Source organism: Buteo buteo, chromosome 25, assembly GCF_964188355.1.
Source record: "Buteo buteo chromosome 25, bButBut1.hap1.1, whole genome shotgun sequence".
In the NCBI taxonomy this organism is placed as follows: domain Eukaryota; kingdom Metazoa; phylum Chordata; class Aves; order Accipitriformes; family Accipitridae; genus Buteo; species Buteo buteo.
This window is the reverse complement of record NC_134195.1, coordinates 13,651,013-13,769,125: the sequence shown is the minus strand read 5'-3', so window position 1 is coordinate 13,769,125 and position 118,113 is coordinate 13,651,013. Positions and strand designations below refer to the sequence as shown.

At 41.1% G+C, this 118,113-nt stretch overlaps 3 protein-coding genes and 1 long non-coding RNA gene across 6 annotated transcripts; 1 reads left to right on the top strand and 3 right to left on the bottom strand.

Moving 5' to 3' along the window:
- Positions 1–6,040: 6,040 nt before the first annotated feature.
- On the bottom strand, positions 6,041–18,799 carry GYG2 (glycogenin 2). The gene is made up of 7 exons (XM_075057611.1): positions 18,330–18,799; positions 16,382–16,556; positions 14,917–15,079; positions 14,225–14,351; positions 13,079–13,301; positions 11,782–11,922; positions 6,041–7,900 (listed from the first exon to the last, which is right to left on the bottom strand). Exons 1-7 carry the CDS (start codon positions 18,332–18,334, stop codon positions 7,739–7,741), a joined length of 996 nt encoding a protein of 331 aa, XP_074913712.1. The 5' UTR covers positions 18,335–18,799; the 3' UTR covers positions 6,041–7,738.
- Positions 18,800–26,796: 7,997 nt separating this feature from the next.
- Positions 26,797–50,664, bottom strand: XG (Xg glycoprotein (Xg blood group)). The gene is made up of 9 exons (XM_075057232.1): positions 50,287–50,664; positions 39,225–39,266; positions 38,823–38,879; positions 34,378–34,413; positions 31,731–31,796; positions 30,767–30,823; positions 30,070–30,108; positions 29,656–29,775; positions 26,797–28,475 (listed from the first exon to the last, which is right to left on the bottom strand). The coding sequence occupies exons 1-9, from the start codon at positions 50,345–50,347 to the stop codon at positions 28,459–28,461; spliced, it is 495 nt and encodes a 164-aa protein (XP_074913333.1). The 5' UTR covers positions 50,348–50,664; the 3' UTR covers positions 26,797–28,458.
- Positions 50,665–55,030: 4,366 nt separating this feature from the next.
- Positions 55,031–88,957, bottom strand: CD99 (CD99 molecule (Xg blood group)). Of its 3 annotated transcripts, none has more exons than XM_075057562.1 (12): positions 88,742–88,957; positions 88,578–88,705; positions 65,800–65,835; positions 65,388–65,438; positions 64,875–64,907; positions 63,281–63,322; positions 63,092–63,133; positions 61,574–61,645; positions 60,200–60,241; positions 59,783–59,893; positions 58,889–58,942; positions 55,031–56,905 (listed from the first exon to the last, which is right to left on the bottom strand). In XM_075057562.1, exons 2-12 carry the CDS (start codon positions 88,636–88,638, stop codon positions 56,880–56,882), a joined length of 570 nt encoding a protein of 189 aa, XP_074913663.1. In that variant the 5' UTR covers positions 88,639–88,705; positions 88,742–88,957; the 3' UTR covers positions 55,031–56,879. The 3 variants fall into 3 exon arrangements, with proteins under 3 accessions (XP_074913663.1, XP_074913662.1, XP_074913664.1); XM_075057561.1 differs by having other exon boundaries at positions 58,889–58,945; positions 88,742–88,951; XM_075057563.1 differs by lacking the exon at positions 88,742–88,957 and having other exon boundaries at positions 58,889–58,945; positions 65,769–65,835; positions 88,578–88,666.
- A 3,708-nt stretch (positions 88,958–92,665) lies between these two features.
- On the top strand, positions 92,666–109,329 carry LOC142044625 (uncharacterized). The gene is made up of 3 exons (XR_012654377.1): positions 92,666–92,792; positions 94,809–94,851; positions 109,261–109,329. It is a non-coding gene; the product is annotated as an uncharacterized LOC142044625 (long non-coding RNA).
- Positions 109,330–118,113: the final 8,784 nt, after the last annotated feature.

The following is a 118,113-nucleotide window of genomic DNA, read 5'->3' as shown; positions in this document are numbered from 1 at the left end:
GAGACAGTAAGAGCAGCACAGCAGGTGCTTCAAGTGACTTGCTTCCTTAAAGCTAGCCACCTTGCAGAACCACACCAGTGCAGCTCTGTTCCAAGGTTGTCCATGTGTCATTTTTTGCCTTTCAGAAACACGAGATAAGGCAGCCCACGGCAGCTGATAATCCCAGAGCAGCGCACTGTTCTCTCAGCTCCTGAGCTGCAACAGCAGGTCCCAGCCCTTTCACCAGCCTCAGGACAAAACAGCGTGTTGTACCTCGACTATGCACCTTCTGCAATGTTTTCAGGCAAGCTCCTGATTTACACCCCCGATGTGGTATGTCTACGTTGTGATAAGTCACTGTTATTTTGCTCTAACCAGCACAGGTTGTGACCATGATGCAGCACCAAAAGCAAGTCTCCAAAAAGCTGACTGGGCATTTCTTCAGGTTATTTCCTGTTTTACCTTTCCTCTAAAAGGTCCCCAAGCAAGTTATGTAGAAATTATTCTGCATAAATCAAAGTGCTAATCTGACAATGAGCTGATAGGACACATCAACGTCAGACTTGACAGAAGTATCTAAAAATATACTTGTTCTTACTGTTTGATAGCATTTAAATCCACATCAGCAATGCTAAGAACTTGTCAGAAGTTTTGACATTTTTCTGTGGCTGACAAGCACTGAAACCAGAGCAGCTGCATTTTGCTGGATTCATGAAGAAAAGAACGTAAAAGGACCATGCATTTTAAAGCCAGTTTGGCTGATTCAGAGATGGAGGAGAAATCTTATTGCTCAGTGGGGAACAAAGCCGAAAGCTCTTCTCTAGAGTCCAATCAGTCAGTTCATAACATCTACATTGCCAGTTAAGCATGAGGATAAGCTTTTTCTCAGTTCACTTCACTGCCCTCTCCACCTGCCCACCGCGTTCATACACAAGAACATGCCCAGTTACAGACTAGGCCACGATCAGAGCATTTACCAGGGGATGGGAAGGTGTTCGAGCACCCACACAGCATGTAAGCACAGGTCCAAGCTCCTGCTGACAGACTAGGAAGCCCAGTACATCAGCAAAACCACTGAACTCCATCTCCAAGCACACTGTGAATGCTTTAGACCCAAGTTTAAAGCCAGGCTAAGACCTAGCAACATGAGCAGAGTGCATTTGGATCAGCTTATACCATGTCCATCATGCAAGCCTGCCCTTCACCTCACAGGAAAAAAATATCACACCATATAAAAGTAAACGTTTAACATTTGTGCAACACCTCACTCCCCTGAAAGGTAAATTTGCTAAAGTGCCATACAGAGTCAGATGCTAAGGACTCAGATGAATATACATGCTGCCTCCCCGACATCCAAACACAGATAATCTCATCTTGGCTGGCATCTGTGGAAAGCCTGAGGGGTTTCGGGCAGGAAGGGGAGGAAATGGGCCCGGCAACACAGAACTGGCTTTTGTCAAGTAACTGTCAGAGACCTCGATCAGGTGTAAGGAAGCGGGCTCTCCCATACAGACAGGGGAAGAGAATGCACACAGAGGTAATCTGCAGGGGACAAGGAGAACAACGTAATGGGAAATCACTGGATAGGGCACACCGTGTCACTTCAAAAAACACAGAGAACAGGAGGGAAGACTATTTTCAGACCTAAATTCCTTTCATTGTCTAAAGCTAAATGGATCTTAAAAGATGCCAATTTTGAGGAGACAGTGGTAAACAGGGAAAGGAAGTAAATTATTTTACCCGTTTCCTGCAGATCCTAGCCATGGAGTGGTTGCAGATCTCTTTGTTATACACTCTAACCAGAACATGCAAGCTCTGCACAAGCTATTATTCTGATCTCCTGGGAAATATATATTCCCCATAAAGAAGGTGAACCCAACATCACACTTAAGAGTTGTTCTGGTACACACTTCCACATAAAATGCATTAATAGGAAAAAAGCTGTTACAGAAACTGTTTGCATTTGAATAATACTGAAAGAAATAAACTCTTAAGTCAGTTACTGAGGTTTGCCTGAAAAATCATCTGTAATGATATTTTGCAAAACATATGAATATAAGAATAAGAGCTAAATTATATGCTTTCTCCCTTCTTTCCTCATGGTCTTTCCCTTCATAGAAGAGAGCAAGCACCACATAAAATGGCCTGTTGGGAAGACCTGAGACAACTGGCAAATCTCCAAGCCAGTGTTAACCATAGGAGAATGTGCCTAGACATGGGGAAGCATTACTCTGTAACAAATGAAGTTTGTTTTTACTGAAAGAGCTGTGGCTAAACAGTACAAATATTTGACATTCATGTTGTATGAAGCTTACTTCCATCTAAATAGCCTGATCATTATTAAATGACACTTGGAATCACTGCATTAGACTGACTCAACAAAGTAATTGTCAAGTCTCACAGTAGTGAGACAATAAGCTTCTAAGAGGCCTCACTTCACTGTGTTTAAATATCAGACAAGTTGCTTTCCTCCCTGCTGGGACTCAAGGGAATGCCAGTGCATGGGTCACAAGATCCCATCATTTGAGGATGCAAAGTAATTGTGTGTATCAAATAAACTGAGAAAAGCAATTTGAGCTCAAAGTTTATCCAGCTTGAAATTCCTGAGGACTCTGAGTATATTTGAGAAGCATCTACATAAATGACCAAAAAGAAGGAGCAAGTATCAAAAAAAAAAATCTTTTGCTCACCGCCAGACTGTATGTTAAAATACACACACACATATATATATAGTGTTGAACTGAATAAAATATTGGAAGATATTTGTAGAACGTTTTGATTGTAATGTTACATCTAAACAACTCTAAAAATCAGATTTATTAAAAACATAGTTTCTCTTTGAATTACCATACTACTGCTTTACTAAGATTTTTTTGAAAGCAAGAAAAAAAATATTTAAAAAAAAAAATCCCAACTCCAGATTTCTGAGATAAATGGGGATACTACAGGTTCCAAACAACCCTGGCTTCTGTTCTGCCATTTGTCTAAAAACTGCAAGTAAAAGGTTTGGAAACACAAAGAATTTATGGAGGTTATAAAAAAAAAAAAAAAAAAAGGTCTTTAAGTAAAACATAAAACAAGTACCCACCCATCACATGCAATCAGTTGTGTTCCAAGTATTTAATACTATGAGAAGGCTTTGAAAATCGTATTTCTCTAAAATAAAACAAACTGCCTGTTTCTGATGTTACGCATCTAAAGGAAAACCACCTATATTTATCATGGTTCAGACCCCTGTACAGTACCACAAAAGGGAATAATCACTTTTCCAAGGCAGTTAACATCATGCCATCCTGAAGCGGGAAAAGTATTAAAATAATCACAAGCTGGAGGCTAGCTCCCTTGGAATTTTAAGGGTTTTTTCCCCCTCCAGTTAGTTGAAGTTGAAAGGGTTCTGACAACTGTCAAAATAAAGTAAAATTCAGGAAAAATGCTTGCAACGGTATTTTTTTCCTTTATTCATAGTATGTAATTGTCAGTCTTCTAACAATTAGTTTTTATAATGTTTAAAGTCCATTGTATATAATTGTTGGTTTTTTTAACTACCTTTGCTATGATTATGGTATGCTGTTATTACAAGTTGAAAGCTTATACCAGGATGCAATGTATTGCTTGAGTGTCACCCCTTTTAACTGTCAGCACCAAAGCAGACTACTTCAACAACTAGTATTAACTGACATGTATTTTTGCAGGCTATTTAAGAATTGACTGCTATACATTAAATCTCATTTATAGGGCTGATTAAAAAAAAAAACAAAAAAACCACAGAAATAAAATCCCAAAGTGATGGAGAGAAAATTGGGGGGAAAAAAAGAATCAAATATATAAAACTTTTTTTTCCATAGACTGACCTGAATACCTTTACACAAAGGTGAAAATATTCAAGATGTGAATTAAGAAAACAGGCCCATCTCATTTTGTTTTCAAAGTCACAGGGATCAAAACAGTTTAGATCAGCAAAACAACAGAATCAGACCTATTAAGGAACAAATAGGCATGCTGCAGACTTGTTTCTATTGAACAAGCAGACATTTTCAGGAGCATGCAAACATAAAGCCACCCATTACTAACCCAGCCTCCCATTCATGGAAAGAAACATCAAGGTAAAAAAAAAATAAAAAAATAACTAAGCATTTTTTCAAATACCAGCCTTACAAAACAACTGATGTGAGCTGACTGAACTGGAGAGACAAAGAAAACTACTTCTTTCCGACGAACAACCCAGTTGGAAAGGTCCTCACAAGACATCAGGCAGTAAAGTGATATTTCAACAACAACAATCTCCTTTTCCTGTAGGCTAGGAGAGTGCATTAACCCACATGTCTAAAATTTTCAAGAATTTTCCTTGTGGCACACCCACACTATCTCCTGTTTATACATGAAAAGCACCCAATAAAATTGTTGTATTGCAAATAAAATCACCCTCTAAGTCTAGCTGTGAGTAACTTGAAGCACATGACAGAAGAATCAGCATGTTTTGTTTTAAACACAAGCTGTCCTCTTTAAAAAAACAGAGTCTGCCACACAGCAATAGGTCAGAGTCTGGATTTTCAAAATCCTTACAGCTGCTTCTAAGGTCACTAGGGCTTAAACAATACTGACAAAAATCTCTCAGTCACACACATGCACAGACCAGCTGGTAAAAGATCTTTGGTGGTTCTCATTTTATCATGCCATTTTTTTTCCCTTTACATTTCATTGAGATTATTATTCTACAGTGCCTTCCAAATTGCCAAAGCGAAAATACGTCTTGTTTAGGGAGGAGTGGTGCCAAACTTAACTTTCTTTAGCCTAAAAATACCTGGGGCTATACCACACTTTAATGTGGAAGAAATTCCAGGTGAAGCTCACCAAGTTTGGGGTTTTTTTTTCCAAGTCATGTTTCAACTTAGCAAACCTCAACCCTGTCATTCACAGCAACATACAGCACACAACAGCCCCCAGACCTGCTTGTGGCCCCAAGATTTCAGAATGATGTCTGTAAGAGCAAAGAATGCTGCCCAAAGCACAGCACTTGTGAATTCTGGAGTACTTGCGAATTCTGGATTCACTTACAAGATTTTCCCTTCTCACACCCTAGTGACAACAGTCCTGTGCCAGAATCCACTATGATACTACATTACTTGTAATTAGGTCAACATGTTTTGTGTGAAGACAGTACACAAAAAACTCGGACAGGGGTTTTAACCACAGCTATGCTTTTCCATGAAATAAAACAAACCAATTGCAGTTGTGCTAATTCAAGAGATCCTAAAGTTTATAATTATGTATGTCTGTAGAAACAATTATAACTCACACCTTTTATTTCTGCTCAGCAAGTAGGGCTAGTATCTCAAAAGCAATTTAATAAAATTAAAAAAAACATATTAAAGTAACTAGTCAGTCACAAATAATACTCCCTGGCACAACAAAAAACCTGTAACTGCATCATCTGATACACACATGACTTCATATATCCTTTCCATTTCTATTTTATTTCCATGACATCAACGTACTACAATTCTTTGCAAAACTTTGTATAATCCACACACAGTAATATTTTACTTATTAGCACTTTCAACGTATTCCATGACAGCTCATTTTACTACATTCATTTACTATTTTAAAACCTTTCAGTTACTGATTTCACATCAGTAATTTTTCTCCCATAATCTAATTAATGTGCCCAGTAAGATCTAGTAGTTACTGTAAAAAGTACAGCTGCATGAAGCATGAGTTCACATTGTTGACTACAGTTTTATACAGTCTTCAAAATCAGTTTGAATTATATTAGCAATAATGCTTATAAAACAGAGAACTTTCTCAGAAGTGCACAAATTCACTAAGAAACAGAGATAATCAGTAGATCAAAAGCCACATGAGTAAAAGTACACTGCAGCTACTGTGATCTCCACATAGTGCTGCGCTGGGCCACACGCAGCAAGAGGTAGAACACACCTACCTGTGTTAACTTGCAAAGGTTACCTACACAGGAGAGGCATGCTGTCAAGGGTCCCTTTACGATCAATGGAGAAACTGAGAAGAATCATCTTCTGGCCATCTCTCTGACTTCAGAGACCCTAAACATCTAGCTTGAACTAGAAGCTTGAATTCAGCAGACCCACCAAAGAGATTCCCACTTTAAGAATGCTTAGAATAAATGAGAAATAAAGAACTAGATAAAAATCAGAAATACCCCACAAAAGTAAAAGCAAATCCACTATTGTGAATATTAGAAAGTAATTCTAAAATACTCAAAGATAATTTTTCTTACTCTAAGGGACCTTTTGACTCTCTTGTTCTATTCCTAATTTGTGCATGTTATTCCCCGCCCCTCCCCATCCTTTTTGATAGAGGAAAAAGAAACAGAAATTCCTTCCCTCCTACCCTGCCTTTTTCTCCACTAGCATCTACAGCAATCCCTCTGATGTAACATTACATCATTGCTTTTTAAACAGAATTCCCAAGTTATTTCATCAGGTATATCTGTACCAAAATTGGTGACATATTAAGACTGAAATGTGTTTCAAGTCCTGGATCAGCACTGCAGAATTCTTATTCTAATACTGAGTGGCATTATGAATAACTGTGTCCAATCTGTTATAATATTAGCATGCCTGTCAAGCTTCTTTCTTTCAAAGTGTTTCTTTTTCCTTGTTTGTTAAGCCAAACTTGCTGAGATTAGTCAAATTTGAATACCCAAATTCACAAAGCAATCCCCCATAAGTATCCTTAATATAATGGAGTCTCATCAGTAGATTTTTCTGGAACTACACTCACAGATTTATTAGTTCCCACACACAGCTATTGTTTAAAAGATCTTCAAAGGGCCTGTTTACTAAAACAAGTGCCAATTGTGTTTTCAGTTGCACTCAAACTGCCTGCAGTATGGGGCCACCATGCTAAACAAGAAGAATGCCTTTGTCAACTGTTGTCTGAAGTACTGTAAACAAATTGATATAAAGCACCAGAAGGTTTACGCCATAGTGTCAGTATTTCTTCCTCTGACTGCACAACTCTGAATATGCAAGTAAAGCTAAGATTATTTGAAAAAACAAGAGTATCCTATAGCAACAATATAAAAGGTTAACATACATTATCAGTCTATCTTAAGAGTTTTACACTACTCTTCATCACCAGTGTGATGAGGCTGAGCAGATTCCTATAAATAGGGAGAACATCCACTAGTGATCTCAGACAAAGCCTGAATTTCCTCTAACCCTAAATATACTCAGATTAATAAGTTTTGTTGCAGACTCCTATGAGGCCAGGATTTAATCTCCTCACTCTTTTCTCATATTGAAGTCTACACTATGGTTGCCCTTGAAAGTGTTAACTTGGTTTCAAGAACAAGGTTTTCATTTAAATAGTTTTACAGCATCTTCTAAAAGGTAAAAGTACTTTTGAAATAATCTCAACTTGTGAAATAATCTCAACTTCCAACATGTTTCACACTCATGACTGCTTCTGCAGAATGCTATGGGGAGGAGCAGGGTAGAGTGATAAATATGAGAGTTCAAATGCAGAGGGTACCATTCATTATACTTCAGAAGGCACAATGGGAGGACAATGAAGATGAAACACACATAATAAAGATGAGGCACACTTAACAGTTAAAAAACAAGAGTCTCTATCTGTTAATCTTCCCCTAAAATATACAAGGATCCATATCTACCTCTTCAACTTTGGTGTCAAATAAACTATGAAGATAGCCAAGTATTCAAGGATTGCATTTATAGAAGAAACATAGATCATGATGGCCATTACAGTACACTCCATCTTAATGTAAAAATGCATCCAATTTCTTTTTGATATGTTCAAAAGCATCTTTCCCCATATAGTCCATGCGCCCTTCCTCCCATTTTCTCCGTTCATCTTCTGGACTTGGTTCTTCTGGTTTGAAGTGAATAGACAGCTCTGAAACAGAATGTGCGACCTCATTCTGTGGGAAGAAGCAGAACAGTGAGAAAACAGTCATTTGGTCATTCTCATTTCAGTGCTGTGAAGTTAAACCTTGAATGTCAAACTTCTGCTTTGTACAGTCCCAGTTAAAACAATAAAACAAACAGTATTCAAACATTCATTCTTGTTTTGATAATATGATCTCATTATCCCATGCTTTTACTACTTGTCATAGCATCTGTGAATATACCAAACACTTATTTTACTTGTCTTAACTCAGACCTTGGCATACTCAGCAACAACACAATGAGACTATTACAAATACAGCTGGTTTAGAGTATCTCCTACAATAAAGTGTAACCATGTATCTGTGCAAATTTTGTCTTCAACAGGCTCTCATGTGAATCTAAGTTCCTAGAATTTTTAGTCACTTGTTTTAGCTGATCTCCAGTGAGGTCAGTATTATTTAGCAGATGTGAGACATTACCTGTATAAATTACTTTAAAAGATTTGACACTATTCACTACACCAATAAGTCGTTCATTTTGAATGATGATCCAAAATTGTGAATCCTGAATCAAGGTCAAGTTATCATAGGTGCACAAATGCAAGATACGTTATTAGTGATAACTTAACATAAAGAGAAACTCTGTCCGTGATTGACCAAAGCCAGTAAAACCAGAACATCCCAACAATTATAACCAGTAATAAAGATGAAATATAAAAAGGACTAATCAAGGCAGCTACTGAAAACCTGCTTTCAGTACTAATCCAAGAGGCTCCAAGGCAAACAACTCATCTTATGTTATAAACAAAATTGCAATCAACCAGAATGGCCTTCCAGTGAAGCCCTCACAAGTTCAATATACAGATGTTTCAGAATAGAACATAAAGGGCAGGGATCAGTGGCTTAAACCACCTTAATCCCCTGGAATAACCATTGCATCTGCCAATTTGGGGCAGATAAGGCACAGGATTTGCACAAGTCCTGTACCTGCAGACCTGGTAAGGTATTTCAAACAGCCAACATGACGCTATATGCTTACGCAACTGCATCCTTCCAGATGTGTCCTCACCTGGGTCCCACTCTACATGACTTTAAACATGAATAAACACTCTGAAGAGCATGCTTGCTCCCTATTGTGGCAGTGTAAGTTAGCCATGTAGTATTAATTCTCTTTACATCATTGAGCCTGTGGTTTTATAAAATGTTACCAGACTTCTAACTAACTTTTGCTGAAGAATAAATCTGAGTTTTAACAACTGTTGGATTTGGTTAGTTATGCATCCGTAACACCTATATATGCAAATATGCAACAATACTTGGTATTTAATTTTCAGGATTTATATACATGTAACTGCAGTAATGCTTGAAATTCCTTTCTTTACCATTGGCAACCCTTATCAACAACTTTGGATGCCATTAACAAGACAGGAATCATCATCTTTTTAGAAATGAAGAATTTTAGCTACGGCCCCAACACCCCTGGCTGCACAGGAGCTACCGTTTCACTTACAGTTTTGTTTCTCAATTTTAAAGTATTTCACCATAGTGCTTCACAATCATACAAAAGGCCTCAATAGAAAAATGACTGTGTTGTGCACCTTACAAGTCCTTGACACCCTGTCATCCCCATCAACGCCAAGTCTGGCACTGCTGTCACACTGCCCACAGATAAATGCAGTGCAAGATCACAAAGGAAAGCCTTAGGCTCCATGCCTGACTCACTGTACATTCATTTTCCACTTGCTTGGAAACACCACTTCAGCAGGTAAAAAAAGAAACAAAACAGAACAAAAAATCCAAATAGCTTTGCTTGTATTAATATTGGAGAGCTAAAATTAACACCATGCATTTATTACTTGGTCGCTAGCACAGGAAAAGATACATAAAAAAAACCCTAGAAGTATAACTGATAGAAAGGGATCATACCCCAGTATTGGAAGTAGTTAGGGAATTACATAGCTAAAAGATTCAAGATTTTATTTACACATTGCATTATAATTAGTTGGGACTTCCCAAAATGATGGTGGAAGCAAAAAGACATGCATGCAGTTATCAACAGATGTACAATGCAGAAAGCTACATGTACCAGTTCTGAGGTTTCCTGAAACCTTGGATGAAACAGGATGAAATACAAGTTGTTCTGAAGGTCTGTCAGGCTGAGAGAGATGGATTTTACAGAACCGCTTTGTTCAACTTCACATACAGGTTGCTAAAATACAGCCACTGAGGTTTTATTAGGAGAGTATTTTTCCATAGTTTCCCTATCATAAGAATTCATACAATACAAATCGATTTCAGTCTTGGGGTAGGGGAAAGCAGTGAATGGGAGGAAAAGGAACGAAACACATTATCACCAAGGACAAAATTCATCTCACTCAGGTTTAGCTATCAAAATAGCACCGAATCTAAGCTCCTACTATAATCAATCTAGGATAAGTACCTCCAGAGGGCAGCTCATCTCATCCTAAAATAGGTTCAAGAGTGGCTGTCATTCTTCAGCAACTACAGAAACAGCCTGGAAATCTAGCTTACAGTAGTTGCCTACCATTCAAGAGGCTAAACTTCAAATGAGAAAAATCTCATTTTAGGCTAATAGCTTGCTCTATAACTGATGAGCTTTTTATATGCATACAATGAGAACAGAACAATGTATTCCAAAACAAAGGTAAAACATAGTGCCTAAAACATATTGCGCCAAATATTTGCCTTTGCCAGATATCAAAACATAAATGAGTAGACAGACCCCATTCTGAAGTCTTTTCCACCAAAACAATCCTACAAGACTACTGAAGTTAAGCAACAAAAAGTGGAATGATGGTGTTCCTAAGTAAGGAGAGAGAGAATCAGGCTATTAATTTCTGATTAACATGATCTTCTGATAAACCAATCCTAGTAACTAAAAAAGAAATTTAAATTTGAATGACACTACTTTAAGCGAACATTATGATTTTTTTTTCCTACCCCAAACAAACATCTTGAAAATGTGTCCCTATTTGGTTTGAGCATTTCCAATGCAGTCAGATGTATGAGGCATACAAGATAAGAATAATTTATTTGCAAAAGATGTATTAAGGTATAGAGCTGGAAGGTTTGCAATTTTCCTTCAGCCCCTCCACACCCAGGATGGACAAGAAAGGAAGGAAGACTACAGTTTTACTTTATGGAGTTAACTGTAGTCAAAAGGGATGAAGCACTGAACATAATAAAAACCACCTTCATCTTACTAGAGAGCAGTCCACAAGTTACAATAGCAGATGACATTAGAACATTAATTTTATTTTCTCCCAATTGTTCCCTGCTGTAGCATAGTTTATCATAAAACATGTAATGACTTACAGCCATGAAACATTGTGCTATTATGTCCAACTTAATTCCTGCATAAAATAAGGGGAGTCAGTGTAACAGAAACACCCAAATTTGAGAAGAGTGACAAAAGAACCAGGACCCCTACAGTGAACATCACTGGATTCTTTTAAGACACTCCTTGTTGCCCACAGAAATTTGGGGAACAGTCTTCCAAGTCAACACTTCTGGAAAAAATTTCTACAAAGGAGTGATAGAAAGGATTCTAGTTTTAAATATATTAATTCCCAAGAGTATTAATATTCAAAAGATTACTTTAGTAAGAGATTTTTTTTTATATTACACTTTATTAAGTACCTAACAACTTTCAACAAGTAACCTCTTCGTAAAATTCAATGCAATTTTTTCAACCTCCAGACACATCATGCATGCATGACTAAAGATTAAAGAAAATAGATACTCTTTAGACTGTTCCTGACGCTAGCAAGAAAATTCAATAGCTACAGCTAAATTGAAGAGGATATAATCTCCTAGATCAGAAGCATAATTAAGAAAATCTCCTTTTAGTGTATCGTTTTGTTACTGCATATAGTAATATACAACATACTTACAGCTTTGAAAGTGAGCTCCTCAGGAGAACATGTTGTGGGATATATTTCATATGTCTGCTCTGGAAGCACAGGTATTTGCAGCGAATTGGCCACATAAGGACTGACCTTTTTCAGTGTAATTTCAACTCCATTGAAAGTATGCTAACAAAAACAAGAACATCTCACCACTGAAATGCAATTTTGCAGGAAATTAGTATCTTATTTAAAACAGTTTCACTTCCTTACAGCATTAAAGGAATAAGGTAATAAATTGAAAAAAGTTTGTGGTCATAGATTCAGAGCATGTTGCAATTTAGATTTTTGCACTCAGAAGTATGCCAGAATCATCAGGAGGTAAATCTAACAGGTATTTCCACCTTCATGCTGCTGTAGCTGAAGTATTTCTTTACTGCCCAATTTCTTAAAAATTAAAGCATGTTAAAAGTATGAGATAAAAAAAAACCCTACCCATTCCTTCCTCTGCTTTCCAATTTGTGAAGAGGTTAACAAACCAAATTCCTCTCCAGGGCTTTGATAGTAACTGTCCAACTCATCTTATGAGACTATACAATTAGTTCAGTGATGGTAATAGTCCAATATTTTTTAAAAAAATTAAGAAAATATTTACATATGCATAGAAGTGATCTTAATTGTCATGTCTTGATACAAAATTAAAAATCATACTTCTACTCATTACTTTATGCTGCTGATCTCCAAGAAATCATCTATTTATCAACAGGGTTTTTTTATTCTACTCATGGAAACCATGCATTGCTGCACTTCCTTTGAAGAAAAAAAACAAAGCGTGAAGAGCTCAGTAAGTGCTTGATGACATACAAGTACTGAATATAACATCGTAAATGTATTTAACACTGCCTTCGCAAATCTGATTTATGTGTTATGACCCTCATAAAATAAGTTATAATGCAGTTCTGAAAAGGTAAATTTTACTATACTTCAAGGGCTAGTTTGATGGTCTATATCAAGTTATCTTCAAAAAGTCAAAAGTCCATTTGTTTCATAGCTAGATTATCACCTTCTCTAATTTGTCTCATACTTCGTGCTTAATTTGAAGAATCTATACATACACATTCCCATACAAACTCTTCAGCAATTAAGAAGAAGAAATCTTAGGAAAGCCAACAGTACTAAAAATCCTTCCTAAACTGCTAGTTTAGATGCTTCTAGAAGCAACCTCTGCTACTACCGATCAACAGATACTATGTTTTTTCATGCAATTCCTTCCTCTAGCAAACACATAATTTTCAGAATTTTTGTTGTGATTCCAATATATTCCCAGTAACTCCTTATTAGTTACCTTGCATTCCTCAGATTCTGATTCTTCCATCTTTTGAAGTTTTCCTAACAAAGGCAATATACTTGCACTGTATATATTCCACCAGAGGGCAAGAAATGACAGCTGATGAAAAGATCCAGAGGTGGTGCCATCCTGCATAACTCTCTTTGTTTGAAGGTTATATTTGTAGTTCCAGGGCTTCGTCGCTCCCAAGAAGTGAACAACTTTGGCATCTCTACCAAAACTGCAGAGATTAAACATACAGGTCTATACATTAAATATCTATTTTTTTAGCCTATATGAACTGCTAAAGAAACATGCTTACTCTTATTGGTGAGGTAATTTTGACATTTTGCAACACCAACACATTCAGTATGAGTATATATTTAGTATTTTTTTCTGTCTTATTAGTTTAAGGTATCTCATTTAGCATACAGGAAAAAAAAAAAGGCTGCATTGCCATTTGCTTCCAGCTGCTGATTCTAGTAAAGTTCATGAAGGAAAATGATAGGCTTATGCAGTACCATTTCTAGTCCTCCTGATACTCTCTTCACAAATAAATACCACTTCAAACACTGAATCAACAAAATTGATTATTACTGATCCCATATTAAAAATTACTAATAAGTACATCATCCTAAGTTTGCCTTCCATTAAGAGCTTTTTGTGCAACTGGAGCAGTAATTCATGACACTCTAAATTCAACTTGCCTTCTGCCAGAAAAGTTTCCTAACTGCATTGTCTGAAGTCATATAATTACTAGCACAAATCTTGTTTCACAGAGAACCTTAAAAAAAAAAAAACCAAACAAACAAAAAAAAAACCCACAACTGTTTCCCATAGAACTGACTGGAAAAGAAGGGAACAACATTCAGAGTAAAGCTGTCAGAACCTAATGCTAAAGTAATCTACATCTTTTCAAATCTGAGAAAAGCTTCCCTGAAACAACATACAAGACAGCATAGCCAGCTCTGCGACTCAATCTGTGTCCAGATGCAAGATATTCATATTGTATTTCAGTTTTTACTGCATGATTTTTACATAACACCATTTCTGACTACTGTAATTTATAATCAAGAGAATATGGCATTATATTCTCTCTTATAATAGAATGTTTGTTAACAAACTACAGAGGTTTACAGTCAGTCAGACATGTTAACTACTTACTGATTGAAAGCAGGAACGTAGGTGTATACAGCGCTGCTGCTCAAGTTATAGAGGAAAGGTAAGTGTTTGCCAATATCTGCTGTTGCCCAGTTGCTGAAGAAGCTATTCAACAAGCCTTGATCACCCCCTAAAGAACATAAAAAAAGGTATTACCATAATTATGCATGCACTCAAATTTACATCAAAATTTCACATCCAAGGATGGGAGTGAGACTGGTGTGCTCATGGGACTGCAACTTGGAGTTGATAATATGGCCATGCGAGCAGGTACAAGTGAATAATACCTGATCCACTCCGATGCAAGTTCAGTGTAAATGAAGTCCTATTGTAATATATGAAGAAAGGAGTAGGAAAGGGGTTTGGTCTTCCTCAGAGCAGAAGACTGAAGATCAGCTGTATTTCTCTCTCCTAAACCAGACAGCAAAATTAAAACTTACTGAGCAAGACTTAGACACAATGTCCCTTCATTGCCCTTTTCTGGGAAGAACTGTCCACAATAACTCAATGGGCTTTAACTACAGTGTAAGAGGCAAAGGTCTGCACCTTAAATTTTTGTGGGGGCACAATTACATAAAGCCCGGAGAACTCCTGCCTTCCTCTTTTCTGCCTGATAACATGGAAGCTATGGAAAAGCAGGTTATTGAGAAGGAATAGAACATTTTGCACTTCATCCCTTATGCCTTGCCCCTTACCATCAAAGCTGCCATGTTCAGCAGCAAACCGGAGCAGTAGGTTGTAAGTTTTCAAAGAAGGTCGGAATACAAATACACCACTATTAAAGCAGTCGGGCCAGCCAGAATCAGGAGCTGCTGAAAACTCTTCTCGATCAAATAATTCATCAACATTGCAAAGCACCTTAGAGACAGTAGGTAAACACAAAAATTGTTAGAGCAAATGTTTTTCTAGAACACAAGGAGCTACATCAGTACCAATGGAGTAAATTGCTAGTTTGGCCAAGTATATTGTTTGCAGAGCATAAAAGCAGTGGCAATGCAAAATAAGCTAGGGGTCAGAACCTCTATTTTTAATATAAAAAAGCAACATTAATTGTGGTTCTCCATGATTTCTCTGATCAAAGTGCAAACCCTGTGAAATTATTTCATGAACCTTGGAGACCCTCCAGAAGGTGCCTTTAAATATTATAACATACCATGAAAACACACAATTTCCTTCTTTCTTAGCTCACCTTCCCAGAGTCCACTATTCTCAGTAACTGCAACAGAGCTGAATGAAAGCTGGGAATCCAAATAATCTGAGTTAGCAACAGGCTGACTAAAGGGGTAGCAGAAAAACTGTCTCATTACCAGTTTTCTAATGTAAGCTAAGCTCATAAATTTGCTTTGGTTTAGGTTTTTAAGCTTCACAAGGAAGTGGGAAAAGTCAATCAGGCTAAGGCCAAGATCACTTTTAAAGTTGGTAGAAAGACAGCTGTGGAATCACTGAAAGTCTGGAGCCCACCCACAACTGAGCCACTGTGAAAAGAAGCAGAAAATTTTTTTAGGAGACAAATTACTTCACTGAATTTAAACCAAAACACAAATATTTGCCTTCCTCCTTTACTTTAATGTAAAGCAGGAAATCATAAGCCTCCCCGCTTCACCCCCTGAGAAAAATAACTTAATTTGGTTTCTAATTCAAATACAATCCTATTAAATTATAATGCATCCCAGTCTTTTCAAGTGAGCCATGTAAGTGCAAGGGAAGGCTGACATGATTGACCTTGCCAAAATTATGGCCATTTTTATCTCTATACCTCTAAAAAATGAAAAAGAAAAAAGTAATTAATTAATGTTTCTGGGTTTCCCACCCCACCTCCTTTTTAAAACTGGCCTGCCTTCCCGACCAGAGTAAGTCCAAATGAAAGTATATGAGGGAGATCTATTTTAAACATGTCAGAAGCCCATTTGCATAGAGTGTGTTTGTGATATGTTTTGAAGACAGACCTGAGGCTACTCTCAAAACAGGATTTACTTCTATGCAGACGGCAAAACTCTGAGCATTGCCAAAACATGCCAGCTGGAGCTTCTGCAACCTTGTGACCACCAGCAAATCTGGTCACTTCATAGGCCAGTAGGTTGCCTGACAAGGAAACATCCCACACCCAGAGTAGCTCCTTAAGACAGACACAAATGTTTCCACAGCTCCTGCTCTACTCACCAAAGTGTCTGCATCCATGAAGACACATTTGCTATAATGAGTAAGAGTCCAACAGTGAAGCTTAGTGAAGGTTACACCCAGTTCTGGCCTCTGCATCAGAGCCAAACGGACTGAGTCAGCACTGTCAAGCGTATCCACCTCAATGACTTCATCAAATACGCTGCGGAGGACAGACCTACCAGAGGAAGCAGTGGAGAGAAAGAAGGGAAATTAAAGAGGTTCATCAGAGTTCACTTCCAGCATAAAAACAGTAATACGCAGCACCACGTTTATTATGACAATAACAAAGGCTAGACTGATTGGTTAGAATGAGAAGTCAGAAGTGAAAAGTCCTTGTAAGCAGTCTGCTGAAGTGACAGCTATCAATAAAGCCATAAACCATCACCCCTTCTACAGGGCAAGCACATCTCAAAAGTGACAGGTGCTCTATGGAGGAGAAAACAATCCTTATTTTAGTTACTTAATCTCCTATAGAAACACCAACAGAAATTAAAGCAGCTTTCATCCTGCACACTTGACTCTAAAGAACAGCACGGAACCGCGTTCCCTGTGCATTGCACAGGATGTGGCATGCACTGTCAGCACAGTCACTTGCACCTATTATGCCCAAGTAAACACAGCTTCAGAACTGCACCTTTTAATACAGGTAATATATACTTGCTCACTACTACAAATTGTCTCAAATGAGACTTTTAGGAAGATATCTTTTCTATACATATCTTCCATGGGAATTTTATAGGTGATACCAAAGTAGGTAATTTTCCTTCAAGACACAAGAAAAAAGTCTTTTAAACACAGCTTATTTATTTACATTACACTATTAACTACAAAGTCCCGGATGTCATACAAACACAGAAAAAGAAAAGCCTGTGCTGATTATCTAGATTGCAGAGTTATTAGCTTTTGCCTGACTGATCTTCAAGGGACAAGAGTTAACTGGGGAAGAACTAAGAGTAGGTAAAGATTTTTAGAAGCATAGTTCAGTAGTGTAATTTTTCTTAAATGCTATCCTTGATTAAAAGATATACTATAAAGGGTTTTCTCCCACGGAATGGGGATGAAAAAACTGATGGACTTAGTATCCACCCACGTGTCAAACGTATACAGTATTCCCTTAGGAAGGTTACAGTGTTCTGACAAAATCCATACTTTAAAAAGGCTGTAAAAACAGATTTCTGTACATCTAATCACAGCAAAAATGGGAAAATACTTTTCTTGAGCCAGATGCATTGCAAATACTTTCACATGGCATACAGAAATCAGGAGCTTGCACACTTCTTAAGCCATAGCAGAACGAAGAGTTTAAGCAACTATGGCATGTCATGTTCCTTTTAACAAGCAGCACTGTCCTCCAAATAACAGGGCTTGAGGTCAACACATCAATGAGACTTCTGCATTTCTGTAGTGCTTGTAGTGAATTTTATGCAAGTCTGTAGTACCTGTAGAATCACAACCCAAACTGAAAGTGATTAAAAAAAAAGCAGCAGCAAAAAAAAAAAAAAAAAAAAAAGACTTTCTCATCATGATAGCTGTGCACCAATATTTTAAGATTAGTCATCCGAAATCAAGCCCCTAAGGTTTTTGGAGAGTTGTTATGTCACATGTTTTTATGTATCTTGCTCTTTCTAACAGAGAATCACGTGGGGGAAAAGAACAGTAGTGCCTTTATTTTGGCTTAAAAGCAGACACCAAAACCTTAGTTCCCAAACTTTCAGCTTATGTTCCCAATTACGGGCTTAAGACAACTTCCAGCCACAAGCTCTACTTCTGCAAATGAATACTTATTAGGCTTACGATCTTATCATGGATGTTATTTGGGACTCCTCTCAGAAATCACTAGCCAAGGGGGAACTTAATGCTGTTAAATCCACAGGAAGCCTATTAAAATCTTTCATGTTGTTGTTTATTTTTCCATAATATCAACCTCCAAAAATACATGAATCCTTACCTCATCCCACTGGAAACCTCTGGTGTAATTAGTACTGCCAATTTTCTAGATGTCGTATGGTTCCTCAATGACTGTCCGAGAACCAGAGCGCCTTGACAATACACATCATCGGTAGCAAGGGTCACAAAGGCTTGATCTGTTACTGTGAGCAAATATTCAGAAGAGTCACTTCACAGGTTTAACAAAGGCTCTTTTGACAGGTTTCTTCCTCCTCCAGCTAACCAACAGGCTGCAGTTTATAACAGCCTGCAGTTCCTGTGATAAGCTCTTTTCTCTCCCAAATTCCCCCAGAAGACACAACTGAATGGAAAAGCCAGTGAAGGTGACTGCAGAATGTATGTTTCTGAATTTTGTTATTTTTGTTTGCCTGATTTACACAGTAAAAGGTATGAAGTTTTTGGACTAGCCTTAAACAAATAATTCCCTGTGTCTTATTGCCTAAACGTAATCTTAGTCAAAAAAGCCTATCTGTAAATATTTAGATTTTACATTTAACTAACATAGTATAATACAACCAATATGGAAAATGTTCCTGTTTATATAGTGCCAAAAGCTAAGGAAAAAAACAGGCTGTTAAGTACTAGCCAGAAAGGTCCTTCTTTCCATAACCTCACTGAATCAACCCAACAGGCATTATGTGCTCTGTCATCTTTGTACTGGAGTAACTGGTGCTGGCTGAACAAATGTAGAGAGATTGCTACTGAGACTGGTACACCTCCCAGAAGTTAAGGATCCCTACCTCAAGGAACTCCAAGAAAATGAGGAGTGTTCCTCATTGTCAAGAAACACATGGGAAAAAAGTTACAATAAAAATGAAAGAAAGGTACACTCCTGCACAACAGGAGACATAATGTATTTTGTAGAGATACTAGCCTGTGGCAGTATCACCAGGGGCTGCTTCTTCAGCTCTGCCCTCTGACAGAACCACCGTTATCAGGGTTCTCCTGGGGAGAGCCAGAACCTATGATTCAGCAAAGTGAACAGCCTCCTTGGAGCACAAAGACGACCTCAGCATTCTAGGCTGCAGAATTAACCAGAACAAGATGAGCAGGTCACACGGATGAGGGGAATTCCACTAAGGTCTACAGAGCTTCAATAAACACTTGTGTTGGAATACTTGTTTAAAACCACCATCATCTTAAGGGACAAGCAATTATGTTAAATAAATCAAACCAAACAAACAATAACAACAACATAAACACCCTCTCATACAGTTTCCAGGCTCTGTGAGAGACACTACGAAAGAATGTCACAGAACTAGTTGCAGGTCTGAACCCAACAAATGACCTCATGGCTGCCTCAGCCAGGGGCTGCAAAAATGAATGATTTCAAACCTCTAACCTAACATCAAAGTATGCAGTAAAGTATGGTTGGTGCTCCTGACAACCTTCTCAGGTACTAAATATTTCCATTTTTCATGTCCTCCAAATCCAGAGCAAAGCATAGACCCATTGGTGTGCTGTCTTCTCCCCCGCTTTTTGCCCTACCTCCCACTTATCTCCAGCCAGACCTGAATCTGAATCAAGCACATACACCTTACATTTGCTGACACTGCAACGGATCCCTGCACCTCAGGAGAATCCCAGTAGTGTTAAACTTGGCCAAAAAAATTGAATCATCCATTAAAACTTAAAACAGTTTGCAGATCCCTCAGCTAAGCAAACTCCAGTAACATTTTTAAACACAATTTCTAGAAGAAGCAAATCAAAAAAGGAGCTTTTAAATCTCCCATTATTGTAACAGCTCAAGCAAGTTATGGCTGTTCCAGAAAACGATGAATAAGGAGTTGCTTACATGGAGTGGTTTAAAAGGACAGTTGTGCAAGTAAACTGCTCCTACTACAATCTTCCAAAAGGTTAACCGAATAAATTTAAGCATACATAAAAACCAATACAAACCAAACAAAAAAAACCACTGAAGGCTACTTTAGCAATAAAATTATTCTCAAAAGACACGACAAGTCAGGAAAGAAAAACACTTGTGTTAGGCAACAAGCATCTTCAGCCAAACAAAGGTAATAAAAGACTACTGAGAGGAACGTGGGAGGCAGGTTAATACAAAAAGCAAACTGTGAAATGAGTGGGAGTTTAAATCTTAAAATACTGTTTTAAATAACAACCACAAAACTGAACACATAATCTTATTGCTTCTGCAAATTCTTTTAGCTACAGAAGCTGAATCTTTACTTAAGTAATATATCTAAAAATACACATGCTACTCATCAAATAGTTCAGCAAGCTGGCATGGCAAATTACCACATCCTACAGACGCTTTCATGCTTTGTACCTCTGGGGCAAAAGTTGTGGTCAGAACTACAAGGAAGCAAACTGCCGAAGAAATACAGCTTCCAAGAAACTCCTGCTAATACCTCACACAGAAAAGAAGCCAACTGTCTGTTTTGAGAATCAGATGTGCGACACATATTATGGTCTTCTCTCATAGAGTCAATCACTACAGAGATAATTAAATAGATAATCAAACTACTGACTGAAACCATGCAACATTAAAGTATTTCTAGTGCAAAGAGAAGCACATCCTAGCTATTTCAAAATCTTACCGGGCCACCACTAATCCATTAAGGTTCCACAGGCGGTTTAAAATCAAAAGATTTTATCATTACTTGTTCTTTCATCTAATCCTTATTTTCAAGAAAGAGGTGTTACTTGACTTACGTCATTTATCATGTTCTTTGGAACACTGTCCCTACAAGTAAATATTTTATTTTTATAACTGAAAACTAAGGATCAGTTTTTCATATAAACTTGTGAAAGTAAACTGTTTACCTGAAAATTCCCCTTTAACTGAAATCAAGGACAATGCTGCCTTAAATCTAATGTACACAGGGTTTCACTCACTGAGTTTAAGCTGCAAAAGAAAAGTTGATCTTTTTAAGTTTGAAAGCCAAAGGTCTAGGTATTTAAAAAATAAAATCCAGTCGCAGCGAATTTTAAGTGTGAAGTGCACCATTATGCATAACTTTCAAGTCTTTGTGCTGAATGACAACAGGATTTTCATGGAAAACACCTAGTGTTAACAATATTAAGTTTTCAAGCAAATTGTTTTTAAGATGTGGAACCCTATGGCTAATACCACTGACTCAGTGAATTATGTGAAAAGTAAGTATGTGATCAGAATCACATTAAAACCATGTCACTTGAATTTATAAATCTGCTCATTTCTCGTCTGGATTACCAAACAGCACATGAAGATGCAAATTTAGAAATCATTATCATCATAGTTTTGAAACCTAACAATAGTTTCTCAGAACAAACCAAGGATTTTCAAGCAAGTAACTTTGGCAAGTTATTTTAGAGCCCACTTGGCAGCTACAGATAGCAACACAGAAAAGACAGCAGAAGTAATGTGAATCTCTACAGTCAGGGCGATTTTATGTGAAACTTTTTACAGTTTTTTAGCCAAGATCACCAACTTCTGATGCTACTTACTCACAGCAGTAGTACCTCTGACACTGCCAGAGGAAAAATTCTTCAACTGGCCTGAAACTAATGCCAGGGCAGCTAAAAGCCTTACTTACAATCCACACCAGCAAGTGGACAGGGTGGTGCTCACTTTGATGTTCAAATTAAAAAGAGAGAGGGAATGAACAAACACCAGGTACCCAATGAGAATCAGGAGTGACTCATAATAACAAGCACTGAATGAACCACATGCACCTGCCAGCTTCAAGACAAGTTTAAGGAGGGTAGGGGCTTTTTCCATAATCCACTAGACATAGCTTCTTAAGCATATTTTGGTCTTTCTTCTGATAGACAGAGAGAGGATAAATGTGCCATAGCTGTGGCTCCTACAGTAACAACTCAAATTTGCCAAGTCGCCCGCTCCAAAATTGCAATAGGAGACAAGAGGTTCATATGCTACAACTTTCCTACAAGCATATTCTAAATAACACATTGCTGCCTTATACATAAGAGTAGATAAACCAACAGCTAAAAGCCTCCAACAGGCTGGTTAGGGCCCCAGTACGCACTGCCATTCATAATAACCAACGCTGTCTCATTGCTTTCTTAAATTCCTCCCTGGTACCATCTGTTGCTCTTTTGTCACCTCCCCCCTTCTACTTCAGACACAATCTGCAGGACGGGCGGGCTGCAGTCTGGACCTCTGTCCGCTGAGCCCAACACGCCTTTCTGAAACCCCGAGCAACAATGACATAACACAGCCCCAACTCACATCACGTTTTCTAACAATTTTGTTACTCCCCCTCGCACACATAGGTCTCTATGAATCCTCTCCCAGAAGCATGTCTTAGTGAAGATGTGTTAGATTACTACAAAGATGAAGAAAGCTACAGGCCTTCTCACTTCCCTGACCTAACACAGCCATATCAGAAGCACTTGGAACAAAAAGCTCTGCTCCAGCTGACACCCACAACCTTGAAAACAGTCAAGAAGTATTTTAAGTAAGTAAAATGAATAATGATGTCAGACAATAACCTATGTCAGACCACCATCAGAAATTATTATGCGAGTTTTCAGCAAGGAGGCAGTTCTTGCCCTAGTAAACAAATGACAGCTGGCAGTTTTAATTCCCATGCTTCCTCGGTCTGGGTCCAATAGTAGAAATATTTACATTACTGATGAAGGTGGCATAACCAACACTTTACACAGTCCTTTTTGTAACAGAATATAAATTGACATTTGATGGCATGCAATATTTCTCTTGGTTTAATGAAGTTCTGCCTGATCCAAAACTAGATTCTCTCTTATTCTTTATTAAAACAAAGATGAATTTTAGTAGACGGGATTACGACTGTTATCTTGGAAGACTACACAAAGAGAACCTGTTTCTCATTTTGTGTAGCTTTTACTATATATCTTTCAGTTAAGGACAGTTACATTCTGCTTCAAGACCCTGCAGTTTTGTTATTCAACAGACAGTAAGTGATCCTTATGAAAAATCAAATGCAACACTATAATATGCAAATAAGCATAGCACCCAAAACTAGTTCCAAAATAGCAACATACCAGTTTAAAATAAAGTAGTAATAATTGCTTAAGCAATCCAGAGACAGCACAGAGGACTTGACAGGTATCAAGATACACATTTCCAGTCTTTCCACCTTCCTTTCAAAAAAAAGACACAACAAAGAACTGCACAATCCTCTAATCCTTTAATTAATGCAGACTCCCTTTCTACATCTTCCCCCAGCACTGAGGTGCCATATACATAAATTCAAACAGGATCCACCTGGCCCAATGCCCAAGGAAGGTATGTCCTCAACACCCTGCAAACGGTTCAACAAACCCATCTTCGGGGGGCTGCTGCTCAACTTTTTCCTCGGTCTTGAGAGCACGTTCAAGAAACGGAACGGCACCTGCACCCGCTCTGCAGTCGTGGCTTTAAAGGACTTTATCCTCAAGTCCCTCAAGGCTTTAAGCATAACTGAATAAAACCAGTACCGCTGCTACGTCAGGAGGGACATGAGAAAGGTTTCCCCGAATCTGCCTGAGCCCGAGGGAGCCCACCCCAGCCTCTCGCCCTGCAGATCCACCAGGAAAACGCAGAGAGGCCTGGGTAGGCCAATCCGTACGTACAAGCAGAACACATAAATGAGTTTAGCTCTTTCATCCCACCGGACAGTTTAAATCCTAAGCCGAGGCTGCTAATTACAGCACTCTGCTGATAACTAAACAGCGGAGACCCTCCACCGCAGCGGGGCGGGAGGAGGGAGCAGGCCCCGGCGGAGCCGTCCCCCGCCGTCCCCGAGAGGCGGCTGAGCACAAACGAAGCGGGGCGCTGCCAAAGGCGACGGCAGCCCCTCGGGCAGAGGAGCCGCGGTACTCACCGGACATCCTGCGGCAGGCGGGGACCCGCCGGGCAGGGACAAGGACGGGGGCTCGGCCCGGACCCGGACTCAGGCCCAAACCCGCGGCGCCCACCTCTGCGGCCGCCGCCGCCTACACCTGCTCGCGGCGGGCCCGATAAACCGCGAAATGGGATTAGCCTCTTTCCTGCTGAAGGCAGTGGCAGGTGAATTATATTCGCAGGGACTGCTGCGCAGCAGCAGAGCAACGGCATTAGCGGCAGAGGCCATTGGGGAGGGTTGGCGCGACCCAGCCCGCCCCCCCCCCCCCCCCCGCGTTGCCCGGCGCTGCCTTTACTGCAAGGGGGCCATCCTCCTCTCGCCCCCTGCCCTGCCGTGGGCCCCCTGCCCCGCCGCTCGGCCCCCACGGCCGCCGCCTGACGGGGGCCACGCCGCCGCCCGCTACTCCGGGCACCCCCCACCCCCGGCGCCCACCCCACACGCCCCCACGCGCGGCGGCGGCACTGCGGCGCCCCCTGGCGGCGCAGCGAGGCGCCGCGCTCCCGCTCCGCGCAGCGCCCGCACGAAGCCCTCCCGTCATGGCGGGGTCGGGGGTCCCTCGCCTCCCCCAGCTTTTCCCTCCCGTCCCGTCCCCTGCGCCCTGCCCGGGGGCGCTGAGGGAAGGAGAGGGACCCCCTGGCCCCCGCTCCCGCCGTCGTTTCCAGGCTCCCGGGCCGGGCCCTGCGGGGCTGCGCGGTGGCTCGGGCCGGCGTTGAGGAGAAGAGCGGTCCCTGTGGGAGGGACGGAGGAGCGCCCGGCCGCGGCGGCCCTACGGGGAGCTGCGGCCTGCGTGGGCTGGAGGGTGACGGCGGCCCGCTGACAAAACGGGGGGCGTGTGGGCCGCGTCCTGCTACCCGTGCTCCTGCAACAGAGGCTCCCCACCACGCACACTCCTGTGCAGAACCGGAGAGGAAGAAAGATAAGGTGGGGGAGACTCCGTCACGTAGCCCTTTGAGGAAAGCGTCAACGCCTTTGATGGTGGAGATGGCAGAGTGTGGAAGAAGATCGTCAAGCAGGAGTGCGGGGACTCCAGCGTGGCTTATGGTGACCCAGATAGGTGGGATTCACGGCTGGTTAAGGGAGTCTGCCCCGTGATGTGTCTGTAGCCACCATAACCCCCACAGGTAGACACAGTCTGATAACTTGCCACCCAGATAAATAAATAATTGTTTTCAGAGAGCGTGTGCTATTCGGAATGCTATATATATCTTCACATATGTATATATAAGCACATGTATTCACACAGAGTATAGGCAAGGTAGTTTAGGCTGACCTGGGTTAGTAGAGGCATCTTTGCATCAAACTGTTCTGTGAACACCAGTAACTGCTTAGGAGATGACAGCGGTTTAAGACAGTGTGCCACTGAAGAAAATGCACATACCTTTAAAAACTAAACCTTTCTTTGCAACGATTTGCAAGTGATCAGTGTTGCCACTCCAGGCTGCAGCATTTCTTCTCTCACACGCTGGGAGTATCCTAAAGGACCACCAGAGAAGATGATGTGATTGCTCCAGTAGTGGCAGAGGTGTTTAAGAAGGAAGGACATAAATGCATGGGAAATCAAGCTTTATTTATCCCGCAGAAACAAAATTCTCAGGAAATGTGTTCATCATCTGCTTACATAGGGAGATCAACTAAACAATATGCTTATGAGTAGCAAGATCACTATTGTAGATATTTCTACTGGCAGATCTCTTTCAATTGGGGCACTTCATAATCAACAAAAGCATTTTCTTGGTAATAAAAGAGATGTCTACATTTAGATGATTTTCTGTTTTACTTGTGTACCAGCAACTTTTTTACAGCATAGAATAGACTTAAAATGTCAGAGCCAGTAATACAAGCTAGAGTTCTGATGGTCTAACAGCCAGTTTATATTCCTTTCTTCCCCTCCAGATTTAAATACCTTAGAGCTTCCCTACATAAACCCCCAATTATGTGAAATAACAATACAAATTAGTATTAAAATAATGAAATTATTATTGTCATCATAATTATCATTATCACTATCATTATCATCATATTAATTAAAAGGGAAATTAACACTGAAAAGTGTGCCTGCACACTGGTATATTGGTCATATGTTGGTGTTATTAGACCAAGGAGCTTCAGAAGTTTAAACATTGGGGGAGGGCAGGGTTTACCAATTCAAGTTCATGGTTTTTCCTCAAATTCTCCATAATAAAATCTGCTTTTTGGCTAGTAATATTAACACAAGCACTTTCAGCTGAGTCAGAAATTCTTTTGAAAATACTATGAACAAATTTAAATAAATGGTAATACTATTTCAAAATAAAAAATCTTCATAATGCACATAGATCCTTCTCTGGACACTGCTTCTGAAAAAAAATGATTCTTAAGCTGTTTTCTTTTTTTTCCTTAATGTCTTTAATTTGAAGCATTTCTTTCTCTTCCCTAGCAGGACATAGATGGATTTGTATATAAAAGGTTTCAGCCAGCACATGTGCCAGAAAGTAACAAAACAAATAAAACATAGACATCTTAGATAAAACACAGTATGTGTTTATTGAAAATTTTCAAGAGAAAGAAGCAAAATGTATATTTTCATTGTTAAACAAACAACTGAAGTGGTAACCACAAAACATTTTAACATTTCATTAGTCAAAACTTTATGTCTACCTGGCAAAATATGTATCAATCTGTTTTAACTATTAACATGGGAAATTAGTATTTTTAGAGAAATATCAAGTGTCCTTGGAAACCATATTAAAAATATGTTATCATTCATAAGTTGAACGTGATAACCACAAAGGTGCTCGTTTGTTTGTGTGTTGTCAAGGTGTTTCTGTATTTTAACTGATGTACATTATCGTTTCTCACTTTCAGGATCAAAATAAAGATTATGGTAATCTCCTCAGCAATTGATATATATCCATTTCAAACATAGTTTAGATAGAACAGATTTATTTTATGAAAAGAATACTTTTTCAAATTATGTCTTTCAACAATTTAATAAGTACAAAATCATGTTTACCTCCATCTACGTGGAATTTCAGTAAGAAAAAGCATGCTTCACATACAAGATGAAGATAAAAACACAGATTTCCTCTGTGCTTTAAAGAGTTAGCTAAAATGGCTGTATTGCAGAATTATGTCAGTAAACTACTAGTTTTGCCAGCTTTCACCTGCATTTCATTCATTTGCTAGTATTTTGATTCAGTTAGCTAAATGAAGGCAGAGAGACTGGAAAAGTGTTAGTTTTTGTTGATAGATTTGTCTACATAAAGACATTTATTAGCACAGCAAGGTTGGATGGGAACAAGGGAAGAAGGTAAAACAGCCTTGCTAGCAAAACGGTATCAACCACACCTCTGCATATGTATGAAGCTTAAAAGTTGGTGTGGCATAGATTTTATACAACCAAGTGTCACAGACTCATTCTAAATTATTCTGAAAACTTTGTACCTATTTTTCCTTTACAGAAATTATGAATAATATGGTTCTTAAAAAAACCAGCCTGCCAGATTAATGCCTTTAAAGGGTCCTAGAACAGGACCTAAGTTTTCAAGAAGAGAAACAAAATTTACATCAAATTCCAGTTCCTGAGAAGAGCCAAACACCATTTCAGTAATAAATAAATAAATAAATAAAATCAGCACGTGTTCCTCTCATTTTTATTTTTTTAAAACAGTGGTTTGTCAATCTACATATTCTTTTCATGCTGTATTTTAAAATTAAGAATGAATTTTCTATCTATACCTCCTTTCTCTTTGCTAGAATTCAGACATAAATACAAAGTAAAGGCATTAAAATTTTTAATTCTTTATACAACTTCATGTTTTCCTTAAACTTTATGGATGATACAGAAATATACTAAAGAAACCTAACATGTATGAATGGAAACATCAATTTCCTTATTCCTATTCTATCAGAAGGATTAAGTATTTTGGCTAATTTTGAAAACAGGAAAAAAAAAGAATTGTTCAGTGACTCAAATGCTCACAAACCAAAATCTTTTCATTTTTAACTTATATTAAACTTGATTTTTTCATTGTTTAAAATAAATTGTGAATCAAAATGCGTATCCAATCTTTATGAATGCAGGTCGGATAGTTCAATACAATCCCCAGACATTTTAAGCATGTCTTTGATGACGTAAAGCTCAAGATGCAAGAGTGACATCAGGTAAAAGAGAGCAGGATTGCAGCATCTCAACAGAACATTCATTAGAGGAAGATTTTCTTTTGTCAGAATGGTAAAGTAGAAAGAATTTGTCGGACCTGTGGGCTGAATGTCACCAACCAGAGAGGCCTGTGATCAGAGGGCAACTCTTCTTTCAGCGGTTTACACTGTATCCCCAGCTGAAAAATGAAGATTGAACAGTCAGTATTTCCACCAAGGATGCCCTTTGCCAGCTTTTCTGGGCTTTTTTTGCTCCAGTCCTTTTGAGGCAGCGGGTGGGAACCTCATATCCCCAGAGACATACAGAGAGCCTTCCCCGTTTGTCTCACTCCCCATTTCCAGAAGGCCACGGGATCACTGACCTGATGCTTTAGTTACACAGTGGCCACAGAAACAGAGGAAAACAAGTGACTGTCGGGACCCTGAGGGCACAAACAGCATTCGCGGCCCTGACCAGCCTCCCCTGGGGCATCCCGGGCTGTGCTCCGGCTGGATCTCCCCTGTGTGACCCTGCCCAAGCCTTCCCCCGGCGCCCGGGCAGCAGTGCCGGCCCCGGAGCCCGCCATGGCACCCCCAGGCTGAGGCTTCTGAAGTGCTGGGGGATCCCAGATCTCTCGGAAATCTCTGTGAAGCTTCTCCACACACCGCCTGCGTTTCGCTCATGTCATAGTCGTTAGTCCCGTTATGGAACAAATAACGTGAATTAGAGGTTTAAGTTGACTTCTATGACAGCTAAGGGCCAGGGCCGGGCTGTTCCCAAAGAGCCGGGAGCTGAGGGCAGCCGCAGGGGAGCCCGAGCCATCGCCTCCCCAGTGGCAGGTGCGCAGAGGTGGGGCGATGGCAAACGAGCCCCGCGGACAGGCCAGCCATCTTCACCAGAGGACAAGGCAAGCAGCCCAAGGCCAAGCCAGGAAACCCAGCTGGCCGGCCGGGCTCACGACCAGGGCCGGTGTGTGGGGATGCGGTGCAGGCCGGGGCTGGAGGCCCTGAAATGGAGGCCCTGGCCAGAGGGTACATGGGTGCCGTAGGCCAGCCTGATCTGGGCCATGCAGGCTGGTTTCCACACACAGAGCCACGGCAGTCAGTCACCTCCGTGGTGGCAGACACCTCACGTCAGGTAATTTCCTTCATAGAGTGACATACATCCATCTTCTGGGCACGTTTTGGCTTCCTATACTTGCCCTTGATGAAGAACGTTAACTACCAGCATCTCTCACAGACCAGTGAGGTTGTTCAGGATGAGATTTTCAAATGCCCTCATCCCTGACCTATTTCTGCCCCCACTGTAATTGTTCATAAAATTCCCATCTACTTCAGCACTAAATCAGCTCGGAAAGTGGGAAACCAGTTTGGTCTTACCATGTGGTTTGAAACAAAGTTTCTTGTTCTTGTAAGCGGAGTAGGCTGCTATGGATCCAACAACTAATATTACAAAAGCAGAAATTATAGGAGATGTAACTCCAGCTATTAATCCTGAATCTGTGGAAAAAAGAGAAAGGTTTTTTTCAGAGGCACTGAAATGGTTTGACTTAAGCATTTTATCTACTAAGGCGTGCTTTTGCCAAACTATGAGAATTGTTTGGTGAAACATTGAAAATTCATTAAATAGAATTAAGCAGAAGACTAGAAATTATATTACATTACAGCTGGTGTGAAAATGATGTCTTAAAGCCTAGTTTCATATATGTACTACTTTTATAAGGCTAACATTTTCTTACTATTTTATGATGATAAGAAACAAATTATAGAGTAAATTATTTACTATACCCATACCCGTGTTTCCTCCTTGATTGAAATGATGCTCCTCTTCTCCTGGAATAGAGGGTGAAGTTTCATGAAGAAATGTTTTTCATCTTGTTTTGAGAACAAAGTCTTTACTCAACAAAGTGTGATTTTGTACAGAAGGTGAAAGGGGGCTGCTCAGTGGGACTGTGAGAGAGGAGCTCCCCTTCCAGTCCTGACCGACAGCTGCGCTGGCTGGAGGACTAACCCATCCATCCTCCTGACACTTTGTTTTTGGAAAAGAATATTACCTTGTAAAAAAAGGATAATACTTAGAAGTGTACATCAAGCTGATTTCACAGGGAATAGGAGGCCAGTATACTCTGGCTATTCTCTACTGCCAGACAATCAGATGATTTATCAGTAATTTAAGTCAAGATCATAGGCCCAGTGCATCCACTTTCAGTTCTCGGCAGAAGCCCCTTGCTTTGGGACTGTCCTGGCTGAATACAAAGGGATAAATCCCGCAGGGTTCTGACATATGCCAGAACACTACAAAATGTTTAGGAATATGTTTCAAGTTTGAGCTTCAGGCTCAAAGCCATGGTTTGTGGAGAAGAATAACTAATCTAAGTAAAAATAGCAATCTTGTCCAATACCTTCAGTGACAAACACATTACTGCTAAAGCAAAACCAGCCAGCTCCGAGTTACAAGTTACAAGCTGCAAGAAGAATTGGCAAATACTACCTGCTATGTGTGGTGGCAAAATCTTCCCATCAAAGAGATCTGAGTCATCAAAACCTCCTGCAAGACAAAGATTAGGATTTCTGTTGCAAAATTATCTGAACAATGGTAACCTCTTCAGCTCCCTTGTCCAGTCTTTTTGTAGTGTTCTAGGGAGGGGTGAGGGACCTTTGAAATCCCAGCTTTGACATGGTGGATGGGTCAGGTGTCCTACACTGAATTGTTAGCTATTCAAATTCACCTGGAAGATGGAGTACTGAAATTGTTGGGGTCTACCCATTCTGCATCTGTATTGGCACCTGTAGGATGTGTGGGCTTGGGCTCTCAGTAGCACAAATCCTTATATAATTTGGACATCTCAAATCCCAGTGGTTCCTGGAGCAGCAAGTCAGTGGGTCCTTTCCAGGAAAGACTCCAGGAGGACCTGTCCACGGCTCATTACTACAATCATACCAGAAGTAAATATGGGATACATGGTGGTAGCTGGGATAGATGTGCCACTTCCATTTTATTTAAGTGGGTGTCTGAGACCACACTTAGAAGCAATACAGGCTTACATCCATCTCCCCAGTCCCGCCTGTTGTATGCCCCAGGGCCATCTCAGATGCACATCTCAGTATGAATTTGAACATAGGCTTATCCATGCCCTGTGGCTAGCAGTCAGATTTGAACCTTAGCATGATTCAGTGTATACATACCCAAAATGAAAAGGCAAATAAGCTGAGTGTTAGTCTCATGCCACGTAGGAGTCAACATCCCACATTTTGGGCAGACAGAAAAGCTTTATGGTACCAGCATTAAAACTCAGAAAATCTCAAACACTGGGTCAAGAACAGTGATTACAAAAGGGACATGGAGTGGAGGGATGATAAAAACTATTAATAAAGAAATAAGAGAGTAAACTATTCAAAATATCTGCTCTGAACAGCTCATAGTGCTAGATTTTCTTAGGAGAAACTATTCTTACCGGAATTACTATGGCTTCCCGGTCGTGGTGGAAGAGGTGGATATAAAGGTTTTCTTGGGATGTCACCTATTGATAATTAATATTATTAGATGGTTGGACAGACAACACTGAGAGCTGTAAATAAAGAGTATGATGACCTGAGATTTTATACCTATTTCTAATTTGTCCTCCGGTGAATTAAGAAGAGGACTTTGTCACTAGTTAAAAAGTCTCAAGCACTATATCAACAAATAACTAGCTACTAAAACTAATTAGAAAGTGAAAAGGGAATATTTTCAAAATTAAAATGAGAGAAGAATTCACAAAAATATCGAAGGAAAATTTTTAAAGTATTTCTGGCAAATGCTAACATTGTTTAATGCTGACAGCTGGGAAGCACAGTGTGTTACTGTTGGTTTTAGTGGTGCAGTTATGCAGAACCAACAGAGCAGTTGGTGTTCTGGGCTGGGCAGGAGGCAACAGGTTATCTGTGTGCCATCAGCAGGTATTAATAAGATCTGTAGATTAGTTTCATCTAACAGATGCTGAATTCACCTAACGCATGATGAATTTTCTACTCTTGAACAGTGCAAAATGAACTCAGACTTCAGCTTTGTTGTTTAGGACTTTTTGCTGGTATTTGGCCTTAATTTTTGCCAACTTATTAGAAAGAGATGCATTGGATAGAGTTGGAGATATGATGACTATTAGTAATTTCCAAACTGCACATACAGTGGTGGAGTAGCAAGAGCTGACTTGGGTCAAAACCTGCCAAAGTTAACATCCAGGGCTGTTTGTGTATGTAGAGTAGGTCCCCTCTTGCTGTCCTTTCTCCAACCAGTTCAGTCCCATATTTAACTGTTCTTCTAGCCAGACAGTGAATTTAGCTCTGAATAAATGAAAGTTAGGTCACAGAAATAAATACCAACTTCCCTCTCTCTCCTTAAATCTTTCTTTCACCTTCAATACATGCCAGATGTCCTTTTATCATGTTTTCTTCTTGCCTAGCTACTAAATATAATTCTTCTGTTTGTGAGTAACATTTAGGTTCTGATTCAGCAAATTATTTAGATATATGCTTAACTTCAAGCGAGTTTAGCCTACTGCAGTCAATGAATTTTAGGTAGAGTCTTAAAGCTTTGCTGAATCAGACTGTGCCCAATTCAATAGAAGAGACTTGTTCCATTCAGAACTGTGTAACAAATGAAGACTCACCATAGCACAAAAGCAGAAAACTACTGATCCCATTATTCATTTTTATTATGGTATTGCACTTATTCAGTATTCTCTAAGCATAAGAAGATATATTCTATGGCATAGCTAGTGAAAAAATAATGTCTTCAGAACTATTGATAATGAGGTATGTATCATTAATCCCATTACACCATGTATGAATGTCAATTAAGAACCTGAACTGAAAATGGAGCAAAGAAATAAAAACTGAGGCAAACATCATTTGCCATCCTCTGAATGAAAAGGTGGGGTTTAGTGAAGATACTTAAGCTATTCATTAATAATTTAATCAAAGTACTAGATCCATCCTCTCATAAAAGTACCCATTAAAAACTTGCAGGAATGGAACAATTAGTATGGGCAGGAAGAAGTGACAGTATAAACATGGGAATTATAAACAAAATTAGATTCAGCTTTATAAAGCGTGGGCTAACATGTCATTCAAACACAGGCGTGAAATGCCATGGGGGAATCTGGAAATGCAGAAAGCCTGGGAAATGGGAAAGAATAATATAAAAGTTATGATTCTCTAAGACTGAAACATGAGTAAACCAGATCACTGCGACTGGAGTAATAATTCAGAGGTTCTGTGCAATGAGCTGAAAAGTAATTTTTCTTTTGTGTAGCCTTGATCCAAGTAGAATTTTAGGCCTTGATTCAATAGTACTTGCCTTTTAGATAATTTCAGTGTACAAGAACCTTTCTAGAGTACTTCACATCCTTGGTATACCTCTAAACACCCTAAACAAAATGTGGTGCCAAAATTCCCAAAGTCAAGGTTTTCATATGTCTACACAGCACAGCACAGTACAGTGAAAACTTCCTGGGTCAGTTCTGGATGTTATAGAAATACCTGGAAGTTATAGCAGGTTACAACAGCTTGATTGTTTCAAGCTTAAGCTATATCTTGTCCATCAGTGCTCATCTCTGAAACATTCCTTCCTGCATTTCTGATCTGGGATCAGCAGTTACAACAAGCTCACACCTCTCTCTATCCACTGTTACCTCTGATTCCTAATCTTAGACGGACTCATTTGTGGTAGTTGAAGAAACTACTGCCATCACCTCTTGTCTTCAAGCTTCTGCCAGAAGCCACCAACCTGAACCATCACGGCTGGATGGGCAGTACGTCCTCTCCCCAGCCATGACCGCGGTAGCCTGGCATGGGAACGTAAACCGTAGCTGACTTCAGTTCAGGCAGGCAGGCCAGCCTGCAAGCTCCCATAGCTGGCAACCGGACACAGCCCATCCTGCTGTCCCCGCTCTGCATGATGGCCTCTGGCAAAAGGGCTGCCTGTACATGAGCTGTAAGGACTCCCATTACTACAGTTCCTCCTACAGTCTTGAAATCTCTTTTCACAAATTAGGCAGACTTCAGAAAAAGACTACAAAAAAAATCCAACCATTATATTTGAGAAAAGAAGAGAGTACTCACCCCCACCAAGAGCATCTCCTAAATGCAGATCATTGTCTAAAAATGAAAAAGAGGAAGGTGTAGAGAAGTGAGTTACACACAATTCTTGAGGGAATTGAAGTGTTGGGTTTAATAGAAAATATACAACTGAATGTTTCACAAGCAACTTTTTCAAGTCAGTCCCATAAATTCAAATAAGATATTACACTTTTCTTGAAAACTCTTACAGAATTTAGTATTTGCCCACACACTACTTGACAAATCATACAACATTTTCTACTCAAAATACGAAAGATTTATTCCTGCTTTAAATAAGCTTAAAATAAATCTCATAGGGGAATCAAGTTTAATACCTCTTTAATATATCTGCAAGTACATAAATAAAACTAGATATGTTAAAATATTAAAATGTATCTATTTTTTAAATATATTTATTAACATTTATGTCTGTGGTGGGTTGACCTTGGCTGGACACGAAGTGCCCACTCAAGCTGCTCTATCACTCCCCTCCTCAACAGAATGGGGGGGTAGAAAATAAGATGGAAGAAAACTCATGGGTCAAGATAAAGGCGGTTTGATAAAGCAAAAGCAAAGGCCACATGTGGAAGCGAAGGAAAACAAAAGATTTATTTTCTACTTCCCATCAGCAGGAGATCTCCAGCCACTTCCCAGGAAGCAGGGCTTCAGTACACCTAGCAGTTGCTCCAGAAGACAAATGTCGTAATAATGAATGCCCCCCCTCCTCCTCCTTTCTCTTAGCTTTTACTGCTGAGCATGACGTCGTATGGTGTGGAACATCCCTTTGGCCAGTTTGGGTCAGCTGTCCTGGCTGTGTCCCCTCCCAAGATCTTGCCCACCCCCAGCCTGCTGGTGAGGGGGGAACGTTGGAGAGACAGCCTTGATGCTGTGCCAGCACTGCTCAGCAGGGACCAAAACACTGGTGTGTTATCGACACCTTTCCAGCTACCAGTACAGAGCACAGCACTACGAGGGCTGCTATGGGGAAAAGTAACTCCATCTCAGTCTGACCCAAAACAATGTGGTTAAAACTGGTATACGCATGTTTGGCTTGAGTGTAATTTGTTGAACTGCAAAAACTGAATACCCATTTCAAGAACAAATACTGGGAACTAATAAACCTACTTAGGGAGAGAGAATTGAATCAACTAATTTATGTAAGGATCATGGTGACAAAAATTTTTGCTTCAAGCAATCATATGTGCCTGTCTGAAGTTGGGTGACAGTCTGTTTTTCTTTGGCTGACCTATAAAGGTTTTAAAATATACTTAAATGTCTGCATGTGCATGTTACACAGTGAACAACAGGCTATTGCCGTTCCCCCAGCACTGTCTCACTGTACCTGGGATGGAATTTTCCATCCAATAAACAATTTGTCCATGAGCTGCAGAAGCATAAACAAGAGGAACTCCTTTTCCAACATGCAGTGTGGATGTGAGTATGTGGGTGATATTTTAGGGTATGTATGGAATGATGATGAGCTCTGAAAGGTCACTGAGTAATAGGCAGAAATACTTTAGATGGATGTCATAACTCAAAAAAAAGCATTTCTTGCTCCTTATAAATGTGAAGTGCTAGAATGAATCAGAAGAAAAGGGACAGCAAAATATACCTAAATTTTGATACCAATGCTTCTTGCCACAGAAAATTAGACAGACGCTCAATTAACTATATAGGTTTTTTCATTACAATTGTGTCAGAATTCCCAAACCCCAGGAAAATCCATCCAGATGCATCACCATGCAGAACTCTGCCTTCTTGTGTTCTTTATCTCCAAAGGGAGTGGGAAGCTGCTTTTGCATAGTATCAAGTCTCATTTGTGTAACAACTCAGAAATGCTCTGATGTCACCAGGAAATCTGGCAGGGAAATAATCAAATTCATACTACATGACTCAGTTTGTTCTTGTCAAGTCAGATGTTGATGCTGTCTGTGTCTGGTCAGCAGAGAGTTGCATTTCAAAAATACCTTTACGTGTCAAAATGCTAACACTGTAAGAAGCAATAAATTGCAAACTGGATTCAATTTACTATCAAGATGAAGAATTCAAGTAAAATGTAGGGCTCCACTCTGGAGGGTTCATGCAGAGATTTGTTGCAAAAATGCTAAGGTTGATATGAATGTAATACAAATGGAAATGTGTGTGTCTCTAGGGACCGTAAGAAACAGCAGAGCAAAGGGTTAAAAGAACAGACAATAAAAGTCACTGTTCCCAGCAGTAAAATTGAGGAATGTGTTGTTTCTGTCAAAACCAGCAGGCCTGCACTCCGATAAGATGACAAGCACAGATGACTTGTCAGCAGAGGAAAAGCAGAAGGGCACTCTAAAGCCAAAGGTTGCAGCATACCACCTATTCCACCACTTTTCCTGTTCGCCCACCCAGAAAATAGTCTTTGGACCTAGTCTGTGTACCCCCAACAAGCAAAACCAGACAGTGGGCAGCAACCTGGCCTAGGGTTCAGAGATGCTGAAGCAAGATTATACCGCAAAGGACCTTTCCATAGTAGCTGATGACTCCGATAGGGTATAAAAGATCTGTACATAAACTGGCTTGTCATTTCTGATCAAGAAGAACCACAGAGACAGAATAAGGACTCAGTAGCTGGCGTGCCTTGTCCTGTGTTGCACACGATGCTCACCAGACCTCCTGAGCGCACACATCTTGGTGCTCATGGATATGTGGGTTTGAGCGTATGACTGAATTAAATCAATAGGAGGATGAATGTGAGTGGATAAAATCAACCTATTTAGCGATTTTGTAAATAAACATCACCTTCCATGAAATTTTGTGTTGAATTTTGTTACACTAGATGGGAGGTGCCTACAGGAGAGCTTCAACTCCGGCAGATGTGCGTGGGAAGTGATGCCCAGAGGACATCGCCTGTACAGTAATTGGCCTCAGCTGGACCAAAATCATCATCTCAGCCAGCCTCATTTCTCAGTGATACTGGCTGAATGAGACATAGAGGAAACCCTGAGGTTAACATGAAGCATCAGGCAGATGCTAGGACATACTTTCGTATCATCTTTCTGCACTTCCTAAATCCAGTAATTGATTTTTAACACTGTTTTTTTTTAATTAGTTTTAATTTCTTTTAAACTCCCTGCAGTCCTCTTCAGTGCTGAAGGAGATTCCAAAATCTTCTGGAAAACTTGGGGTTCTTCATTCCCAAGAATTAATGAAGTTGATTCAGGTAGGGCTGATAATCATCTGACAGTCATATCTCTAACAGATTTAGGAGTCCCTAAAAATCAAATCCCTTTCACCTGAGTGAGGCAGCTTCACTGTAGATACTGGCATCCCTAGGTTACCTTTAAACATGTCTAAGGACAGTCTTTTAAGGCACAATTCAAGTAACCTGCTTGAAATGTCTATATTAGGATGAGAACAAATCCACATTTAGAGTGATATGAACTGTCCCTAGACATGCTGATTTCTCTCCACTGACTTTAAAGGAAATCAGGACAGTTAGCTAAGCAGAGGGCAGTGGCATAGCAGTACTTTACAAGAGACACTTCTAATCTAGGCCAAACACAGATTTTCTTTGCAAAATGAAGTGCGAAGAATGCAACCATTACAGGATTTAGTAGCTACCACATTCACAAAATGCTCCCCCTGTTTGTTCAGAGTGAGCCAGAGAGTTGTGTGGAAAATGTAACTGCTTTCATGTACCTAAAGACTTATTGCAATGTTTATCCAGAAAAAGACTGAAAGTTGTGTGGGCTAATGTTACCCAGCATTTCCTGATTCAAGCATTTTGTTCGATAGCCAGAAATTTCCTTCAGTTTAGTTTAGTTGAAAAATCTCTATGTTATCATAAAAAGTTCCATCATAAATGCACGTGTGGTTTTGTTGTTGTTTGGAGTTTGGGTTTTTTCAGTGATAACGAGCGTTCATTGGAAATCGTCATTTGTCATCCTCAGGACTACAGCTAAAACGTTTTGGTTCTCTCCACTGTTCAGAGCCTTTTTTCCTTTCTGACACAGGTCTTTGTAGCTATCAATACTAGATATTAAGTAAATACATGGGGAGAAGAAAGAATACCCCAATTCCTTCTGATTCTTTTCCAAGACCGTTATGAAGCATCATGAATATTTATGCTAAAAGAAAAAATAATGGAAAAAAAGTAGAAGACCAGTTATCCATTTTTAGCAACAGTTACCCATTTTTATACTCCCCAGGGAGTTCAGTACAGGCTGGAAAAGCATGAAGATCTTCAGGAAATAAAATGCCATCACTGGCCAGTCATGCTCTAAAGACTTACTGGAAGCAGTAAAGACATGTAATTGGTAATTGTCAAAAACCCACTTACTTTACATACAGAAGACAGCTAGTATTCACACAAATTATCTCAGCTACGGTTCATTAGCAAATACGATCAAGAATCTTACGTGAGACTGTTTCTACATATCTAAAATCAGTTATGACCCATTTTCTCCATTACTCACTCAGCACAGGCCTTGTCGGTCTTCTGATCACTGTAGGCTTCCTGGTAATTATGTCCTCTGTGGGACACAATGACAGATCAATAAACAATTACAGCTTAAAATTTTTCAACTTAACAAAATAAGGTATCTGCAAATCCAGCGAGCTGCATTCAATAAATCTTTATGTATCACGGCAGAAGCTAAAAATGAAGGGATATGTTTTCAAAGCCATTTTTGTTGTTGTTGTTGTTCTAAAGAAAATTTTAATTTTATGACAGAAACATTGAAATCTAGCATTTCCCAGTTCTGTATTTCTTTAACTTATGTAGCAGCCACTTCATATTCCAGTCCTAAGGAAAAGGACTTAAGATTTATTATTAGGTCTAAATGCCAGAGTAAAATGAGGAGAGGAGATTTACCTACCTGGGTGATCAAGAGCATCAGCTAAATCAAAATCACGTTGACCTAGAAGGAAGGTGACAGAAGGAAAGAGACTAAGTCAGTGGGCAGGTTTCCATGACTGCCAGGACTGAGGGCTCTGGACAAAGCCAGAACATCCGTAAGAGGCAAAAGAAAAATCTATCCAAACAGGAGCAGGCGCAGAGCGAGCTGTCGGCTGTTGTCCCTGTACCGTGCAGTCCTGAATGACGGTGCGAGATGGGCTCGTTTAAATCAAAGAAGCTATTCGTTCAGGTAGCGCAAAGAGAAGCTGCTTTCTCCTGTTATCCATAGCCAGCCGCTGTGCAAACATGCCTTTGAAGAACACAGGTTGCCTGTTACAGGGCACAAGGGCTTTTGCTAGGAGGAGGCTGAAAGTAGCATTCAGCACAGTACTTGCAAACCAGAATCATTAGGTGAGAACTTTTAATATCTTCATTATTGTTTTACTAGCTCACCTTCACAGAGCAGCTTTACTGGCAAGCCTGTCTTGTGAATACTTACAATGTGAATCAACTTTTTTTTTTTTAGTTCTTCCAGTAACATGTGCCAGCAGTAAAAGATATAAAAATGTGTTTACCTAATTTAGTTTCCGCTATAACTTAAAAAATCTGAAAGAGGAGAAAATAACCTTCCTGTTCTGCGTTAGGTGACAATGATGTCATTAAATGTCACAGCAGGGCAATTAGCGTCCTGACCTTTGAAGCTGGCAGGTAAATAAAACTGGAAAATGTTTAAAATGTATAAACTGAAGCATACAACTTTGAACTGAACACACATAGTTATTCATACAAGTTTTACTTTCCACTCTCTACAATCTGCCACTTTCCTTTTAACACACAGCCTTCATGAAACACCTCTTTGCAGAGTATGTATCCATTAGTTTTCATCCAGACTGAAACTTCACCGTCCTTGTGTTTGCACACCAAATACAAGATCAGCCTGCACAAACCCACAAAAAGTCACTACATGCCATGACTTCCCTAAGCAGAAATGTTTTGCTGTGCTCTATCGAGTAAGCCTCTTGATCTGCATCTGTTTATTATCCTGTCTAAAAGGCTTAATACACAACTCTTCGATGAAGTGTTTTTCTTGGCAAGTCCTGAACAGTTCACAGCACGAAAGGCATCATTGTTCAGGTGGGGAAACTGAGGAACAGAGAGAGGCTGTCAGAGGTTCTCTAGCGTGACAGCGCTCTGGGTTCAGCTCAGCCCTCTCTTCTTGACGGGGGCTGTCCGTCTTCATGGCATTCTTCACATTAATCACTGTTCCTCAATAATAGCTCTCGCCTGTGTCAAAGAGCTGCTGGAAAGATTAATTATCAGTGGTAAAACACTGTGTGATCCCCAGATAAAAATCAGAGCAGGAGCATAAAGTAGAATTGTTTTGACTCCCATGAGGATTTTCACGTAAGTCTGTGAACTTAATTATCATCTGGTGCCTGACGGAAAAGATAAAATGAGGCTGGAATGCAAAATAGCAAATGGCTTCTAAAGAAAACTGTCCCTATAAAATATTATGACAAACCCGTGTTTGGAAAGGAAAAGCAGAAAGCAGCATAAGGCTTTCCCAGTACTGTTATTAGAGTAGCATTTTATCTCTTATCATTTGAACTGATCTTGGAGCGTCACCTCGTCCGACCACCTCTCCTTTCCCTGCGCTGGCCGCTCAGCCAACCTAGCCAACTCCAGTAACCTTTGGGCTGGGTCCCTAGATGGGTAATATTCCAAGACGCTGACAGGTTGTTTTTTCTATATGAATCCCTTAAAATACATAAATACATAAAATTGAGAAGTGGCTTCCTCAGAAGATACTCTTTTCCGGAGCCCTGAGGGCACCACTAGCCCGCCCTGGCCCTGAGCCCCAGCCCGTGGGCTGTCACAGCCGTGCTGCTGCCCGCCCGTGGGACCATTTGATCCCGATGCAGACCCCTACCCGCAGGCTGACATCCTGACATTGCCTTGACTTATATGAAAAATTCTATTTTTCTGAAGCATTTCTTCAGTGCCAGCAATACGAGCAACTTAAGTTTGACTGTCTTTTGATTTTGTCCTCTGGATAAATCTTCATTCTTGATTGGCGTCCTGAGTCCGTCTGACCTGAGCCCTGCTGCTGCAGGATACCGCCGGCAGGGCTCAAACCGTTTCTCATCAGAGTGAGTCATCAGAAATAATTTTCTAACAGCAAAGAGCTGTTGGCTAAACCAGCTCCTCTGTTACAGGTCCTGACACGCAGGAACTGTTGATAGGGAAAGCAGCTACTGAGGTCCTAATGCTGTAAAGAGAACGTGACAAAATTGTCTTGTGAAGGAAGACTCTGGAAAACTTCCAAGTAAAATATTTCTTTGAAGTTAGAGAAAAGAAAAAAATAGAAGGAGGAATCTAATCAAAACAGATTCTGGAATTCAAGCAAGATGATGCAGATGCTTCCAATTGCCTGAGCACTAAAACAAAACAGCAGACTGAAACAGTTACTAACATCTGCCCTTCTGGACAATACCGACGTTGCCCTCTCCTGTTGTCTGTCTGCTCTGTTGTCAAAAAAGTGGGAAAAGACAAGAGGTGTTCTTTTGAGCCAGCAAGGGAGAAACAGAAGGCAACTACAGAAATTTTAAGAAGAGAAAAAAGAAGCCTGAAAATCCCCTGCAGAAATTATTCAGATTAATTTTTTTTAAATTATTTCTCATGATAAACCAAGTATTAAAATAAACAGACACCAACACAGAATGGCTGATTGGGAGTAAGATAGGAATCTACACTGAATTCTTTTTGGCTGTGTAAATATAAACCTTGACAGATGGGCAGATTGTATGTGGACATCTGCGCACCACGGTAAATGGTATTCCAATAAACCAAAAGATTGCTTGGACTTCCATCCCGACTTCCTCCGATAATAACATCAAATGACCGCAAGGAGTAACATTTCTGTGGAACGGAATTTTAAATGCTCATTACCATTTCTGAGACTGCACCTAGACATTTTGAGAATCTAATCTGGGAGGATAACAGATGGTTAAATAGCTGAACAGCCCAGATTTCATCTGCAAAATGGTGGGTCTAGAAACAAAAACACATTAGAGACTCAGAGAATATTTAGCTCAACAGGAACTGCAAACACTTCAGGGAACTCTTGAAGATAAATGACAATGGAAATAAATTAGTCAAACTTCTTCACAGAACAAACAGACTGAAAGAAATTCCACATATAAAAATGACCCCTTTTTTGGACCAGCTTCCATAATAGAAACAGCTGGAAACGTACTGATGAAAATGAGAATGAGAGAAATTTTAGTGGGGAGAAAACAGCTTTGTTCCTTTGAATTTTTTTATTTGGTTGGGGATTTTTGTGCTTGTTGTTTGTTTGGGGTTTTTTTAGCCTGGATAAAGTTATGAAGAGATTTAGCTATGCAGGAGGTATTATCTCAGAGTTATCTCTGTTATTACTGCTTTGGGCTAGTATGCTATTTCTTGGCATCACTTCTAGCCTTTCTTCTGGGAGTACCCGTGTTTTTACATAGAAGTAAAATTATTGTAATAGTGGGTTTTGTTGGGTGGTCTATAATGATTCATAACAGAGAATTTGAGAAAAATGGTTGTAAGCTCCTGCCTGACACCACAGAACAGTCCTTATCTGCAAATGAGAAAATGCTAAGCTAAGAAAGCAAGCCTTCCAGATGGATATACAGTTTGTATTGCAAAAGAGCCTGTTTATACTAGCTGCTCAAACACAATGAACTATACTAACAGCAGGACTTTTGCTGGCACTGCCAGCCTTATTTGGGATGTAATTCCCTCATTCCCACCCAAAACATGCAGCTGTGCCAGTAAAAATCTGAAGCGTAGACCTGGCCTACATAGCTAACAGTAGACTTCTCTGTAGCAGCCAGACAGGGGAGAATAGACTCCATAAAACCAAGCATCAAAACATAGTAGCTTAAATTTCAAAGTTAGTAGATTTATTTTTAAAGGCATGATTCCTCCGGGTAGGACATTTGCTTTCACTAATGCCCAAACTTTCCATGAGCCTTTTTAATATCATGTGTGGAAGGCTGGTGATATAGAATCCCCGTTAGTCCACTTGCTCTATTATGGAAACTGTTACGGTTGCTGTTTGCCACAGAGATACTGAGCCAGCTTTTAGTAAGTTCCCTTGCATATAAGAAAAATCCTGCTGAAGCATCATGGAGCTGAGGTCATCTTACCCCACCAAGGCACTCCCTTGCAAAGCTGTGTCCTCAGGCATACGTGCATTTAATGTTCACAAACATTTGCCCATATTAGTTTTCTGAAAATGTGACCCAAATATCTGGTCACTAAAATGCAGACAGCAGCATCTTTTGCCTATGGTTTGTGTCCTAAATGTTAAATAGTTCCATCACCCTTTAACTGTGCAGTTGATTGATCACAAGGGTCTGAGGTCCCACAGTTTTTGAGGAGGATTTACGAGGAACAAGGCTGGATACTGCAGGCGGATGTTACGGGTTCATCGTTACGTTTTCTGACAAAAGGCTACCATGGCATCACTCTGCAATTTTTAATCTCCATAAGTAGGCTCAGTCCCACACTGGATCCATATGAGCACAGCTTGTGGCCATTAAAGTGACGCAGATTTAAATAAGACAGCGTGAATATTGCTGAATGAGAGTCAGGTTATGTGACGAATGAAATGAACTTCTCAGGCATTTAATATGCATAGTCTAGTATTAAAAATGAAGCTAAGATCCATGAGAAAATGCATTTATATGTGTGTATACATGTGTGTGGACATACATCTTAAATGCATACAGGCACATGTGTGTTAGATAAATCCATTTGTCATTAATGTGATTAAATTAATGGGCTTTGAGTACATTGCTAGCAGTCATATGATTGGGATGAGATTAGCTATGTTACAAATAAATTAGAAGCAACTAGGTTAGAAATGTGAGCTAGATAGAAAGGGAAAATAAGTTGATTTTACATTATTTAAAAACAAGAACAAAAATGATTTCTTCAGTGTAATTAAGAATTGTTTTGTGAATACAATGAACTTAAAATGTTATGAAGCTGGCAGAGACTGAGGAAGAAGTGGGTGACTCACAAATGAGAACAAAAATTTCTAAAAAGGAACAATATGTTTCCAAAACCGCTCATGGGACCCATTTTATGTTCTTTTTAGCTGAAATGATAAGTTATTCTCTGCACAGATAATTTCTGATTATTATACAATCATGAGACATATTTCCCCTCTAATGGGAAAAATGGATGTATTCTCCTGGGTATGTGATTCAGAACATACCCATTTATTGGTCCAATTTTATTCAGGAAGCAATTATGTTTGTTTAAAGGAAATTACTCATTTAAGAAAAGTTGTGGGAGAACTTAAAGGTTTACGCCCCAGAGTGGACACTTTGGACAAAATCTCAATGAGCAGGTACTATTTCTTTGATGTAATACCCTCATGATCCATATTTCCTGATGAGGATACTGTAGCTTTTTTTTCCATCACGGCCCTTTCGTTCCATAAGCAATGATTGCCACTACAACCCCTTAATGTTGGGGTGGAAAATGAGTATGTTTTAAAATCTGTAATTAAGATCTAAGTTCCAGTCTATAGACCACAGCATATGGACCTGATTATTGGCTTCGTGTTTTTTCCTAGGCCACTTCTGTTTACAGTTTGCATTCAAGGGAAATGAAAAGGTCTCTCTCACTTATTCATACAGGAACACATTTAAATAATTACCAGCAAATAAGATGCACTAATAAAGCAAGAGTGGCAGTACTGCTTTAGGTTTGTGCAGCATGGTCTCATCAAACATGAAAGAAAATCTTCTAGTTCTACGGTGTTTGCTTTGCTGTGGACTAACAACAGCTGTTCAAAGGTAGCTGCCATTCTTTATGATGTGATATGTCCTGCGTACATAAAAAAAAACAGATATAATTTTCTATATTTTGCTTCAGAGTGAGTGCAGAAGATGCTGGTGTGTGCTGCAAAATTACAGGCAGAGCAAAAGAGTTGGGCGCTCTGATGAAGCAGCACCGTATGTTTGCTCATCTTACCAATTTTCAGATGTGTGTCGCGAGGAAGCGGAGCTTAGACCACGGCGTGGGCTGTTCGGCCAAAGCTGCTCTCTGTCCCTGTGTGGTTCGTGAAGCTGTCAGCCCTCTTCAGCCATTTGGTCTGAGAGGGACACGTCACATGAGAACTGTACAAGTAGAGAGGCTCAAACGAGAGACCTCTACGAGTGTTCCTACTGAAACTTTATAGTGTGGCACAGGCAACAGCTGGGCTGGGCTCTCCGAGTGACCACTCACTGCCAAAGTACGGGCTGGCGAATCCACACTTTCCCCAGCAGATAGTTTAGAGACAACAGAGGGAGCTGAAGATAATGCAGGAGGTCAGGGAGATGCCAGGCTTTGCTATTTCTGTTGCTCACAGTGTGTCTTTTAATGTTCCTCCTCCCACCTTCATCCCAAGTACACTGGTAAAATACATGCAAAACACCTTTACTCTTCAATATGGGTCGCACAGATCTCAGTAATGCTATTCCGTAACTTAACATTGAGTTGGATTTATTTCAGAAATTCTGTTGTATAACTAATCGTATGCCCCCTGAAGTCACAGTAGCTCATCAGCATAATTATTTATATTGCTTCCGAGGGGGTTAGTAATACTGCCAAGTCAAAGTGGATGATCAGGACATTTCATACACATTCTTTGCTTATGTGTTTAAGATGCAAGACAGCAAAGAAGCAAGACCTGCATCTTCTCTCTTTCATGCCATTAAGAACGTGTTTTCTAGAAAAGAATAACGCTGGAAAGAGTTGTTGGACATCACCCAGAATGTCCATTCAGCAACAAAGTCTCTGCAGAGTGTCAGGAGCCACCTCTCATCTCATTTGGACTAAAGGAGAAAAGCCATCAGGCTGCCTTCGCAGAGCTGAAGAAGCCTTTGCTCATGGTGCCGGAGTGCACAGAGAAGCCTCTCTGAATGACCCTGTGCAAAGGGTGATGGAGCATCAGTTGGTGTCTGAACTTCGGATACTCGGAAGAGGATCTGATGGCTTAGCCTTCAGAGGGAACACCAGTCAAGAGTCTTGGCATGCAGAATGCTCTGCAAATCTGAGTTGGATTTCTGAACAAAAAGCCAGCATTCTTTTTGCTACCATTACGCTCAGGAAACAAAATAGTCTGTATGATCTTTGTGAATAGACATATCTGGCTCATATCTCAATTTCTGCTCCTTGCAGATGGTAACCTGCAAGGTAGAGTTGCAGTTTTGATGAGATATAGATTGTGATCCGGGAGGCTTTGTTGCTGTTAACTCAGGACTCCTCACAGTGTGGAATGTATGTCCCTGGTTCTTCCACTGCTAATGTTGTAAGACCTGGGACATAAGGAAGGACTTTGCTTTAATTTCTCTGCTAAGCTTAGTGCCTACTCTGGCCTTTGTTTTCATTTAATCTGGAGCATTGTTGCCCTTTGAAAATATAGTGCTGTGATTTAGCTTTTTAAATAAATTCCTCAGGAATTAAAAAATGCTTATACAGTGGAAGTGGAACTGTTATATTTTCGTAATCCATTCAAGCCCTTTCTTTCAATTGGGATGGCCTAGTTGCCTTCATGAGATATTGTCTACGGATCAGAATTTTAGATAGTATTTTCCCATAACATTCGTAGATGTCAGCCCCCCTGGGGAAAAGAAGGAAGACTCTGATGTTAAAGAAGATCAAAACAGTCTGAATCTCCCTTCTTATAACCATGAGGCAAATGCCACAGAAAGGCATATTTTTATTGATTTTTTAATCTTGAAAGAATGATGACATTTATTTCTTTATTTATTACCCTCAGTGGGATGGAAAGGGATTGACAATTGCTGATGCAAATGAGGGACAAATACATAGTGAAAACAGGCCATTCGGGCACTGCTACCAGGCTTGCAATGTGGCAGCAACGTTTGAGAAATGAACCCGAGAAGCTGAGTAACCACGCTGGTGGTTAGCTCTTCCCGAGCTCTGATGTTGCAACAGCTCTGCTGTTGTTACCGTTTCGACTAGTTCAGGTATGCCTATCAAACTGCAATCGCAACTTTGGATGATAGCGCTGACGTGCCTACAGATGATAGCAGCTCTGGTATTGGGAGTGAAGTAGTTTTGGCGCCCAGCAACAAGAGAATTCATTGTCTGGTACATCCCTGCTGATACCACGAGTGCTTTGGCACGTACACAGGGACCTCACGCGGAGTGACGGCGAGGATGGAGCTTGATGGAGCCGTATAAGAAAAAACAGAACTGTGTTTTTCATCTCTCCCATTCTGTCCTTTAACTCCAGTAAAAACTACATTATTCATAAAAATAAGTCACATAGTGTCTCAAATCCAAACAGGTCTGTAATTTTCTCCCCGTAAAGTGCCTAGCTAATTAACCGAGAATACAATTAGTTTTGAGTCAACTTTGTAAGCCTTAGCTGGAGACAGGTACGTGGTTTACTGGCTTGCAATAAATGCTGTTCCTTTTACCTGCATAGCATGCAATACCTGATGCAGTAAAGTTAATGTGTCTAAAACATCATCAACCTTTGGGCTGTCTTTGTTACTGACTAAACACGTGATCTATCAGTGGGTCTTAAAGACCACGGACATCTCTAGATTATATCTATATTGGGAACCTGAGGAGCATTTCTGAGCAGTCAGATCTGAGCAAGACTCTCAGCTGCTTTCCAGCTTCATACAGGAGTCAGCCCTCGGGTTGTCCTGCTTCCCCGCTGCAGGTACCCTCACCGGTGTACGGCCCAAATGGGACCTGTGGGATGTTCCAAAACTGAGGTGTATGGCCCGAATGGGACCTACAGTATATTTCAAACAGGTACATGATCTTAGTTACTGGGGGACTAGGACCTAAGCTGTGTCTTTCCAGACCCTAAGTGGGCGGTGTAGGCACAACCGAAGCTGAATTACCACAGGTCTGACAAGCTGCAGTAACCAACGTGGGATATTAGCATGAACTTCAGTGGAAAAAGTTTCTACAGAAAGTTTCTTTCATTTGGGCTGGGCTAAAAGCCACTCAGACAATTAGTTGTTGCAGCTCAACTTATATGGGAGACCTCAGGTAACCTGCCTAAGCTTGGAAATAACAAAAGCCAAAGAGTGTAGATAAAAGTATGGAAGACTGCCATGAGCGTCTAAGTTTCTGAACTATATCAGGTCTCACTTTCCTTGTGCGGTGTAGTCCTTGGTTATGCCATGCCTCTGTTGAGATGCGTCCATCAAGCTAGTCTAGCCAACTCACTGAAGATAGCCAGACGTAAAGGAAACGCTAGATGGTAAGAGCAGTGATGTGATCTGGTCTGGCCGTGGTGGCACAGTAGTTTCTAGAAGATATCACAGATGGTTACAGCTTAGATAAGAATTAAGGCTGCATATAAAAAGGTGAATCATGCCATAGGACATTCCTATCATAAGGACTTAGACCATCTTTTCACCAGCATGGCCAAGCCCTTCTCATATCATGTCTTGATTAAGACTGAGTAGTGGTTCCTGTAAACGTCCCCTGAAACATGGCAAATACTTTTATGATAAAATTCAGTGGCTGTTGCCATAAACAAAATAATTCATTTTGCTTTCCAAAGTGGATTATATAGTTTCCACAGTCATAAGACTGTGCCCAAAGCCCGCAGCAGCTTTCAGCAATGACTTCTTCCCCAAAGCAGGGCCTGAACTGGCTCTAAATTAGCACATGTATAAAGCAGGAACGGTTAGGCTGACTATCCTTGTAATTAAAGCGACAGAGTATATGGAGATTGGCTTGCCTATGCTCAGATTGTTTGAACAGAAATATTCAACGTAAGAGAGTCCTCCAGAACAAGAAAGTCCACATGCCAGTGATGAGAGATCGTGTGAATCATCCCTGTTCACAACATGCTACGGGGCAGGCCAGCACAGTCCTACTGCTCTGCTGTTTCTACGCCACATTACTTGCTGAGAACCTCTAAATATATTCCTCGTTTGTTAAAAATGGAACTATGGCACTCATTTAAGTCAAGTTTTTTTTCACTGCCCATCACTGTAAGATCTCCTAGGGACTCCGTTTAAATCAGGGGTGGTGGGAGGATGAGCAGCAGCAGCTATTTTGGAACTAGTGGTTAATGATTGATTTCTTCCTGCAGTTGAATGCTGTGCTACAAGTTTTTGAAGTAATGCTAATATATAAAAAAGAACCTATACATAAAACATAAAAAAAATATAAAAATATATTAAAAAGTACACTATATGGCAGATGCACATGAGGATGATCCTATTTGGTTTGATATCAAAAAAAGTTTTACAGAATGTTCTGCTAAAAGAAAGTTACTTTTGAATATAGAAAACCGACTCAATGTAAAAGGACTACATTTTCCCAACTGTTATTTGTTCGTCAAAAAATGTATACAAATTGTATTCAATTCTTCATTAATGCTGCATGAAAAAAAAAAGAATGTATGCTTGTGTGTGGATTTTATATATTCAGGAAAACATTGGCTAAGGTTAATAAATTATTAATTTATAATTATTAAAGCATGAGCACCAATATGAAAGCATAAGCATCTTTAAACTGAATCAGAATTTGTTTTTACAATATAACTAATATGTTTCAAAATATCAATAAGCAAGAAAAGCTCTAAAAACATGAAGTTAATATTTGACTAAGGATCTCTGGAAACTTTAAGTTCCCCTGGAAGGTCTCATTTTACAGCTTCCATTTAAAAAGTTTATACTCAAGTCCAAGCTTGTGAATAATTTTACGTGAGCAACACTAAAGAGAAATAAATTATAGTAAACAAACTCCAACTAGCATGGCTGTTATGAGTGATCATCCAAAAGATATGTATCTCTTCAGAAACTGCAAAGTACTTATCTAAACACACTTGAATGCTTCTCATGAAACAGTAGCAACAAAAATAACGCCAGCAAGCATTCCTAAATAAACAAGCACATTTTTTTAGGGCTTGGGGTTTAGGGTTTTAGTTGATTTTTTTTTCATTTTTAATAACCACGCTCTAGAAATAAGCCAAGGCAACGGTCACCTACCTCTTACATGGACTAGAAGAAAGCCAAGGCACAAAAGAAGTACGCTTCTGAAACTCCCCATGGTCTTCTGCGCAGTGCCTTGATTGCACGGGTTGTTTTTTTTCCAGCGATGATGGTAGATGTTGCAACCGCAGTGCCGGGCTTTGAGGGAGACGCTCGCTTGGAATCAGCAGCTGCGTCCAAAGAGTTCTCTCACACTCAAGCGCCACGGAAGAGAGAAAAGTCCCTCAAAACCTCTCCTGGTACAAGACAACTAACAAAAGCAAACCACCCCGCCACGGCCAAGCCGTGAGCAGCACCGTAGGTGCCACCCGCCCGCCAAGAAATCTATTTATGGAGCAGGCAGGGAGCGCGAGCACCAGGGAACGGGTGGCAGCACCCAATGAGGAGGGAGCGGCACGCTCCAAATCCACCTCCTTCCCGGAGGGAACGCCGACCTGTTTGACATCCTCGCCCTCGGAGCGGGGCGCGGTGCTGCGGGAGCTCAAGCAGCTTGTGAGAGGAGAGCGGCTTCCCCCGAAGCGGACGTGAAAAAGATCTCCCTGGCGTACTCTGTCCTCAAAGCCCTGCTTCCCTGCTCGCTTTTTGGCTGAGCAATAGCTGCCGGTAAAGACAATCCCGTCGGAGTTGTAACCGCGAACTCAGGCCGCTGCGTGAGGGAAGCGGAGGCCCAGAATCTGCTTTGCAGAGACTCGGGAATTGTTCGCAGGGGGATAACAAAACACCCTGATTTTATGAACTTGAAATGTGATATTGGACTACTGAACTGAAGCATGCTCAGCTCCCCAGCAGACGCTTATCTTCACAAGGTAAACATTGTCTGTGGCGATTTTTTCCATTGATTTAGACACATTTTTATATATAAATATCCACACATATCCTACATGGAGCGACATCTCAGATAGCGTCGAGCACGAGAACACAAAGCTTTGGAAAATGAACAAAAATCATGCATCCATCTTTACATGAACATAGTTTAAAATCACCGATGTGATTTAAACCCAGTTTTGTCATAGCCTCTCTCTACCAAACACATACGCCGGCGCACTTGTCTCTTGAACCGGACTGCCACCGTCACACTGTGCCCGGCGCCAGCAAGCAGACGGGTGCGCGTCCTCCCTTTTGCTGGGGGTAAGCTGCAGGCGGTTTGGTCAGCGCTGTTTTGACGAGGGAACAGCTCAGGACGCTGCTACCACGAACGGCCGATCTGTACGGCTCATGGTGTTGCTGGCCAATTCAGTCTGATGGAGGGCACAGGCCAGCCCCTACTGCATTTCTGTTGAGTTACCTAGAACGTAGGATACAGCATGTGCTCTGAAGTCATGCTTTTATGCTATCTACAAAAAACTGACGCAACAACATAAACTGGACTGACAGGACGCAGTGATATTGGATCCTCGAGAAGTTTGATGTTCAAGTAGGTGAGCCCCCCTCAAATGTGAACCCGCAGAATGGTTTATAAAGGCCTGGCTTATTGTATCACATGGCTTAACTACTTTTAAGCTAGTAATAGAAGTTCTAAAGCTCAATTTATATATCATCATCATCCTTGTCAGGGACAACTGCTCAATCCCAGAAGAGTTAAGGACATTTAGGTCACAAAAGATGACTTTGTCAGCCAGTTAAAACAAGAATTATACCATGACACAAGCAATCCCATAAGTCTACTGTTTATTTTTTTCCAGAATACAAAAGCAGGCACACATGTGCTAATCTTCGTATCAGTGATGAATTTGCCTGAAAGGAACAGGAAAGTTAGCAAGGATATGTACTATTCCAAGGCAAGTCCAAGCAGCTCACAAACATTCTGTAACTTTACTTCAAAACAGTTGTTCTTGTAAGTGAAGTCTTCCCAAAATGCATTACCTCACCTGTCTGCTGATATTAGTTCATTGGGATATTGAACATTCTCAAATTAAGTTTGAAGATGATTCACCCCTTCTCTAGTTCTTCTGAAGCCAGCTACTGCTCTGTCTAGCTAAATAAAACCAGTACGAATAAGGCCCAGGAATGAGCGGACCTAGCACTGGAGTCCGGATGTCTGAAATACTTATCCCACTTCTGTTCTCGGAGTGCATTGCAGGAACTTCTTAATCTCAGCTCTCTCTGTCAAAGACATGCAACTGCTTGCCCAAGGTATCAAGTAAACAATATTACATATTAAAAACAAATAAAAGGCCTCACACCTGACCATAAATTGCATTTTTATCACTTTGAAAAATCATTGACCCATCTTTTTCTATTTAAAGAGAAAACAAAGTTCTGTCTAATACTCACCTGACAAGGTGGATGACTTGCCAAATTTTTTTTACTTGTTCTTACATGAAAAAAATGTATTAAGAAATAGCAAATGGGTGGAGAAACAGAGCCAGTGTGTCTGCCTATTCTCTGCACCACATACTTTTAGCCCATCAGGCCTCTTTTAGATGAGACAAGCTAAAAGAGAAGCAGAGGACAGTCACAACTCACCACAGTTGCAGCCCCATCCTTCCTGTGGGCAGAGGTTAGACATGGCTCTTTTTGGCATGGGTGACCTGCTGTATGAGTCTATCGGAGATGAAAGAACCAAATTATAGACTAGAACTACTAGGGAAAGCCACTAATATTCTACAGTATTAATCTTTTGTCGTAAAAACGGAAGTATTTTAATTAAAATATTGAAACATCTGGTAATACTACACATTAATTTAAATATAAGCCAAATACACAAGTGAATCAGTGATACAATTTCTCAGCAATGGAAGAATACAATTACTACATGCTAGCTAAAACTTCAATGGCGTTTCACAAGCAGATGGAGGAACATGCATTTTAGTACTTTATTCTTGGGGTTCTTGAAGTACTCCAAATGCAGGGGTTTGAAAAAAACCTGTAATTTTTGCTCCATTCAAGTCCTTTTCCTATTCCTAATCATCTCATCCCTTTCTTTCAAATGTGTCTTCTATATCTATGTGAAAAGAGCAAAAAGAAAATAACCTTTTCAGTTCATTAAAAGGTTAAGGTTTGTTTCATAAACTTGTCAAGTGAAAAACACACAGAGAATAGTACAGTTTAGACAGTGGCCTAAAACAATTAGCGAGAAAAACACCAAAATGCACAATTGGGAGCGTAATTCAGTCCAAGGTACACTGCAAACTGAGTGCACCAAAAAGTTTTCCTTTGTATTCCAAATTTGGCACAGATATTGAAATGAGCATCAATAGGAGCTGCAGTAAAAAGCTGCCAAATTTTATGCTTAAGAATTGCCTGCTTTCATTTCCACAGCCCAATGAATTCATTTGGGTAAGTTTGGATAAGTATTTGAAATAGACATCACATTTGAAAACAGTCAAAACATTTTTCAAGCAGTCCTTTCACTGATAGGATGAACTAAACTGCCACCTCAGCTCCCTTGTAGAAGCTAAAGCGACATGATATTCTACAAGAAGATCCTGCGTTGCTTTTTTCCTCCTATTACTGAAGGTAACTCCCCCTCCTCAAAGGAAGTAGACTGGAAAAAAAACAGAACTGAAGAGGGTGTGCCACAGGAGTGGGACAGAGCTCTTTGTTGCCATCTATTTAAACTCAGCTTAATGGTGAAGGTACTTCACCAGGAGTGAACCTGCAACTTGTGCAAAGGACAGTAATTTTTCATCCAACTGCAACAGTCCGATCAAAACTCTTATGGAAACTAGAATGTTAATTCCCAAATTGGGATCTGAAAGTCACTGACAGCCCGTAAGGCCACAATGGGCAGCAGCTGATCTGTGGGAGATAACCATAAAATACTTCAGTAGGGTGAAGAATAATTGTTAACTGATAATGTTTCTCAACCCAATGAAAGTAAGAAATAATGAATTCAGGTATTTAGTTACACAATGCAAGAGCAGTTGAGTTAGGAAGGCAAAAGATCAAAGTCTCAATGGGTAGCAAGGCAAAGAGCAACGTAGCAATTAATACCCAAATAATAACTGAAAAAAATAAGAGAACGGCTACGTTTTATCCACAGATAAGTAACAGAAACCCATAAATTGGCAGTTTCTTGCTCACCACAAGAGAACAGCCTGAAATTTCAAGCCTTCTCTTTAACCTTTTCTTCCTAGGTCGCAGCAGCCAGTCTTTTTTCCTTCTCTCCCAACTCCAGCCTGTGAAGCCATAAATGGACAAAGCCAGAGGAGATGACATCAGCATTACAAAAGCAATTCCTTCCAAACATCATCTTCAGGTTTGCCTGTTTTGTGGCGTATAGCTGTGCCCAAATTTCATGCAGCAATCTATGACTGTTTAGACTGAAAAAAACCCAGTAAATTTGCTACTCTTCAGTCACTTGGCAACCCCTGCATCGCCATCTCATTTAGTTATGGTCCTCTCGTATCACAAGGTGAGACAACGACACGTGGCCCTGCAAAAGTGTCAACTCCTAAGGGCTGCGATGACAGGTGGCTGAGGAACACTCAAGGCAAACACCGTTAATTTTGCCCATACTAAGCCTTCTATTGCTGTGCATATTTTCAGTAGATTCTGTGTTACCAAATCTAGGTGTTGTCCTTCACACAGATAGAGGTCTTCTCTGCACTTCACACTGGTAAGCACCCTATGAAAGCAGTTCACAGCTTTGTTGCTACTGGCCAACTTCCTTCTAAAATGATTAAAACGTCTGTAAGAAATAAACTTGAATTGTTGATGGAGCAGACAGAAAAACGCTCTGGGAGAGCACCAAAATTTTTGTATTTCTAGAGCTACTACAAAGGAATGTACAAAAACATTTTCTTTTTTTTTTTATTTCTTTTTAGAAAAATCACAATGTTGATAGGAGGTTTTAGTAAGTAATTTTTACGCTTGCAAAAGCTGAAGAAGGATTCAAGAGTCTGGTTAGCTAAAAGCTAGTTTGCACTTCCCCTGCCATTCTATCCCTAAGAAACACTGGCTTATTTCCATTTTCTCTACACTTGGCATTGATACGAGATACCTGTTTATTCATGCAGGTAAGCAGTACATTCCATTTCTTTGTATTTACATAGATCAAACGTTTATATAAAAATCACTTTTGCACCCTCAAACACACTTAAAGGTTTTAGCACTTTTATACTAAAAGCAGAAGTGGGGCAAAAAGAGGTTTACAAATTAATTCCATAACAAAATACTAAAATCTGGGTAGAGCTTTGTTGCAAGCTAAGGAACATGTACAAGAAATTCTTAAATGAATTATCCTTGGCATACATTCATATTTGAATGCACAGACATATTTACATGTTTAATATCCAAATTCATAATGACTTCTAAGATGTTCCATGAAATGACATCTTTCTGAAGAACTCTGCCAGGTGGCTGAAGCACATTAGTAAGACACATATCGTAAAATTGCATGAAAATTGGAAACAATTAGAATGAAAGCCAACAGAACTGGTCAGACTATTCCTTCCAGACAGAACTAGTTATTATTCCAGACTTAGTCCTTTAACTGTTATGAGTTGCAGTTTTCCATGTTTTCACAAATCCTTGAAACCTTCCTGCGGCTTTCAAGAGCCACAGCAAAACTCACAAGTGCTTTCAGTTGAGGATGCAATCACAGGTCCTCATCCCGATGGCAATCCTTCACAAGTCCAAAAGCATTCTTCACACATATGCTATTTATATTGTTCAAAGGATGCTTGTGGAATGAGGCTGGGTTGTTCTGGTCAGTCTTGCTATTATGTACTTTCAAACTGTTTCTGTCTTTTAAGCCTTCTGAATTCAACATTATTTTCTGTTAAGTTTTTGGTTATGGAAGCCTGAAGATGTTAATCCCCACTCCCCAATGCTTCATCCACAACTGTTTAGACAATTGCCAAACATCAATCTTACCAGATGTACAAAATTGATTATGGTTCTGATTTGCAAATCAGGCTCTTCCGCATCTGACCAGCTCAATACTTGCTAAGCAGGAAGAACCAGAAAGGATGAAGGGTCTGTGTGCACTAGTTTGGGTGTTCTGAATCTGTACCAGACAGATGCAACAAAAAAAAAATGCAAAAACAAAACTGAATTTTTGTCTCCTGGATGCTCAAGAACAAGTATCCCTTCCCTGGTGGCTGACCCAGGCAGCTACACAGACTGTATCAGCAGCACCCCCACCCAGATCCATTACCCCCACACAGTGAGCCATTTGCTTTCAGGTGCCCACAACATACACCCAGTTGTTTGGCTGGTACACTCACTGCGTTCAGGATATTAAAAAAATGTTTGCACCGCCTGAAAGCAATGGCATAACAAAACATTAATTGCTTATTGTTTTTGGAGAGGTAAGGAAAAGTTAAACATACTGAATGCACTTGAGACACACCCATTTGTCACAGGAGTAAAGGAAAGAATGTAAAGGCACAACATACTTCTACACTCCTGTCATTAAGGCCATATATTGGTGTGCAACAATGCTTCACAGGGCTAACCATAGAGAAGTACTCAGGTCTAAGTCACACTCCCAGATGTGTTTCAAACAAGAACTGTTTTCTCATGCAGCTTCAGACACTGCTGTTTACATCATGCTTTTTTTGTTTCCTTTTTTTTTTTTTCAGGCAGAATGCAGACTCTCTATCCAGTTTCAATGATCTGTTCTTCATTGTCTTTTCTTGAATTTAGTTCTCCAGAAGCGTGCGCTGAACTAAAAAGTGAAAAACAACTCAAGATTAATACACTAAGTTAGTATATATTGTAAGTTATGTATTACCGTGTAACACTGTATGTGGACAACAGACTTTTTTAGTAGGCATTTGAAACTGTGAGATAAATTCAGGTAAGCAGAGGCTTGATTCTGTGAAGCCAGCACCCTGCATACCAAGGGATGTTACATCCCAGATTTCTCACTCAAATAACCACATCCTACTAGATCCGTGTAGCTATCTACACTTGCAGTATAACCCAACATGCAGTTTCAGACTTGCAGTTTTGTGGATGCAAAAATGAAATGGAGTACAGTCTGCATAACAGATAGAAAAAGTGGTTTGTTCAAAGAAAGCACTAGCCTAGGTTATCTACATTTTCAGGTAGTCAAAGATAAGACTACATAAAATTTTAAAAATGCAAACCTCTTCTGCCATGCCATCTGACCTGGCTTAATGCAAGACTGCTTCTAACTAGAAGCCATGTAGGTGCATCAACACTATATTACCAAAAGCAGAGATAATGTCTGCTGACTCCCAGAACTTAGATCAGGAGTAGCACCATGCTGACCATGATTGCCCAGTTTCTTGGCTCAAAACATGCTCACACTTGCCTGCAAAATATAATAGAGGTATGAAATTTGGGATGTAACATGACATCAATATGTGGGCAGGAGTACATGCCACATTTGATTTTATTGGTTAAAATAAAGTATGCATCGTCTGACTCATTTTTCATATCTGAGTTCTGGTGAATCTTGGCCAAAATTTTACCATATCCTGACTCCAACTCATATGTTAACTGCCTTTGGTAGAGGTCTTTGGACAATACTGCTTGCTTCACTAACGCATAGCTGAGTTGAGGATACCTGCCTATCTCCAGTCCTGACTTCAACAGCCAGTCACAAGAAAATGTTTTCTCCTTGAGAGTTTTATATATGTAACAGCTTAAAGGAAAAATGTTTATAAAGAGGATCATGAGCCAGATGGAAGTTTTTAGCAAACTGATGAAATACCTAAGAGAAATAAGGTTTGGGTTTTTTTTAGATTATAAAAAAACCAGAACTAGTTCTGCAGGTTTTAGATTAAGCCCATGGAAGAATATATTGCAGATCTATACTGCTTTGAGATTTTAATATGCAGTGTTTCAAAGACTCTCAACAAGCTTCAGCATGAGTTTGTACTGCTTCTTCCTTTGTTGACCAGTCACAACGGCTAGAAGGCCAAGTTTTCACCTATACTGTTTCCTCCAGATCTGTCTATGGCTTTCCTGGAGTTAATCATCTGTTCCATCAGCCAAGTACCCCAGACAACCATACCTGGAAGGGTGAGGTTGTTAGGGTATTTGTTGCTTTAAAAGAGATCCTTCCACAGCTGTCACCATTGTAGAAAGATTTATTATTTGATGATTCTTTCATACAATAATCATTCTCTGTTCACAACAGAGAATGTTTTAGTTACAACATGCTAGTAAGTTCAGACCTCCTTGCCCCCAGTGTAGTTTCACCTCTTCCCAAAAACTATTAACATTTTTTAATATACTTTCTTGCAGAGTTCTTTATGGGTTTACAATCAAAAAAAGTATCAGATTCCAAGCAGACACAACATACACTAATAAAACACCTGTCAGCGAACTGCAGTTACGTATCACACTAAAGGGGCAGACTTGTGCTTTCATAATTGTCTTTACTAACACTTTTGCAGAGAAAATTAAATTCTTTACTTTCTCCAGCTTCTGTATTTCAAGGACTCCTCAAGGCAATAAACCAATCTGTTCAAAGAATAAAAAACTAGAGAAGAGTGGCCATATTATCAGAACTGAAATCTTCATTCAATTCTAAGCTGTCATGGTAGTTACAAACATTTTTTTGTGAAACAAAACAAAACAGCCTAAGTAATTTTCTCCATTATGTTAGATGTCAGTAAAATGCATTTAATAGGATCCCCACCAAAAAGCTGATTTTCCATCTAGATTGTTCTCTTACCAGGTGGCTCAGATTGCGCTCCCCGATGGCTTTCCATATTCACATTCTCTTCATCTGCTAGGAAAAAAACAGACGTTTAGCATTCAAATTCTCTTATCTTCAAAGTTGTTGATTAATGGAGATAATTTGTGAGAAGAAATAGCACTGAAGAATCTGGGCTGCTGATAGTAATTGAGTTGCCCTTGTGTTGCCTGCATGCTAATTTTAACATGCGTGGTAGATGTTACTCAGTTTCCAAACTTCCCAAATTAAAAACAGCAGTTCCTGGCTGGATGACTGCTCTATCATCTCCCTTATCAACCAGTCAGAAAGACTCGAAAGGACAAAAGCAAAGCTTCTGCCCCACCTATCACCCACAGTACTCCCAAAGTTCTCTGATACAAGTTATATCTTATTTACGTGGAAAGGAAGCAGATAGCAAGCAATAGATGACTCAGAAGAAAGAATCATTTGGAGATGAATATCCGGGTAGCTGTCAGAAAACTAGTATGTAGGCAAACATCTTGTGAAAAAACAAAGGCAAGATTTACAAAATTAGAAATAACAAAGTATTTTTCACCACGAAAATAGCGTCTAATCCCCAACTTGCACTCAATTTTCCTTAAAGAAATGTTTTCTTGCAGTCTCTCCTGCTTACTCTTTAGCAGAAAGTGCTTTTATTTTAAGAAATGCAGACCCTTAAGTCTGTCTGCTTCTGACAGTCTAAATTTTGGGTGAGACATTCTTCAGACACCCTGTCTTAGATGACTAGTAAGAGAGGTTACTCCCTGTGAACACAAATTCACCATGCTATTACAACTACTTTATGCATAAGAACAATTTCTGGCCCCCCATATAAATACAAAACCACATCTCTTTAGACAGTAGAAAACAAAACTAATTTAGAATTCTTACCACTTTGTTTGAAACAGAGTTTCTTCTTCTGGTAAGCAATGAAACTAGATACTGCTCCAATTACAGTAGCAAACACAGCACTAACAATTCCAGCTATGGCTCCCTGAGAAGCTGGGGTGGGGGGAAAAAAAAAAGTTTGTATACATTTTTCAGAATTGAAAGTAATGTCAAACTTGCATTGTCTCAAAGTAAACTCTGTGAACACTTCCAAAAAACAATAAACTGAAATTATTACATGAAACTGTAGTAATCAACTCTTTCTGTCTTTGTGAATAATGAAAACTGAATCCTCTAATTTTATAATCATTGATTTCTTAGCAATGCCTATTGTTAAGCAACTTAAGCATGCCTGTTGTAAGTTCCACTAATTAAAAAAGCTACCCTAAATCTATCACAGACATAAATTTATATATTTACCCTCAGCTGTTTGGCCATCATTTGGACTTGGGTCCTTCCGTTCTGTAAAAATGAACAAAAGGTTTATATTTTACATGTCTAAAGAACAGTCATATAATAATTGACAACCTTTTAATCAATTAACCACGCAAAATTGCAAGCCATCTATTATATCCATACAGTGCTAAGCTCTGGCACTCAAACTTTCTATTTTCAAAGCACAGCTCATGGTGGTGCCAACTTCAGCCTTGGGTGCTCAGCACTTCTACAAAATGAGCGTGGCACACCTGTGAAATCTCGTTTAATCGACTTGCCCATCACCACAGAATACTCAGTGGAGAGGAAGAGCATATAATTTCAGGGTAGCATTCAACTGTATTTCCATGGAACCAACTATCTCTTCCTAAAATCCCAGCCTCATTTACTAAATACCTTTGCAATTCTCATAGCAAACAAGACAGAAGTTCTGTAAATACCATCTTTATTTATCACTATGCAACTCGTACCACTGAAGCAGGAACCTGTGCAGATGAAAACACCACACGAGTCTCAAGAGATGCTTCTTGCCCCGCCAATTTTCATGTTACTGCCCCAAAGTAACCTTGGAAGGTGAAAGCTTCCCCCAAAATTAGGATCATTAACCTCTGTCTAGAACAACTCTCTGAAGAAGTCAGTAACCAGTGGCACATCTCAACACCACATCAAGATACTTAAGGTAACTCTGATCTGGAAATAGTAAAGTTGCAGTAATGCACACAGGGATGACTAACCCCATCTTAATGATGACTACTGTCATGTGCAGCTTGATCCCAACAACCATCTCTGTACTGAGCTGCACCATAATGATTAGACATGGCAGATTACTCTGAGAGTAAGCTATGAAATGGTTTTGTGCTGCTCAGAGTAGGAATACCCTACATCACTTTGAAGTATAAGGATCAATTTGTCCTCTGGGACAGATGAAATCTTTGAGAACACACGGCGGACCCTCTTCTGGCCCAGCCCTGGGCTTCCTAACCACAAGAACTAAAAGAAACTGAGAGTATGTCACAGAAGATCTGAAAATAATACCTGGCTGCCTTTAAGAACTATATTCATGGTGAATTTTGAAATAAGCACCACATTTACAACTCAGTTTTAAAATACACCTTCCTTAGCATAACAGTAAAAATCATTGAAGGTTTTACCTCTAGACCAGTTTTACCTCTTAAATATCTGGGAGGTTTTGGCAGAGACAGAATACATTGCTTTTGAACTGGAAGGTATGCTCTTAAGTTTCAGATATCAGAACCAAAGGTGTTACAAATTAGACCATGTTAACCAGCTTGTGAGCAAGCTTTTATCAAAAGCTCAGGCGGCCATAGCATCGATATGAAGCACAATCTACTATCTTACCATTGCTGCCACTACCATGACCTCCTCTGTTTGGTAAACGACCGTCGTATAGATCTGAATCATCAAGTTTGCCTATTAAAAAATAATTATTTTACACATTTTAAGTTCAGTGAAGAGACATCTCAAGGCACATAATGACATGGAAGTTTTCTTGAGATCGTTCAGCTGAGTTTGTGGTGGTTTTAGGCTCAGTGTCATAGTCACAACACATTCACATTTCAAAAGCCCTCCCAATCACAAGTCCCTTCAGCTCAGCACTACACAGTTTGATAGCAGCACTACTGCCTCTGGATTTCCTGAACAGAGAGAAGTCGGTGTCCAGGAGCAGGTAGTACTGCACAAGTCATAGACTAAGCAAGCAAGAAGCCCTGCAAACTACTTAACTGAACAGCCCAAGTCTCACTATCCTGTTGAAGCAGAGAAAGGACATGGACAGGAAAGGACCATTTCTTTTCAAGGCTGCAGCTGTGTTGGGTTTCAAAGTCACAACCAGTCTTTTGAACCTGTACAACACAGTAGCTAGAGGAAAAAAAGAGTTCAACATGCCACAGTCCAGTGTCTGTAGTACTTGCAAGACAGTGGGAAGATCCAAATGTAATTCCCTCCTCTGATTTATTGCAGGACATTGAACCAGTCCCTCTCCTCTTCCACTGGACCCTACCCCATGGGGGCTGAGTTCTCCTCCTTCCCTCTGCTGCCAAATGAATCTTCAGTTTATGCAAAGCCAATCTGTTTCGAGCAGCAAAACTAAAAGCATTGCATCAGAGGATGTTTTAGTTGGGTGGCAAAAGTACTGTACTGAGGCATGCAAGATCTGAATTCAAGTATCTGCTGCAAATCAGGCAGGAGAAGAAACAAGACCCAGTGCTTGCATTCCAGGTAAGGACTCTTTACCAACATATTCATGGATAATGGCATCATCACAGCTGCATCCATCTGAATCTGTTTTGTTCTGAGTTAGGCAAAGACAGAAAAGACCTCTAAAGCACAACAGGCAGGGAAGGACATGTATTTTAAGCCTACCTTTCAAACACAAAAGAATTGTATTTCTTAACTGAGCCTTTAAAAAAAACACAAAAAAAACCCCAACTCTTTAACTTTGAGCTTTACCTTTCATTTAGATGCTTTAAGAATACAGATCACAGGTAGTTTCTACTTTTTAGCATGACTACCAGGGATTCAGTTTGTAAAGATGAAGGGACTCAATCCAATACACAGGTGCTCCACCATAAGCAGCCAAGAACAGCATTGCCCCAAGCACACACACTCTGTCCCATCCTTTCTCCTCCCCACACCATCCTGCTTTTAAGTGAATGGAAAGTGACTCAACAGGTTTGTTATGAAATTTCAAGACTACCGCAAAGCTTATTTGCAAGACAATTTTTCCTCAATCCTCAGTGTTTATCCAGTGCAACATCTGACATACATAGCACCCAGTTAACAAGCAATAATTATTAGAAGTTTAACTGAGATAGTAAAACCATGTCACGATTCAGGAGATTGTGCTAGAAGCCATACCAGTGTCTTTAGGATGTGCAGGTGGACCTTGCTTGGGGTTATCTACACACAAAGAGATATTTAGAAAAAAAAAAAAGAAAAAGGTTAAGATATCAAAAGCAGACTATAATACAGTAGCTTTGAAAGGGACTAGGAAAGATTAACAAATACTTTTCTACTGCTCAGAAATTCCTGTTAGGTCAGTCTTACCAGTGTCTCTAGGAGTTGCAGGCGGACCTGGCTTGGGGTCACCTGTAGACAAATAGAGTTAGCATAAAGTCAGCAAAGTTACTAGTGTGAAGAGACCAAAACCAGAGCATATAGTGAACTTGAAAGACCATCTGACCTAAAAAATGGTATCAAATCTTCCCCATGTAATTTTCCTTTCCTTTTATTAGCTAATGCTGTATTTGTTTTGTTATTTTAGGTTAAACACTGTACTTAATGCAATTAACAGTTTTTCTACTACATTAGCTTGTATGTCAGACCCTTGCTATAACTGAACATATACAGAAGAACTCAGTAAGTGTTATGCAGTATTTTAGTTTGCATATCTGATTTCCAACGTTGAACTTCTTTAAATTTTTCTACCAGGTACAGATTACTTGGCTGCTTCCTCTTTTAAAACTACCAGATTTTAACCAATAATAAAGGTTGGTACCTTACTCTAAAAAAAACACCCAACCCCAACCCCCCCCCCCAAAAAACCAAACAAAAAACTGGACAAGATACACACAATAGAAGTAGAAATATAGTCCCCACAGTGACACTTCGTTTAGCTTGCCACAAAATAGCAGAATAAGATATCTTAGTAATTATCTCTGTACTGTTTGGTCACAGTCTTTGTTGCCCACATCAAATTTACACACCAGCAGTGCTTTCTAAAACCGTGTTTTCAGCAACAGCTGAACCAAGGTAGTGGCCCATTTCTTCTGTATGCTACTTCTCCTTGATGTTGCATGGTCTTGCTTCCTCCCAGCTCTAGCACAAGTCAGATCAGGTCTCCTTAGGCTCTCTGCATATTCAAAGTAAAGAGGCAGGCACCTCCAGAGCACAGTTCTAAGACCCCAGCTTAGGCTTGCCGTCCTATAAAGGATCCTCTCTCTTCACTTACGTGAACCATCTGATTCATTCAGCCAACTGTTTCCCAATTAGCCAATTCTGTTTTCAAAACCGTCAGCAGTTGGAAACAGACTGTTTTAAGAGAGACAAAACTTCAAAGGGCTAAATCAAACAGAGCAGCAAACAGTGCTACTGTACTACAACTGTATGCCCTGTGTTAGGAAAGCTGTCTATACTGCAACAGGTCCAGTGATGGTACTCAAAAAGCTACTGTGCATTATCTGTCTAACTGGATGCATCTTTTACTGGCTGAGTGAAAAAAATACTGCAACTTCTACTGCTGGCCACACTGCAGAGCTGAAGCGCATAGAAAGAGCACCTTCCCTCATATTATTTCAAACAGATTAATGTTTCCTTGTGCTACTAAAATTACTTCCTGGAAAGGAAGAGATTACTTCAGATTTAAAAACTACTTCCGTAAGTAATAGTTTATGGAATTAGTGCCATCTAGTGAAGACCCAGCAATGAAACAAGTGGGACTTGCCTATCAAATGAGTGAAATACATACAGTTATTGTGATCCAGACCCTTAAAAATGAAGGTAAATAAACATAACTAGACTGCAATTATTTTTATCTGCAGTCTTTTACCTTAATCAGCTCAGCGCCCTTATTACATTTAAGTAATAGATAGACATTGCACCAAGTACCACTGAGCAGTATCCAGGAAAACATGATACTTACCAGGATGAAGAGCATCTTCCAAGTTGAAATCATCTACAAAGAAGGAAAAGAAGTTTTAAACATAATGCAAAAACTGAACTAGTTTTAGACTATTTTTACACAAAATGCACCTCACAATGTTTAATATAATGGCATGCTCATTCAACAGTGGCCCATGGAAGAGCACCACAGAACTACCAGGCATTATCTGTCAAACTACATGCTGCTTTTGGTGGTCATGGTACATGCCAAGGGCCAGCTCAGGGTGAGCAAGCTCAAAACAGACAGACTGAAAGCCAAAAGAAGGGATTCTCAAGGGTCTTTAAGCTTGTGAAATCACAAAGTAAATTTGTGAAAACACTAGCAGAAGACTCCAAAATGCAGAAATCCTTTTGCTATTAGGGAACGACTTTCTTTTATAGAAATATCACAACTCTGTGTGCCACTGACTTGAAAAATTCAGGCTCTTGAATTAGTATGTACAACTACACTTGACTTCACAGTGAAAGGCATTACAAGCCAATTAGATCTCACCTGAATCTGATGCTGATGGCTTCTGAGACGGAAGAGGATTCTTTGTAGTTTCTGTCAGGGATGGTTAGGAAAAAAAAAGTTTAAATACCATTTAACACACTGTTCAGAAGATACATTGAAGGACAAATATAAGCCTATATCTACACAATGAAATGCACAGGATTATGTCTATATAGCAAGACATTTTCCCCTTAAGAGGAATCCCTGAGTGTTCCCAAAGACACATTTCAGTTCTATGCAGTCAACGTTTTGACACACCCATAGCTGAATTGTTCCACTGGGGTTTAAACAAACCATATGTGGGGAAGGTGTCATGCTTGGTCATGCAGTGATACTCAGGAACAAACAAGTCAAAAGAGCAGTCACTATTTTCCCACCTACCTCCCAAAATTTGCAAGAGTGTAATAATTACCAAATGCATCTTGTAAGTTGAAGTCGTCAAAATTGCCTGTAGATGAAAGCAACAGTAAGAACACTGGTTTTGTGTACTCAAACCCAACACTTATTACAGTCATAAACATGTCTTTGATCTATCTTGAGGTATGTTTTCTGCTTCCTGTGTCAGACTAGAAGAATATTTTGAGTAAGGGCTGAAGACACTCTTCTCTATTTCTCCAGACCACTATCTACACATCTCTTTGGAAAACAAAGGAACAGTACTAAAAATTGTCTCTATAGAAAGGATCCAGAAGGCCAGAACATATATTTCTACAGAAAATACAATGCACTTAATCCTTTACTCTTGCCACTCCTATTGCATGCTTTCTTAGTGCCATCCACAGCATATTCTTTCCCAGCCTTCTTTCCATTGAACCACAAAATGAGCAAGGCACAGCTCCAATTCACAAGACTTTTCAAGATTCAAGTGTGAAGAAGAGCCTTGGAGCAAAAAGGCTGGTATGAAAGTTATATGATCAGGTAATAGATTTAATACCTTGGCATTAGAAATTAATTTTCATGGGTTTATAAGACTTATCTTTTCCCCTAACAAAGGTTAATAGTATGAAGGTGGTTAAGTTATTACCACAGATGATCTTGAGCAGTCTCTTCAACTTACTAGAAGACAGCTAAATGTGGCTGTCACCACTATGGGCTCTCCACTCCAGGTGGATTAAGTTTCATTTGCAGCCCTTAGGAAAAGAACATTCTCTCTTGCTGCTTTAGGTCAGTTGCTAGAGCTACTGCTGCTTACCCATCTCTCCTGGTTTTGGCTGGGATAGAGTTAATTTTCCTTCTAGTAGCTGGTATAGTGCTGTGGTTTGGATTCAGTATAAGAAGAATGCTGATAACACACTGATGTTTTCAGCTGTTGCTAAGCAGTGTTTAGACTAAGTCAAGGACTTTTCAGCTTCTCCTGCCCAGCCAGCAAGAAGGCTGGAGGGGCACAAGAAGTTGGGAGGGGACACAGCCAGGATGCTGACCCAAACTGGCCAAAGGGGTATTCCATACCATGTGATGTCATGTCCGGGATATAAACTGGGGGGAGTTGGCCAGGAGGGGTGGATCACTGCTCAGGAACTAACTGGGCGTTGGTCAGCGAGTGGTGAGCAATTGCATTGTGCATCGATTATTTTGTATATTCCAATACTTTTTTTATTATTATTATAGTCATTTTATTATTATCATTACTATTTTCTTCCATTCTGTCCTATTAAACTGTCTTTATCTCAACCCACGAGTTTTACGTATTTTTTTTCCCTGATTTTCTCCCCCATCCCAGGGTGGGGGGGAAGTGAGCGAACAGCTGCACGGTGCTTCATTGCTGGCTGGGGTTAAACCACAACACCAGCCAACTGCAGACACACTAACTCAATATATTCATGATACAAACTGGTTTCACAGCATGAATATAGGAGTGTGATCTCAGCAGCAGAGGCTTGTAAGATAAATGGACAGCTAAAACAACTGCTTGGGATATTTCTGGTAGTGCATCATTCCTACTTTCACTGAAGCATGGAAAAAAGGCATGAAAGTAGATACCAGCTATTCAAGAAAAGACATCCAAATACACTGCTCCAGCCCCAAAGAAGCTGGAAGACTTTTTCTACCAAGTATCAAGCCAGCCAAAGCAAAACTTAATTCCAGCCAGAACTACCTTAATTCAGAAGGTGCAAGCATAAAGCCTTGATGTGTCAGGCTTTTCCTCTAAGAACGTAGCTACAGAAGAGGAATCAGAACTGGCTACTGCAAAGTCTGAAGAGAGGAATAAAAACAAACATCAAAAATCAAACCATGAGCAGAATGTTCCTTCTGCTTACATGACAGGCCAAGTTAAAACAAGGAGTTAAGACAAATCATGAGTCTAGTACCAGGAATGACAGATGCTCATATACTTGATGACATCCTTCTTCTCAGCTGAGGTCAAAATTGAAATCTCTTTTCTTTCTCAGATAACTGCACTAATAATGCCTTTTTTTTTTCCAGAGAAGAAATGAGACTAAGATACATTTTTATTTTTTTAATATGGAAGCAAGGAATGACAACCTGAATAAAAAAATCAAAGGCAAGCTTGCAGTTTCCTGAAAACATCCTTGAAGCTAGTCTTCAGTCTGGCCAACTGAACTGCTATAGCAGAAACTGAAATCTGAAGTCTAAGCAGCGATTTCCATACTGTAACATTCAAACTGAGTATCACCTTGCTCATAGCCATGTAGGGAGGTAGCACTGCCTGGTCCATGACAGACCCCTTCATGAAAACAGAGGCAATTCCTGGCTTTAATGTGGTGCACGAGCAAAGGGCATTTAAAATGTCCCGGATAAAGTCATTAGGTACAGATCTTGGATAGAAGCAAGAAGATATTTTACTTGGTGTTCTTCACTCCAGGTAGAGACCATAAGCTCTTTTAGACACTTAGCTCATGAAAAACTGTTTCACAGAATGCAAAATATATGCAGGTTGTTTATCTGAAGCCTACATCATCTTGCAATACAATCTTAAAAACCTCAGTAAAGTGAGCAGTTGCTAAGACCCAAATCTCAGTTGCCTCTGAAGTTGTCCCTTTGTTCAGACTACACCAAGAAATATCCATATTAATTGACAAAAAAGGTCAAAGCACTCAAGAGAAATTTAAAAGAGGTATTTGCATAGTTGTTCCTCAAACTTGAATTCTGGTTTGTTTGCTTTCTCAAGTACATATATCTTGCAAGCTACAGTCCTCCAGGGAGGAATGCCTAAGACAGGACCTGATCAGATATTTGCTAGTCTAACTCTTAAGAAGGCAGGCAGAAGGATCTGCTGAAGATGCATGCTCCTCAAAACATTCTACCACAGTAGCAACCAGAGGATGGACCACCACCATCTGTCTGAAGGTTAAAGATATATTACTAAGTCAATGAATGTTACATTGATGGGTATATTTCAAGAGCACCATTTCTTTTTAGAAGGAGTGGCAGAGGGAAAAAACAAGCACATATGCTCAACATTATGCTTTGGTGCAGCTGAAGTTTCACCTGGAGCAGAAAAGAGGCTATTTGAAGAGTCTCCCACTGCCACCATGAAACTTAGTCCGAGAACTCTCTGAATGGTTCCAGCTGCAGTGATTTCCCTCAAGAGGAGGAAACCAGTGTAAAAGAGTGTGCATTCAGTGACATTTCTATTTTAAGGGATTGTTTTCACACGTGAACTTCATGGAGAAATAATTTAGGATGAGACTGCTGACTGCCAATCTCATATAAGACATGCTTTGAGAGACCAATAAACAAATCTGACAGTTAATAAAAGAAAAAAATAATTCTATATTGACTGAATTATTCAATATTCTGCAACCACAATTCTGTCTTCCAAGCATGCAGCAAGACGTCAGGCTCTTCAAACACATTACTTTTTCTCAATAAAGTAGCAGAAAATGTCAAAACCTGGCGTATGAAACTCATTACGATAATCTGCAGTCTGAAGTGCTGGCAGTCTGCTTTCCCAGCAAAGACCAGGTGTTGCGCCACTGTTCATGACAAACCTCGTATGTCTTTAAAGCACTTGCTTTTACAACCGTACTCACTCAGCTTTTAGTATGGGTGGGTCCAACTAAACTAGAAGTTCAAGTATTTAGACTGAATGGAGAGAGGCTCAGTACCAGGGATTCAGCTTGTTCCAGGGAAGAAACAGACAACAGAGATAAAGCTACAGAACTAGAATAAAGGTAGTAGCAGGATCCAGGAAGAAGTCAGCAAGAATATGCTGCACTCATTACAGGTTTAAGGAGCACCCAGAGTAACCGATCTTATGAGCATTTTCTTAGTCTAAGCAAAGATAATTGCAAATAAAGCAGATATTACATTGCATATAAAGCACAACACAGCAGGTATTTCTAGCTCTGTGCTGGTTTTGGCTGGGACGGAGTTAATTTTCTTCACAGTAGCTAGTATGGGGCTATGTTTTGGATTTGTGCTGAGAACAGCATCGATAACATAGGGATGTTTTAGCTATTGCTGAGCAGTGCTCACCCAGATCCAAGGGTTTTTCTGCTTCTCCCCCCACCCCACCAGCGAGCAGGCTGGGGGGGCACAAGGAGTTGGGAGGGGACACAGCCGGGACAGCTGACCCCGACTGACCCAAGGGATAGTCCAGATCATAGGATGTCATGATCAGCAGGTAAAGCTGGAGGAAGAAGAAGGAAGGGGGGGACGTTCGGAGTGATGGAGTTTGTCTTCCCAAGTCACCGTTACGCTTTCCTGGAGATGGCTGAACACCTGCCTGCCCATGGGAAGTGGTGAATGAATTCCTTGTTTTGCTTTGCTTAAGCGTGTGACTTTTGCTTTCCCTATTAAACTGTCTTTATCTCAGCCCACGATTTTTCTCACTTTCACCCTTCTGATTCTCTCCCCATCTCACTGTGAGGGAGGTGAGTGAGAGGCTGCGTGGGGCTTAGTTGCACCCACCCAGATGGGGCTAAACCATGACAAGCTCCTAAGGGCATGAGCAGATTCAAGAACATTTCAGAAGTGTCTACACTATTTTCATTCCATGTCCGTAGCTCATACACCAGGTTCTCAAGAGACAGCTCTTCAGCAGGCTGTCCCCAATAACCTGCACAGTTTGTGTCAGATGGGGGAAAACCAGCAGATAAAACAAAAGAGCAATTGAAAAGCTGATGAGCTAGAGGGTATTCAAGAGAGCCAAGTAACTACGCAAGTAGGAGTCCTTTGCAAAGACCCATCACTGCTCTCCGATACTTACTGCTATGGTATTAGATTAGTCATATTTACATTCCAGTGCAGAAGCCAACATGAGCTTTGGAAAGTTCCTCCATTAGTCACGTGTATGGCGACACACCAAGAAAGAAGACTCGTGATGAATCACCACAAACATAACTTTCTGACTTGAGCAACAGACTGCTTGAATTTTGTTTTTCTAAAAATGCTGGCACTCTCCTCCTTCCCTGCCTCCCTCCCCAGCGCCCTGCGCACCACAGGGTGCCACATAGCCTGCAGGCTGCAGCTGGTCTTCCAGTTGTAGGCCTACAGACCAGGTGACAGTGGTCAGCTTGTCCCTGTCCCACTGCTGGACATTATGTGCCATTCCGTCAGTGGCTGACTTAACTTACAATCATAGAATCACAGAGTATCTCAAGTGGGAAGGGACCCATAAGGATCATCGAGTCCAACTCCTTGCTCCTCACAGGACTACCTAAAACTAAACCATATGACTAAAAGCATCGTCCAGATGTTTCTTGAACTCTGACGGGCTTGGTGCCATGACCACTTCCCTGGGGAGCTTGTTCCAGTGACCGACCACCCTCTCAGTGAAGAAGCCTTTCCTAATGTCCAGCCTGAACTTCCCCTGACGCAGCTTCATTCCATCTCCTTGTGTCCCATCACTGGTCACCAGAGAGAGGAGATCAGTACCTCCCCCTCAGCTGCCCCCCTTGAAGGAGTTGTAGACAGCAATGAGGTCACCCCTCAGCCTTCTCTTCTCCATGCTGAACAAACCAAGTGAGCTCAGCTGCTCTTCATAAGTCCTGCCCTCGAGGCCTTTCACCATCTTGGTCGCCCTCCTCTGGACACCCTCTAACAGTTTCCTAGAATCATAGAATCATTTAGGTAGGAAGAGACTGTTAAGATCATTGAGTCCAACCATTTGATGTCCCTATATTGAGGCCCCCAAAACTGCACGCAATACTTGAGGTGGGGCTGCACCAGTGCAGGGTAGAGTGGGACAATCACCTCCCTTGACCGGCTAGCTATGCTGTGCTTGATGCACCCCAGGACATGGTTGGCCCTTTTGGCTGCCAGGGCACACTGTTGACTCATGTTGAACTTGCCATCAACCCAAACCCTCAGATCTCTTTCCATGGTACTGCTCTCCAGCCTCTTGTTGCCCAATTTGTACATATAACCAGGATTATCCCATCCCAGGTGCAGAAACCGGCACTTGCTCTTGCTAAATTTCATACAGTTGGCAATTGCCCAACTTGGGTCTGCCGGGCTGCCTAGATGCTCATTTTCATGAAATCTGCAAAGATCTTGAGCTCAAAGAGGCCTCTCATCTCTGTACTGTTTACATGAGGTTTGGCAGCCCTCTTGGGGGATGAGGATGCTGGTAGCCACAAGGGCATAAATTCTTGGGCAACTAGGTGAAAAGCAGTTTCTCCAACTTCCAGCAGGGAAACTGGATTTTATACTCCCATGTCTCGTGTTCCTTCCCCTTGGGGGACTGAAAACATGAGGAGTAGAAATACTCAACAACTGACCACAACAGAAGCTACAGAAAATACAGGAAGGTCAGCACATTGAAACTTGTTCATGAAACACTTTAAATAACAGAGCAAAGCTATCACATCCCTTACAATTGCTTTTTAAGTTTACTAGCATTTGATTTCAATCCAGGTTTTGCCACACCAGCATTAGTTATCTACAATAAAAGTCTTCTACTGCTCAGTTCACATTCTGGCAGTTATTTTCCAACATGTCCTAAGCAGGCAAAACCAAGAGAAGCAATTTAATTACAAAAAACTTGGGAGAAAGGTGACTTGGTTCTCCGTATCTTGCTGTAAGAACTGCCTTTCTAAATTTAAATGGTTTTTAAATGGAGAACCTGGAACATGAAAACCACTCGCTGAAAGTGGAAGAATGTACTTAAAACTGTACTCCTCCTCTCAGTCAGGGCAGAGGTTTGCAGGCAAAATCCCTCTGCATCAGGGAACACAGATGGGATGTTTACTCCCACTGCCAAACAGCAGTTTATAATTAGCTCTGCCTGGCGTCTCATGAAATTAAATCCCACACAGTTGGTTTCAAACCCTGTTCCTCATACAAATACCCACCTATCGATGCTGCTTTTCAAGTTTAGTTTCTCTGCAGAGCAAGAGAAAACAAAAAGCTTTGCATAAAATTCAGTTTAGAAGAATGAAGCCCCTTCCTACCTAAAGCAAATATGGCCCAAACACAAATCACAACTGTATATCAGCTAAAAAACAAAGATAATTTTTTACATCTGGGGAGTGTCTGCTTTCTGCACATCTGGAGTGTTCACTAATGTATCTGACAGGAATAAAGTCAGCTAAGTCTCCGCTGCAACCAATAAAAAGATTTATTTCCCTCTTCAAAAAGATGCGTAAGATTATCCTAATAACTATCATATTTATTTTTTGTACAGTGATTCAAAAGCTAGTTCCCTAAAAAATTACTTTATTTGTACCAATCTTGAAAATACAGTACAGAAAAAGTTAGGCAATTATGTGGCCTAATCTTTTTCTGATCTGACTGCTAAAAAATAGTTTTCAGACTAATCTGTGACTTATTTTAATATTTGAATTACTAACTATTCCTTCCATCCAAAACTGGCAATTTAATATTTTGTGAAAAGCCTACAAGGTCACAATTTGACTCAAAACTATTCACTTAAAGAACTGTAGTCACGTGAGGGTTTTTTAACAGAAGATGGTAAAATTAGCCATTTACTGGGGAAGAAAACCCCATATTATGAAGCACAATTCGGGGAATTTTGCTTGTCTGAAAGCTTCCCATGCACTGGGCAACTTTTGTAGCCCCTTTGAGTGGAGAAAGTAAGAAAATACAGTGTGGCTCTGAACAGTAGCTATAAGCAGTTTTCTGGGGAGGATTACATATAGGAGTAAGAGGACAGAATGAATAGCTCTAAATCAGCAGAAAGCATACAGAAAAACCGAGTCAACCACGACGCTAGAGAACTAACACAATGGCAACAGTCCTGCCAAATGCTGAGCTGCTTATCCAGAAACAAGAAGGGGTAAAAGAGAACTACGCAATAGTTGCAAAAGGTCTATGAACGCCTGTGAGTCCTTCAATCAAGTAGTGAAGATAAAAACAAATACTTGGCATCTTAATCACAACCTGCCCAGTGATGAGTTGTCTATCACAGTCTGGTTGTTTTCTTATAATTCTGCATGTCCATAACCGATGTGACCACTTTTCCCTCTAAGCAACAGTTTGGACGCTTGGTGATTTTTTTCAGGTTACAACCCTCAGTGGCAAACCAACATCAAACAGGTCCCAGATCTGCTCCTTAAGCTTAAAAGGGCTTCCAAAGCACTGTCACTAACAGCAGCTTGGAAAGAGCTGAAGTATTTTCCGTGCTTCCAGGAAAGTCATTTCTTGCAGAGAGCACCTCCCCCACATACTCAAAATATTCAAAACCTGGCTGACCATGGTCCTGGGCAACCTACGGTGGCTGACCCTGCTGGAGCAGGGGGTAGGACTGGAAGGTCTCCTGAGACGTCCTCCAGCCTCAGCACCCTGTGGTTCTGTGACCTGGGCCAATTCTAGTCACTGGACTAAATTCCTTGTGCTACAAAACTCATATAACTACAAACAAAATAAATCACTCTGTCCCTCTGCAATTCTTTTTACAGATGAGAACTGAAATACATTGCTCTGTCTCATGAAGTCTGCAAGTGAAAACCTAACCTACACTAACAAAAGCTGTCAGAGGAAAATTTGGGTGACAGAAGCATGGCACTTGCATTAAGAAATGACAAGATTAAGTTCTGAGGGCACTGGGATGGGAAGCAGGAAGGGAGGAAGAGGATTTTGCAAAATATAATAAAGGTGCTGAATCCAGGTGGCACGACATAAAAAGATATTGGACGTATTTATTTGACTTTCGCTCATTTCTTCTTACCTGTAACTTCAGGAGGGCCTGACCATGCTTCAAGACTGCAAATGTCATATACTATGCTTATTGCTATTTCACCTAAGTACTTGGCCTTACCAAGCATAAATGTGTTACTAAAATTAGTGAGTGTTTTAATAAAGTATTTTCTAGAAAGCAAATACGAAGTTTCCTTTTGTGTAAATTCAGGGACTAGGCAAAATACGACTGGCAGACAGAAGCATAGTCTTGTCTGCATTCCTGTGCAGCACACCCTTGACGAAGGCTGCAGGTGTTTGATTAAATATTGCCTAGCCTTACATTATTTAAAGCCTGCATGTGGGTCCTTGTACCTGCGAGTGCTAGGCACACTGAAATTTTCAGCCTTCTAAGTTACTGGTCTTGAGTTCTTGGTACTCTTCCTCATAGCAGCCCTAAAACACAGAGACATCACTGCATTGAGCCCAAAGCAATGACAGCCCTGGGGCCAGTGCTGCTGCTGCCTTCTCTTGCACCAACAGAGCACCTGCAGAAGCCAGCCCTGTCCCAAAATCACTGTTCCCCCAGGGAGGCTCACAGAGCACGCACAGCCGGCTGAGACACCTCTGCTCTCCACCGCTGCTTCTTCAGAAACCTGTGCCAGAGTGGGACCAGGAGCTCTGAAGCAGTCTTAGGAAACCCTGTTCTCAAATCTCACCCAGATCAAGCAGGCACTGTGCACCTACTTTGCATTCAGCCACTTTTGAAATTCTGTCTTGGCATAAGAAATGTCAGTAGTTAATTTTTTATAAGCCTAAGAAACCAAAATCCTTTAAGTACATGTTGCTCACAGTCTACAGCTTCAAAGTTTAAGCTGCTTGATAGACAGGACTTTAAGCTTTCACAAAGCTGACAAGCCTTGCAGCTACTACTCACATAGCCTAAATTTCCAGGTGCACTCTTACTGCAAGGCTCACGTTTCCTCTTGTTATGAAAGTTCCCTTCCCTAATTATTATATCAATCTGTATTTATAGTATGAAATTGTATTAACTTTGTCACTATACTGTACACTGCAATGTAGTGAAGTAGTGGAATTTTACTGGAGACTTTGGTATTGTTCATGCTTAAGTAAAAGAAACCAAAGGACAGCTAGGCCCTGTAAATAAGGACTTTATTTCTTGGAAACTTAGGGCTGTCCCTGAAGGATAAAAGATACGTCTGGAGAACCAAGATAATACCAGCATCCTAGCCCCTCTTACACCTCTCTGAAACCCTCTCAGCATTGGCTGGCATCACAGATAAGTAACTACAGCAAGACTGACTCCAAGGACACCTGGATGAATAGACAAGCAGCAAGAACGCTGCAGAAATATAGGTGCTTTGCGAAGTTTTACTATGACTAGTCAGCAGTAGCGTGGGTGTTAATGACTACTCAAATCATGTTGTACCTGAACATTTGAAGGCTACAAGAACCCCGTGTAAAACCACATTTGAGGTGCCCCAATTTGGCTAGGACACCTCATGTACATGAATAAATATTTACCCTTGTAATTCTGTATTCTGCACCCTAGCCTTCCTCCTCAGTTGGCAAGGCCCAGTTGCAAATTTTCGTAACACTCACCAAAGGTCAAAGTCAGTATGTCAGCACCTCTCCCTCTTCCAGAGTCAAGGAATCTCGTTACTTCTTGAGGATTTCTGCACTTACACCTAGTGACAGTTTCAGCAGTTCTTGGCAAGAACCTTTCTGCAGCTGACTGACATCCGTGAAACCTCTTGCTCTGAAGCACGTACTTCAAAACAGTGCACGTATCACAAGCAGTCAAAACTATACTTTGAAAACAGTGCGGCAACATACACACTGATGGCACTAAGATGGACACCAGAGGCGATGGTGGGGCTGGGAAGGGGCACGCTTTCAAAGCCCTTTGAACACTCAGTGTTCTCACCTTCATGAACAGATTCATAAACATTAAGCCTCCCTGGCATAACAACCCAAATAGGAGCCAGCACCAAAAATTAACAGTTAAACACACTGGAAAGACTACAATGGTAGTTAAATTTGAGCCTTATCTTTTGATTAAGAAAACTGTTTTATCCAAGCAGGTTGCAAACTCTTCAGTATTGTGTAATTTAATAAAATCATTGGTTCTGAAAGTAACTACAGCTGACACCGTGTAACCTAATGCTATTTTATCACCCCAAGTTTACCTGTACTTCTATTCAGATAATAACATTCTCCCCTCTTTGCACTGAAAGCCTCTAAATGCACCTGCGCAGCTCAGTACCCTGCCCAGCCTTATGCGGAGAAAGGACAAAGTGTTTTCAGGGCAACTGTGTGATTTCTTGAGCCACGACTTCAAGAGCTGCATGCTTTTTCTGCTCATCCCAATTCAGTAAAACACTTCACGCAGCAATGAAGAGTGTAAGATGACAGATTGGAGGCTTCCCTACCCACCAAGCGGTCAGGAAACACCAGCATTTTGTTTTGTCTGCATCCTTACTAGCTCACACTCCGAATTTGCACCTCTGGTAGCCTCTTGGACTGGGGCAGGGAGGGATGGAAGAAAGAGCAGTCCCGGAGGGGGCTCGGAGGAAAAGCAAAGTGCAGCAGCGAGGCTCAGCTGCAGAAAGGTTAGGGACATCTGCACTAGATGAAAGATGGTAAAATTTTAGCACAAGGAAGAAGGAATTATTAAGAAACCAAGATTTGCCATCTGGCAACCAGTGAAGTAAAAGCTCCAAAAATTCACCAGAGTGGGAAATAATCCTCATTCTGATCAAGGAAAAAGAATTTAAATTATAACTTATGATGAACAAGTAAATGGAACCTGGCCTTCCATTTAGAAATTCCTTCTTTAAAACAAAATTTAGTTGAAATGTACACTTGCAGTGTGCACAGAACTAGGTCAGGAATACTCTTACAGCAGTACACCAAAATGATGGCTCGTAGTAAGCAGGACTGTTTTATGTCTGCTGATACTTGTAAACTGACAATTCATTTCACAGCCTGTTTCTTTTACCTTCCTCACCAGAAGTCTTACCATTCAATACAGTTTGTATACTAATAGCAAAATCCAAACAAAATCCGTAATCTAGTCAGAAACATTAACTGACCAGTAAAATTGACTTTGCTTTCCTAGACTCTTTTTCACCGTGGCTTCTTCAGTGACGGCTAAAAAGATTCTTCAGTATTTTCAATCTGCATACTTAAAAATAGGTACTTTCTTTTAGCAAAAACTGTAGAAAACGACAACTTTGGGTTTTACAATGAGGGTTTCCTGTGGGGTAGAAGAAAAGGGGTAGAGGAAACCAGCACAGTGGTTTGCAGTGATTCAACTCATATTTTAATCCATTGCTCTGAGACTGAATCAGTTCTGGCACTGGTCAACCCATTTTATAACAAAACCTATTGTTCTGCTCAAACTTCAAACATTGACTGTTTCAGTAGCACCAGTGACACTTCCTACAGGTATTTACTATTAAAGGACTAACTGAGACACAGTTGCATGAAGTGACAATTCAGTGAGTCAGGATTTTGCAGCCTGTGCTCCACTGCACCACACCAGTATTGGGTTGGAAACGTGCAGACTAGCTTCAGCCACAGGATGTGTGATGTGACACCAGCCTGCTTCTCTGGGCAATGGGGAACATGGCTGGAGAAGGTTCATTTTTTCTACTTCGACTTTGTATCATGTATGCAAGATTACTACCTAAAAAAATATTTCTGAAGGACAGCCATGCACACAGAGATACGGCATGCACCCAGGTCACTGTGATTAGTTTTAGTTGCCCAAACCAGACAGATAAAAAAACGAAATAGATGAGTTAGAATCCAACTAAGTGGCAGCCACAGATACATGGCAAGCCAGAAATGTGGTGTAGGTTTTGTCAGATGAGGGTTTACTTTCTGTTTCTCATTTTTAAAAAGGTATTTTTTTTACTTCCCATCCTTCATTATTACTTGAGGAACAAGATAAATCTTCCCTTTCATACCAAGGCTATGTTCTTAGTAGTTCCAACTTGTTCATGTGCTCAGCAAAACATCTGGAAGGTGTTCACAGTGAGACCATAAGCATTTCTAGTTCAAGGGCATCTAGTGGAAGTACTTCTATTCTGCTATAGTTAGACAAAAACTTTTATCAAGAATTCTCCATGTCCACCCTAAGAAATAGTTTCACCATCTCCATTCTGATTCTGTATCACCTTCTAATGCAAATTGGATTTTATATTCCACTTGCAGGCAGCCATTACACATGCCAGACTTTAGTCTGCACTATAAATTTACTCATTTTGTAGAAAACCACAGGAAAGCAATAGGAGTGGATGGCAATTGTCCTCAGGACGGGTAAGAATTGCAAGCTGAAGGGATCCATGCCTGGGTATAGGATTGGGAGTGGAGACAGTGACAATGATGCAACGGCAACACCCAAGGGAAAGGAGTAGAAGCAGCAGTGGGCAGGGAAGAAGGAGGAGGAGGAGCAGAATGCGTCACAGAGGTCTGGAACGCAGAGAAGTTGTCAGCTGTCTACAGCCACAAGCTTCAGAATCACAGCTCTTGCCTGAAATTTTGGGGAAAAAATGTCTACCTCTCTGCTTAGCTAGCACAGTAAAGAGCTGGCCTTTACAGAAGGCCAAAATAGCAAAAAGGAAAGCTGGAAGTTTTTGCCAGAAGGGGAGGGAGGAGGGATGTTGTAAATTAGATTGCAAACTTGCTGGCTAAGACAAGCAGGTACGGCTCTGATCCAGGTAAGTTATGTCTGTATAACCACTTGCAACATTTATGGAGGGAGAGGGCAGGGAATAGTTGGTGAAGTAACTACTGAATTTAGGATTCAATCGCAAGATGCCTGACATCCAGGATGTACTGAGAAACAGAGGCAGGCAGAGATTTCTGGCATCAAAGAGGGAGAATACAGACAGGCAAGGATAGCTGGAGGCAAGGGAAGAAACAGTAGATTGAAAGATAAAGATAGATATATAGAAGAAGATAGCCTTATCCAAAAGCTTTCCACATGGGGCTTCCTCAAACCCTTCCCCCAAACCTTATCCTGAAACTTCTTGTTTCTAAATTTAAGGACTGTGTGACTCCAGAGCTGTCTGTTTTGTCCAACAATAGCATCAGCTCTAATAAAAACGGTATCCTACCCAACATATTTGCCTCACTTATTTTTAATTCACCACATAACACCACTACTACTACTATCACCACTAGCCCCTTCCCTCTTCACATAGGTTCAATATTTTCCTCCAAATCACAGGGAACAAACAAGTGGTGGTAAAATATAAGTCTAAACACTGTAACTCCATTTTTTCCAGATAGAAAAGGTTTAGAGTGTAGTATTTTTGTGGCAGTAATAAAAACAGTAATACTACCAATATTGCAAAGTATAACCAGGCTTGCAGAATTGGCTGTCCTGGAAATACCGGAATGTAACATATTTTTCACTTTATTTTTCCTTCAGAATATTGGACTTCTTCACAAACAGAAAAGATGCAAGCAATGTTTTCTGTAGTTAAGCAAAAAAGCACACAAAGACAGTTTTATAATTAAAATCTGATTTTTACCAATTAAATTGATGGGTGTTTAATAAAAAAGAACTTCTAATTCATGGAAAGATTAACTTGTATACTGAGTCATAACATTTACCTGATGAAAGAACAACTGCTATCCTAAAAAACAAAGTTTGATTTCACCTAGATTAAAACTCTTTGGCTTAAAATGAAATGAGTTGTGTGGATATATTACACACTTCAAGAAATTAATACCATTTCTAGTGAAAAATTTTGAAGTAACAAGAGATCCAACGGGAGTTTTATAGGACTCAAGCTATGAGGAAAGTAGAGCAGAATTAACATCTGCAGTTAATTAACAGTTGCCTCAGTCAAGAGGTTTTGCTTTTACAAGTACAGTTAAAGATGCCATTTCTTAGATGTTTACAGTATGTGGACTCTTCACAGGTGACTGCAATCTCTATAAAGGAAACCAACTGCATCTGTTATACAGCCAATGATGTTGTGTGATAAGACCTGACTTCAAATGTCAATGTTTTCTTTCAAAATGATCTTTTTTCCCAAAACATGTTAGAATGATTCCTTCATTTGACATGTTAATTATGCATTTTAAAGGAACCGTTCTATATTTAGAAAAACTACTGTAAATAGGCCTTATACCACAAAGAACTAAGTTCTTGGACTGTCACAGGAAGTTGCCTTACAACTTTTTGGAATTCTTTGTAGAAAATCTTCTGGATCCTGTTCTTCTGGGCTCCCCGGTCACATCAAATGCAGAGACTAAACCAGTTTAAAAGGAGTTTGTGATGACTATCACTGCAGTAATTTTTGTTTTCAAGAGGTGAAAAACGTGCTTTCCTGCAGCAAGCAGAGAAATCTTTCCCAGACTAGAATTTGCAAGCATATGGAGAAAGCAAGACTTTTTTTTTTTTTTTTTTAAATGAAAAAGCAAACTAAAACTAGCTTTTATGATACCAAGCAACCTTCCAAACACTAGCTTTTGCAGTATTGGTCCCAAGTCTGCAGAAAAGCTGACTCAGCGCTGTTGCTGCCACTATGTGCTTTTGCAAGGTGGCACAGAGACCTCCTGCAGCAGCTGATAAGATACAGACAGACAGGCAAAGGGCAAGACACGCAAGCTGGAACACTCTTTCTCTGTATCAGGAATAACTTGCAAGATCTGAGTAGTGGGGGCTGACAACATGGTGGGACCCCTCTTGACCAAGGAATAACCTACTATGTACCATGCTGGAGGGAGCATGCTGTAGGATTAACAGCAGGGCCAGGGAAAATACCAAGATTCCATCGGTATGGTAAATATTGGGGAAAAATGCCTGGAAAGAATGGGAATTCTGCATGCCCCTGTCACAGATGCTGGGACTTATGGAATAGATGCTGCTCCTGAACGCAAAAAGAGAGGGTATGCCCAAGTCGAACAGAAGGCCCTCCAGAGATGCAGCATTGCCAGCTGAGGAGTTGTGAGCACAGGGCAGAGTCAGAGCTCAGTTCAACCACCGCCTTCTCCTGCCCCAGCCTCCAGACCACATACCGTTCTGACAATCCATCTGAATTCACTTCACTGGGGGGAGACCTGCTGCTGGCCTGGCAGCAGGTGCAGATAACCAAATTTATCGGGTTGTCTGGGTAAGGTGGCCAGGCACCACCTGGTCTCATCTACACCATGCTCTAATGGATACTGGTGCTCAATGCACCTTATTGCCCTGGTGTAGCAGAGAAGATTGAGTAGTTATTCACAGAGTCAGTGGGGAAGACACGTGCCTGCCTTTAGTGGAAGGGAGCCTCAGTTTGATTAGACAAGATTGGCAGCCCCTACCTGTTGCTTCCACCCTGTCACGGTTTAACCCCAGGCAGCAACTAAGAACCACGCAGCTGCTTGCTCACTCCCCCCCACCCAGTGGGATGGGGGAGAGAATCAGAAAAAAAAAGTAAAACTCATGGGCTGAGAGGCCCCTGCCCTCCTTGGGCTCGACTTTCTTGACCACTGTAGATGGACAGATGAGACAGGAAGGCATTGGGCTTTTGCTACAGGCAGTGTGCTTTGTACAGGAGGGAACCAGTTACAGGACTCTTACTGACCCCAGCAACGTTGCATGCACTCAGATAGACTCAGCTGTTCTTCCCTTAGCAACACAAATAACTTGCTGAAAGACATATTGAACTGATTAAGGGGCTGCTGGTGAGTTTTAAAAAGTAATTAGTAACTCATTCCCTGGAAAAACAAGGGGAGGGGGGCTCTCAAACACATTTACCTTACAACAGTCCTGTTCAGCCTGTCCAGAAGCATACTGGAGAATGGCAGTTAACAACAGACGTCAGAGCTTTGAATGACTTAACTGCTGCATTAGTAGCGGTAGCTCCAGGCATGCTGTAGTTCTTGCATGAGCAAGAAGCCAAAAAATATACCTGGTTATGTTACAACTGATGTTGCAAACGCTTTCTTTTCAATCCCTCTGGCTGAAGAGGCAAGGCTCCAATTGCTTTCACCTGGAATAGTGTGCAATATGTCTGGAACCAGCTGTTGCAAGGGGTGGAAACACAGCCCTACCATCTGCCATGGCATCATCTACAAAACTTTAAAGCAACATATCCCCAGATAATTTTTCCACTGCATTGACGATGTATTGATTAGAGGAAAAACTCTTGAAGCAGTACTAAGTAATGGGCAACCAAGTAATCTTTATCTTTCCCAACTTGAACTGCTTAGTCCGTGGCCAGCAAATCAACAATATGAGGAAGACTGAACTCCTCTGGCTATAAAATGCCCCAGCATATGATGAGTTATATGCTGAAAATAACCAGTGGGGTTTGTTTACTGACGGATCCTGTAAAATCACAGCAGGAAAAGGGACTCCAAGCAGCTTGGAGCCCCTCCACAGGGGAGGCTGCCATGTGCAAAGGGACAAGAGGCTGTCATCTCTGTGCAGAAGTAATGGCCTTCGGAGTTGCCTTGCAACAGGCTCAGTAGCATCAGTGGCCCTGAGTATACATATACACAGACTCCTGAGTGATCACTAATGTGGTGCAGAAATGGCTCAAAGACCAGAATCACGATAACCAGCAGCAGTGAGGAAAACCACTTTCAGCAGCAGCAGAAGGGAAAGTAATACAACAGCTACTTGGACAAATGTCTTCTTGAACACACGGTGTTAATGCACATATCTGAAATTCAAAGGCAATTCGAGAAACATAATAACCAGGCTGACCAGTTAGCTCAACTTGCCAGCTTAGATTTACAGTGTGAGCACAAAGGAAGGCTACTTTTAGCCAGGTAGGTACACGAAACTGCTGCTCAGGTACTGGGGCAGAGAACACTGCTTAGATCTGCCTCAGGAAGCCGTAGCGCAAGCAACTAGGTAGTGTGAGGTCTGTGGAGTAATACGACACACTTGGGAAGTATGAACGATGAACCAGCACATGCGATGGGAGAAAGGGAAGTTTGAAGAAGCCTGGCAACTAGATCACCCCCTTCTCTTCAGCAACACCAGCAGGTGTCGTGTCCTCACAGTGGCAAAGCTAGAAATGGGTTGCTAGAAGCTTTTCTACTTGGAAAGAAAATGTAGGCAGCACCCTAGATGGAACAAACAAACATATTTGTTGGCATGATGGAATGCAGCCTTGTCTAGACTCAGATAGCAGTAGTCATTTCAAAACCACAGCTGTCCAAGAATGAGGGCAAGATTGTGGAGCAGAGCGGGTGTATCATATTCCCTCTAATCCCCAAGCATCTGGAAAGGTAGAATGGTACAACGGCTTACTTGAAACAGCACTCCAGGAAAAGGGAATCTGACCTCTATGAAGCTGGGGGGGGCTAGTTAACATAAAAGTAGGAACCCATCATAACAGCCCTGCAGAAAACCATTTACCCCATGTTTGGCTGGTGACAAAGTACCAGCCAGCCCTGGGGACACCAGAATTGAGATACGAGTTAGTGTTTATCCTCCTGCAGCAACTGAAATCCCTAAGGAAGCAGTCCTTATCACTTAAGGACCAGGAATTACCTACAAGGTGGCCTTTGGAAAAGTGATAAAGAAATTAAATATGTGCTGTTACGTATGATAAATAATCTTATTTTACTTCATAAACTATGCTCTGTGTTTTGGAGACACAAGACATATGTCTTTGCAGACTAGATGCATGTCCAAACACTTCCTAGGTACATATTGCTCAAGAATGTATGGGAGCATGAACTGGGCAGGGTTTCAGCAGTAGAGGGCTGCAAGGTGCCCTGTCTGTGAAGAGGCCATAAACCGTTCTGTGCCACTTACAGTCATGTCACATTGGCATTGACACCAATGGTGTGCACTAAACCTTCAACTGGCCAGAGGAGCACAGAGCACTCCTGCTTGAACACACATAAGAAAGAGCATCACCCAGAAGGGACAGGAGACATGAGGAGATGGTCTGAGAGGCTTGCAGAAGTGACATGTGGCTGGAGATGTGCTCCAGGCAGGAGAGGTTCCATGCCAACGGGGTATGTCCCTGAGGGACTGCAGCTATCCATGTCAGGGCAAGGACCCCTGAGAGACTGCGGCTGTGGGCCACTCACATCAACATCACCCACACCAGAGCACCAACAGCCCTGAGGGACCGTAAGCGACCCTCGTTGGGGTAGAGACACCGAGACGCAAAGAGGAGCAGAGGGAAGTCAGCAGGAATCAAGTCAGAGCAGCAGAAAGGAACCATGAGGAGAACGACAACGTTCCTGCTCTGCCTGTCACCCCACTGAAGGGGCAGGGCACGGGCTGAGCATAATGTGCAGCAAAAACCAAGGAAGCTGAGATGGGGCAGGTAGGGGTGTTTTGCTTAAGCTGAAAGTAGGGAAGGGGGAGGACCTTAGGGGTTTGACTGATCGTTTTCTTTCTCCCAGTTCCCAAATCCATGATTAGAAGTTTGTGTTAACTGACAGTAAGTACAAGTTCCCCAAGTTGAGACTGTTTTGCTCCTAACGTTCTCTCAAAACACTTCTGCTAGACTCAAAAGATTATATTCCCCTGCCAGAGCATGGAAAAGCAGTTTGGCTAAAAGAAAGAGGCTTGCCCCTGGCAGATGATCTTAACTGATGAAGATTACTATTATTACTGCATTTCACTAACACAGCTGTCACCTGATGAAATACAAGTTGATTGCAGTGACAGGTTCAAGACAGCAAGAGTTAAAGCAGAGTTCCTTCTTAAGCGCAGGCAACCCCATCACATGAACCAGAGCAACATCAGGAAAATATTGAAATTGGTCTTGGCTGGACAACAGTAGGCTTAGTCACGCTTAACTCTTGCCAAGTTAAATCACTGTAACTATGGAAAGCTTAAGGACTGTTGCAGTGATGTCATTTTGATGTAGCAGCGCAGTGGCCATTTTATATAAATAACAACATATTAAAAACCCCTCTCCGCAATTTCAAATTAGAGGAAATAGAAAGATGGAGAAACACGTGCTGCCCTTTTCACATTCATGCTGCCATGTATGAACACTAGCACTGCTACTAATATTGTTCGACTGAAAAGAAAGTTGTGTGGTTGGGTTTTTTTCGGTTTTGTTGGGGTTTTTTTGTTGTTTTGTTTTTTTTTTTTAATCAGATTTAAAAGGCAAACAACTCCAGAGCCCACAAAGCAGAGATCAGTCTCCAGGAGTCCCTGTGCTACATCCCTGCCCCAGCTGAAAGTGCCACCTACTAGACTACAGACAGGCTCATTTCACCATCTTTCATCCAGCTAGTCATTTTTCTCAACACTGACTTGCCTCAACAGGAAGCCAGGGGCACAAGTGTTTCCTTCCCTTTGCTCGTAGCCCTGTAATTACAGCGGTCTTACGACAAAGGGTTCTCCACCTGTAATTCACCTTAGGCTACTGATCTTAGAACATAGATACCTTAGCTTCCAATGTGTTTTGCTCACCTCCCGGTGTTCACTACAACTGTTTCTTGTGGCAACTGCGTTTCAATTAACAAGCTCTACACAATTCTTGCAAGGATACTTAGAGCATATATTCCTGAGCCCAAACTCGAGATCCTCAGTAAGCAGACAGCTTTTTATGCCATGATCTTTCTACAGTAGATAAGGGAGACTTTTGAGCCTTGTGTCTGCATGCAGCAGTTTTCTGCCGCTCATCATGTATGGGTTTTTTTGTTTAATCCTCCTTCTGCTGTGCTCTTCATATAAATTGTACAGATCTCCTGTCTAATACATTTTTTGTTGTTGTGTTTTGAAAACCAGATGCCTAAAATTAGACACTGGGCTAACCTGGTGGTTTTGCCGATGTAAGATCGCTGAGCCGGTCTCGCACCTCACAGCCAGCCAGAGCAGGAATCCCCCTGCCCTCTTCTCCCTTGCTCCTACCTCATTTCCACTCTCTGATGCTTGGCCCTGCCACTCCCTTGTGCTGGCTCCGACACCCATCAAACACGCTGCAGAGCAAACTCAATGCACCAGATTAGTCATTTGCTGATTTATCAAGCTGAATCATCTCATACAGGCCCCGATGGGCACCAGACCAAACACAGGCGGAGAGAAATGGAGAGATCCTGCTCCTCAGCAGGCACAAGCTGTCAGACTGCCTATAGAAACTGGTGATATAAAAACTCACATTTGACCTTCCTCTGGATCCAGCCCCAATGATATCTAAACTCCAGCTGTGCCTGACTTGCAGAGCTCATACCTGGCAAATGAGACACCTGAATACCAGTTGTGAGGTTAAAACTGCAAGCTCTTTTCCTAAGCAAACTCAAGTAATAAAGTTCACCCTTGCTTAATAAGACATTCAAATCCTCACGGTATGCTGAATGTTGTTTTAACACTAACAGCTTTCACGTGCCTAAAATGGATGATCCCGTAAGAAGTTCTCCGTCCTGAGGCACAGACTTGTCTGCTTGAATCATGAAAGCAAGCAGTGCCAGTGAAACCAGTCACCTCCAAACCGTCACACAACAGCTGAACTGCTTATAAGGCAAGATCCTTAACTTTCTATAGCAGTTCTACAAATTCAGACTACAGACAGCCTACCAACAGTGAAATTAAGATTTTCAGAAGTATGTAATTCAGGTTTTGCCTTTATTTTAATTTAAGATTGCATCACCACAAATCTGAAATTCCCCTGAAGGGCCCCACCCTCCCCAGGCTGACATTCTCAACAGCTCTTGAATTCTTACGCATTTTGTTTAAGCAAAAAGTGTCCAAACTAATTATAACCTATTTACTTGGCTCATATTATTAGCATTAACCAGTACCCAGATAAATGAACCAGCTTTTTAAAAGCAATCTGTCAAAAACGTAGCATAATTTTCCTCAGAATTCAAAACAAAACCCCGGAAGGCAGTTTTTGTGCACCTTCTCTCTGGTGGAGCAGAAACCAGACAGACTCTCTTCACCTCCAAACTTCTTGGCAGAAAGTTTAGAAAGACTATTTTTGAGTGACTCCAAATATCTCCACATCTTAAAAGCATCACACCAAAGATCCTGCTGTCCACGACCATGAGGACTGCTTGCAGAGGTAGAGGAGTAAGTTTTCCACATAAGTATGAAGATGATACCTAAATGATAGCAGCCTGAATCATCTGTCAATTTTAAAGGTGGCTACTGTAAAATTGTACTATTTTTCCAAGAGTTCAGCTTTGCTAACCTAGCAGTTAAGATCACAATAAGGCCACAGCAGAAGAACTGAATTCAAACAGGCTTGATGCCAAACTGCTTATCTGGCATCCTGCACGCAGTATCTACCTACAGCTTCCAGTCAAAGCTAGGAACAGGTATTTTTCCTTTTCTCTTCAGTGAATAGATATGTAAGTTTTGAAGAGTTCCTTTTACAAAGCACCTGAAAGAAAATACCTAAGCATAGCAACAAGTAGGTTTATCAAAACAGTAAAAAACAAAAAAAGTTTCTTAGAAATAAGTCGTATAAACGGGAAATGACAGTTTGCACTGCATATTCCAGTTTAGGAGTCTTCCTCCCCCCCAAAACCCTTGGTACTGGGAACTTTGCTACTTTTCTCCCCCGCTCAAACTGTTTCCTTATACCAAATACCAACGTGCTATTAGGTACACACCGTTTCGATCAGGGTTCAAGAAAATCTTCCCCGACACACACTGAAGCCGTGAGAAGCTTCTCAGAAAATACACTGGTGTGTTCTACCCTGCAGTTTTGCCAAAATGATTTATTTTTTTTTTTTATAAAGGCTGCTGTGTGACGGCAGACTTTCTCGTGAGTAACTATCGGATGCCCTGGAATCGCCGTAACTCCGCTTTCTTTCCTAAAATGGAAGCCGAGCTCCAGCAGAGCTCCCCGCCGCCCCGAAACGCCCGTCCGAGCCTCCTTCAAGGACCCCCCTGCACCCAAGGGCCCCACCGGGACGGGTACCACGAATTCACCGAAAAGACTGAAAACAACACAGGTTTTCCAGGGCGGGAGGCAGCCGGCGCCCGGGGACCCGCCCGTCTCCCTCACGGCCCCCGCTCGTCCCCGGGGCCGCTCCGCCGACCCCCCCGCCCCAACGCCAGCGCTCGGTCGTCCCCCCCCCTCACCGCCCCGCCGCGGGGACGGCGGGCAGGGGAGCCGTCCCTTCACCAAGCCCGGCGGGGGCAGCGGGGCGTCCGCGGGCAGAGACCGCTCCCCCGCCTCTCCTCACCTCTGGCGGGGACCAGGACGGCGAAGAGCACCGCCGCGAGAAGGAGCCTCCACCGCCTCATGGCTGCTGGCCCCACACAACGCGCCGCCCGCTCCCTGACAGCCGCTCCCGCCACCCGCCGCGGCCGCTCCCTCCCGCCCGCCCGCAGGGCAGCGCCGCGCCGCCCCCCCCCGCGGCTGGGTGCGCCGAAGCCGAACACGCCCCGGCCGGGCGCTGTCCCTCCGCCGCGGGGGGAGAAGGAGGGCGAGGGCGGCCCGGCCCCGGCCCCGGTCCCGGCCCGCCGGGGCGGAGCCGCCGAAGGGCCAGCGGCCGGCCTGGCAACGGGGAGAGGAGCGGGCTCTTCCACGGGCGGGCGGCGGCGGCGGCGCGGCTCTCCTCAGGGCGGCGGCGGTTGGGCGGGCGCTGCCCCGGGGGTGGCGGGCGTTGTCTGCCATTGCCGCGTCCCCGGGCAGGGCCGAGCCCCGTTCTCCGGCGGGCTGAGGCCGGCCGCCGGGTTTTCCGTGTGGAGAAAGAGCAGGGCTTCGGGGCGTGCGGGTTGGAGCGGCTCCAGCCCTGGCCGCTGCCGTGCAGCCTGCCTGCGGACTGAGGGAGGCACCGGCCCGAGGAGCCCCGAAAGGAGGCCCCGTTTTCCGGACGGAATTTGCTCCAGGGCTTAAACACTGGCCGCAGGTTCTCACGGCAGAGGTGCGTGCTCTTGCACCGCTGCCGTCGCTTCGCCCAGGCACTCGCTTTTCCCGCTTTTCCTCAGGAAAAGTTACCCGACGCTAAACGCGCCAGGACACCTAATAATCTTGGCCCCTAACGAGTTTGCTTTTCCACTGGTTGGACAGAAAATCAGTGAAGTAGCTTTGAGTTTGGTATTGGCAAGCGATGCCACCCTGGCCCTGCAGCTGACGGTGCAAACGCAAACCCGTGTGCGGTACAGCACTGAGTTTTCCAAACCAATTTTGCTGGTGTGGGAAGATGAACGTCAAAGCTCCTGGTTTTGTGTAAGTCCTTCTGTAACGGCCGTTTCATGTCCCGTATTGGACGCGTTCGGTTGAGGGCCAGCCGGTCCCCCGGGTGCTGTTGTAGCAGCCTGAAGCGGGTCGGGGTGGGAACCGCGTCGATGCAGTTGTGCTCGGCTCTGCTCGGGGGCACGTATGACAAAAACGCCTCTCCCAAATCCTGGTTTTCCGCTTGCCAAGTATGCGCTGGTTATTGACAGGATAATAAGTAGTTCAGTGACGCACAGTATGCAACTCAGAAGATAACTGGTGGTGTGGAGCTGACTTGAATTCACTGGTCACAGGCCTATTCCTTCCTCCAAGAGGTCTATGCCTCTTCTCTAGCATTTGTAGGACCTTGCCAGCTGGAAAAGTGGAAAGTCACAGAGTGAGTGAATCACTGTCACCAATTCATAAACTGATGGCAATATTTTTTCCTCTTTGACGGTGCCTAGTTGTAGCATTCGCTACATATCAAGGTGCCACGCTTAGATCACTGGTCGGCCCGGACCAGGGAAAGAGACAGATAACACACACAGTGTGAGCGCCAACTTCCCGCTTTTATTGCGCAGTTAATTCCTTTTATACTAACAAGGGGAGGTGGGGTTACAGGTACATCACAAGGCTGCGACTAACCCTCTAACTTTCCGTGACAACGCGAGATCTTCCGAACGCCAACCCCTACACCTAGTCAAGTAACTTTTAGATTTAACCTGAGGCAATAAAGAGTTTAACTGTAGTAATAAATTTAAAACACACTTAATCTTAAAATTATGCTGTGTTTTAAATTAAGGATAAGATTTCCCATTGAAGTACCTGAGCGTCACAGGAGTAGTACTGGAGTCAACATTACATTGTTGTCAGCAGCTTCCTTTTTTCTGGACTCCAAGCCTACATGGTAAGATTGGATATATGCACATGCATTGTGTAATCCAGCAGTACGGATCTAGTCATTAATGCTATGTGCACATACACAGGAAATTATTAATGTTGCTCAAAGGATGTCCTTTAACAGAGTGTTTGTTTATAGCTGTTGTTAAGCATCACCTAAGAAGTTGCTGTCTTGACAAAAAGAACAAGAATCAGTACTGTGCACTTCTCTATTTAATCACATCACAACAAACCACTTTTTTTTTTCAGGATTGCAGAACTAACAGAGAAAGCCTAGGTATCTCACTGGAAGTACCACGTCAGATCAAGTCCCTGTAGCTTCCTGTTTCCAAAATTAGTCTTTGTCAAAGTTACCGTCTTCAGATGAGGTAAAAGCAGCCTCCTGTTAGAACAGATGTGAGATAACTGGACTTTGCACTAGAGCTAGTGGTTTCCACTTGGTTCAATCCTGAGGCAGGGGTAATGTTTGCTGGCACTAGCGACTTTATGGCTACTAGATTTTCCAGGTTGATGAATATCGGGGTGTTTTTTTTTAATCTTACTGATCTTTTGATCTGGAGATTTCACTGACATCTTGTGAAAATGAGTTTCATTGTTTGTGGTTACAAGCTCTTCTGTGTATTGGACTTTGATTAGAAAAGAAACGGCTTTGTCATTTCACATGTAAAGCCAACTCATCTGTAAAAATAAAAGTAATTTAGTACTAGGGCTGGTTATCTGATTGTGTGAGTAATATGCATAATCTGAGACCCACTTCTTCCGATAGCACCTATCTTTGGCTCGCTCAACCTGCAATGGTTGCCCTCACAGGTCTTTTACTCTGTCTGTGTCCTGCTCATAGCCTCTACCAGGAAGCCTTTGCAAACAGCTTGGACATCTGCCTGATCTGAAGATGCCTTGAAAGGAGAGAAGGTTACCTTAAGACTTATTTCTAAAGAACAGGATCTTTAAAAGACATGCACAGTCTTTGGTTTGGCCCAAAGAAAAATACAACTTATGCAGCATCACAGTGAAAGCTGGAACTCGTAAACCCAGATGAAACTGCTCAAACTTGAACAAACTCAGTGATATCAGCAGCTAAAGACCTGTCTTTGTAGCTTTCTGTGAGCTATGAAGATAAATGCTCCTTCCCAGTTTCCTCCAATTCCTCTTCTGAAGTAAGATCCTTGTAGCTCTTTTCCTGCCTCAGCGTAACTTTTTGCCCCTTTTACCTATGAGCTCTCAACCTTGCCAGAAACAGCATGGCTCTCCAGATGTTCAAAGAAGCAAAGGAAAGACAAATTGATTTTTATTTGCTAAAAGCAAAGTCTTCATGGAGCAGTTAAAACCTTACTGCTCTGTCCCCCAAGGACACCTTTTGGAAGAAGAGGGCCACAGCCACTGCCAAGGGATGGTGAAGCAGATGGGCAAAGACAGCTCTAGGGAAAAACAGAAAGGAGGTGGGCAGTATTGAAAAAGGTAAAAAGCTATTCTTTGATGCACACAAGCGTCGGGTTACTGTTACAAAGTTGGTATGAGTCCGAAAACAACTCTGGAAATGACATTGCCTTTTTTGCTTTTACTATTCACCAGAATTTGGCAATAGTCTGCGATGACTCTTTATTTCAGGTACAATGTTTCTGACACCAAGAACATTCATATGTAAGGAGTATATTTGGGTGTGTTGATGTTGTGGTTGTGGCCTCATCTAGCAGCATTCTTTGGATTTGTCTTTATTTTTAAATAAAAGTCAAACATGTGAAACCTTATTTTCTCCCAGTGTTTTCATACTTGAGCTGTGAGAAGGAGAAGAGGTTAGTTCCACCAGCAAAGTTTCCTGTAAATAATGTTTTAGCAGCAAGTTGAAGTTTTAGGACCACAAACTGATATGGTATAGTCAGTCAATACAATTGTGAAATTTTTTTAAAAGGATGAAATATAAAGCATGTATTACAAACATAAGCCCCATTTGATCTTTGGTTAAAGATTATAAAAACAGCATCAGGTTTGTTTGGGTTTTGGTGTGGTTTTTTTTTTAAAGAAGCAGCGGTATTATTTCTAGTTCTAACGGTATATTCAGAATAAGCCAGAGTCCAAAGAGGCTCCAGAATCTGCCATCTAACCTCTGCTGGCTCCCTTGCTGTGTGCTATTTTCTGATGCCCTCTGCTTTGCAGGACAGAAGAGACATTAAGACACCACAGCCTAAGGGTTTCTTCCTAAGGAAACAAATTAAATTCCTCTACAACCAGCCCATTCAAGATAATTTCAGAAAGGAGTTTCTGCAGGAGATGTGTATATCCTGAACAACGTCTGCAAAGGCCAATCACCTGGTCGTAGTCACCCTCAGCCTTTCCTGCGGTAAATACCCTTTCTCTGTTGGTACTGTTTCTTCCCTGCCAGTAGCTGCAATTATTGCAGTATGCCTGCCTGACTTAAAGTGACAGCTTGTATAGTAAGGTACCAAGGCCTATGGCAACTGAGAGCCCATCTCCTTTAAAGCTCATTCCATTTCTACTAGTGTAGATATTTCTCCTACTATAACTATCAGCTGAGTGTTGTTTCCTTTTCAGATTCCCTTCACATAGCTTTATACTTTGCTTTGTTGTTTTTTACCTTCTGGTAACATGTGTACATACTTCGACTATACTTCCTGTAGACTATCCAAAGACCTTTCTATGTCCAAAGTCTATTACAGTTTTTCATAACAGTTTATAAAGAGAAATACGATTTTATAGATAATTTTTCTGCATACTAATCCACATTTGAAGAGACATTACATGAAAAGTTATTTTTTGAAGTAGCTGTATATTATATGACATGGATGCACTCAAAGTTTAGTTCCATAATAGAACATGCATAGAATATTTTTTTAGCATTATTGTATTTTATCAGAAACAGAGGGATATTATATTTTCTGCATAACCCCTTTCAAGCAAATACAGCCTGCAGCAACAACCCTTAACATGTTCTTCCTCGGTTATATGGAGGCTCAGCTATGCTTTTATGCATACATCAGTAGACTACAGGAAGGCTGTCAACCAGATTTGTGGTAGTGATACACAGGCTATTTAAGCGTTAATTTTAATATCTATAAATGTAGATACTCACTGCTAATTATTTTCTGAGTATCTTTTCTTAACCAATACATAGAACTTGAGGAACTAACTTTCCTACAGTTTTCTGACCAACCTCTTCTTTACTATTTTTCTCCCCTTCTCTTAGGAGTTGTCTTATTTAACACATGAAACTGCAACCCTTTTCCCTTAAAGCCAAATTTGTTTTCTTCTGGAATAACTCACACTAGTAGAATTCCAACAAGTAGCCTTTTATTAGAATCAGGTGTTACATAGCTAGCTGCCCATGATCTAGGGTATTGAATTACTTATACATAAGCACTGGTTTTCTTAAGATGTTTTAATAATTCCTCTGAAAGATCCAGTGATGTCAGAGTAAGCAGGATATTAAGAGGTCTTCTTTGTTAGAATTAATTCTGTGGTATTTTTAGGCTACGCATACCAAATATGTTTTTTTAAAATTATTATTTTGTATTTTTATGGGTTCCTCTTCTGTTGGAACAGAGTTTTTTTACTGTTACTGCAGTGTGTTAAAATTTCTATTATTTATTATTAATTATTTATATTCAACTTCTTCAATTAAAGATTTATTTTCTTTTAATTCTTGTTTCAGTAGACTATAGTATCATCACTGAATTCTAGTAAGTTGAGTTTTTTGCTGTCTAGAGAGTCATTTATAACAGTTTGTCTTCATAATAGTATGGACTAGAAATGTCTAGTCTACTGTAAATGCTGAAAGCAGTCTGGTTGTAGCAGTATACAGTATAGAGCTCTACATAGGCTTATCAATTACAGTGAAAAGCTTTTTTTAAAGATAAAGCCTTGTAAGGTATGCTTTGGCATAGATGTATCCAATGAAAATAAAGTAGTTTTTCTGCTGATAGGAGCTCTTGATTCCTCTAGTAATATTTCAATTTTATACTAACTGTATAAATCTGTCTTTATAATTTAACTGCTGAAATTCAGGTTTCATGGTTCACTACATATCTTTTGAAACCTGTTTCTCCCATATCTGCATTTCACCATGAAACTTGGGTTTGAATATTTTAAGTCACTTCTATTTTAATGTAAATATTTGACTTACTGGAAAGAATACCTGGAATGCCTTTCCTCTCTTTCTGGCAAAGTGACATTTTCAGTAATGAAATGTTTGTTCCTTTTGAAAAACCTGTGATGTCCCTTTTTTTTTTTTTCTTTTTTCTTCTAAGAACAAAATAATTCAATTTTAAGATGATAACTTAGTGCTGGTTTTATATGTTCTTTTCCCTGATGTTAAATTCTGTTTCTCTCTGCTCTTCAGAGAGGAAGGAAGGAGAAAACTGACTGAAGTGGTTCTTAAACAGGTAAGTGCCACATTCAGTTTATACTGTTTAATTGAGCTGCATCCTTCCGAGTCTAAATGAATGCAATTTTGGCACTCCTGACATGTATTAGAGGTGCTTTACTCTATAAAACATGAACATATGAGTATCTGTTTTAGTTGTTCAGGTACTGTTGCCATTTGCCATACTATCTGAACATATCCTACTTAATACTTTTGTTGTTTGTATTTTCTCCTCGAAGAAAAAATAGCTTACTTTCGTAAACTGTTATATTCACAAGGAGTAAACCAAAGTTGGAATGCCTTCATTTTCAGCCACAGCGTGATGTTTGTGATACTCCCAGAACTGACATTGTCTAGACAGTTAAAAAAGGCATAAGGTTCCTATGTTCTTGAAAATCTTCCTTTCAAGTTTATGTCTGCATGTCTCATTGTTTCAGAATCAAGTTTCCCAAAGACATCCTTCCTGTAAAAACTGGGGGAAGCAGTCGTACCTGTCATTGCATGTGCTCCCCTTCCTTTCCTTGCCTCGGGAACGCAGCCCCAGGTAACTCAGGGCTTGCTAGGGCTTGCTTTCCTGCGTGCCCTCTGAACCGTTCTGCTGAAGCCTCCTGCAGTGTGGGTCACAAGGCCACCTGCACCAGAGATGTGAGTTGGACCAGCTGCCTTGAGGGGCAGTTAGTTTGACACCAAACTGCATGAACTTTAAGATGACCAAGATTTAGGAATTTCAGTGGTTATCCAATGCGATAACCCCAGGGCTCAGGTTAGAAACAATTGGTTTAGAGCTGGGAAGAAAGCTAAGGTTTAATGAGAGCTAATTATTATTCCATGGTTTGTTGTCTTCTATACTTCCATCTCTGTTACGTAGCACAGGTTAAGTGACTGCTCAGTTTCATAAACACGGTGAGGGTGTAGCTGCATTCTTGAAAGATGCCATCAGATCTGACAAACATGGGAAGAATTTAGCAGCCATTTGTGAGGGCATTTTGTTCATAATGATTTTTGTGTATGCATGCTAGATGCATCACATCAGGGAAGACTCTTCTGAGCTGCACTGATAAAACAAAAACATCTCTGTATGTCTCGCTTACATCTCCATGTAAGAGGCCTTCATTAAGATGCTATGGCAAATGCTGTTGGCAACTTCAGCCATCTACAGTCTAAGACAGGCATAAGCTATTTTAGTCGTGTGTTGCAGAATAAAAGAAGCAGCTGCTCTAGTGTGTTATGAAGTGTACTGTTGTTGCACTCGGCGTTAAAGGGGTCCTGCAGGAAAGATGGGGAGGGGCTCTTTATCAGGGAGTGTAGTGATAGGATGGGGGGTAGTCTAGTGGAACCTGATCTAGTGGAAGGTGTCCCTGCCCATGGCAGGTGGTTGGATGATGATCTTTAAGGTCCCCTCCAATCCAAACCATTCTATGATTCTATGATTAAAGCTTTTAAATTTACACTTCAGGCCCAAGTGTAGTTTGAAAGAGTGGACTCTGTCTTTGCATAGCCTGGCTATGGACTCAGTGACCCAAAGACGCTCAAGTCACTAAGTCATGTGTGTGTATGGAAAGACGCTCAATTTGGTGCCTGTGCACCAGGACAGGTAGATACTGTCTGTCCTCAAAAAGACAGGCCTATATTAATGAATGCAAAATCACAGCAGTGGAAAACTTGCAATGCTTTAAATAGGGGAATACCCAGAATCAATCTCCTTTCACATGCAGGAGAACTAAATGCATTGCTAGTCATGCATGGTCTTAGGAACAAACAAATCCAAATAGGCAAATGCCCCCCTAATAGGTGGGTGCTGAAAAAGGCGGGTAGGAAACCATTGTTCTTATTTCCCTTTGAAAACTTTAAAATTCTTCTTTGGAGAATCATTTCCAGCATTAGAATGGATTTCCTGCTTTAGGATCTTTCTTGCATTTTATCTTGTCATCTGTTTAGGAGCAGATGAGAGTCTGTGTCTTTGTGCTCAATGCCAATTACCCAGCTCACGAGGCTCCGTCCTCAGCCCATAGAGCTTTTTTTGGATCATGACACAGAAATGCGTGGCTGTCCTCATGCACGTTGTTGGTGAACAAAGCTGTTTTCCGAGTTTGGTTCCCAGAAGATGACTATTAGTGTCCTTTCCCTTGCAGCTGTCTGTACAGCAGTGGCAGAGAGAAGGGTGTAATGGTGGCAAGCCTACATATTTCTCTGGGTGGAAAAAAGCAAAAAGTTGAGGAGTTGCTGATATTGGTGTTGTGGTCCAGCTGAGAAGAAACCAAAAGCAGTTTAAATTATTCCATGGTTCAATTTACAGTGAGTGATAATCTATTTCACAAATTAATCAGTTGATTCATACTTGGACTTTCTCTTTTTGAAACTAGTGATTTAAAGTCAGTTGAAGGGCAGGAGTAACATTGTAGGGTTTTTTCCGTACTACAGAAGGAAATAGTTTTTCCTCCAATTCTCTGTTAATTATTTGCTTCCTTTCTGCTTCTGCCTTTCTGCCTTTGCAGAAAAAAAGGCACGTGTAACAGAAAGGCACTTAGTAAGCCTAAATAATTCAAGTTCTTTTTTATTATTTCCTTAAAGGACATCTTATGAATAAAAATTTACTTATTTATATGTGATTTTGTTGCTAGTGCTGGGATCTGGTGGGGGCAGATCTACACTGTAATTCTGAGGAAGAACATTCACATTACATTCTTCTAATATTTTTCTCTTATTATCTAAAGGAAAAAATAGAGAATTGCAGCTTATTAAAGTAAACTTATATTGTTCTTGATTGTCTATTTTTTTTGCTGTATTGCAAAATAAAGAAAAAAAAAGAAAAGTATAAAATGGAATTATATGTATGTGAAAGACAAACCCCACAGCTGGAACACCCCCTTTTCCTGTCTGTGTAGTTTAGGAAAAGTCGTTAAGTCAAACAATACACCATTTTCCATTTGAGCACATAAAATCTGAGTTCATAAAACAAGCTAGCATAACTTTACCTGCCTTGGGAACACTAGCTGTGAATAACTTCTCCATAGAATTTAAGAAATGTGGAAAGGAAGCGTCACTTCAGAAAAATAGCCCATGCATTTGTCATTCCCACATCCATTTTTCTGACTCATTTATACACTGCTCTTTTCCTAAGTGCCCAGAGAGCTATCAGAAAGCTTAAACAAATGAGAGCAAATCCTCCTGCCTTTTTTTGGTGGGGGTGGAGTGGGGAATTGGAGTGAGGTCTCACTGGTCCTGATAGGGCCAGATTTTCACATATGGGGCTTGTTATTACCGGGTTCAAAATCTCAGAGCTATTACTGCTTGCCTTTCCTATCATTGCTTCACCTTCTTTTCCCCATATACTGTTCCATTTTGTTGCCTTGTCTCCTTCTTCTGTATCTGGGTAATTGGAAAAGTCATTTAAGCTTGCCTTTGCTGTCTGCTGAGAGCTCTAGACAGGAGCCAGGAAAGGAATTCACCATGGCCTTAGTTTCAAGCAACCTCAGCTACATCTAGTACTGTGGAATCAGAGAGGAGAGCACGCTGAGGTAAGACTTGTGTGGAGACCATTTCCCAGACCCTTGTAGTGTAAAATCTGAAGCTTTATGCTTGCCGAGTTTTAAAGGAAGCTAAAACTACATAGTGATATCAGATGTAGAGGAGCAATCAGAAGCACAAATGTGTGTATTGATGATGTCTTGCATTGCTATTGACTATGCTGTGTCTCATTTCTTGTGCAAAACCAGGCCAAATCCCGATGACGGTTTGTTATGCTTCAGTCTGCTCTGTGTTGAGAGTAGTGACAGGCTTCAGTATTTTAAAACCAGCTAAGAAAGTGGAACACACCATGTTGATCATATCATAGCTCAGAAGAGAGTTTAAGTTTATGGATCTGTGCAGGGCATTTCTACCATAATTATATATTTTACTATAGATGGTCCCCAGTTCTAGTTGACATCTGCTGATACATGTGCCAGGGTGGATCTTTTTAAATGTACAAAATACTACAGAAATCTATAATTTCTTTCTTCCTGCTCATTAGTAAGAACGAACTTTGTGTACACTTACGTGCTTTGAGTGACAAACATACATTTGCCACCGCAGTCCCCTCCCTCCAGCTGCATCCTGCTAGCATTGGTTCCTATAGGAGACTACCATGTAATGGGACACTAGGGTCAGCTGTGGCCTATGGTTTAGATGAACTTCAGCAGAAAAGTAGAGAAAGGTGCACTTAGCCTTTCTCTGTGAATATTCTGTGAGGGAGTGTGACTATGGGGAATGAGCTATCCTTCTATAATTAAAGTAGCCAAGTCCTACAGAGTGCCACTGCCTTTATATTAGAGTACAGAATGCACAAAATAATTTTTAGTTTGTGTAATCGTTCAAAAGAGGACTTTCCACATTTTGAGCAACGATTGTGATTGTTTAGTGATGCAAACAGGGAGCTTAGTAGTTGAGATTTCTGTTTCTATTCCTGGTTTGTGATCTTGAAAACATCAGACTCTCCTCTCGTTTCTTTCCATAGCTCTACAAGTGGACTGAAATCCTTGAAACTTTCAAAATTTAGCTCTAATTTTTTTAACAAGCTAAAATGTTGCGGGTGCAATCCTTGGACACAGCGAACGCAGATGCAGTGGATGACTTGACAGACCACAGGTGGCATAGAAGTAATTTCCGTCTTCCTGGATAAAGAACCAGGAAGGCTACGTTTCAGCCTTCACAGCTGAAGTTAGCACAGCTGAAAAACTGAGTAAAGCTTTATTGCAACATGTTTGTAGAGGTTGTGCATGTAGCAGGAGCATGCAGCACACTGAGCCTCAGCTGTGTCTTGTTACATTCCAGTGCTGGGGGGATTCGGTGGCACAAAATTGACACCACCAGAAAAAAACAGATGTTTACAACGTGTTGTTTCTCTCACATAGCAACAACAACAACGCATTGATTTCCAGAGGTTTAACTTTGTACAAAAGAGACATCAAGTCTCCTCCACCCTGTATGAGCCACTCTCTACAATAGCTTTCTAGCCCACTTTCTCTTCCTCTGCTGTGCTGCTGAAGACAGCACTGAGAAGAAGCAGGTAGAAGAAACTCTTCCTTACTGTCTTAACCACAGCTGAAAACGTTTTGAAACACCTTCTGATCCACAGTATTTTTCTCTGCTGCATTAAGTCTACTCACCAGCCTTAGTGTTCACATCCTAAAGCTGGCTAATGAGAAGGAAAATCGAGTTTTGCTCATCTATTTGTCTTATGGTAATGAATTTTCTGCTTCAGGAGTAATGCTGGGCAGGAGAGGATGCATAAGGAGGGTGAAACACTGGACAAACATGCATCAGACCTGACAAGTTCTGTTCTGGCCCAGTGCTTTTGCAGTGAACTTTTTAAACTCTACACAATGGGATTTAAAGAAAACATCAGCTCAGCACACCAGTTCTACTGCTTTATTGTCCTCACTTGGCAATAGCTGAATGTCATGTTTGTGCTGTTCTTGCACATGCCTCTTCATCTTTATTTACAAATAATAACTTCTATAACTTAACTTTTTATAGAACTCTTGAAGATAGTTGCATGACTTGCAGCATTTGTTTAGAAAATTAATGGCATTGTAAACTTTTGCCTCTTCATTTAGCATATTCCTAGTCCCTGTAAGTTTCCAGTTATGTTTAATTACCAGTGTAATTCACAGTATACCATAAATTGTCTTCTCCCCTGCTATCAGCATTTCTTCAGTGAGGCAGTGTATAATGATATAAAGAATTTTACAAGTATAAAAGGTGAAACTGATACACACAACTAATTTGTTATATATATAAAGTCAGTTATTCAGCTAATACCACTTAAGACTAGAAGACTAAAAGTTTAAGGTTGCATCCTTGTTCAAGTGTTCTAGTTTATCATATGGGAAGGTAAAAATCAACACTTATCACTTGCTCAAATTCTCAGGCATCTGGCTTGCAGACCCTTGATTTACTCAGCAGCATTAATTTTGGGTGGAGCTATTTAAGAGCTCAGAAACATTCCTTAGTAGAGAATGGAAGACTGGAAGAAAATCATTAACTCTACATCCTCACAAGTATGTTCTTTCAGAAGCAGGACTTTTTTTTTTTCAAGGAGAGGCAGATGCATTTTTGTGTGGCTATGTGTGCATTACTGATTGTGTCTCCAAGTCTGTTTTCAAGAAAAAAAAAATCCTTTGTGTTGCCGTCCTCATACACTATTGGGGAATGTCTCAGAAATGCCTGCTCTTGGGGGAGAAGTCAAGAGGAGTAGCAGTGAACTGAAATCTGATCTCCCCCAAACTGTGTAGGAGAGGTTGCTATTGCTTTTCCATAGAAAGGTGGTTTCTGCTAAGAAAAACCCAGCATAACTTATTTCTCAACTGCAATCACTGTATTGGTGATCCAACAAGCAAACATTAGATGCTAGATTTAGTTACTTTCTTTGTTAAAATACAACTGTCTAGCCTGTGTGTTAAAAACCAAGCAACCAAAGGCCTGCTCAGTTATTTCCATTTCTTTGCAGACTGAGAAGAGAGGAACAAGATCTGCAGCGGGCGCAGTACGTGAGCAATAGGATCTCTAGTAAGCTGTAACCTAGACTGTCTCTAGAGACTACCCAGGCACAACCCTGTAGTTGACGTTAAGGGATTTCCTGCTTGGGATTTTCAGCTGATATCAGCTGTAGCAACATGTGGTAAAGGAAAACACAGTCTCTTGGGTAGGGCACGTGCACTGTGCTGGAGAGAACTTACACACGAGTTGAAACTCTATACAAAGCACATTCTCCACCCCCAGATAAAGGAAACCGTCAGCAAAGTGCACAGAACAAAGATGCCTATGACTCATGAAACAGATTAATGGGGTTTTACTAGCATACCTAGTTTGAGTTGAGTATAAAGGATAAAAGATGCCTTAGACCATCCCTGGTGAATTAAGCAAATGCTGGATTCAGCTGTGGTTATGCTTGCTGTTCATATTTGGAAGCTGATTTCTGTTGGAATTTATCATATCTGTTGTTTTTCTTCATAAAATCTTTTTCAGTGTAGCCAGTAACTGGGGGCCAAAAAGAAGGCATGCACACATACAAAAGCCGTGGGTTGTATTTTAATAGGGATCCCTACTGCTTATCATTGCTGGTTTATGTAATTGTCTGGAAAAGGTCAGCATAGTTTGTGCTGCAAACAACTGAAGCTGAAAATTTTGATTTTTTTTTTTTTTGCACTGGACTTGTAATCTTTTGACTAAATGCAGTACAAAAAAGAAACTAGAAAAAAATGAGGCAATTCCAGGCCATTGCACCTTTGTTCTTAAATTGTTGTGGATCTTACTAACAAAGCTAGTCCCAAATAACAGTTGGTTACAAAACATTTGGTTTAAAGACAAAAAAATTGTTCAGATCTTTAGCTCTAAGGCCAGTCCCATAGTGCTTGGTTGGTTTGTTTCTGTATCTTTCTTATAAATTCTGTGCTAGAATATCTATAATTTTGATTTTGCTTTCTTTAGCACATATGCAGACAGTCATCTTTGGCGTGACTTTTTATGTTGATTATACTTCTCTAATTGTATAGGCTTAGCATAGAATTTAAAGTATTTGCTTTGCTTTTGACGTTGTGCAGTTGTTCAAAACAGCTGACTGGTTGCTTAAATACGTCTCAGAGGAGGATAGGGCTGAAGGAAGGTTGTTGCTGTTGGCTGTAAGTTGGCTTCTGCTGTCATGAGGAAGATCAGGAAAAAAATTCAATGCCAGCTTTTATTTGAATTAAAGGAAGGTTGGAAGAAGGCTCTGAAAGAGATCTGGGCATGGCACTTGGTCCTTGAGGGACTGGGGAAGGAAGCCAGCCCTTGTTTTGGATTGAGAAGGCACGCTGATAGCTCACCTGCAAAACCAAGGCAAGCTTTTGTTTTGTTTAGAAATGGGGATCCAGAAGTGACCACTGGCAGTGGAGCTATGTTATGGAGCTACAATCTGAGGAAACTTAGAGCAATGGCAACAGGACCGAAACTGAAACCAGTCCAGAGAAGGCACTGGCAGAGGGGACCGCCCTTAAGGTTCTTCAGCACTTTTCTCCCTTACTGTTTAATATGTAATAGATGGAGTGCAAGGGCTTTTCTTCTAGTGTTCCTGGAAAAAGCAGTATTAATTTCTCAAGTTCAAATTACAAGACTACATCTTGTTAGTCTTGCTGTCTGTGTTTGGGAAAGCAGAGATATGCAGAGATTCTGCACGACAGAAACATAGCTGAATTGTTATGAAAATATATACTTCTTGATGAGCAATGGGAACGACTCCTTAAATCCACTTTACTTGTGGAAGTTTCTTCTCAAACAGATGAAGAGATTTCCATCAACAGTCTCCCAAGCTGTTTTTCCACCAGGGGAGCCTGGGAGTGATTCCCACTCCTTGGCTTCAGATGTACCACTTCATACCATTCCAGTATTAAGTCAGGTGAAGACCCACATACACATTTCTCCTGGAAAATTAGGCATGGGAGATAGTTGCAGGATTTTTCAGGACGTCCCATCAGGGTGACTGGGAATCAAAACATGCTTTGGTCCTGCTGTGCAGTATGTTTGTCCTTTGAGGTAAATATAGTCACAGATGCCCAAATATTGAAGGCATGTATGTATACGTTTTATGGAGTTATGCATGCATAACTCCTTTATGTAAGGAGTTCATCTACTCAAGTAAGGAGAAAGTAGTACCTAAGAGACTTGCTTTGTAATTGCAAAGGCAGCCATAAAGAGTGCCTTTTGACATACCTGATGTCACTTTCATAAAATATAGAATCACAGAAGGGTTTGGGTTGGAAGGGATCTTAAAGATCATCTAGTTCCAGCTCTCCTGCCATGGGCAGGGACCCCTTCCACTGGACCAGGTTGCTCAAAGCCCCATCCAACCTGGCCTTGAACACTGCCAGGGATGGGGCAGCCACAACCTCTCTGGGCAACCTGTTCCAGTGTCTCACCACGCTCACAGTAAAGAATTTCTTCATAATATCTAACCTAAATCTACCCTTTTTCAGTTTAAAACTGTTACCCCTTGTCCTATCACTACACTCCCTGATAGAGTCCCTCCCCATCTTTTCTGCAGGCCCCCTTTAGGTACTGGAAGGCTGCAATAAGGTCTTGGACCCTTCTTGTCTCCAGGCTGAACAACTCCAACTCTCTCAGCCTTTCTTCATAGGAGAGGTGTTCCAGCTCTTTGATCATCTTCACGGCCCTCCTCTGGACCCAGCTGAGCAGGTCCATGTCTTTCTTGTGCTGAGGGCTCCAGAGCTGAATGCAGTACTCCAGGTGGGATCTCATGAGAGCGGAGTAGAGCGGGAGAATCACTTCCTGCGACCTGCTGCCCACACTTCTTTCATGCAGCCCAGAATGCGATTGGCTTTCAAAGAAGCATGTGAATAGTGAGCTGTAACCAAAGCAAGAAATTTTATTTCTGAAAGCAGTAATCTGTCAGTGAAGGGAGATGCATGCCTGATTTACTCATAGCAGCAGAAGCTGCAAGAGAGCTGAGCCATCAGAATTAAACTAGTAGTGAAGTGTTTGTTTCAGTAGGATCTACATATTTGGGGTTTATTTTCTCTTTGTAGCCTTGTTTTGCCCCCAGTTGGATACAATTACTCATATTTGAATTGTGTTTCATAATGAGTATGGCTTCCTGGGAACAGAACACCTGTGTGTACATTAGTTTCACTTAGAGAATAATGAGCCTATGAATAAGGCAGGCAATCGTACTTTCCCTTTACCTCCTCCAAGTTTTGTCTTATGATTATCAGGCATTTACATGTATGTGGCTACAGTGGTGCAAAGGCCACGTAAAAGTCTGTAACACCACCTGCTGCACTTGTGAAGAGAGGTATATCCTTCAGCAGTCAGGAGCGTTGTAGATAACACAGATTTGCAGAGATACTCACACACCTGACAGAGGTGCTGCTTCTCCTACCAAAGCCAGAACATGCAGAAAAACACAGAAAGCGAAAAATTCAGCATTGGCAGGAGAGGACAGTCCAGAGTTTGTCCTAGCAGGAAACTTTCATTGGGAAAGGGATAAAAAAAGAGGGCCCTTGACTGAGGGTGCAGTTATGGGAAGAAGATTGGCTCCTGTGGTCCTTCAGTGCCAGGCACAGTCATGCAGTGAAATGCAAAGGGGCCCTGCAGGGTGGGTAGCAAGTGCCATTGGTGATGTCTTTGTGTTGCCTCCTGAGCTTGTCTGCTTGTTCTGAGTAAGTTTGTGTCGTGTCCCAGTGGGAAAGACAGAAGGAAATACAGGCACAGAATTTAATTCTCGGTGTATAAGGGAACAAGGCTGGACTCTGCATAAGAAATAGGGAGGATCTGAAATTAGTCATGACACAAAGTGGCTTTTGTGTGATATAACCAGCACATCTGTGATTGCTAAGATAGCACTTCAGCTGTCCTTCAACTGCCTGCTGGGGACCAAACACTGACTTTTGTAAAGGATCAAGTGCTAAATAAGAAAAATCAACATGTCAGAAAAATTACCCTCTGGAAGTGAGTGAGAGTATGCCAAGATAAAACATCAGAAAAAGGAAGTCTTGTATAAGTCAAACTCGAAGTAACGCAAGGGTGTGAGCGGTGAGTGTTAGTCATCGGCATTTTCTGTTCTGCTACACGCCCTGGCAGATGATGGCTGCCTGCTTAGGCCAGATGCAGCTGTGTGGGGCAGGGTGCTGGGCAGCGCACAGCCCCCAGCTGCATCTGTGGAGGGGTCTGAACTTCCTAGCCGAACAAAGATTGGAGTTTCTTCCCTTCCTCCAGAGAGCTTCGCTCAGCAATAGAGCAGCTTTGGAGTAGAAGTTCTCCCGGCGGCATGGAGGACCTCACTTCTCACAGGATTTCTGCATGCTCTGGATTTTGTAGAAGCCTTCAGAGCAAAACCTCAAAACCTCAGTCAAGAGTGAATATTTCCAGAGTCCTAGCTTGTACTGACTAAATGTCTGCTGAATGGCACAATGCCAAGCACTACCGTTTATGTTATTATTCCTTGGAAGGAGATTTGCTCCTTGATGCAACTATGAGACTTTAATTTTTTATCAGTGAAGGTCTTTGAGAGGCTTTTAACTAGCAGAAACCTGGAGTACTACACTGGTTGACTGGATTCTGACTTGGCAGCAGCGAGAACAGCTGCTAATCTTTTCCTGGGTTATGATTTATTTATTCATAGAGGCTAAAAAAGACCAGATAACTGGAATTGACGGACCATCCGTTTAAGACTGTACACTCAGCGAAGTCCAAATAAATAAGCCTAGGCCAGAAGGTGTTGCCAAGGCAAAGGTAGTCTTTCTTTCCCTGCTGCAGTATTTATGTATGGCAAAGCTCTAGCTTCTACAGCAGCTATGGTTTGGAAAGCATCCTGACCATTTAAGTCCTTAGCTGTGCTGCAAGTAGCCCCTCTCTGAGGAGTGCTGAAGACCAGCATAGCTGCAGTGCAGAGGCTTTCTATTTTTGTTCTTCCCAGACATCACCTAGATAACAAAATCAATTTATCACCACCTGAGAGCGTGAACAAATCACAGTTTTCTGCCCTTCCCCTTCCCCTCATGGGTTTAGAAGAAAGTCATAAACATCTGTGTCCAGATATGGACTTGACACTGAAGGAAGGGGATCTGTTGCCCAATGGACTCTTGGTTGTATGATACAGCCTTTCTTCTCTCAAACTGGAGCTGAGCTAGTTTTGTGTTTCCAGGAAGAGCATGCAGCACACTGGGCAGAATACAAAAATGCTGCTCTTAGATAATAGGATATTAAGTAACAGCCTACCTTCTTGGTAGCATTAGCAAGCCAAAAACTTGGTGCTTGAGGCAGGGTTAGGCAATAGCAGCCCATTTCCACTGCAGTGGAATTGGTCAGATCCTTTTTCAGTTCATGGAAAATCATAATATTTAAACCTTATTGCTGGGCCTCCAGCTTTTCCATGCATGCATAGCTTTCTGGTGGGTTGATATTGTTGAGGCTAGTGAAACACAGTACTAAAAATATATTTTGAAGCTACAATGACAGACAAGTTTTTAGCAGATTTTCAGTACTAACAGCACTGACTCCAAGCTTTTCTAGTCTCCTCCTCAAGATAATGTTCTTAAAATGTGTTTCAAGGAAATGGATTCCTAAACATGGGTTTATGTAAGTCTCTGTCTTTATCTGGTCCTAACCTATGAAATCCTGAAATATTTGTCTGTTACAATTGTACAAGTCAGGCAAATCTAAATCAAGCATCCTGGGACCTGTTGCTTTTTTTACCTCATGTCAATGTAATTACAGAAAAAGCTAAGAGAATAGTTACACCAAAGAAGTTAAAAAAGTTGTGCTGAATAAGGATGCCCATCTGTCTTTCGTTAGCGTGCTATGACTCACACAGATGTCTGGAGATCATCCCATTTCCTTCCTGCCCTTAAAAAGAGGTTTTCACAATTAGAATGTAGCCACCTTGTTTTAGATTTAATTTTACTTTCTGTGCAGGAAATTCATTCTAGAGAATTGCAAGTTGGGAGACAGGGTTGATCTGCTCGAGGGCAGGAAGGCTCTACAGAGGGATCTGGACAGGCTGGATCGATGGGCCGAGGCCAATTGTATGAGGTTCAACAAGGCCAAGTGCCGGGTCCTGCACTTGGGTCACAACAACCCCACGCAGCGCTACAGGCTTGGGGAAGAGGGGCTGGAAAGCTGCCCAGCGGAGAAAGACCTGGGGGTGCTGGCTGACAGCTGGCTGAATATGAGCCAGCAGTGGGCCCAGGTGGCCAAGAAGGCCAACGGCATCCTGGCCTGTATCAGAAATGGTGTGGCCAGCAGGAGCAGGGAGGTGATCGTCCCCCTGTACTGGGCACTGGTGAGGCCGCCCCTCGAGTCCTGTGTTCAGTTTTGGGCCCCTCACTGCAGGAAAGACACGGAGGTGCTGGAGCGTGTCCAGAGAAGGGCAACCGAGCTGGTGAGGGGCCTGGAGCACAAGTCTGATGAGGAGCGGCTGAGGGAACTGGGGCTGTTTGGTCTGGAGAAGAGGAGGCTGAGGGGAGACCTTATCGCTCTCTACAACTGCCTGAAAGGAGGGTGTGGTGAGGTGGGTGCTGGTCTCTTCTGTCAGGTGGCTGGAGGTAGGACGAGAGGTAATGGCCTCAAGTTGCAGCAGGGGACGTTTAGGTTGGATATTAGGAAAAATTTCTTTCCTGAAAGGGTTGTCATGCATTGGAACAGGCTGCCCAGGGAAGTGGTGGAGTCACCATCCCTGGAGGTATTTAAGACATGTAGATGTGGTACTTAGGGACATGGTTTAGTGGTGGACTTGGCAGTGCTAGGTTAACAGTTGGACTCGATGATCTTAAAGGTCTTTTCCAACCTAAACGATTCTATGATTCTATGAAAATAGCATGGATGCCAGTTGCTAACTAGTTAAGGAAGAAAGCAGAGTAATAATGTATACTTAAACAGTTTGAGTAGCTTTTCAGATAAAGACAACTGCTAGTGAAAATGCTGAAAGATGCTGTCATTTGGTCTCAGGTTGTGACCTTTCCTTCTGTGTGTTATTTAGTGGAACTTGAGAATTTGAAATAGTGTCCTTGGTTTTGAGTGGGACAAGGGGTAAAATACATTCCTTAAAGATGATCAGCAAGCGCAAAATGTTTCTCACAGCTTCTCAACTACTGCTCACCCCTCCCTGCAAGCCATTCATTCTGGAGGCTTGTGGTTCTGGCAGAGCAATTCTTCATTAGCATGTCCTTGACACTCAGCTGTTTTACGAATAGAAAGCACAGTACCTACTGGACAAGTTTTGTGATAGCCTAGGATTTGTATGAAAAGAAAGTGGAAACAACTTCAATTAATGTATTATATGCTCTTAAAATATTGTCTTGGCACTTGGCATTTAGTATGCTACCTATGGATTCTGAACTCCAGGATTTTTGTAATTGGACCTAGTGTTCTCTCTCCTGCAGGATTTCTTTGCTGGGCAGTCAGTTGAATGTATTGTAACATCTTTTAATGAAAGAAAACTTTTTTTTTAATTGTGTATGAACAAGATTTCCTTTCTACTGTCCTCCATAAGTACATTACAATCTCAAGTGTGCTTTATAGAGATATTTGCATTCAAAACAATTCTCCATGCTATTATCATAAAAAAAAAAATCTGAGTTTTCCTGGTAAAATACATGCAATCTGACCAATAAAAAGCAAGTGGGCTACTACTCTTAGTCCTACAGTGCTCAGAGCAGAAAGAAAATGCTGGAAAGAGTTGCCCTAAGACTAGTGGTACATGGCAGACCACTGTTTACATTTTCATTACAGCTCTAAAGCCAGTGGCTTCAGCAACTTAATAGACACCATGAAACAGATCTTTTGAAAAATGGCAAGGTATGATTACTTACTTTAAAAGCAAGTTGTACTGTATGATTTAACTTTTCCATAGAGTGCACAGTGCAATTGAATCAACTGATCTCTTACTGTGTTTCAGGTTTGCAATGCTCAGGCTCTATGGGTTATCTATTCAAGACATGTCAACACATGGCTGCTTGGGAAAGTGGTGAGTTAAAGTGTATGCCAGTGTCCTAAGAGTCTTCTGAAATACTGTGCCGCTCACAGATCCACAGAGAGGCATGATCATTGTGGAAGTGGGAGGTGGTGGGCTTGCATATCAAGGCTTATTTCTCAGGTCTCACTGCCTCCTTGGTGGAAATGTGACATTGATCAGAGGTGCATAACGAACTGCTTTTGAGAGAATTCTGACACTGGCACATTCATACTTCTCACATTTATCACTGAATTAACACAGTTAATGAAATGCCATCTTCATATTGGCTCACAATTGTCATTCTGACACAGGCATTTAAAAGAAATTCCAGTTGTGCTTTTTATTATACCCAAGTCATTATTCATATAGACTGGGTAAGAGCAAAGGACCACCTGTGTGTGTGTTTGTATATGAGGGAGAGTGTGCGTGCACGCACTCACGCATGGGGGAAGTGTTTGGGAAATGATCAGCACATAGCAACAGAAAACAATAGGTCTCTCTACTGTTTATAAGATGAACCCCTTTAAAATCAAAATGAAGTGTCTGACATTGCAAACACAGAATCATACAATCATTGAGTTTAGAAGGCATCTTGTGAAATCACTGAGTCCAACCCCCCTGCTGAATCAAGGTCAGCCAGAGCAGGCTGCTCAGGACAAGCTTCATTCTGATCATCAAATAAGTATTGGATTACAAAAAAAATTATGGTAGTGGCTTAGAATCATGTGTTTTGTCTTACTGAATTCTGTACTTAGCATTCATGGTTCCTGCTTTCAGCTGTTTCTCTGAAACCATGAGAATGAAGAATTGTAATTAAGAAAAAAACTAGAGATTCTCCCTTAATCACATGATTCCAAGAGCTGAGGTTTAAGACAAAAAATATATACAGAAATTTTTGAATTATGCAAACAGTGTGTCACATCTACTCTAGACTCCGCACAAAGTTGCGTGGAGTGGAACTAACAGCTAGCCCTTATGCAGAGCAGTGGTTATAAATTAACTACCCAGACTGTTAAGATAATGAATCTCATAACCAAGAATTTCCTCAGGCTTTGCTCAGCTCAGGGATGAAAACTAGCAACTGTTTTAAGAAGCCACAGCTGATCTCAGCTACCATCATGACTTTTTAAGGAGAGGGTCACTCCAGTTGTTCTTGATATGGTTTGATTGCTTCAAAAACAGTACAGGAGAGAGAAATGTTGATGAATTACTTTTAAATCTTAAGATGTTGATAATTATTCTTTGCTTCCCTCTTCTGGAAGCTTTGAATTCTTGCTTATGCCATCTACATTTCCATCACATAACTTTCAGTGATTCATACCCATCTCCTGTTTGTCATAACTGTCATTTTCCCCCCTTGTTTATATGTACCACACCCTGAAGTTGCTTGTTTGTTTTTTAAAATAACATCTGTTCTTACTTATTTAAGTAGTCTGTACAGATCCTTCAGACAGGAGACTTTTTCCTCCTCATGTGAGTAATGTCGCAGGCATGATGCATCTAGGTTTTCCCAGTGTCTCTTAGAATTAAATGAACAGGTAAAACTCCAAGATTGACTGGGTTGGTTTTTTTTTTCCCGAAGATCCTCTGATAGGCTTGGTTTTGACTGCAGGGGTCAGTAGGGATAATTCAGTTAGAGGTTTGTTCCTCTAATCTTTCTGCAAGCATACCTTGTTATATCTGAGAAAGCCAACATGGTTTTAAAAGTTCCCATGAATTCCTTCATCTCACATCATATTTCCAACTGCCAGTAGGCATCAATGAAGGCTCTTAGTAGGTCCTATTCAACAAGATGCTATTGACTTTGAAAAAGGCTTTTTATGACTTATTAAAGTAAACTTGATCTGACTTTACAAGATTACCTAGAGGAGGTTTTTTATTAAGAATGGGGTTTCTTCTGGTAAAAGGTTATTTCCTACTCCTACTTATTTGCAGATACAGGAAATCTTATCTTGGGCTTTGTTTAGAGGAATATGTCTCCTTCAAGAAGTTTCCTCTTTTAAAACCTGAACTTCTGTGTGTTTTCTTCTGACTTCAGTGAAGCTTTTTTCAAACAGAACCCCTCCAGATTTATGCTGCTCTAATTCATAACTCCACAATACTGAGAAGAGAGAGGTGTAAGTGAAAGATGTGTAAATATTCGTGATTTCTCTGTAGTTCTGTTACACGACCAGTGCACCACTGAGTGTTCTGTTTGCACTGGTACTTGCAGCCCTCCCATCTGTGACTGTACTGGAGAGCTACATAACCTCAAAAGGCCTTCTAGGCTGAGTAAAAGCACCAGGACACATGGGGCAGAGATGCATAGTCCAGATGCAAATGAGACTAATGGCCACCAAATAATTAATATTTCATGGTGCCCAGGATGGCTGAGATGAATTTGGATTTGATTTTGGAGCGTTTGGTTTTGGTGTAAAAATATTTGTTGAAATGTTTACACTCTTTTTTTCCTGAAAATAACCATATTAAAAACAGTCTTGATAAAATCTGAACTTAGTAAGTAAAAGTTGATTAGCTACTAGAAAGTGTATATTGACCAAAAGACACAGCTGTGTCAGAGTTGAACGAACAGAGGCAAATCAGAAATTATACTCAATAAACACTAGCTAACAAAAAGAAACCTTCCATTTTAATTGTCAGATTTTACAATAAAATCTGTAATCTGCCAAGTGGAATTAAAAAATAACCTCCCAGCGTTTCTGAAGGTGCTGAGATACTTAAAATCACAAGAGCGAGGTAGTAGGAAAAAACAGACTTTGGACTTCCTGGCTTTAAGGAAGAAAACACATCCATGTGTTGACTGATACCTTCACTCAGATCCTTTTTCACTCAGATCCTTTTCCGTTATTTATTGCCAGGAAGCTGGATTGTGTGACCTAATGACTGAAGCATGTCCTTCACTTTTCCTGTTAAGGATAGCTAAGCCCAATAGAGGTAAATCTTGAGGGAGGTTCTTGAAGCCTCATGGAAAGGAGAAAGGAAGCTGAGCAGAGCTCCTTTTCTTTATCTCCCCATTCCAGGGCACTTCCCATCATGTCTCCTCTGGGCAGTGCTCCTGCCCTGCTTCTCTCTTCAACACCACTTGAGTCTTCCAAAGTTTCATCTTGTTTCCATCTGACTGGAAGAAGTGATCAAACTGGAAGCAGGAGCTTGAGAGAAAGAAGATTAGTGAGTTGCTTGTGTCCTTGTCTCTCATCAGGTATCTTGCAGTTGGATGTAGTGGGTGCATTGAACCTGTTTAGCCTCTTACAGACCTAAAACCTGTGACAGATCTTGGTTATAAAACATAAAAATCCGTCCTGCAGATTGCAGCTGTTCAGGAGCTGACCCACAAGCAGTTCAGATCTCTCCTGTAGCAGAGGGAAGATAGTCGGCTATGGCACAACACCCTGCCCCATGCTAATCCACCCTCCCATGAGAGCTGTCTGCGTACAAGACAGTTGCTGATCTCTCTGTTGGGTGAATGCAAGACTGTGCTGGCTCTCTGGTGGCAAAGGAAGGGGCCTCCGGTCACACGATGGAGGCTGGCGTTTGTGGAGCCACGTGATGTGGCTGAGCTAGAGGTGGAGCTGCAGGTGGTGACTTGGGACGTAGTGGCGGGACATGTCAAGTCCGTGACATGAGGGATGGCTTCAGTTTCCTCTCCAGTGCACCTCTTTTCAGAGAGCGGGCAGTGGAGAGACAGACCAGGAGACTGACTCTCTCCCCCACATCTCTTCAAGGGAGATCTTGAAGGGCCCCTACATCTGTGGTCACACTATGTACTTACGGCTGCCTCTGGACTCTGTAACTTGAAGACATCACCATCGGCATTGCCATAATTAAATGCCTATTAATAAAAGGTGCTGCAAAAAGCATTTTAGAGACATAAATTTTGCTAGTAAGCTGTGGCTATGTAAAATGTATATGTGACCTGTCAGCAACCCTGGAGCATGCTGAAGTTATCAGGAAGCTACAGCTCGCAATGTTAGATTTCTAACCAGGAAACACCCGTAAGAATGTTGAAGATAACAGAGACATTCTGCTGGGGAAAAAAAGCATCCAGCCACTGTACAGAGTTCATATGACCATGTACAGAGTGGTTTGTAATAACCTGAACAGAGCCTGAGTATTTAAGACTGTGATGAAAACTGCGAGTTGTGCACACACTCTTGCTTCAGCGCTGGGTATGCAGAAATGTTCATGTGTTACCTTGTATTACTATATACGTAAGTGTTATAACATCAGTAGGGGGAACAAACGTCCCATGCTTGAGTCTAACCTAGTATCCTCTCTGAGGCTTTGTTGTAATTAAGCTACAACTGCCTGTCCTATGTATAAAATGAAAAAAGCCTCTATTTACAGCCAGGTAATTTTTTCGTTGAGCTGAAGAGGTAAACAGGCCTCAAAATTAGGTGATGGCTTCATTGTCTTTGCATTTGTCACCACTGGTGACTGTAGGGCCTACATGATAAATAATGATGGCTTGCATGAGGAGTGAGGATGCATTGAAAAATAATCATGATTAATTTGCTATTCTTTTACAGAAAGCTATTGCACTCCACAGCCCTGAAGGGAAAATCATAGCAAGGGAACGGCTGTTAACAAGTCTTTATACAAATCACTTTAGTGGCCTGTTAGGTAAGGCTTTGGAAGAGTGATGGAGGGAGGAAATAGAATAGAATCTTGCACAGCAAAATCTTGTTATGAGAGAACTCTAGGACAAGATAATGATATTGTTCTTTGTTTCATAAATACAGAAGTTACGACTTTCCTAGCATGCGTCACAAGGCCAGCGCTTAATAAGACGTGCAGTCTCATCCCAGCTGCAGTGTAGAACCTGTAGTAAGGGACTAGCAGCTGAGCTAGCTGAGTTGTCATGTTAACACTAATCCTAACTCCTTGGAGAACAAGTAAAGAGCGAAGGGACACACAGTCAGAGTTCTGTGCAAGCGCTGTAATGAATGTATATTGCCAAGGGAAGCACTGTTGGGGTTTTTTTTTAGAGCTTTTTTTATACTATCTAGCTGTAGCAGAGATGTAGCTAGACTGAGCTTAACAGAGGTGAATGGTCTAGTGATCTGCTCTACTAACTTTTGTTACGGATGGGCCCAATTTACAGATATACAAATTCTTCTGTATTCAGCCTTTGAATCTGGCATTATCATTTAATTCACTTTATAAGCAAAACTTGGTTCCATGTAGCAATTGGTATTCAAAAACCTCACACATTTTTTGATATCTAGACTGTAAGGAAATCACTGAAGCAACTGGTCTTGTTGACAACAATAAGGAGTGATCAACTGACCTCTCTGGGGAACTGCAGTTCCAAGGAATAGGTCTATGAAGAAATGAAGAGCAGCAAATGTGTTTTGCTGATAGCATTTCCCTTCCTCTTCTTTCTCCCACCTCAGTTTTGAAACAGCAGCAGCATTAGCTTCCCGTTATCATGTTGCTGAATCTTCCTTTTCATTAATTCCTGGTTCATCTTCTTCTGAATCATGCCAAAATTTAACCCAGTGTGAAACTTTATGATGAAGCTGCAAAGTAGAAACCTAGCAGGAGAAGCTGACATCAACATGCAAAAGAGTGTATACAGTCCTGTTCATCTTTTCAGGGACATTTTTGAGTGGTAGCTGCCCTGATCCAGCTCTACGCAGTGGAGATTAAATGAAAAAAATAACAGCAGAAAACCCCACTTCATAATTCAGCCTCTGTTTTCCAAACTGTAGCTGACTTCATGCCAAAGACTCACAGTTCTTTCTTCCAAAATTAGCTTTCCCAGTCTTACAAACCCTACCTGCTTCCTAGTGGAGTAATGGTGAATTTTAAAAAATTATTCTAGTTCCAGCAGAAGAAAATGTACCTAGGCCACTGCAAACAATATAACTATTCTAAGTGTCATTACAGCTAATTGTTTGCTAAGTCTATCAGCAGTGTTTTCTTTCTCCCTTCCTTCTTTGTCATTAGCTAAGAATACACAATGATACCTCCTCCCAACTGGCCTCACAGTTTATATTCCATATGTAAATACCTCCCTTTTTCAGAATATTCCTTTGGGCTACCAATGAGTTGGACAGACTGGCAAGTTTTTTAATAATGCTTTGAAATAAAATTTCCAGGAATACATCTCTGCCAACTCTCCCAACTTCCTGTATCCTCATTCTTTTCTTCTTATTTTGCAGCTACTGATAGCTGAAGGCAGTGTTTTACATGGAGAAACTGAGGCATAGAAGTGCTGCAGATGTTAGATGAAATCAGGGAGAGATACAGGACCTGAAGTAGAAGGGCAGTCCGGGCCTTTCAGCACATGCCAGGAAAGCAAAGGAAGTGTGGTCCAACAAAAGGAAAAGAAAAAATGCTTTCAACCAGACATGGAGCATTTGTCATACTGGCTTTTTTATATGCTGGAAACCTGAGAAGAAGCAGCACTGGTGGTTGATCCCTCGTCTGACTTTCCTTATGAGGCAGTCTGAAGATGACCAGTCAAGAAGCTGAACCAACATTTCTAACCTGCATTGCAAAACTCATCAGTGTGCAGGAGGCTATCCTTTCATGATAACACTCTCACTGCCATCTTTTGAAGTTTGGTGGGTTTTTTACTTCATATGGAATGATTAAAGTTCCTTGTCTGCAGAAAAGAGAGCCCACACACCTCCTGCAGATGCAGTGTGCAGGCTTCTGCATCGCTCTAGCTCTGATTCTCCGTTTCATCCAATGAAATTTTAAATAAGCTTTAGCAAAAGAGTTTGAGAGAACTTCACATGAGCGTATCTCACTGGCTGGGATGCACTCCTGGGATATGAGTGTTGGGAGGAGGACATTTGAACTTAAGCTCTCTGTAGATTAAGTAAGTAACTCCAGGAAGAAAGGGTGTTACTGTACACTCACTCTTCTCCTTTGAAAGGCACCAAAAGCCTTTCTAGCTAAATTAAAAAAAAATAAATAAAAATCTGCAGATTCCACATAGAGTTAGGAACTTTCCTGCATCTCCCTGTAGATAAAGCTTATTTTATATTTGTACTTTGAACATTGGCATCTGTGGCACCACAAAGTGCCTTATTCTCTCTGAAGCTTGTTGGGAGAGCACAGGCAGCATTAAGCATTATGCTAAGTTCTCCCTGTGAATATTTCCCTCCCTACAGTTCAATACAGCTATTTGTAAGAAAATGTAATAAGGGTACTCCTTTGCATGCCATTAATCAGCAAAAGCAATAGAAGAAATGGTGTGTTTTGTGCTTTTAGTACTGAGTCCCTTGTCAATGAAAACGAGATGGAGGTGGTTGGGTCAGGATCTCTAATGTCACAAATAACGGGACAGAGCTATACATAATAGTTTTCTCCTGTTGTAGTGTCGCTCACAGTTGCTGTTCTCCTCCTCCTCTTCTTTGTAAAACGTAATTTTCATTAATCCTTGATGCAAGACAGAATAGGGACCCGTAGTCACTCAGCATGGGAAAGCATATAGATAAGGGCTGGGAAGTAGCTAAATAAATTTCAATGTGTTTTATCACATTTTTCTTTAGAAGTATGCACAGTCTTCATACACTTATATTAGAGAGACCAGCACAAGACAGCGCACAGCTTTTTCACTGCAAAGCTATGAGCATCTTTCTAACTGGGGATAATGTTCATTTTCGGACTTGCAGGATAAACACAGCTGAAAAGTTAAAGTTTGTATTAATCAGGCTAATCTTCTTTGTAGTTTAAGAAGACTGCAGTTTTTGTTTTGTCTTGTCTCTGTGAATAAGACAAAGGTTTTCAGTAATGTTAACCAAATTGTTAATGGTACTTCGGTAACGTTACAAAACCACTGTCTCAAAAGTAAAGATATACTAGGGGTGCACACTTTTGCAGCTGTTAAACACTGGCTTGTGCCCTTTGTGAATCTGAAGGGTGATGTAAGCCTTAAAAATATTGGTTTTTTCTCCACTGGTCCTGGTGTATCACTCTGTGCCCAGGGGGGATGGAGCGACTTCCCGAGCAGCTATTTCCTTCTTGTCAGCGTGCTGTTCTGTGGGAGGCCTCTTGCCTTGTTTACTGGTCATTTTCCCAGCTCAGCTCGCATGATGTACGTGTTCTCCGTGACTCCTCGTGTGTTCCTTGATACAGGTGATTCAGGAGACTGAGTGAATTCACTGTCACATTGTTCTGTGGGACAGGGAGATGGTGTCCTTCCCATTTGACCAAGAAGCAACTGAGATGCAGAGGAACTCGGGGAAAATCTTTTCACTGTTTTGGAAAAGTCCAGCCTGAAACCTCTGCAGCCTGAATTTTTGACAGTACCTTACTTTAGCAATTCAAAGAATAGCTCTTGGTTTTCAGCTGCAGTTTGCAAGAAGCAGGGTATTAATATTCACTTACAAATTTTGATGGTAAAATAATTGCAGGCACACACAATTTCAGATTCTGTGGAAATACTTTTTAAAAACAGCACCGTAACAGTGCATTGATACTTCAGTGACTCAGTTGGCCCCACTAGAGCATAAAACAGGTATTATATGAAGAACAAATTACACCCTTTCTACCACATATTTATAGAAATTTGTTCTTACACTAGCACAGATAGAATGAGTCTCCAAACTAATAATCAGACTGCGATTAAGAAGCTCCCTGACTCTTATGTGCCATGCTGTCTCAGGCTCTATCACACTGATGACAGCTATTTATCTTAGATCTCAGCTCTTCTAGACGCAGTCTAAATTATTTGCCTCTCAAGAGACAGCAGTCAGGCTTTCTGCAAGTGATAAAGAGAAAAAATATGCTGATCGAGTGCAGTACACAAGGTGGAACATCCATTATTTAAGCATATTTCAA

Excerpts from the sequence above, each read along its gene's own strand:
- GYG2 (XM_075057611.1), bottom strand. Across the intron at positions 15,080-16,381 it reads TCATGGATGCAGACACTTTG|GTGCTTTGCAATGTTGATGA; the intron begins GTGAGTAGAGCA and ends ACTGTCTCTAAG. Across the intron at positions 13,302-14,224 it reads TACGTTCCTGCTTTCAATCA|TTTTGGTAGAGATGCCAAAG; the intron begins GTAAGTAGTTAA and ends TAATCTCTGCAG.
- XG (XM_075057232.1), bottom strand. The coding sequence starts at position 50,347 with ATGGGGAGTTTCAGAAGCGTACTTCTTTTGTGCCTTGGCTTTCTTCTA. Across the intron at positions 39,267-50,286 it reads TCTTCTAGTCCATGTAAGAG|GTCAACGTGATTTTGATTTA; the intron begins GTAGGTGACCGT and ends CCTTCCTTCTAG. Across the intron at positions 34,414-38,822 it reads ACCGACAAGGCCTGTGCTGA|ACAATGATCTGCATTTAGGA; the intron begins GTGAGTAATGGA and ends TTTCATTTTTAG.
- CD99 (XM_075057561.1), bottom strand. The coding sequence starts at position 88,638 with ATGAGGCGGTGGAGGCTCCTTCTCGCGGCGGTGCTCTTCGCCGTCCTG. Across the intron at positions 63,323-64,874 it reads GGAAGATGCTCTTCATCCTG|GTGACCCCAAGCCAGGTCCG; the intron begins GTAAGTATCATG and ends ATTTGTCTACAG. Across the intron at positions 59,894-60,199 it reads TGATGGCCAAACAGCTGAGG|CTTCTCAGGGAGCCATAGCT; the intron begins GTAAATATATAA and ends CCCCCACCCCAG.